The sequence below is a fragment of the Rattus rattus genome, chromosome 8, assembly GCF_011064425.1.
Source record: "Rattus rattus isolate New Zealand chromosome 8, Rrattus_CSIRO_v1, whole genome shotgun sequence".
Taxonomy (NCBI): Eukaryota; Metazoa; Chordata; class Mammalia; order Rodentia; family Muridae; genus Rattus; species Rattus rattus.
In genome coordinates this window covers 16,909,452-17,028,993 of record NC_046161.1, presented here as the reverse complement: position 1 = coordinate 17,028,993, position 119,542 = coordinate 16,909,452, and the positions used below count along the sequence as shown (strand labels likewise).

At 49.8% G+C, this 119,542-nt stretch overlaps 4 protein-coding genes and 1 pseudogene across 8 annotated transcripts in view; 2 read left to right on the top strand and 3 right to left on the bottom strand.

The window, feature by feature from the left end:
• The first annotated feature begins 18,017 nt into the window (after positions 1-18,017).
• On the top strand, positions 18,018-94,263 carry Olfm2 (olfactomedin 2). Of its 2 annotated transcripts, none has more exons than XM_032909511.1 (6): positions 18,018-18,112; positions 87,314-87,463; positions 89,239-89,385; positions 89,654-89,873; positions 90,199-90,305; positions 93,178-94,263. In XM_032909511.1, exons 1-6 carry the CDS (start codon positions 18,044-18,046, stop codon positions 93,853-93,855), a joined length of 1,371 nt encoding a protein of 456 aa, XP_032765402.1. In that variant the 5' UTR covers positions 18,018-18,043; the 3' UTR covers positions 93,856-94,263. The 2 variants fall into 2 exon arrangements, with proteins under 2 accessions (XP_032765402.1, XP_032765401.1); XM_032909510.1 differs by lacking the exon at positions 18,018-18,112 and adding an exon at positions 37,297-37,642.
• LOC116906707 lies at positions 28,981-29,408 on the bottom strand (annotated as a pseudogene). Its single transcript, XR_004388764.1, has one exon. The product of XR_004388764.1 is annotated as a 60S ribosomal protein L35-like (transcript).
• A 3,708-nt stretch (positions 94,264-97,971) lies between the features above and the next one.
• On the bottom strand, positions 97,972-109,165 carry Pin1 (peptidylprolyl cis/trans isomerase, NIMA-interacting 1). The gene is made up of 4 exons (XM_032910090.1): positions 109,053-109,165; positions 105,698-105,916; positions 99,325-99,435; positions 97,972-98,502 (listed from the first exon to the last, which is right to left on the bottom strand). Exons 1-4 carry the CDS (start codon positions 109,108-109,110, stop codon positions 98,393-98,395), a joined length of 498 nt encoding a protein of 165 aa, XP_032765981.1. The 5' UTR covers positions 109,111-109,165; the 3' UTR covers positions 97,972-98,392.
• Positions 109,166-113,285: 4,120 nt separating this feature from the next.
• Positions 113,286-115,100, bottom strand: Ubl5 (ubiquitin like 5). Of its 2 annotated transcripts, none has more exons than XM_032909527.1 (5): positions 114,990-115,100; positions 114,625-114,691; positions 114,395-114,478; positions 114,217-114,254; positions 113,286-113,456 (listed from the first exon to the last, which is right to left on the bottom strand). In XM_032909527.1, exons 2-5 carry the CDS (start codon positions 114,678-114,680, stop codon positions 113,413-113,415), a joined length of 222 nt encoding a protein of 73 aa, XP_032765418.1. In that variant the 5' UTR covers positions 114,681-114,691; positions 114,990-115,100; the 3' UTR covers positions 113,286-113,412. The 2 variants fall into 2 exon arrangements, with proteins under 2 accessions (XP_032765418.1, XP_032765417.1); XM_032909526.1 differs by having other exon boundaries at positions 114,907-115,071.
• A 437-nt stretch (positions 115,101-115,537) lies between these two features.
• Fbxl12 (F-box and leucine rich repeat protein 12) overlaps positions 115,538-119,542 on the top strand; it is a 6,220-nt gene continuing 2,215 nt past the window's right edge. The window contains exons 1-2 of one of the 2 annotated variants that reach the window (XM_032909525.1): positions 115,538-115,708; positions 117,662-117,734. Coding sequence is in view for 1 of the 2 variants with exons in the window: in XM_032909524.1 (XP_032765415.1) it covers positions 117,469-117,554; positions 117,662-117,734 (159 nt within the window). In the remaining variant the exon portion in view is untranslated. Of the gene's footprint in view, positions 115,709-115,894; positions 117,555-117,661; positions 117,735-119,542 lie in introns of those variants that run through there. The other variant, XM_032909524.1, reaches the window with a different exon arrangement.

The window sequence follows — 119,542 nt, the reverse complement described above, 5'->3', positions numbered from 1 at the left end:
TCCAACCCAAATCTTTTAGAAGATAAATCATTGCTCTTACCTGCTGAATCATCTCTCTAGTCTTAAAAAATATTATTTTTAAGGGTTAGGTACAGACTTGTGGACACAGCCTCTACCTTGAATTCTCCACCATGCAATAGGGGCTGGAGTGTGGCTCTGTGGTATGACTGTCATCTGGCATATACAAGACTCTGGGTTCCATACCAAGAACCACAAATAAACAAATAGAAATGAATGAGTTGTGTCTTGATAACTTACAGTACCTGATACAATGCACGTGTTGTGCGAATAGTCATTGCTTAGTAGAATAATGATAAGCACATTTTCTGGGGCTGGGTCTCAGCTGGCAAAGGTCTTGCCTAGCGTGCACAAAGACCTGGTTCGATTCCCAGCATAGGATGAACCAGATGTCACCTGCTCGTTATCCCAGCACCTGGGTGACAGAGGCAGGGAGATCAGGACTTCAACATACTCCTCAGCTACAAATTCAGTTGGGGGCTAGCCTGGGCTCCACAAGACCCTATCTCCATAAAACAATAACCAGGCCAGGCCCTGGCTTAGTCAGGACAGTGCTTGGATTGCAAGCGTGAAGAACTCTGTTGGATGTCCAGAAGCTGTGATGGTTTGTGCTTGTAACTTCAGAGCGGAGGATGTGGAGACAGATGGATTTCTGGAACTTGATGGCCAGCTAGACCAGCCTCCTTGGCAGTCTCCAGGCCAACCAATGAGAGACCCTGACACAGAAAGCAAGACGGATGATTGAGGAATATCCATGGAGGTTGTCCTTGGGCCTTCACACTAAGGTGCGTGTGAATACATGGGCTTCATACACACACTTAAATCTGCCAGCATACAAAAAAGAAGTACAACTACCTCACCTGGGCTCAATACTTCATGAACACTCTATTCTATTTGAGAGTCTCATGTAGCCCAGGCTAGCCTTATACTTGCTGAGGATGATAACCTTGAACTCCTGATCCTCCTGACTCTACCTCCCACGTGCTGGGATTACAGCTATGTGCTTCTAGGATTTTCTGATCTTCCTTGCTTTGGTTGTTCTACCCCCATCTCTTCGTGGTTTTATTCAGTGCTCCTTGAGTCCATGCATGCTGGGCGAGCTCTCTACCCAGTGAGCCACATCCCCAGTCATGTTCTCTTCTTTAATTATCATAGTTCACGGACGATTAGGGAAGGAGCTGGGTCAAAGATAGGAAGTTGGGGTTGGGGATTTAGCTCAGTGGTAGAGCACTTGCCTAGGAAGCAAGGCCCTGGGTTGGTCCCCAGCTCGAAAAAAAAAAAAAAAAAGAAAAAAAAAAAAAGATAGGAAGTTGCCGTGCCCCAAGTACATACTTTCTCTCGTTTCTAGACAGAGTCCTGTGTAGCTGGTCTCAAACTCACTATGTAGCTAAGTATGTCTTTGAACTCCTGATTTTCCCACCTGTGCTTCCCAGGGTCTGGTAACAGTCATAAGCCACCATGTCTAGTTTAATTCAGGGCTGGAAACAGAACCCAGTCTTGTGCATGCAAGGCAAGCTCTCTACCTAGCGAGCCAGGTCTCCACTCCTGTGGCCTGGGGTCTGAGTGCGGATCTTCCTTGGTTCTGCATTTCCACCTCACATACCCCAAGGCTTGCCTTTGGATAGAAGGGATGATTAGTATATAGCTTAATGAGGATGCTTTAATTAGCCAGGAGCTTGTTAATGAACAGGGACTCAACCCTGTAAATTTCAGGTTAATTGACAAAGGTGTGAGGAGGGAATTCCATCCTGAGCTCAGCTCAGCTTTTACCCATCGTCATTGCCAGCACTCTGGTGGCTGTCGGGGAAAGACCCCAGCTGATTTGCATATTCAGCAGCTCTAATGAATTGTTCTGTTTCCTCAGCGTCTACTGATAGCCCTTGCTCCCAGCTGAGGTGCAGAGGCCAACAAGGGGCTGCCTGGACTGCATAGGGAACCATTTGTGGGGATGCCCAGTTGGGATTGTGCACCCGGGCAGGCAGAGCTGAAGCAGTCACACACTTTGACACATGGAGCTAGAACACATCCAACTCTTGCTTGTCATTGTTGCAGCCTGTCTGTCTGTCTGTCCATCCTTCCCCTCCTCTCCTCTTACCCCTCCTTCTCTGCCCCCCCCGTGTGTGTGTGTGTGTGTGTGTGTGTGTGTGTGTGTGTGGTGCCCTTGTTCACACAGGAAGACCAAAGAAGGATGTCAAGGTCCCTGCTCTCTCCACATCCCCTACCCTGTCTTCTTCCCACCAGACAGGATCTCACCGACCTTGGAGCTGTTCTGGAGCAAGCCCCAGGGGTCTTCCTGCTTGCAGCCCAGCAGTGCTGGCCGCTGCATTACAGTGCACAGGATCGTGGCTCCTGGAACTCTGAACTCAGGTCTGCCTGACCTAAAGATGCGCTTGTCTACAGATGTTGCCCCGGCCTCCCCGGCTTGTCTTCCTCCCTTCTTTCCCATTCTTTCTGTCTTGCTTTGTCCCTCTTTCCCTCCCTCCCTCCTTCCCTCCTTTCCTCCCTCTCTACCTTCCTTTCTTGAATTTTTGACAGAATCTCATGTAACCCACAAGTTTAAGGACACCTTGGCTACATAATTTGAGGCTAGCTTGGGTTACCTGTGAAACTTGGTCTAAGCCTTGCCCTTCCCCGACCCCACCCCCCAATAAAATAAAAGGATGTCAGCTAACTCTTCATCTCCCAGGGATCTGGATAGCAAGCCTCACCGCAGTGGTCTTTGTGGTGCTAGGGATGGAACTCAGGCTTTGTGGACGCTAAGGAAGTGCTCTAGCCACTGAGCTGTAGACCGGAGACCCTGTGCCATTCGGGCCTCAGGCTCCTCTTGCCTTTGCTTGTGCTAGAATGACAGGCATGTATTACCACACCCAGCTGACAGTGGCCTTTTCGTGTTCCTACAAACCAGTGCAGTCGAGCCTGGGATGCTCTCTGTCACTCCTTGTGGCTCACACAGCATCCACGCTTGCTTATTCATCCGAGCTAGAAGCCCTGCACCAGCCCTTCTTAGCTGTGTGACCTCGGACAAGCAGCTTAGCCTCTCTGAGCTTCACTCTAGTCTCTGTAGAAACCATTACTGCAGGAGTGGAAATAAACACGGACACCCCACCCCCACCCCCATCCCCAGCTAGGGAGGGGGCGGAAGTCTGACTCCTCAGTGGTAGGAACTGCTCAGCTTGTAAGCGGAGTTCCAAGCTCCCCGTGACCACAGATGAGGGCTCTGTTTCCTGTCTTGGCAGAGCCAGGGAGCCTTATTGGGTCTCTTTGTCCCGCCAACTCGGACCTCAATTCCCAGGCCTGTGATGGAAAGCACATGCTCTGGCCTGCGGCCCTCCCTCCTTCCCTCCTCTGCTCCCACTGAGGCTTCCTGAGTCATCCTGGCCTCCGTGGCCCCTTCTCCCAGGCTCATTCCCACGCCTCTGGGGCGGCTGCTTGTGTGTCAGAGGGTGTTAGTGTGGTTCCGTGGGTGTGTGTATGGTTTCCCTGCCAGTGATGGGAACTCGGGGGTGACTGCGCCCTAACTGTGCTTCTGTGGTGTGCTCTGCATTAACTGTGCAAGTGAGTTCACATGTTAACCATGACTCTTGGAGGTTTAACACCCCCCAGCCCCCCCGCTTTTTTTTTTTTTTTTAGATAATCCCGAAACTGTGTAAACCAGGCTGGACTTGAACTCACAGAGATCCTCCTGCTTCTGCGTCCTAGTACTGGGATTTAAACCACGACACACCATGCCAGACCCTGAATTTTTTTTTTTCTTTTCTTTTTTTCGGAGCTGGGGACCGAACCCAGGGCCTTGCGCTTGCTAGGCAAGCGCTCTACCACTGAGCTAAATCCCCAACCCGGACCCTGAATTTTTTTAGTCGTTACATTTTATTTATTCTGTGGGTGGTGGCTCATTCATGTCCACAGCATGGCTGTGCAGGTCAGAGAACAACCTGCAGGATTCAGTTCTCTCCTTCTACCGTGAGAGTTCCAGGGATCAAATTCAAGACGTTAGGTTTACAGGCAAGCCCCTTTCCATGCGGAGCCCTTTTGCCTGTCCTGGCTTCTGTGTGCATGTGATATATGCTTTATGCATATGTGTAGAGGGTATATGTGTGCGTGTGTGCATTTGAGGGAGTGTGCACCTGCCTGCTGCATGTAAGACATCAGAAGGTCTCCCCTCTTGCTCCTCATCTTCTTTCCTTGAGACAAAGTCTATCACTGGACTGAAGCTCATGTTGTCTGGCCAGTATGCTCTCCAGATCTGCTCGTCTCAGCCCCCAAATGCTAGGGTTACAGGCCCAGTTTTTACTGGGGTGCTGTGGATTCGAACCCAGTCTCCTTGTGCATGTACAGCAAGCCTTTTTATCCACTGAACCATCTCTTAGACCTTCTTATGGTTTGTTTGTTTGTTCTTGAACTTTCTGTATGCGTGTTAACCTGTGCACACATGTGGGGCGGGGCTGTGTGTGAGCACAGGTGTGGAGACAGTTGCCTCACTGCTTTGTTGATTTCGTAGTTACCCTTTGGTTGTGTCACTTATGTAAATATATTCAGATCATGAGTACCCCTGTGCCTTCTGCTGAACCCCTCGTTTCCAACAAGACCTCCTCCTACTTTTACTACCTTTAAAAAAAGATTTATTTTACTTATTATATGTGAGTACACTGTAGCTGTCTTCAGACACTCCAGAAGAGGGCATCAGACCCCATTACAGATGGTTGTGAGCCACCATGTGGTTGCTGGGATTTGAACTCAGGACCTCTGGGAGAGCAGTCAGTGCTCTTAACCACTGAGCCATTTTTTTTTAATTATTAGACATGGTCCCTCACTGAACTGGGAACTCACTGATCCAGCCGTGCCGGCTGGAGACTGAGTCCCAGGGAGCCTGTGTTTCTGCCTCCCTGGTGCTGGGATTACAGGTGACTGTCACCACACCCAGTCTTGAGGATTGAATTTAGGCCTTCACACTTCTGCAGTGAGCAGTCTACTGACTGAGCCATCTCCTCAACTCCTGGTTTTTGTTTTTGTTTTCTGTTTTTGGCTTTGGTTTGGTTTTTCCAAACCGAACAGGGTTTCTCTGTGTAGCCCTGGCTGTCCTGGAACTTACTCTATAGATAGGGCTGGCCTTGAACTCACAGAGATCTTCCTGTCTCTGCCACCCGAGTGCTGGGACTAGAAGTGTGTACCATCACTGCCAGACCTGTTGTTTTGTTTTCAAGACTGGGTCTCGCAGTTCAGCCTGACCTCAGATTCACTCCTTAGCTGAGGATGACCTTGAACTCCTGATCCTCCCGATTCCACCTTCTGAGTGCACGCACTACCACCCTCGCTGTGACTGCCTACGCTGTGATGTTTGCACATCAGTTGCTTAAGATCCTGCCAGAGCAGCTGGAGGCCAAGTTCCCATCTCTGTAACTGGGTCAACGAACTCATGCATGTGCCTGACGCTGGCAGGTCCCCCAGTTCTCAGGCAGCAGTGGCTAGACACTGACAAATGACTAAAGGGAGGAAGAAGTCTGCGGTGAGCCCAAGGGCCTGGGTGAAACTCTAGCCTCCCTTGAGAACCCCTTTAGGGACACAGATGAGGCCTGTTCTCCTTGCTAGGCAGGGGGGACTGATGTGGAAGTTATCTGGCAGGATCCTGAGGAGATGTCAGGTGGGAGTGGTGAGGGGACACGGACACTCCTGCTACCTCCAAATTTGGAGTTGGACATAAGTCAAGGGCTAGAGCTGGGGCTGTGTTGGTAGAGCGCTCTCCTACCCTGCAAGCTCTGGGTTCCTCTTCCAGCACCATATAAACTAGAACGCACACATACCACCCAGCGCCTAAGCCGTGGAAACAAGAGGGTCAGGAGTTCAAGGTCATCCTCACAGGGTACTTGCAAGAATTTATGGGACTAGGACTGGGGTATAGCTCAGGCTCGACTAACACGCCTGAGGCTGGAGTTTCAGTCTTAGCATAGCAGGAAAGAGGGATAGAAGGGAGGAAAGACAGGAGAGAATGCTGATGAGGGAGAGAGAAAAGACAGGGACTAATGAGATGGCTCAGAGTTAAATCTACTTACCTAAGCCTGATGACCTGAGCTCAATCCCTGGTACTCCCATGGTGAAAAAGAGAACCAACTCCTCCCTGTAAGTTATACACAAAACGGTCTACACGGCATAAATGTGTGTGTGTGTGTGTGTGTGTGTGTGTGTGTGTGTGTGAGAGAGAGAGAGAGAGAGAGAGAGAGAGAGAGAGAGAGAGAGAGAATTTTAAGGAAGAAAGGTGTAAAGGGACTTAGCTCAGTGCTGTTATCTGTATCTGGAGTCAAGCCAGAAGTAGTTTAAATTAAAGGGTGTTTCTGGCGTAGGAGGAGGGCAGATGGTTGCTCACAGCCCTGAGGTACCAGGCTGCACAAGCAGGAGGCTCCTGTCTGCTGGAAATATTCCTGAATATTTCCTGTGAGGCAGAGGCAAAGTTGTATCTGGTTACATAGCAAGCCCTAGGCCAGCCTGGGCTATAGGATGCTCTGTTCTAAAACCAAACAACAACAGCTTTAAAAACAATGTGTGTAAATGGTGTTTGCACGTATGCTGAGTGTTTTGTGTGTGGTGTGTCAGCTTGTGTCCTATGTGTGGATTGTTCTGTGTGCTGTGTGCAGTGTGTTGTGTATTTTGAATTGGGTATGTTATGTTGAGTGTTGGGTATGCTGTGCTCTGTCTATGCAATGGTATGTGATGTGTTTAATGTAATATCGTGCTGTCTGTTTTGTGTGTTATGTTACATATGTGCTGTGCTGTGTGTGGTGCACGGTGTGTGTTGTGATGGCGTATGCTTGTCAGTGTGGGTACGTGTACAGGTTCATGCACATGCGTGTGCACACGTGGAGAGAGGATGATGTTGAATGCTTTCTCCCTGCTCCCTGGTTTGGTTTGGAGTCGGGGCCGCTCACTGAGCTTCCTTATTGGTTCAGCTGTGCTGATGGAGCTTCGGGGAGCCACATAACTCTGCTCCAAATGCAACAAGGGCAGAGATTTGGCTCAATTTGGCCAGGGAACCTGCCTGTTCCCCCCCGTTTTGTCGTGGGTGCGGGATCTGAATTCATTCCTCATGCTAAAGAAGCAGGCTCTTTATCAAGTGAAACCTCACTCCACCCCCACCTCAAACACATCTTTAGGGTTTATCTCTGAGAAGCAAGAACCACACCGGTAGCTAGGGTGTGATGTTGCTTTCCTCTCTCCCCTCACTAAAGTTTAAATAGTGGAAGCTTGGCCTAGAGGTTAATGGAACCTTTAAAAGGCGGGGCTTAGTGGAAGGTGATGCAACCATTAGGGGGCGCTGAGAGACAGCTCAGTAAAGAGCACGGGCTACTCTTGAAGAGGTCTTCCTAAGGGCACCGCGAGGTTATGAGATCCTGCTTACTTCCCACTAGGGATGGCTCCCCGCCGCCAACCCCCGCCGCGCGTGCTCTGGGTGTTTCTGTGTTTCGAGACAGAGTCACACTATGTGTCTCTAGCTCAATGTAGACCAGGCAGGTCCTGAACACACGAGGATTCTGCCAGCCTCTGCCTCGAGTGCTGGAATGAAGAGCCAGCACCACCGTGCCCTGAAACCTGGGTCATGCACAGATCAGGTTGGCTTCTGCACCCTCTGGCTCTCTGATCTCTTCCCTACATGCCCACTACAAGCACCCCCACCCCTCACCCCCACTACCACCACCGTGAGAGTCTATCTAGAATCTAAGAGATGCAAGTGTTCTGCTCTAGAACCTCCAGATAGACCTCTGGATTTTTTTGTTTTTTTAAACTTTTTGATGATTCTTTTGTGAATTTCACATTATGCACCCTGGTTCCACACATCTCCCCCATCCCTTCATACTTGCCTTCCACCCTTGTAACCTCACCCCAAAAGAAAATTAAAAAATAAAAAATAAAACAAAACCAAACCCACCTCACGTGGAAGCTGTAGGGTCACCGTGCATCCCACAGTACCTTTCCCACACTTCTTTGCTTGCAAATGTTCATTATAAGGAGCCATTGGTCTGGCTTCTGCTGTGCTATCAGTACTGGATCCTCAGCAGGGCTCCTCTCGGACATCCTGTTGGTGCCCTGTGTCATGGAGGACCTGCAGCAGTCCAGCAGTCCGTCCATGGGCTGGGGCAACTCAAAGTCCTGGATTTGGGCTTGGGTGGTGTCTGAGGTGTCAGCCTGCAGCTCTCGCACACCTACATCAAGGTGAGCTCTCCAGCACTGCCTCTAGTTCACCTAATGCTGCAGCCAGCAAGGGAAAGGTCAGCTCTCATGCTTTCAAACCTTTGGTCATGCTACGAGGGCCAGCTAAACTGTGTGTGTGTGTGTGTGTGTGTGTGTGTGTGTGTGTGTGTGTGTGTGTAGGGGTGCTTTCCAGAGTGTTGCAGCTGGTGAGGGGCAGGGCCAGCTCTTGGCCCTCATGACTGGAGGCCAGCTCTCCAGCCAGCCACAGGTGGTCTGAGGTCGTGGTGGTGGAGGAGGGGGAGGGGAGGAGGAGGGGAGAGCATCTCCCCAGCACCCACACCACCTCATGGCAGACAAGTAGCCAAGGCCAGCTCACGATCACATCCTGCGGTCGGCTTGCCTGGCTCCTACCACCACCAGGGCCAGTTCTACTGTGTTGCCCAGGCATAGTGCAGGCAGGGACTTCTCTCCCAAGTACAGCCTGAAAGGGGTGGGGCCAGATCTCCTGAGTACCACAGCTTGGGGTGGGGGTCAGCTCTGCACAGCCCTTGAACATTAGCTTGGTCCCAGTCCAGACCAGCGACGTCTGCATGGCCTTTGATTATAAGATGAGCCACAGACATCAACACAGTCCCGTTGCTGTATGACCATGGACCCAAATATGGCCCTCACCGGCCCTCACACGCAGCACAGGCTAGGACTTCACCATGGCCTTAGGTAGCAGGGCAGACTACGCACACCTCAAATCTCCAGTCCCACGTCTCTTCTTAGTGCTCCAACCATTCAGTTTCTCGTTCTCTCCCATGTATCTACCACATTCTTGAAGGTCTGGTGGCTCCCACTATGGTTGGGTCACATGGTTGTCAAGGCTTTGGGTGTCTTTTGCCGCTGTGTGGCAGTGGGCAGGCCTCTAGACCTCCGTTCTTTTAAATTAAAAAAAAAATGTGTGTGTGTGTGTGTGTGTGTGCACGCACGCGCGCACGTGCACTCCCATTTGTCATGGCACACATGCAGAGGTCAAGGGACAACTTGTAGAGCTGTTTTTCTCCTCCCACCGGTGGGTTCTGGGGCAGCAAGTGCTCAGTGAGTCTCATGTCTTTCTTTAATTGCTACCATTCTGACCGGGTGAGCACAGTTTTGATGTGGATCTCTCTGATGACCGGTGAAGGACAGCCTTGGGTTTTGTATTACAGCAACATAAAGTGAGGTGAGACCCCAGGGAACTTGGTAGTATCAATTGGCAGCGGGCTACAGATGGAGATGGTCTTGCTTGGCTCCCCTCCACAGGAGAGTCAAGGAACTCATCGTAAAGCCGACATCCTGTGCGCAATGAGGGGCAGAGCACAGGTGTGCACGGCCAGCCTCAGCGGCCCAAGAACTTCCCCTGGATACCTGGGGACTCCGTGCAGGCCACACTGAGATTTGTGGCTTTGACACCGAAGAGAATTTCGGTTTATGAAACAGAGTTGGAGGTTTTATTAAAGATGGCTCTTTTGCACTTTGTTGGGTTTTTTTGTTTTGTTTTGTTTTTGAGACAGGGTTTCTCTATACAGTCCTGACTGTCCTGAAACTCTCTTTATAGACCGGGTTGGCCTTGAACTCAAGAGGTCCGCCTGCCTCTGCCTGGTGAGCGCGTGAATTTAAGGTGCACATTACAACTTTCCTTTTTTTTATATGTATTTATTTTGGAGAGCTGGAGAGATGGCTCAATGGTTGAGATCACTGGTTGCTCTTGAAGACTTTTATCTCCAGCACACAACTGTGTACTGATGACTGGTGGCCCACAGCCATCTGTAGTCCCTGTCCCAGGGTACCCCATGCCCGTTTCTGGTCTTCTGGGACAGCAGGCGGACATGGGGTACTCTGAGATCTATGCAAAGCTTCCAAATACAGAATGTTTTGAAATTTATTTTTATTTATTTATGTGTGTATGTAGGTAGCCAGAGGGCAGAAGAGGGCTTCCTACCCTTGAAGCTGGAGTTACGGGCAATTGTGAGCTGCCCCACACGGGTGCTGGAAACTGGACTCACGACCTCTGTAAGAGTAGTCTGCACTTTTAACTGATACTGAGCCATCTCTATAGGCCTCCATTTTTTATATATGTACATATATAAAATATATGATTATGTAATAATATACAACACATTATGAAGTATATAACCTATAATAAGATAATTGCATTATAAATAATATACAAATTAAATATTATTTTAAATAAATGTTAATTATGTTAAAATCAGTAATACATTTATTATAGTTATTATAATTTATATATTCTATTTTACTTATATTTGATATTAAAATATACTTTATATTTTATATACATTATAAAATACTTTATGTATAATTAATATATTATTTTTATTTTATTTTAATTATTAATGTTATGATTAATTTTAATAGTTAATACATAATTAATAGATCATATATGCTATGTTATATATTAATATAGTTTATTACATTATATATTTATATTATCATATTGCATTTTATATATCATGTTAATATGATAAATATTATGCTTTAATATATTTATTAATATAAACATTCATTATTAAAATAAAAAAATTAAAAACATAAATACATATATTATATATTATATGTAAAGTATTTATATCATGTAATAGATACATATATATACACATTATATATATATGTATATGTATGTATCTTTAAGATGGAATTTCTCTGTGTAGCCCACCCAGGCTGTGTTAGGACTCACTTTGTAGACCAGGCTACCCTCAAACTCAGAGATCTGCCTGCCTCTGCCTCTGGAATACTGGGATTAAAGGAGTGCACCACCACTGCCCAGCTCAATATATTTTTCGATATTATTTATTTGTTAATATTATCTTATTATTGTGTATACAGTTTCTTTTTGTGTACATGGTTGTTTTGCCTGCCCGTATTGCATGCCTGCCCGTCTGTATGTCTGTGCAACATGTGGTCCCTGAGGAGGCCAGAAGAGGGCGCCTTGTCCTCTGGAACTGGACCTAGAGATGGCTGTGAACCACCAAGTGAGTTTTGGGGAATTGAACCTGGGTCCTCTGAAAGAGCAGCCTGTGCCCTCAACCTCTGAGCCATCTCTCCGGTTCCCCTCAAGGTATTTTAAGGTAAGCTGGTGTACAAGGTTTAAGAGAAAAAGGCATTCAGGGGAAAAAAAGACAAGCCTGGAAGTTTAAATGTTGGCTTCTCAAAGAAGAGTCGTGAGTCACGGAGAGAAAGGTTTACCCAAGCGAGGGTACAGACCTCTCAAGACAGGTCTCAGTGAACTGTCTTAGCGTCAGCCGTGTAAACGCCCTCAGTGGCTCTAGTCAAAGGGTCATTGAGACATCCCTCCTCCTTTCCTTTCTCTCTCTCACCCCCCACGTGTATATATACATATATACACATACATACATACATACATGTGTGTGTGTGTATGTGTGTATGTGTGTGTGTGTGTGTACAATGAGATGACGGGGTGGCGCCTTGGGTGGTGAGATTCCTAGAAGACTGCAAGACTGAGAGACAGGTGACGGTGTGGGACCTCGACTGCCAGACAGGCTTCAACAAGATTTCCCTTTCTTTCCATCTCTTCTCAAGGCCAGAGCTCAGAAGGCTAAGGCAAGTGCAGCCTTGACCACTTATCGAGGCTGCGTCTCAAGCAAAATAAAACAAATCTTGACTCTGAGAACCTTGAGACAACCAAGGACAGCAAAGGCACAGTGCGGGCCCAGGCTTGTGAGTGTACTGATGGTGGCATGGGGCACCTTTCGGCAGGACGCCCCTCACACCAGCACTGACCACAGATGTGGCTGCTGCCTTGGCATTAGCTGTATCTGCCAGGCTCCCAGTATTAATAACAACAGCCCTGGGCTGGGCATGGCTCTGCCGAGAGGATGCTAGCCCAGCGTGCACAGGGCCCTGGGGGCCCTTTAAACTCGGTACAAGGACACGTGCCTGTCATCCCACTACACCGGAGGGTCAGGAGCTTGCGTTGGAGGCCAACCTGGGTTACATCTTTTGAAAAGTAAAATATTAATTAAAAGAGATCTACCACAGTACACTATAGGGACTTCCACACGAGGAAGGGTCAAGCCCCCAACTTCCCAAAGACACAGGAACTAGGGAAGGATTAGTTATGAAAGGTTCAAGATGCTAAGCCACAGAGGGAACTTCCTAAAGGGACTGAGATCACAGAGGTGACAATAGCCACATCTAGACACACCTACAGGAGAGGAGGATGGAGAGGGAGAGAGGGAGGGAGAGAGATATTCTGGTTTTGCCTTTCTCCCTGCCCTCTATTTTCCTTTCACCTTCTAGTGTCTGAACCTGGCTATAAGCAAGGGAACCTGGGAGATGTAGTTTACAGTGTGCAAAGGGTGCCTGGGAAATGTAGTTTATAAGGTTTGTTTGAGGAAGATGCTAGAGAGACAGGTAAATAGAGGAACTGAGGACTCAAGCACCAAAAGTTAACTGTGCCACAGAAGCCATAGGTTATTTGTGGTAGTGGCCTTTTCCCTGACACTGTTCAGGAAGGACAATTGTTATGATCTGGATAAAATGGCCCTCATATGTTGGTAGGTTTGAGCTCTTGGTCCTTACTTGATAGTGCTTTTTAGTAAATCTGAGGGCTACCTAGAAGAACTGCATGGTTGGAGCTGGGCCCTAAAACCAGTATCAGCTTGGTCTGGGCTCTCTCCTTCCTCATCTGAAAGATGTCAGGAGCCTCACACACTCACACGTACTCTCTGGCTGCCATACTTTCCCACCATGATGGAGTGTGATCTAACTGTCCTGCACTGGGGCTGGAGACATAGCTCAGTGGGTACCGTGCTGGCTGAACAAGCTTGGGGGCCTGAGTTTGGATCCTCAGCACAGACATAAAAAGCCAGGTACAAAGCCAAGGAGACTGCTCGGTTGTTAAGAACATGGACTCTTCTTTTAGAAGACAGGAGTTCCACTCTCAGCAACCATGTCAGGTTGTGAACTCCAGATCCAACAGATCTGACCCTTTTCTGGCCTGTTTTTTATGGGAAAACACACACACACACACACACACACACACACACACACACACACACACACACACACTCATACATGACACCCACACACACTCACTCCACACACACCAACACACACACACACACACACACACACACCGACAAACACACAACCACACACACACACACACAAACACACAACAACACACACACACACACACACACACACACACACACACACACCCACACCCCCACCCACACACACACACACACACACACACACACACACACACACACACACACACACCTTCCTCTTATTTTGCCTTTAATCCTAGAGTGGGCAGAGGCAGGTGGATCTCTGTGAGACTGAGGCCAGCCTGGTCTATATAGAGAGTTCAGGGCCATCCAGAGCTACATAGTAAGACCCAGTCTCACCAAACAAAAGTGGGTCTAGTGTCGTGCTGGTTAGTTTTTGTCCACTTGACACAAACCAAGCATACTTGGGAAAGCAGGAATTACACTCACGGGATTGCCTTCATCAGACTGGCCGGCCGGCCTGTAGGCGTTACCCCAGGGCGTTTTTAAATTGTTGGTTGATATGGAAGGAGCCAGCTTACTATGAGCAGTGGAATCCATAGGTAGGTGATCCTGGGCTGTGTAAGAGAGCAGGCTGAGGATGTCATGGAAAGCAATCCAATGAGCAGCTCTCCTCCCAGGTCCCCTGCCTTGAGTCCTGGCTTGGCTTCATTCAGGGATGGATGTGACCCACAGCCAAGCAAACCTTTCTTCACCCAAGCTGTTTTGTCAGCGTTTTGGCACAGCAGCAAACTAGAACACGCACAGATGCACACACGAGGACACACACACACACACACACACACACGCACACGCACACGCACAGGCTTGAACAACCCCAGTGCTGGGGAAACAGACGGGAGGACCCTGCAGCACACTGACCTGCCTCTAACTGGATCAACCACTCCAGGGTTAGTGAGAGCTCCTGTGTCAAGAGTAAGGTGGGCAGTGAAGGGGGACAACATAGACCTGTGGGCTCCACACACGGCTGCCTGTGAGAAGCAGAGCCAATATCCAAAACCCTCTCCTTCATGGGAAACTCCTGTGAGTGGGGACCTGGTTGCCTAATTCTTGACTGGGCTCTGTCACACCCTTCTCCTTCCTGCTGATTATGGACTTAGCAATCACATCAGACTGTGAGGTCGAACTCCAACCAAGGAGTTGAGACATGGTCACTGCCTGATTAGAATAAAAATCGTTGGGATTTTTTTTTCCCAACGTATGCATTGGAGTGCATGTGAACAGGTGCACATACACACGCACCCGGAACTGAAGTAAAATTTTCCATGAATATCCTCTCCCTCAAATTGCTTTTGGTGCTTACTCCTACGGCTGAGAAGAAGATCCAGCAGGGGTCACGGCCCAGAAATCCAGACTGAGCAAAGGCGTCCCCTCCCAGATCCCGTCTGGCACCATTTTACAGTTCAGCTACTGTCCTCCCACCCCGAGGAGCCCTCTGGGGACAACGGGCTACAGGATTGATGGAGATGCCTTCTAAGGCTAACGTTCTGCCTATAAAACAGATTCTGTCTTGAGTTTGCAAGGGCTCCGGTAACAGACTCTGGGGACTAAGCAACCAAGTATCTACCTAGTGTCACCGATGCCTCTTGACAGACAACTTGGGTGAAGAAACAGGTGTCTTTGTCTGTGTGGTGATGTTGGGGTACACACAAGGGGGGCAGAGAAGGACGGCAGGTGCCTTTATCACTTGCCAGCTTACCGCCTCGAGGCAGGGTGGCCCACTGATCCCAAGTGTTGACATCTCCCCTAGGTTGGCTGGCCAGCAAGCTGCCAGCATCCACCCGTCTCTGCCCCAAGGTCTAGGGTTCCAGTCACACAAAGCCAAGCCCAGTTTTCATGTCTGTTCTTAGAATTTGAACTCAAGTCCTCCTGTTTTCATGAGAAATACTCCCATCCACTGAGCCCTCTCCCCTGCCCAGGAAAAGGTGTCTTACCAAACAGGAACCCTGTTTGGCTAAGGTCACCTGCGAGGCATTGGTACCAGGACTACTGGGTCCTACATCTTCCTCTTTGCCTGTGCACCCACTAGAATCTGCTAGATAAGGCCTTCTGCATCTTTTTGTGGGTTTGCATGCGGTGCATGTGGTGTGTGTGTGTGTGTGTGTGTGTGTGTGTGTGTGTGTGTGTGTGTGAGAGAGAGAGAGAGAGAGAGAGAGAGAGAGAGAGATTCACCTCAAGTATGCGTTCCTCAGTCATTCTCGACCTTATAGAGTGTGATGCATGGGTGAATAAGTGTGAGTTCGTGTGCACAGTCAGGCATGCAGACACCAGAGCAGGACATCGGTGTCTTCCTCTATCTCTGCCTGTCTGGTTGCCTGAGACAAGATCCCACTGACCCCAACACTCTGGTTTTCAGCTAGGCTGGCTGCCAGCGAGCTCTCAGTTCTGCTTACTTGTCTCTGTTCCCCAACACTTGCATGCATCTCCCGAACCTCCACCTCCCCTTATCCTTCATGGCCAAATTCCCTGTAATCCAACTGTGTCCCTCTTCCTACCTCAACCCCCACCCTACAGTACCCCACAAAGGGTGGAGGGAAGGAGGTGAGGACAAAGGGAAGGAGGGAGGAAAGGAGGAGGAAGGAGGAGGGAGAGGAGGAGGAAGGAGGAGGGAAGGAGGAAGGGTAGGAAGGAAGGAAGGAGGGAGGAGGAGGAGGAGGAAGGAAGAGAAGAGGAAGGAGGGAAAGGAGAGGAAGGAAGGAAAGGAGGAAGGAAGGAGGAAGGAAAGAAAGGAGGAATGAGGGGTGAGGAAGGAGGGAGGAAGGAGGAAGGAGGGAAGGAGGGAAGGAGGAGGATAAGGAGAGGGAGGGGGAAGGAGGGAAGGAGGGAGGAAGGGGAGGAGGGGGAGGGAAGGAAGGAGGAAGGGAGGGAAGGGAGAGAAGGAGGAGGAGGAAGGAGGAGGGGGGAGGAGGGAAGGAGAGGAAGGAGGAGGGGGATGCCAGGGAGGAGGCATCGAGGCTTCAGGAAGGAAGGTGAGTGAGGACGCTCCTGGCCAGTACTGAGAACCAGACAAAGACTGCAGAGTCTCCCAGAGAAGGAGGACAGGGATGCTATTCATATGCAAATGAGACTCGAGGCTTTGCTAATATTTTGATTCTCTTGAGAATCCAGCCTGTCATTTGCACCATGAAAGCGGGAGAGAGAAAAGGAATTGGGGGAGGAGACCTGTGGGAAATGGGTGACCTGAGAAAGGGGACATGGGTGCCCCTTTGCTGAGGGACGGGTCACCACCTGCTCATCCCACGGGTTTGCCTTGGCATCTCTTCTCATCCTCCATTCCCATCTCTTAATTTTTTCTTATGAATTTATAAAACTTTATTTTTCCATGTACATGCATATGTGTGTGTAGGTCAGGGGACGACTTCCACGTGGGTCCTGGGGATTGAACTCAGGTCACTGGGTTAGCAGCAAGCACTGTTACCCACTGAGCCATCTCTGCTTTTTGTTTGGTTTTGAGACAGGGTCTCACGTAATCCCAGTTAGCCTCATATTTGCTGAGAAGTCCTCACACTCACTAATTTTTATTTTTATTTTTTATATGGTTTCCCTTTATAGTACGCATCTGTGGGTCGCAAATGCTTTGGGTCCTAAGACCATCTGAACACACACGTATTTACATCCCAATTCGCAACAGTAGAAGAATTAGTTCTGATGTAGCAACAGGATGATTTTATGATTGGGGGTCAGCATGGCACGATGAACTGTGTTAAAGTGCTTTACCGTTAGGAAGGTGGAGAACCACTGCTTTATAGCTTTGCCTGGCTTGGCACTGGCTATGTAGAACTTGCCGGTTTAGAAGTCACAGAGATCCCTTAGTGCTGGGATTGAAGGTTGTGTGCCACCACACCCAGAGGACATCGGATTCTAGATCCTGCTGCCTTTACCTCCTAACTCCCAAGTGCTGGAATGACAGGTGTGTTCCACCATGACTGGGCTCTCTCTCTCTCTCTCTCTCTCTCTCTCTCTCTCTCTCTCTCTCTCTGTCTCTCTGTCTCTGTCTCTGTCTCTCTCTCTCTCTGTCTCTCTCTCTCTCTCTCTCTCTCTCTCTCTCTGTGTGTGTGTGTGTGTGTGTGTGTGTGTGTGTGTTTGTGTGTGTATCTTATTCTGCAGTCTTGGATGGATGGATACCTATCCTACAGCTCAGACCAGCCGCAAACTTCCAATCCCCTTTCCTCTACCTCTCTAGTACTGGGTAACGGGTATGCACCGCCCCATGACTCCCCGCGCCCACCTCTGACCCACCTTCCCTCCGATATTCCCCACTTCCCCAATTTCTAATTTTCCAGTCTGTGCCTCAGTTTCCCTGTGGATTATTCGCCCTTTTTCAGGTTAGGATGATGATCCTCCCTTTGGTCCCCGCCCCTCATCCCTCTCCTTCTCTATCCTCATCGTGGGAAAATTCTAGGAGGGTGAAATTGACAAGCACGTGACAGTCCCCCTCCCCCATCTCATGACCTTTCACACCTAGGTTTACGGGGATGGCGAGTGCAGGTCTGCCGGTCTGGTCCCTGGCCCCCCTTGCTCACCCTTGTCAGCACCCCACCTGCTGGCAGGGGCCCCACTCAATGGGGCTGTCGCCCAGAACCGGGCTGGGGGCGGGGCTGGGGGCGGAGCCCGCGACAAAGGCTGGGCGCGGGGCGGGGGTGGGGTGGAATCCCGGCCGCGGGCGAGGCGGGGAGGAGGCGCTCGGGTCGCCCGGGCGGGCGGGCGGGGTCGCGCCTGGCGGCGGGTCCCCATTACCCAGGCGCCTGTCGGGCGGGGGGCGCGTCATGTGGCCGCTCACGGTCCCGCGGCTGTCGCTGCTGCTGTGGCTGCTCTGCCCAGGCCTCGCCGGACAGGTAGGGGCCCCGCGGGCAGGTGTGGGCGCTGGGGAGCCCTGGAAGGGACGCGGGCTCAGAGGGGTCCCAAGAACAAGAGCTTTGGGGTCCACCAGCCTCCCCTTCTAACAGCTGCAGGATGGCGAGGGGCATATGGGGAAGGTCGCAGCAAAGGAGGGGTTGGAACATCCACCCTTGTTTGGGGAAACCCTGGGGACACCCAATGCAACCTTAATGTGGGGAGATTGGGGGAAGACACTCCTTTTGGGGTTCCAGCCCCCCTCGATGATCCACAGCTTACATCCCTCCATCTAGCTGTGAGATTGGGGAGGGAAACTTCGGGGGGCTTTGGGGTGTTTCCTGTCACTTGCCCATCATGGGGCTAGAGTGTTTAGCTTCTAAAGCTCCCCATATTTATTGCCTGAACCCCTATAGTGGGGAAGGGGGCGGGACTCACGTGCGAATGACTGACAGGAATGTGTGCCAGGTGCTTGCTGCTCCTGGGTACCAGGGAAACGTGTGTCTTTGTGTTGTGGCTGGGTGTGACCCAGGGGAGTTTGTGTGTGTGTGTGTGTGTGTGTGTGTGTGTGCGTGTGCGTGTGTTCAGATGTGAGTGAATTGGGGTGTGACTGGGAGAGGGTGTGTGTACGTGTGGGAGACTGTGTGAGTGACAGTGGGGGCAGGGTGACCCGGGGACCAGTGTGATGATAGATAGGAGTTTGTGGATCTGTCTGTGACTGGCTGTGTGACCCGGCATGAGGACCTGTGAATCTCTGTGGTGTGTTCATCCGGCTCCCGCTATATGTCAATAACGGGGTGTGACAATTGTCCTCATGGCTGTGCCCAGATGCCTGGGTTGTCCAAAACTCGAGTGACAGTCAGGTGTGTGGCCATGTGAGGGCACTCTGTGCCTTTGGTTGGATAAATCACTCTAAAACGGGCTGTTCAGGGTGACAGGCTGTGTGTGCAAACCTGTCAGCCAGGCCCTGTGTGTATTGGCTCTGTTCATGCCCCATTCCTGGTCTGGCAGATGCAGGTGGCTCCCTGTGGCACCCCATCCTTTGCGGAAGCTGAGAAAGCTTTGCAAAATGTGGAGGGGCCAAGCTCTCTCCTATTATTGAGAAACCTCATTCCTCCTCCATCTTGGGGATGGGAATACCCCCCAAGATCTCATGTGGGGAGTTAGGAAGCTGCTATCAATAAAACAGTAACATAATAGCAACCACTGTAGAAGGGCTAAGAGTCAAGGTTGTATTAGAAACACAGCAGGAGCCAAGGTGCTTAATCCTCTGGGTGTCTGAGGATGGTAGGGTGGCAGGGTTACCCTCATTTAAGAGATAGGGATACTGAGGCACAGAAGTTAGGTCATTTGTTTAAGACCAGACAGCTCAGAAGTAGCAAAGACAAGATAGAACCCAGGCAGGTCTCTCCTGAACCTACACACTTAGCATTTGAAAAATAATCCACTCCAGGGTCTACACTGCCTGGGTAGACATGACTAGGTGGGGTTTCTAGGTAGAAACTCACAATAAGGGTCTGGACATCTTCCCTTTTCTGATTAAGACAAGTGGGCAATCAGCTGTAGTTTACACCCCAGTCTCCCGTGCTGGCAGAGACGGGTCCGTGTAGGATTTCCACAAGGAGAGGTTGTGGGGTCCCCTGCACTCCGCCCATCTCAGCACAAACATGTTGAGTGGGGAAGGTGCAGCCGGTTGCACACGGTGAGCACTCAACATGCAAGCCCAAAAGGAACTAGGCACGCCACGTGTGAAGGAGACAAAAAGAGAAAAACATAAACCCGAAAAATGGCTGGGAAAAAAACGAACCAGGAGGGAAAACGACTTTAGTTTCTGAGGTAATTGAGTCACCCTTAGGTTTCCAGTCCCAAGGCCAGTTTGCAGAGAAACCCCAGGAATGGAGGGAGGGGACTTGCGGCGGGCCTGATTGGGGATGGTGCTACTTGGAGAGCAAGGGAGGGGCCACATGCCAGAGTGTGCAGGGGCTGAAGGAAATATGAGCCGCGATTCTTTGGGGGCAGCAGTCACTGGCTGCACTGCTTCAGGTGGCCACTAGGGGGCACCACGTGACGGCTAAAAGGTAATGACCAGTGGTTAACGCGGTCTGCCTGCACAAGGGGAAGGAGAGGAGGGCAAAAGAGGACAGGGAACGGAAGAAAGAAGGGCGGGGTTCTGAGAAGGCGGCCCTGCCCCTCTTAATTCTCTGTCTAGTCCCAGACACCTCTCCTCAATCCCAGCAGAGCCCTTCCCGGGAAATCATTTCCTCAGTCATTCAATCACCAGATTTGATGAAGCAGCGAGGCCCAGCCCTCCTGGAGCTGACCTTCAGGTGTAGCAGACAGATGAAACCACAAAAAAATGTATACATCAGCTCCAAGAGCCAAATCTATATATAATCCTGGGCAAATAGGGAAAAAAAAATCACAAGTAGAAGCTAGTCCTGGTGACCCACACCTGTAATCCAGGGTATGTGTGTGTGTGTGGGGGGGGTGGACGGGATCAGAAATTCAAGGTCGTTCTCCATCACATTGTGAGTTCAAGCCCTCCCCCCACGGAGATTAAAGAGTGGAAATGGGGGTGAGGATCTGGAGCAACAGCTCAGAGGTCAGGAGGGCCTGGCGTTTGTTCTAGTTAGCTCTCGGTGCTGTGATATGGAACTGACAAAAACAGCCTACAGGAAGAGAGGGTTTGGCTTACACTTCAGGTGAAGTCCATCACCGATGGGGCTCTAGGCAAGCAGGGAGCATTGAGGAACACTCTTCGCTGGCTAACAGCTTTCTTATACAGCCCTGGCCCACCTGCCTGCGTTCTTGCCCACACTGGGCGAGGCCTTCCTATGTCAATCAAAACCACCTCTCACAGCTCCATGGGATCTAATCCACTCTCCCGGCCTCCACACACAGGCACACGCATGTAAGCTAATAAAGGGAAACCTTTTTGTGATTGTTGTTGTCTGAGTCAAGACAGGGTTTCTCCATTTTCTGGCTGTCCTGGAACTCTGTGGACCAGCCTGGCCTTGAACTCACAGAGCTCTGCCTGCTTCTGGGTCAACAGATGTGTACCCCACACTTCCTTAGCTTCATTTTAGTCTTATCTGGGCTTGAGGCCAATGTTTTTTGGGGTCCCTACGGCATGGGAATGACTAGTTTGATTTAACCATATACCTCAGGGTCTTTGCACTTCCCGCTCTGTTCTATCTACCTGGTTACGGTTCCCCTCGGAACATTTATTTCAGTGCCTCCTCATTGAGCACGTGACTCATAAAAGTAAGTCTCAAGGAAATGAGGGTGGAGATAGGGATTTTCCTAGGGACTATTTGGGCTGGTGTGGTCCAAGAGGTGTCTTGAAAGAGTGGAATTAGAAGCAATGTAAGAAAGAGGTTAGTGAGAACGGCTTTCAGGTGGAGGGTGGCTAAGGCTGGAGGAAGAGTCAGCACGTGCAGAGGGCCTGAGATCAGGGGGCCCTGTGAGGCTGCTGTGGACCCACAGGGTGAGGAAAGATGAATTTGGGGCTGGGTGAGAGCAAAGCCCAGCAAGGTAGAAGCGCTAGGAGCTTGTGAGTGTGAGTGGTCAGGGGTCTGTGGTTGAGGAGGAATTGCACCTGCCAGGGGCATTTTCCCACCTTGCTAGGATTTGCCTCTCATTCTAGGTCCTGGCCACTACATGGTTCTGTGTGAGAGTGTGTGAATATTTGTGTGTGTGTGTGTGTGTGTGTGTGTGTGTGCGCGCGCGTGCTCGTGTATGTGTGTGTACATGTGGAGGCCAGAAGTCTACCTGGGTATCACCTTCGATTGTTCTTTTCCTTGTTTTAAAAATGATTTTGAAATTTTAATTGTTTGGTATGTCTTAGGGTTTTTTTGTTTGTTTGTTTGTTTTTTGTGGGAGGCACCGTTTGCAGCTAGGGCTCTTAGCCACTGAGATCTCTCTCCAGACCCCAATTTAAGATTTTTCGGTGGCCATTGGTGTTTTGTTTGTTTGTTGTTTTTCAAGACAGAGTTTCTCTATATGGCCCTGGCTGTCCTAGAATTTGCTCTGTTGAGCAGGCTGGCTTCAAACACAGAGATCCTCCTGCCTCTGCCTCCTGAGTACTGAGACTAAAGGTTCACACCACCGTGCCCAGCTCGAGTGCCCTTTTCTGTAGAGCCGTCTCATGTGCCCTTCCACTTTAGCTTTGAGACCCTTTCTCACAGACACAGAACTCACACGTTGGCTGGCTACCCCTGAGCTCCAGGGGACCTTTGTCTCCGTCTTCATAGTCTGGGATTGCAGTGTGTTCAGCTGTGCTTGGCGTTTATGTGGGCGCCAGGGATCTGGATTCTGGTTCCCATGTTTGTGCTACAAATTCTCTACCCATTGTACTTTAGCTCTGGCCAAAGTACAAGATTCTTAAGTGGCCTAGAGCCACAGGGACCCTGACAGTCCTAAGCCTGCCATCTCCCCTTGAGCAGTTGTCCTCTTCCCAACACCTGAAAGTCCTTCCTTAGGTCTAACTTTAAAATATTTTAGTTTAAAATGTTTATGAGCATCCTGTTGCTGACAAACCAGAAGATCCATTTACGGATGGTCGTGAGCCACCATGTAGTTTCTGGGATTTGAACTCAGGATCTCTGGAAGAGCAGACAGTGCTCTTAATCACTGAGCCATCTCTCCAGCCCCAATATTTTAGTTTTTATTGAGACAAACTTACTCATAGACCAGGATGGACTCACCATGTAGCCAAGGATGGCCTTGCACACCTGACCTTCCTCCTTCACCTCTCAAGTGCTGGGGCAACAGCTGTGCACCCCACACCCGCATTAGCTTTATCTTAGTCTTGTCTGGGCATAGGGCCAATGCTTTAGGGGTTCCCACGGGATAGGGATGACTAGTTCAATTTAGCCATATGCTCCAGGGTCTTTGCACTTTCCACTCCCTTCCGTTTACCTGGGCACTGTTCCCCTCGGAACATTTATTTCAATACCCCTTGCTCTTCCTTCTGCTTAAATCACTTACTCTCAGAAGGCTGCTGTGATCGGCCATCTAAAGTCATCTATTCGAGGCAGTTCTGAGGCGAGACAAGAGCTGCTTGCACACGTGCACGCTGTACTGTCACAGCAGCCAGTCCGAGGACTGAGGGGCTCTGAGTACCTAGAGGGAGAGGAGCAGATAGAGAGTGGAAAAGCTGCACGGAGCGAAGCTTCCTCCCCAGGCCCGACAGGGAGCGAAGGAAACTTCAGGGTTGAGCTGATCAGGGCTGGAGGTGTGTAACCAGTTGTGTAACCAGTGGACAAGATTCTAGCCCGATTTATATGAAGCTCTGAGTCCCAATCCTCAGCACCACACAGAACCCTGACTATAGTGCCAAATGCCTATAATTCTAGCACTTGGGAGATAAATTGAATGTGAAAGGATCAGGAGTTCAAGGTCAACCTCTACTACAGAAGTTCTCAGTCTGTGTGTTAAGACACCTGGGGGTCATATATCAGATATCCTGCATGTCAGCTATATACATTATAATTCATATGCCCATAACAGTGGCGAAATACAGTAATGAAGTAGCAACAAAATAATTTTGTGGTTGTGGTCGCCAAAGATGAGGAGCTGCTTTAAAAGTTCTAACATTAGGAAGGTTGAGAACCACTGCTCTGATTACATGGCATAGTGTTTGAGTCTAGCTTCCGCTACATAAAACCCTCCCCCAACCCCACCCCCAGCTATAAAAACAAAACAAATCAGGCTGATGTATAGCTCACATCCAAAGCCTTGGATTCCATCCCCAGCAGCACACAGTGTAGGTGTGGTGGTGCACACCCAGAATCCCAACTCTCAGAAGACACTGACAGACGATTGCCACTATTTTGGGGCCAGCCTGGGTTACAAAATGAGACCCTGTCACAACAAAACAAAATGTATGATTCACAGAGTTCTGGACTTTTCCGTAGAATATATTCTGTTGCTGTTATCGGAAACGTCAGAAAGCAAACCATTGGGGAAGTGGGAACCCCTGTGCCAAGGGAGGTGCCTGAGATCATAGGTGTCAAGCCGGGGCTGGAATTCCGCGGAGGAGTGCTGCTGCTACTTAGGGCCAAGCTGAACTTCCTCATCTTTTCCAAGGTGTTAACATCCCAGCTTGACTGGGGGCGGGGGAAATCAGGACAAACTGCGAGAGGAGCCTCCTGGGGCTGCGTCCAAAACTGAGGTGTTGGGGCGACACCTAGTGGTAGAGTGAGGTTTGTGCAGGACGTTAGTGTGTGTGCTTGGGTTTATACAAGCATGTGTGTGCGCGCGCGCGTTTGCCTGTGCAGGCATACATTTAACAGACGTACCTCAGTTGGGGGGCTCCTCAGAAGCACCCCCACTTAGTTTTGTTGTTGTTGCTGTTTGGTTTTGGTTTTCCAAGACAGGTTTTCTCTGGGTAGCCCTAACTGTCTAGGAACTCACTCTGTAGACAGGCTGGCCTTGAACTCACAGAGATCTGTCTGCCTCTGCCTCCGTAGTGCTGGGATTAAAGGTGTGCGCCGCCACCATCTGGCTTTATTTTTGTTTGTAAATTTTAATCACATTTATTTATTTGGGAAGGAGAGAGTTCTTGGCCTGGTACCCACGTGGAAGTCAGAGCACATGGAGGTCAGAAGACAGCTTCAAGGAGCCAATTCTCTCTTTCACTGTTTGGGGGCCGGGGATGGAACTCAGCTCTTCAGGTTTGGCGCCAAGCCACCTCAGTCTCACCAGCCTCACTGTGATTTTGAGAGAGGATCTCTCACTGGCCTGAGCTTACCACGTTCAGGACTGGGTACGGTCACCATAGTGGGGGGACAGATTATGCTCCCACATTCAGAGAGCCAAGAATCCACACTGATCCCCAGGGTGGCAGCCCCTGATACACTTAGCACATCTGTGCCTCAGGCCAATCTGAGAGGAAGCAGGAAGCGTCTGGGTAGGGCTAAGAGACTGCATGGACGAGGTGTGTTTAGCAAGCTGTTCACCTTAACGCCAGTGAACCCTGGCGTCTCCTGCTCCTCCACTCCCACCCCCGTGTGTATGAGGGTATACGTCAGCATGTGTGTGGTTGCATGTGCATGTGGAGGCTGGCCGGAGGTTGGCATTTGCCGTCTTCCTGGGTTGCTTTCTGCTTCGTGTTGCGGCGTGATCTGTCTGTGAACTTGGAGCATGCCGACTCAGTTAGTCTAGCAAGATGGCTTTCTGTGAAGATCCTGTTTCCACCATTCGAGTACTGAGAGTCCACCCAGCCCATGCCCACCTGATGCTTCCACGGGCTTTGGGAACCAGAAGTCCGGTCTTCATGCTTCACGTGGCAAGCCCTTGGCCCGTTGAACCATTTCATTTATTTATCTTAGTGTGAGCGTGTGTCTGATCCTGGAGGCCAGAGGACAGCTCGCAGGAGCGGGTTCTCTCCTTTTCCCACATGGGTGCCGGGTTAGAACTCAGGTCACTAGTCTCAGCAGCCTTTACCTGCTAAGCCATCTTGACAGCCCCTTTACATGCAGTGTTAATGATGTGCTAATTATTACTAATCATATCTAATGCTCTCCTGGGTGCTAAGTCCTACTTTGAAGACCGAGCTATAAAATATCACTGCACCAAAATAAAGAAAGCCAAAAGTAGAATCTGTTGAGGCCATGGAGAGGATACACAACTCCTCGTCCCTGAGGCCCAGAGATCCCACTGTCCTCCAGAAAAACACAGGAAGGCTGGAGAGATGGCTTCACAGTTAAGAGCACTGGCTGCCCTTCCAGAGGTCCTGGGTTCAATTCCCAGCACCCATGTGGCAGCTCACAATTGTCTGTAACTCCACCTCATACAGACATGCATGTAGGCAAAACACCAGTTCACATGAAACAAAAATAAATAAATCATCTTTAAAATAAAAGAACTGGAGAGATGGCTCAGAGGTTAACAGCACTGGCTGCTCTTCCAGAGGTCCTGGGTTCAATTCCCAGCACCCACATGGTGGCTCACAACCATCTCCAGTGTGATCTGATGCCCTCTTCTGGCCTGCAGGTGTTCATGCTGATAGAGAGCTCATACACATAAAATAAAAACATAAATCTTAAAAAAAAAAAAAAGGAAAGAAAGAAAAAGAGAAAAATACAGCAAACACAGAAAGAGATGAATACTTTCCCCCCTTGTTTCTCTGGTAATTTCAGAGTGACACACTGGTGTCACAGAGAGACGAGGCACAGCTTGCTTCAGAGTGCCTGAGAGTCTGCAAGTCCAAGAGACTGATGCAAGCTGGGCATGGTGGTGCTGCCCGCCATCTTAGCGCTCTGAAGGCTCAGGCACAGAACTTGAAGTAGAAGACGGGTGTGGGCAACTTAACAAGACTTTGTTTTAAAATAAAACAAAAGGAGGCTAGGGGAGTGGCTCAGCCCTGCCTAGAATTCCCCAATGAAGGTTGGGGGCGTGGCTCAGCTGTAGAGCCCCACCATCCTTCATTGAGTGCTTGGGGGCGTGGCTCAGCTGTAGAGTCCCAGCCTAGAATCAGGGTGGGGTTAGGGGCTGGGGACAAGACTCAGTGCCTCACATAGTATGCAGAGGATCAGTTTCCAAGACGACATGAACTGGAAATACGTGGCTTCTGGGAAAGGGAACTCTGGTTGGGTGTGGATGAGAGGTGAGGTTAGAGGTGAATGCAGGGGTTGGTTGTGATCTGGCTAGAAAGACCTTGGATTCTAAGTTAAGGATTTCAGAATTTATTGAGTTGTCAATAAGCAGTCACAGGCCAGGGGAGATTAACTCAGTGGTTAAGAGCGTTGGCTGCTCTTCCACAGAACCCAGATTTGGTTACCAGCACTCACATAGCAAATAGAGACCACGTGTAACTACAGCTCTGGAGAGACAGATGCCCTTTTCTGACCACCACAAGCACCAGGCAAAACACACATACACATAAAATAAGTCAATCACAGACAGACAGAGAGACAGACAGACAGAGAGACACAGATAAACAACTATAATGAGGAAGGATCACTATGAGTTCGAGGCTATAACAAGATCCTGTTTCTTGGAATCAAAACAAATAAAGCTCAATGTTGGATGTGGGGATGGCTCTTTGGTCGAGTGCTGGCCTAGCACACACAAAGCCCTGTGTTCCAACCCCAGCACCGCAGAAACTGGGCATGACAGAGCACTCCCATGATGCCAGCACTGGGGAGAAGGGTCAGAGTTCAAAGTCATGTTTGGCTATGTAGCAATTTTGAGACTATCTTGGGCTACGTGAGACAATGTTTTAAAAGAGCAACCAAAAAAAAAAAAAAAAAAAAAAAGGCACAGAAGTGTCGAAACTTGGTCCTAAGTACACCAAAAGTTCATCATTTCTAGTACAGAATTATGAAATTAGAAAACCCAGCAAAACCTGGTTCAACCCCAGCTGGGAACTCACACATGTCTTACTCAATATTGAGACTACAGAGAGCTCTGCAAGTTGCCCTGGAGATAAATAAACCCTATGGAGTAGATGCATTTGCCCATGGAGTCTGGGAATCATGGCTCAGCAATTAAGGTTTTGTTCCTTTTTCGGGGAAGCCAAGTTTGGTTTCCAGAACAGACATGGGGCAGCTCACAGCTACCTACTATTACAGTTCCAGGGCACACCTTTCTGGCCTTTGTGGGGATTACATTCACAGGTGCACATACATATATGCAGATATACACACATTCATAAATAAAAATAAAAGAGCCAGGCCATGTGGCACACACCTTTAATCCCAGAACTCCAGAGGAAGAGACAGGCAGATCTCTGTGAGTTCAAGGCCAGCCTGGTCTACAATCAAATTCCAGGACAGCCTAGGCAATTAAGCAGAGAAAACCTGTCTCAAACAAACAGGCAATCAATAAACAAACAAATAAAAGAATGTATGAACTGTGACAATCGACTATGCATGACCAGAAGTGGGGTTGCTGGGTTATGTAGGAAATCCTGCTGAAGTTTTCCAGTGTTGAAAAAGTTTATGGGAAGGCTGGGTGTAATGGCTCATGATCCCAATATTCAGGAGACAGAAATAGGTGGATCTCTGTTGTGAGGTTCTACTGGGACCTCCTGAAATGAGACTCACAGAGGTGATGATCGATGCAAAAGCAAGAGGAATTTAATCATTCCAACATGTGGGGCCCTCCCACTTTAAGGGAAGGATGACCCAAAGCAGATTTTAACAGGGGATTATATACCTTGCAAACAATTGAGGCAGGATTCAAACAATTGGGGCACAATTCAAACAAGTGTGGCAGAATTTACACAATGGTAACTAGGTACTATGTGCGTTTGATGGAGCGGAAACAACTTTCAGATTGGCTCAGTGTACCTTTCAGGACTTTCCGAGGAGGGGGTCAGTTGAGAGTCACAGGTAGCTTTGTGTGACAGTTTGGCTTGCAGCTGTGCCAGGAACTAAGCCAGCTTTTTTTTCTTCCTGGAAGGGAGGGGTCCTTGTGCTCAGAGGTTTGTGGTGGAATTTTCCCACTGGCCTTAGATTGACCCCAACTCTGCCTCTTTCACTGTGAGCTGAAGGCCAGCCTTGTTTACATAGCAAGTTCCAAAACAGCCAGGGCTACACAGAGCCAGGGCTCAAAAAAAAACAAAAAAACCAAACAACAACAACAACAACAACAACAACAAAACAAAACAAAACAAAAAACCAAAAACCAAGGGGGAGAAAAACCCTGTTTGCTGCATGATTGCCTCTGACCCTCATACCCATGCTGTGGCATACATCAAATAAATAAATAAATAAATAAATAAATAAATAAATAAATAAATAAATAAGTTTCTGGCAGATATGCAAATTAATCCTTCTACTAGGCTGACTCCAACTCCAGCCATCTCACATCCTTTGGATTCCTGCTGTAGTCTTGTTTTTTTTTTTTTTTTTTTTTTTGCTCGTCAGTTTTGGACTTTCTTGTCATTGTCGCCGTCTCAGGCCTTGACTGCGTACTTGCGCAGTGGGTACAGCCGCTCCTTCCGCTCCTGCTTCTTGGTCTTCAGCTTCTCTTCATGCTTGGTGAGCCGGCGGCGCATGGCTCTCGTCTTCTCGGGTCGCAGGTCCAGGGGCTTGTACTTCTTTCCCTTGTAGAATTTCCTGAGGTTTTCCTTTTGAGTCTGATTAATGACAGTGAGGACACGGGCGATGGATTTGCGTACGACTCGTATCTTGGAGAGCTTGGACGCGGCGCCGCCTGTCACTTTGGCCACGCGAAGCTGGGACAGTTCCACCTTCAAGATCATCCAGTTGTTTCAACAGCTCCTCCTTCTTGCCGCGCAGGTCCCGAGCCTTAATCTTAGCCATTGCTGCGCTGTTCGCGGATGAGGCCGCCCGGTTCCAGAGAAAGAGCTTGGTGTTTGTTTGTTTGTTTGTTTTTTTCTTTTTCCTTCTCAGGATATTCTGATAGCCACAAACTAGGTTCTCCTTGAGAATTCATAATGTTAAGTACCTGTTATTGGCATGTAGATATTCCACACGTACTAAATGTCTGGTCGTGTGTGTGTGTGTGTGTGTGTGTGTGTGTGTGTGTGTGTGTGTGTGTGCGCACGCACGTGTGTGCGTGAGTGCAACCCAGAGCTTCACACTAAGAAAGCTTTCTACCCAACAACACAAATTCCCAGCCCTCTTTTTACTTCTCATTTTGAGGCAGGTTCTCATTCTCGGACTTTCTGCCTCAGTTTCCCAAGCAGCTGAAGTTACAGATCCAGGCCCAGCAATGTTTGAGAAAAATATGACTTTTCCAGTGTCTGCCTTATATCAAATTGTTGAAGAAAAGTAGTTAGGGGTGAAAGCGTTTGCTCACTGCTTCAGGCCATGGTCCAGGACAGAAGTCAAGGTGACCAGAGCTTGTAGGCACTGGTTGCACTGAGTTCATAGAGACACAGAAGAGGAATGCAATCTAGTGCTTAGCCGACTTCCTTCACTTTTGGGCAGTTCAAGGGAATGGTGCTGCCCATAGTGGGCTGGGTCTTCCCATCCCAGTTAATGTAATCAAGACAGTCTCCCACAGACATCAACAGGCCAGCCTAATCTAGACAATTCCTCATTGAGATCTGCTTACTATGTGAACTAGACTGTACCAAGTTCACAATCAGAGCTGACATCATACCCACAAAATGAAGATAACCTTTCTGTATTTTCTTCCAAAACTTTACTGTCCAGAATTGGTTGATTCCCCCTGCCCCCCTTCTCTCTCTCTCTGTTAGTGCAGAGGTTGGAAGTCGACTTCAAGTGTCATTGGCGACAGTCTCTCACTGACCTGGAGTTTACCCAGTAGGCTAGCCTGACTGACTAGTGAACTGCAGGAATGTCGGGTCTCCTCAGCCCTGAGACTCAGGGATGTAAGCACGCCTAGCCTTTTCCTCTTCTTTTAAAAACTATCTTTTATTTATCCCCTGACAACTTCATGCTTGTATGCAACATATCTTGTTCATGTCCACTCCCACTTTCCCAGAAATGCTCCAACACATTTCCTTTCCACCTTTATGTTCTTTCCTGTCCCCACCCTGACGCCCCACAGAAACCCATCAGTGCTTCCCGTTGACCTTGTTTAGGTCTTGTGTAGGTAACTGCACCTATAATAAGCTCCTGAATGCGATGGCCGGGTCATGTCCAGAGAGCAGTATGTCACAGTATTCCTCCCCATGCTCTGTCTTTACATCCCCTCTGCCATGATGAGCCCTGAGCCTTGTGTGTCCAGGCTGGGTCAGGAGATTTGAGATGTTTCCTCAGTGCTGAGAACTCAGTCATATGTTCAGCATTTGTCTCTAACTGCTGTACCCTGCAGAGGATGCTTCTGTGGATAAGGTGGAGAGCCGCAATGATCTATAGGTAGAAAGGCAAATACTTGTCCATTCAGCAATGCTACGGTGGAAGTTGCCTTCTAGGGGCCATGAGCTCCCAAGCCACAGGCTTCTGACCAGGTTTACATAGCAGGCAGGAGCTCCCTTCTGGGGAGGAGACTTCAAATCTGACAGAAGATGGTTGGTTACCTCTGTAACTGTCGTTCCACTAGTGCACCAGTGGCCATAGCTTGCCAGGCAGGTTAGTAGGATCTGCACTGAGTAAGACATCAGTGCTTTTTTGGGTTCTAGGGATCAATGCTTACACAGAAAGCACTCTGCCCACTGACATGTCTTCCCGGATCCCAGAGGATTGGTTTTTGTATAATGTGAGGTAGGAGTCCACTCCCACTCTTCCCCATTATGAACCAGTCCAAATGAATCAGCTCCGTAGACTCTGTGACCAAATGCTGGGTGACTTTGGGAAAGATTCTCAGTATCTCTGTGCTTCTAAGCTGTTCTGGGAATTGAACGTCCAGCCTAATGCATGATGGGATAGCACTAAGCTCCATTCCCAGCCGTGTTGACTCATTTTAAAAATGGGGGTTATTGCTGCATGCCTTTAGTTCCAGTATTTGGAGGCAGAGGCAGGTAAATCTGTGAGTTCAAGGGCAGACTGCGCTACATGGTGAGTTCTATCCTTACCAGAGCTACACAGTGAGACCCTGACTCAAAAAGGAGATGGCTCAGTCAATAGAGTGCTTATCATGCAAGCTGACAGCCTGAGGTACCACTGTATGCACTTTATCCTATGGGATGCAGAAGTGGAAGCATCTGTGGGACCTCTGGCAAATTGATGGACTCTATATTCAATGAGGAGCCCTCTTTCAAAACAGGAAAGCCAGGTAATAGTGGTGCACACACCTTTAACCCCAGCATTTAGGAGGCAGAGGCAGGCAGAACTCTGAGTTTGATGCCAGCCTGGTCTATAAAGAAGTTCCAGGACAGCCAGGACTCTATGGAGAAACCCCATCTAGAAACCCAACAAAACAAAACAAACCATAAGTTGGACACCCATGCAGGAAGACACCTGTCCTATCTACTTGAACAAGTGCACATGTGTATCCACACTCACATTTGAACATGCACGTATCACACATAAGAGCTGGCTTTGGTGTTGTCTTGAAGAACTTGACTGTGGAGGGTGATGAAGGGTTGAGATGCCATAAGTTCTAGTTTCTGTGGGCCTGTTAGGGCCAAGCCTAGGCTATGGGATGAAGCCAGAATTCTTTGCTGTGTGTATACTAGTCAGAGTTCTCTAGAGGAACAGAGCTGATAGGATGAATATATATATACATATATACATACATATATATACATATATACACATATACATGCACATATAAATTCATTTATTCAGGTTTATCAGAGTGGCTTGCAGGCTGTGGTCCAGCTAATCCAACAATGAGTATATACCAATGGAAAGTCCAAGAATCTAATATTTGTTCAGTCTATGAGGCTGGATGTCTCAGCTGGTCTTCAGAGTATGCTGGAATCCCAGAGAAGTGGCTCTAATGCCAGTGAAGGAATGGACTTGCTGGCAAGAGCAAAGGCAAAGAGCAAAACCTTCCTCCTCCTCTGTCCTTTACATAGGCTGCCACCAGATTAGAGGTGTATCTTCCCACCTCAAAGGATCTGGATTAAAACTGAATTAAGGAAAAAAATTCCTCACAGGTGTGCCCGACCTCTTGAATTTTAGTTAATTCTAGATGTAGTCAAGTTGACCACTGAGAAGAACCATCACCGTGAGCAAAGATAAGAGTGCTACATTCGTGGCGGCCATGAGGCTTCCTCCTAGCACTTGGATGTAGCGGTATAAGGATTGTTGCAAGTTCGAAACCAGTGAGGGCTCTGTAGCCAGTTCCAGGAGAGGCAAGACTTCACAGTGAGACCTCATAAAAGGAGACGGACCCAGTGGGTAGAGTGCTTTGCCTCGCTTGCACAAAGCCCTGGGTTTCATCCGCAGCACCGGACAGATTAGGGGTAGTGGTGCAGACATTTTATCCCCAACTCAGGGAGTGGATGCAGAACAATCAGGAGTTCAGGGCCAGACTTCCTTGGTTGCAGTGATTTCAAGGTCTAGGCTATGAGACTTTGTCTCAAAGAGTAAAATACAAGTAAAGCTGTTTCATCCAGGTAGGCAGTACATACCCTGCCTAAGTGTGGAGCCAGGGCCTCCATTCAGTCGGGGGATGGGCTGATGCTCCTCGCTTTGCTCTGCTTTCCCGTGTTCATTCCAGAATTTACCTTCCCTGCCTCTATGGACTTACCTTTCCCTGGACATTTTATGTAAATGGGATCATAAACTCTATGGTTGTCTCTCTCCAGCTTCTTTTCCTTAGGACAATGCTTGTGTGGTCAGGGCAGGCTGGAGTGGGCGTTGATGGTCCTGCCTGCATGGGGCTGAAAGGTCAGTTAGATCAGCATCTCTGTCTGTTTGCACATTAGCCAGGACAGTTGGCTTATTCGTTATTGGAAAACCCACTGCTGTGAATGTCACCTGTGTGTCTTTCTGCAAACTCCCCTTTGATCGCTTTCTGGGTTAGACAGGTCCTTGGGTTTTCTGACAAGTTCCTACTCACCTTCTGAAAAGTTACACATCTCAGAGCAGTGGAAACACTTTACAGTCCTAGTGCTGGAGCTAGGGGTACCAGACATCAAACTCTCATGGATGCTTAATACTCTTTTCAGTCAGGGTCTCCAACTCACTATAGAGCTGCACTATGTAGCTGAGGCTGGTCTTGAACTCTTGATGCTCCTGCCTCTCTCTATCTATATCTGGGATTACAGGTGTGTTTATACCTGGTTCATGCAGCGCTGGGGATGGAACCCAGGGCTTCATGCATGCAGGGAAGCCCTTTACTAACAGAGACAGACAGTCCAGCTCTGATACGCGTGCGTGCGTGTGTGTGTGTGTGTGTGTGTGTGTGTGTGTGTGTGTGGAGCATGTGGTGTGTGTGTGTGTGTGGTGTGTGTGGTGTGTGTGCACATGTGTGTGTGTGTGTGTGTGTGTGTGTGTGGTGTGGTGTGTGTGTGTGGTGTGTGTGTGGTGTGTGTGTGTGTGTGGTGTGTGTGTGTGTGGGTGGAGCATGCACATGTGGTGTGTGTGGTGTGTGTGTGTGTGTGTGGTGTGTGTGTGTGGTGTGTGTGGGGGTGGTGTGGGGTGTGGGGTGTGGGTGTGGTATGGGGTGGGGGTGTGTATGCGGTGTGTGGGGGGGTGTGGGGGTGTGTGTGTGGTGTGTGGGTGGAGTGTGTGGGTGTGGTGTGTGTGGGGTGTGTGGGGTGTGTGTGTGTGGTGTGTGTGTGTGTGTGTGTGTGTGGTATGTGGTATGTGGTGTGTGTGTGTGTGTGTGGTGTGTGGTGTGTGTATGTGTGGTGTGTGTGTGTGGGTGTGTGTGTGTGTGGTGGGGGTGTGTGTGTGTGTGGGTGTGGTGTGTGTGGTGTGTGGTGTGGTGTGTTTATGTGTGGTGTGTGTGTGTGTGTGTGTGTTGTGTGTGTGTGGTGTGGTGTTTTTGGTGTGTGTGTGGTGTGTTGTGTGTGTGTGATGTGTGTGGTGTGTGTGTGTGAGCATGCACATGTGGTGGGTGTGTGGAGTGTGGAGTTTGTGTGTGTGGGAGAGAGGGGTACAGCATGCACATGTGGGGGGAGTTGGGGTGTGTGTGTGGGAGCATGCATGTGTTGGGTGGTGTGTGGTGTGTGTGTGTGAGAGAGAGAGAGCGCGCGCAAGAGAGAGCATGCACATGTGGTGTGTGTGTTGTGTGTTGTGGTGTGTGTGGTGTGTTTGTGTGTGTGCACATGTGTGCATGTACATGTGTGTGCTCGTGCACGAGAGCTATGGCAAGCATGTGGAGATTAGGTAATAATTGGAGGGAGTCAGTTCTCTCCTAACATCGTGTGTGTCCTGTTGATCAAACTCAGGATTTCGGGCTTTTATCCTTATCTACTGGGCAATCTTGCCAACCTGAGGAGGCTACTATGTCTTTAGTGAGGAAAATTTGGGAGGCATGGAGGAGGGATAAGGGGCGTGCCTTATAAGTGCTCGCCATCCTTACAGAGGCCTGGCTGTGTGAACTAGGCCTGTTTCCAAGCACCCAATGTGAGGAGTTGAAAAGGCCTGTCTGCCATCCTGGAGGCCCACCACAGCCCAGTGATCTTAGAATCCGATGTCGGATAGATCTGGTTATAAACCACAGTGGGGTCCTCCTTTCTTGACTAAACAGCTTGTTCCAGTCCAAGTGATTTGTGCTTGCCCCAGGTCCTCTGCACTGCTGTTCCTCCACTGTTTGAAAATCTGGTACTGAAATGGTTCCTTCCTTCACCATCTGGTGCAGCTTAACAGTTACCGTCCCTGGTCACCACGTCACCACGGTCACCGTGTTTAAGGGCTGGAGACATGATTCAGTAGGATACATGCCATTCAGGTTTGAGTTCAGATCCCCACTATCTAAATCAGAAGTCGGATGTGGTGTGCCTGCGCTCCATCGCGGGGGAGGCTGAGACAGGCTCTCTGGGGCCAGTCTGGCCAGCTTAGCCAAATTAGGGAGCTCCGAGTTCAGTGATAGACCTTGTCAAAAATAAAGGTGCAGGTGGGTGTGTTAGCCCATGCCTTTAGTCTGGGTCAGAGCTACACAGTGAGACTGTGTCTCAAAACTAACTTACTGAAAAGACTAAATAAAATCGATTAACTAATAGACAGAGAGGGACGGAGGAAGACACTCCACGTGTACCTCTGGCCTCTTCACGCATGCAGTCTACTCTCCTTTAGTCTCCTCCACCCACCCCCTTCTGATATCTATTTGTACTTTCCTTCCTTTATTTCCTGTGCCAATCAAATTTCTTTTTACACTTATTTAATGTGCTAACAAGGTGCGGTGGGTGGCTGCGTGGCCAGAGCATTCAAGTAGAGGTGAGAGGACACTTTGGGGGAGTCGTTATCGTCTTTCCTCTCCTGGATCTTAGAGAACTTTGTGGTAAACACTTTTACCCACTGAGCCGTTGCTCCCCCCTCCCCCCCCCGCCCTTTTTGGATGGTGGTGGGGATGGAGACCCGGGCTTCTGAGGTGTTAGGCAAGCCTCTACCACTGAGCTATCCCCAACCCTTCCTCAAGTCCCTGTCTGTCTTCATAATGCAGTGTTGAGCTTTGGTCCGAGGTTGAGCGGCAGGCTACCTCCAGCCTCTTACGCATACCTGACCCATCAGGTCCCCAGAACCACTTTACAGATGAGAAAACTGAGACAGACCGGAATAGCTATTGCTGGAGACCACGTAGGGGCAGAACCTGCCTTGTAGCGGAGTCGAGACTGTTCAGGACCCCCCAGCACCCCGAGGTTGGGAGTTTCCGGCTCCTCAAGCGGCCGGCGCGGCAAAGGCCTGAGTCATCGCCGCCTCCAGACGGCGGCGGCCGCCGGCCGAGGGCGACGGCGGCGGCGGCGGCGGGAGGTGATGCGGGGACGCCAGGAGGGGGCGTGAGTGCAAAACCGAAGAGAGGCGACCGCACGGGCACTCCTCACCCGGCCCTGCGGTCCGCCGCGCTTTCCAACCTCACTCACCAGGGACCGGCTCAGTGCAGGTCCCTGGGGAGGTCTAAGTTCCCCGCCTCCCACCCCAAGTTCAAGTTGTGAGTCAAACCGTGCGCTGGGACTTGTCTGCAAAACGAACTGTCTGGGTCCGCGACAGTCCTGAGTGACACCGCCGCCCTCGGATGCGCAGGGGGAAACCCTCCCACTCCCCATGTCACCCGCATTCCAGAGTCTGTACCCGCCACCCTGGGCTTCCCTGGTCCCGAATCCACAGAGGGATCCCCTTCAGGGTTATCTGGGGACCCGGGAAGCCAGGAGAAAAGAGTCTCGGAGCTCGAGAGAGTACCGAAGTCCGTCCCTCACTGCTCTCTGTGCGTCGCGGGCTCGGGACCGGGCACTGCACCCGACCGAGCAGGTGGGTGGGGACATCCGACTTCCACCCCCTGTCAGTTTTGGGTAGAAGATGTGAATTTTTTTCGGCCTGAAACGTAGGGGTTTTGGAGAGGGGATGTTGTGTGCAGGGGAGCCCGGGGATCACCACTAGGGTACAGAGGGGACTCGAGCGAGGATGGAGAATGAGGCTGGGGGGCGGGGCCGGGGATGCCGCGGCGGCGGGGGTTGGGGGGCGAGGTGGCGATGGTGTCGCTGGCAGGGGTTGTCCCCACTTCTGCAGGTGGGGGAAGGTCCGCCAGAGGCTCTGCGGGGAAGTGGGGGGCGGGGTGGGTGCACCCCATTCTCCCCGCGAGCCCCGCTGGCTCTAGGGCCGGAGCCGTGACGTCACGGCGGCTGGAAGTGCCCGGCGGTGGCGCGGGAGGGGGTGGCCGAGCCGGCGCCTTATAAAGCTGAGCCCGCGAGGCGCGCGGAGCCGCAGCCGCGCGCGTCCCCAGTGTCACCCCATCCCCATCCCACCGGCCACCGCCCCCTTGGACCCGGTCATCTCGCCATCGGGACCCCCACTCCTCCACCCCACTGGGGTGGATAGCGACATCTTGAGTGCCGAGGAAAGGGGACGGAACACCTGCTCTTTTAGGGTGGTGGTGCGGGGCATGAGGCGAGGGGCGCGATGTCGGTGCCGCTGCTCAAGATCGGGGCGGTGCTGAGCACCATGGCCATGGTCACTAACTGGATGTCGCAGACGCTGCCCTCGCTCGTGGGACTCAACAGCACCGTGTCCCGCGCGGGCTCCTCAGAGAAAATCGTGAGTGGCCAGCCGGCTGGGGGGCACTCCGGCTGGGGGGGCGTGGTGCCCACAGACCCCGCGGCAGATCCTGGGAAAGGGACCCTCACAGCCCCAAAGTGACAGAACCCCGGGTACAGGCAGGGATGTCATCTCGAGGGGACGTGGTCTCTTGGGGGTCCCGGGCTAGATAGACCCTGAGGCACAAGGGAGCCCCGCGCCCGGCATAGTTCTGGGTTTGATGGTTGCATTTGCTGGGCTAGAGTCCTCTCTGAGGGGACCGGCTAGTGTCGCCGGGGTACCAAGCTGGCTCCAACCCCAGGCGGAGGCGGCAGGGCTGCGGAATTGAACCAGATCCCGGCAGAGTGGGGCGGAGCTGGGCGGTTTGGGGGAGCCAAGAGGGTGTTCTGCTATATTGGAGTGATTAGGGGACATCTCGAAGTCTCCATGTATCTTCAGCCTGTGGGACTCTGACTGTGTCTAAGTGTCGCTGAGTTGTGTGCTCTCTCTCCTTCCCTGAATCTTTCCTCCCTCCCTTCTATTTTTGTCTTTTTTTTTTTTTTTTTTTTGACTTGGTGTTTCTTTTTTCTTTTTCTTTTTTTGCCTGGCTCTCTCCCCTGCATCTGGTACCAGCGTCTCCCTTTCCATGATTTGTCTCCTGGAGTACTGAATATTGATCTCCCTAACTCCTCACCTTTGGAATGGGGGAGGGGGGCTCAAACCCCGGCAGAAGCTCCTCAGCCTCCCTTCTGTTTTATCATCACCCCCCCCAATAGTTTCCTGGGAGGGAGAGGGGCCCATTCAGTCCCATTAATCATGATGGCTCTGTCCTGTTGAGAGGGGGAAATGCTCTTCTATTGAAAACTTCCCTCATGCCCTGCTCCGGTCCCTATGGGAGCCCTTCTGATCTTCAGTCTGTTTGTGGGACGCCCCTCAATTCCACCCATCTGACTCCCTCTCGTCTTCCCTTTCATATTGTTACAATCCTTTATGCATCCACAATAACCCCTCTCCTCCTGGCCAAAAAAGAACATTGCTCCTAAAAGCAACAGCTATAGGGTATGAAGGGGTGGGAACTGCAGCTCACTGAGTCCAGGGCATGGCCCACCTCGGGGGTCCAGGGGACATATGGCACTTGACGCAAAGCAAGCTTTCAGCCCAGGTCCTCAAACCTGCAGTTCTGTGAAACATGGTGTCTTTTTGTGAGTGTCTGTGACATCAAGTGTCACAGGTATATCTTGTTGTGTCTGTCAGAGCCCATGGTTTGGGAGGTTGGGGTGGGCAGTGAAGAGAAACTTTAGTGTTGTCTGTGGCATGAGGGTGCAGGTGTATTCTTCCCGGTGTGGGTGTGTCCCTGTGTGATTGTTTTTGGATGGACGTGTGTCTGCAGTTGTTTATCCCTGACTATGGGTGTGGATTCATTATGTGACATGTACAGGTGACAGAGCCTTCTGAGTGTTGCTATCGCAGGGGGGACGTTGATGGTGCCATTGAATTCAGAAGCCAAATTTACCTTTCCTGAGTGGAAGTCTGTGTGAGCGCCTGTGTGCTGTGTGAAAGTGTCTGTGTACACAAGAGCCTTTGACATCTGGGGGACATGTGCAGGGTTTGTAAGAATTCTGAGTTAGGATTTCTGTTTATGTTCTGCACATGTGTGTGCACGCGCACATGTGCACATGTGAAGATCAGAGGGCAGCTTGCAGGAGTCAGTTCTCTTCTCCCACCATATGGATCCCAGGGATCCAACGCAGGCCTCCAGGCTTGGTGGCAAATGACTTAACCCAGCCTTGAGGTATGATTTTGTGTGTTCATACGTTGAAATTTTGTATGTTTGTGTTTATATGTGCATTTGTTTGTGTATGCTTAGCTGGTATACATGTGTGTTGCTTTTCATGAGTTGTATGTTTCTACAAGCTGGGAGGGGGCACTGTTTGTGAACCCAGACAGACCTGACTCCTCTGCAGCTAATGGTCCCTTGGTGTCCCCCAGTGCTCTCATCCCTGCCCCAGCCTGCAGTCTTCCCATGACTTGCCATAGTGCATCACAGCATGAGCTGCTAGGGCTGTGAAGGTGAAGCCTGGGAGGGGACTGTGGTATTACGGGTGCTCAACAAGGGTCATGGAGTTGGGAGACTCCTAACTACTATGATCCCAGCAATTGGGAGGGTGAGGCAGGGGAGTAGCCACAAGTTCCAGGTGTCTTTCTCAAAGAGGGAGAGTTGGAGGCTGGAGGGAGCTTAGCATGAAGAGCACCAAGTTCAGACAGTTACCAGCATCCATTTGGTAGCTCAGAATTGTCTGTAATTCCAACTCCAGGGCCACCAGTAGCTTCTTCTGACCCTTGAAGGCACTAGGCATGCATGTGGTGAAATGCCATGCATGTTGGCAAAACATCCACACACCTATGAAAAATTAAAGGAGAGAAAAACAAAAGATAAAGGTTATTTAGGTTTGTATAGCATCTAGACTCCTCCAACTTGTTCTTCAACTCTGGTGGGTGGCAGCAGCCTTCCAAGCCACTGCCACTGAGAAAGTCAGTAGTAAGTCCTGTGTCACAGAACTGCAGACAACAGGGATCTCTTTAGATTCCCCATCTGTCCATCCACCCATCCACTCTTTGTCAGTCCATCAGTCCATCTGTCCATTCATCCATCCATCCATGTCTGTCCATCCTTCCATTCATTCTTTGTCCATCCATCCATCCATTCATGTCTGTCCATCCTTCCATTCATTCTTTGTCCATCCATCCACCCATCCATCTGTCCATCTGTCTATCCATCCATCCACTCATCCATCTAGCACTCTATCCACCACTACTCATTCACCCATTCATCCTTCTAGCCATTCATCTGCTCTCCTATCTTTCCATCCATCTTTCTGTTCATCCATTCGTCCACCCTTCCATCCATCTTTCCTTCTATTCATTTATCAGCTAGCCAGCCTGCCATCTTTCCTTCCATCTACCCAGCCAGCCATGTCATTTTATCAATCCATCTAACCTTGCATCCATTCTCTGTCCTTCGTCTATCCACCCTTCTTTTCTTTCATCCATGTTCTATCTTTCCATCCCTTCATCCTTCTCTCTCTCTCCCTCCTCCCTCTCTCTCTCTCTCTCTCTCTCTCTTCCCCCCCATCCGTGCATCCTCCAATCCCTCTTTTCATCCATTACCCCGCATCTATTCATCTGTTACTCTACTATCCACAAATCTGTGCCTCCAACATCTTTCAGCTCATTAATTCATCCCTTTATTCATTTAATTGAATTTACTTAACAATACTACCAATTACCTCTGCTATGCAAGCGTGTCTGCACTGAAACAATCCTTCCTGCCCTGAGTCTTTCAGAACATACTCTCTGTCAGTGGTAGGATTTAGATTTGGATATGTGAATTTTAATTCTGGCCCCTGCAACTTAACGGACCACGTGACCTTGGAGGAAATCATCGAATCTTCCTGAACACCAATTTCCTTCTTAGGTAAAGAGAATTCAGAGTCTCTATTAGACTGGAAGATCCATGCAGAGGCTGGTGTTGGAGCTCAGAGCTAGAGTGCTTGCCTGGTACTCAGCCTTATGTTCAACCCCAGCACCACAAAGACAACCAACAACATCTACAAGGAAGTCTATGTTTTGCTCACTGCTGCCCCCTGTGGCCTGATGTAGCCGACTCACAGTAGATATTTGCAAAGCAGCTGACTCTGCAATTACATTCTACCTTCAAACGGAAGCCAGTGGCTGGTGCACAGTGCCTATCTGTTACAGGCAGCGTAGAGAGAGTTTAGAATGTTTCTGGGGCTGAAGAGATGGCTGAATGGGTACAGCATTTGCCTTGCAAAAGTGGAGAGCTGACTTAGACCCCTGAACCCAGGATGTTGAACACAGTAGTAGTGCACGTGTGTAACACCAGCACACCTAAGGCGAGATGGAGGCTGGAGACTCCCTGGAGGCTCGGGGGTCCAGCTAGTCTGGCGTATACAGTGGTGAGCAAGTTAGAGTACAAGGACAGACACCGAGATTGTCCTCTGAGCTCCACGTGTGCACCATAATGGGAACGCTCCTGCACATACATGATTGTACATGCACACACATTGTCACACTCACATACACACAAAGGCACATTAAGATTAAATATATTTTTCAAGTTTTTAAATCAATTTGTCTATAAAATGAGAATAATAATTGTTTTTAAAATTAAATTTATTAAGCCAGGCAGTAGTGGCACGAGCCTTTAACTCCAGCCCTCCGGGGGCAGAGGCAGGTGAATCTCTGAGTTTGAGGCCAGCCTGGTCTACAGAGCAGGTTCCAGGACAGCCAGGGCTACACAGAGAAACCCTGTCTTGAAAAACCAACCAAACCAAACCAACCAAACAAACAAACCAAAAGCAAAGATCTATTTATTTAGTTTGTGTTTGCTCACAGGGTGAGTGTGTGCTTCAGAGCACCTGTAGAGGTCAAAGGGCAAAGTCAGTTCTCTTCTTCCTCCGGGTGGATTCTGGAGAGAGGACTCAGATCATCAGGGATGATGTCAAGTGGCTTCACCAACTGAGCCATCTTGCCGGCCCGGGAATGATCATTCTCACCCCCACTGAACTGTTGTAGATAACGGAGGCTGATTCCCTACTCCTCACCCATCCACCTTTATAGCCATATTGCCTTCTCCCCATCACCCTCCAGCCCTCTGTCCTTTATTTCTCTCTTCATCCATCCTGTCATCCTTCCAGCCCGAGGGTTGGAGGGAAAACCTGGAAACACACAGTAGGTGCTCAATAATGGGTTGTGGGAAAGAGGTAGACACCAGACAGGGAGGCTAAGAGGGTGAGTGCATTATAGTGGGGGCGTCTAGGTTCTGGCTCAGGACTTGGGGGCTGTGCCTCAATTACGTGACCGTGAGCCCAGATGTGGGATGGGCTTTTCGGTGGACCCTACCCCCTCCCCGACCTCCCCATACACAGAAGCAACACAGCCTTGTGCTCATAAACTATCTCTGTGAAGGAGAAGAGGGAAGCTCCCCCACCCCCCACTTCCTTTGGCTGGCTCCCAGCCATAAACCATCCCCAGGAGATAGGAGCCTTGAGCCTAACAGCTCCTCACCTAGGGACCATAAATCCAGACTCAGGCTAAAAGCTGACATCTCTGTTGTCAATGGCTGCTGTCATGGAGGGCCTGGAGCGAGCTTCCTGCATCTTGGATGTTCAGCTCTAGTCTGATCCCCCTTCCTCCCCGAGTGCACATGTGCTCGAGTGCGCCTGTGTGTGTGTGCGTGTGTGTGTGTGTGTGTGTGTGTGTGTAAATCACAGGACAGCTTGCAGAAGTTCTGCCATGTGTCAGGCTTGACAGCAAGTGTTATTTACCCTGAGTCATTTCCCTGGTCCCATTTCCTCCTCTGAAGAGCGGAAGGACAGAGGGGATATCAGTGAAAGGGTTGCATTCAAGGAGGACCTTTTGCCCCCAAGAAGAAAAGGGAGGCCTCAGAAGGAGCCAGCAGAAGGCTCTTTGGGTGCTGAAGATGCCCTGCGTCTATGTCTTTTCTTGACAGATTCACAGGAGGAGTAAGTCCCTAAAACCAGTCTAGAGATGTCCTGCAATGCCATGGTAACCAGCACCCCATCGCTCAGCCACTGAGCTCAGATCAGATTTATTTCTCGCTTCTGAGATGTCTCCATCTGGCTCTGGTGGGAGAGTTCTGCCCCAGGTGGTCTCCTGGAACCCCAAATGATGGATGCTCTCCAGTTAAACCATCATGGAAGCAGGACCCAGAAGAGGGGCACAGCTTCTAAAGCTATGCCATGATATGGCATAGATTGCTTGCTACTGATCACAGTCCATGTGGTCAAAGGAGTCACAGGGCCCATGACTTGGGGAAGCAGAGGGCTATCCAGAGCTGTTTACTGCTCACTCTGTCAAACCTTCCTCTCAACCCAAATGAGAGTTCTTAGAGACTAAGGGGCTGCAGTCGGGGCTGGGGTTCAGTCAGAGTGCTTGCTTTGCCTCTACAGAGACCCAGGTTTCATCTCCTGCATTGAATAGTGGGCATAATGGCACATGATTGGAATCCCAATACTCAGAGGTAGAGGCAGGAAGATCAGAAGTTCAAGATCATCATTAACTATATAGCAAGTTGAAGGTTAGCCTGAGCTATATGAGAACCTGTCTAAAATAAAGCAAGGAAGGTGGGAAGGAAATAAGGAAGGAGATGAGAGGGAGCTAAATAGGGAGGAATGTAGCTGCAAGAGATCCGGGTACTATAGTTTTAAGGATTTCAGACTTAGGGAGGGAGGGAGGAAGTCTTTACTCATTCACCCGATTTTGAGCTGAGGATATGGCTCAATAATATATCACTTACTTAGCATGCACAAAGACCCCTGGTTCCATCCCCAGGACCATAGTGTGCAGTGCACGCAAGCACATGGACATGTGCTCATGCCCTTGTACTTTTTCTATGGCAGACTGACATTCTAAGCAGGGTGGTAACAGATATATTGATGACCCTATGGTAGGTGACTGGAAGTGTTATATCAACAGGGCCAGTGACATTACATGACTCAGTGAATGACGGTGTTCACCACCAAGCTTGATGACCCGAGTTCAAGCCCCAGGACCTCATGGTAGAAGGAAGGAACCAATTCCTGCAAGTTGTCTTTTGACTTCCACACAGGCACCATATGCCATGTACCTGTTATTTTTTGGCTTGAGGGGGCCTCTTTGATTAGTTAACATCTGAACAAAATCTGAAGGGATTGAGGCAAGCTATTCAGAAGAAAAGCATTAGGGGTAGAGGGAATAGCAAGATAAAGTCCTGAGGCAAGAATATACTTGAAATGTTGGGAAGACACCAAGAGAGCCAGTGTGATTGGAACGAAGTGGGTGTCAGGGAAAGTAAGAGGAAGTGAGAGCAGAGTGTGACAGGAGCCACATCACATCCTTAAACATTGTGTGTATGGTGTATGTGTGTGTGTGTGTGTGTGTGTGTGTGTGTGTGTGTGTGCCACAACTTGTCTATAGCGCCAGATGGTAAGAGTGATCATTGTGGGAGTTGTTGTATCTCTCCTCCTACCATGGGGATTACATACAAGTTGTTAGGTTTGGTGGCAAGCTGAACCTTGATTTGACATTTAAAGGAGTTTTGTTGACTATGAAGTCCCAGCACTAGTCTAGCAGCCCACAGTAAGTGTTCACTAAACACTTGATAGGAGACTACACGGGTGACCAAATGAGAGGATGTGGAGGGTTCTGAGCAGGGGAGGAGGAAACCTTACTCAGGATTAGTGGTTTCCTCCTGACTTTTGGGTACACAGGCTGGGGATCAGGAAAGCATGACAAAAGGGACGACACCATCCAAGTGGGGTAACGAGGGGAGCTGAACCAATGTAAATGTCAAAGAGGTGGACAGACAGGGAGAGGGCGGAGCCGCTTTAAGCATGGCTTGGTTGCGGGCCACTTGATTCTGCTTAGATACCCAAGATGTGAGAGAGAATGGGGATGGGGACCTGATGCTTTAGAGAGGGTTCTGAATACCAGAGAGGAGGAGAGTAAGAGCCCCTGCTTCGATCCCCTCAGTGTGGAACTAGGGCTGTGCCTCAGTGATAGAGTCCCAGACTTGAATCCCCCCTGTGCCTTAGATATTGTTCTATTGCTGTGAAGAGACACCGTGACCAAGGCAACTTATAAGAGAAAGCTTTTAATTGGGGGCCTGCTTAGAATTTCAGAGAGTTAGTCTATGGTCATCATGATGAGAGGCACAGTGGTAGTCAGGAGGCATGGCGCTGGAGCAATAGCTGAGAGCTCACGTCTGGTCCACAAGACCTCCTCATCCTTCCCAAACAGTTCCAGCCACTGGGGAGCAATTATTCAAACATCTGAGCCTATTGGAGGCCTTGTTATTCAAGCCACCATGTCCAGTGAGGTGTTGGGGCATGGCTCAGAGGTGGAGCCCCTGCCTAGAATCCCCCAGTGAAGGGCTGTTGGGGTAGCTCAGCAGCAGAGCACAGAAACGGATGCTGGAGGCTCTGGGTTCCATTCTCAACACTGTTTAAAAAAGAGGGGGTCCACAAATGATGATGCACCTCTGTGATTCCAGCCCTTGGGAAGCCAGGACTGGAGCATAGTAAGTTTAAGCCCAGCCTTTCTGCACAGCAAGACCCTGTCTCAAGAGGAGGAGGAAGGAGGCAAGGAGGGAGGGAAAGAAGGAGGGAGGGAAGGCAGGGAGGAAAGGGGAGGGCAGGTTTGCACATTCTCCAGGGTCTCCGCTATCAGATCTGCAGCCCTTGTGACATGACCTGGCATGCATGGTGGCAGAACTACTTCTGGAATGTTGTGGTGACAGAGGAGATAATGAAGCCAGCCCTGATGGGACTGGGCTTTCTGGAGGCAGTAATGCCTAAATTAAGCTTTCGTGTCTGTGTGTTCTTGCTTTGCTGGCCTACAGCATACCATGGAGTTCCACCTTCAGCCCCCAAAGTGAGCCGTGTGTGTGTGTGTGTGTGTGTGTGTGTGTGTGTGTGTGTGCGTGTTTGTGTGTGTGTGTTCGCGCGCGCAGGTCTACTCATGCCCCAGCACATATGTGGAGGTGCAAACCACCTCCACTACTGGTCCTTGCACCCCGTTTTGTTTGAGGGTGGGTCTCCTTATTGCTCACCACTGAATATTCTAGAACAGCTGTCCCACAGGCTTCTGGGGATTCTTCCATTTCCACCTCCCATGGCCCCATAGAAGCCCTGGGACTACAAATGGACACTACCATGTCCAGGTTTGTGTGTGTTCTGGGGATTTGAACTCATGCTTGCACGGCAAACACCTTGCATATCTCTGGCCCATGAACTGAGATTTGAAATCTTGAAGAAATCATTCGAGTGAAGGGGTATCAAGAAGGAAGGCTGAGAAGTGAGGGGCCACTCACTTTACGTGCTCTGAGAGAACTGCAAGCAGAGGCTCTGGGACCTGTGTGGACGTCCCTAAGAGCTCAGGGAGGTCTATCTTGATTACCTTCGGATGGGATCCTGGTGCAGGAAAGGAAGGCAAGGCTGTTCGTGATGAGTTTCAACAGTTTAAAAACTCAATAGTTTAAAAATCCATCTTGAGCTGCAGAGACAGTACACATCTGTATTTCCAGCAATTAGAGGGGGGAGGAAGGAGAATCAGGAGTTTAAGGCCACCCTCAGACACAGGAAATCTGGACTACATGAGACCCGGTCTCAACAAACAAAAGGGAAGAAAGGAGGGAGGGAGTGGGGAGGAGGGAGGGGAGGAGGGGAGGAGGGAAGGGAAGAGGGAGGGGAGGAGGAAAGGGGGGAGAGAAGGGAGGAGGGGGGGAGGGGAGGGGGGGGGGAGGGAGGGAGGGGGAGAGGGGGGGGAGGGGGGGGGGGGGGGGGGGGGGGGGGGGGGGGGGGGGGGGGGGGGGGGGGGGGGGGGAGGGGGGGAGGGGGGGGGGGGAGGGGGGGGGGGGGGAGAGAGAGAGGGAGGGGGGGAGGGGGAGGAGGGGAGGAGGGAAGGGAAGAGGGAGGGGAGGAGGAAAGGGAAGAGAGAAGGGAGGGAGGGGAGGAGGGAAGGGAGAAGGGAGGAGGGGAGGGGAGGAGGGAAGCGGAAAGGAGGGAGGGAGGGGGAGGAGGAAGGGAGGGAGAGGAAAAGGAAGGAGGGGTGAGAAGAAGGAGGGAGGGGAGGAGGGAGGAGGAGGGGAGGGAGGGGAAGAGGGGGGGAGGAGGGAAGGGAGGAGGGAGAGGAGGAGGGAGAGGAGGAGGGGGGAGGGAAGCAGAAAGGAGGGAGGGAGGGGAGGGAGGAAGGGAGGGGGAGAGGAAGAGGGAAGGGGGGTGAGAAGAAGGAGGGAGGGAGGAGGAGGGAGGGGAAGAGGGAGGGGAGGACGGAAGGGAGGGAGGAGGGAGGGAGGAGGGGAGGTAGGGGTGGAAGGAGGAAGGGAAGATGGAAAGAATGGAAGGGAGGAAGAAGGAAGGGAAGGAGAAAGGCAGCTGCAGGAGAGTCTGGTAGCGTGGGTTTCTGTTTTGTAGGCTGTGGAATAAGGAAGTGAGCATGCCTGTACCTACCTGGCTATGAGAAGGCCAGGGCAGTTTGTGGGCTTGATATGAATGTCCGTCTGTGTGGGGAGGGAGGGGTCTGCCTGTGGTCTCTCCTGTTTTCTCTTTGTTTTTCTTCTTGTACACCTCTCCAGGGCCTTTAATCCCAGTGTTTGGGAGGCAGAGGCAGGAGCATCTCTGTGAGTTCCGAGCTACCTTGGTCTACAGAGTGAGTTCCAGGCCTGTCAGGGCTCATAGTGAAACCTCATCTCAAAAATACAAAACAAAATAAAATAGGAAAAACAAGAGAAAGTGGTATGGGGTGGGAAATGGGAAGTACACACATGAACCATTCACACATGTACACTTCAGGAGGCCCTGTCTTTACCCATTACCTCCTCTTTTAAATAAATAAATAAATAAATAAATAACACCCGAAAACACTTTCTCCTCCCTCTTCTCCTCCCAGTCCTTCCCCACTATTATCTCCCCTTTTAATGAATACGTTTTTGTTTGTTTGTTTTTAAAAAATCTTTTTAAGTTTTAAATATTTTTGAATATTTTATTCATTTATTGTTTTTATATGTATGTATAGTTTGCCTGAATGTTTGTACAATACCCACGGAGGCCAGAAGAGGGCGGATGCCTTGGAACTGAATTTTAGATGGTCGTAAGCTGCCCGTGACCTTGTCCTCTGCAAGAGTGACAGTGCAGCCAGGCTTGGTGGTGCACCCTTTAGTCCCAGCACTAGGCTGCCAGTCAAAGCCATCTGTAAGTTTCCGGCCAGCCTGGGCTACAGTGCTAGTTCCAGGCCAGCCTGGGCTACACAGTGAGATCCTGTCTCAGAAACGCAAAGACACAAAACCCCAGGAAGAGTAACAAGTGCTCTTCACGTTGCAACACCTCCCCACTCCTGTCCACCTCATTGTGAGGCAAGGTCTGCTTTGTGCTCTCTGCCCTTAACACTCCAGAGAGTTGGTTTAGGAATGCCCAGGCTTCCCGTTTCCTCCCTGCACCTTACTGTAGGACTGGTGGGACTCTGCCCAGCTCCACATCTGTTTTATTCTGAGGCTTCTGGAGATGGATGCTATCAGGTGTGAGCAGCGGGCTCTCTTCCCTGCTGAACCACCTTGCTTGCCTACTTTTAAACTTTCTACACAACTCTACTCCTTAGAGCTCTCTCTGGTTTCCTCTTTCCCTCCCTTTATCCCCAGGGGTCTGTGTGTTGCTTATCTTGGCCCTGAATGCTTGAGCTTAAGCAATGCTCCTGCCTCAGCTTCCCCAATAGTATTCAGAACTATCTGCCCATGCCGTACTGCGTGGTTTGTTGACTGCTTTTCTTCCTCCTTAACTTCCTTGTGTGTCCATTACCCACTGTAAATTCTTTGTGAATGTTTGTTGACTGTGTGTGAGACTCTATCTGGGTGTGTTTGTGTCTGTCCTCTCTCCCCCGTGTCTCCAAATCTGGTGTGTCTCTGCCTTATCTTCATGTGTCTCTCTTATTCCTATCTCTTCCGTGTGTGTGTGTGTGTGTGTGTGTGTGTGTGTGTGTGTGTGTGTTAGACCTGAGGTCAACCTCAGCTGTCATTCTTCAGAACAAAATTTACATTTGTTTGTCTGTACTCCCAGACAGCATTACTCTGTACAGCCTTGGCTGTCCTGCAACTCACTCTGCAGACCAGGCTGGTCTCGAACTCATAGAGATCCACCTGCCTCTGCATCCTGAGTGCTGGCATTAAAGGTACCCCCCAGGGCTGTTTGTTTTTAAATGACATGTATGTATGTAAGTATGCATGCATGCATGCATGTACACACGTGTGTATTTTTATTTGAGGTATAGGGTGGGGCTCATGCTACAATACACATATGAAAGTCAGAGAGAATTTGTAGGGTTGGGTTCTCTCCTACTGTGAGGGTCACAGGGATCAAACTCAGGTGTTTAGGCTCGGTGGCATACACCTCTGTTCACTGAGCCATCTTAATGGCTCAGCCTTGGTCTTTTGAGACAAGGTCTCCCATCTTTAACCTTGAACTCACTGACTGGTCTGGTCTGGCTGGGCCAGTGAGCCCAGGGATCCACCTGTCTCTACATTCCTAGCCCCTCTGTGTCTCTTTAGTGGCTGTCTGACTGGTTGTGTCTCCCTGGGACCATAGAATCTTGATAGCAGTGGACAATGTGGAGATGAGATTAGAACTCAGCACTCTCCAGGCCTCCCAAGCAGGATGCAGTGTGTGAAGAAGTCAGACCTGAGCCCAAGACAGGTAGACGCTCAGGATGTCTGGTCGCCCCTCCCAGGGCTCCTGTCCACCCCGTGCCCCTCACTCTTGCCTCCCACCATCCCGAGGCTGCCCAGCACCAGCTCCGGGATGGAACAGCTGTCTGGCTTCAGCCTCTGAGGCTCATTTTGAACAAGTGAGATGATTGCAGGGAACGATGGGAGGAGGGAGAGGGGAGAAGGGAAGGGGAGGAGGGAGAGGGGAGAAGGGAGAGGGGAGGAGGGTGACGGGGCCAAAGAGGAATCAGCTTGATTATCACTGCTGCTGCTGCTACTGCTGCTGCTGCGGGAGGGAGGGAGGGAGGGCGGGTAGCAGGTGGGGTGGCGTGTGCCCAGGAGATGAGAAGGCCAGGCAAGCGAGGCAGGAAAAGGCAGGGGGACATTTGTCTGCCCATACTGCCAGTCCATCTGTCCCTACTTCTGGTCCTCCCTCTTGTGCAGTTTTCCTGACTGTGTCTCTCCCTGTGATTCGAAGAGGACTCTGTCTCTACCAGTCCCCACCTTCCTACTGACATTTCTCTCTACCTGCATTTCTGCATATCTCTGAGCCTGACCACCCCCCTCACTCCCCGCCTGGCCCCAGACACCACTGTTCTTACCAGAAGCAGGGCCAAGATGCAAGGCAGCTCCTTCTCCTTATTTTTGCGATACTCCAGCATGCAGACACATAGACAGCACGATTTCCCAGGAAACCGATGAACCATGACCTTCAATACAGGGGTATTTGCAGAGATATCTCAATTAGGACTAATTAATTAAGCGAGCCACTTGGCCTGCCCTCTCCCCAACCCTGCAGTCCTCTCAGTCTCCCAGGAGGAACCAGCCAGTGAGTGCTTGGCAGAGAGTCCAGCTCTGACTGCTTGGATGTCTGGTTTATCACAGCCTGCTCCTGGCTACCTCATCAGTCCAGCCAGAAAGACACGCAGGCACAGGCCTTTAATCCTTGCACCGAGGAGGCAGAGGCAGGAAGGATTTCAGTGAGTTCCAGGTCAGCCGGGGTTACCCCATGAGACCCTGTCTAAAAAATAAAAACAGAAAGGCAAAGTGGCCATGGGAGGATGCCTGACCCACCCATCCCCAGAGAACATGGAAGTGAAATACGATGTCGCCTGGCTAGCACGAGGCTCCAGGACACGTTGAAGTGTTCGGAGCGTGCCACTCCCTCAGGGAATGTCTGTGTATCTCCAGGCGTGTCGGTGCGCTGAGACACAGCTGAGTATGGATGCAACTCGGTGAGGTGGTCATGCTCTGTGGAGTCCTTGTGCTGCTCTGAGACAGGGTCACGTGCAACCTTGGGTCTGCAGCTGCCTGCAACCAAAGAGGAGCTTGAATTCCAGCCTCTGGCTCTGGAGTAGCTAAGATGACAGCCTGGGCCCCTACCTCACCATCCCATTTTAGGTGATGCTGGGGATCGAACCCAGGGCCTCTGCTATGTTAGGCCAATCTTTTATCCACTGCGTCATACCACCAGCTAGCTGTGTATCCCTGTGCTTGCCGGTAAAGTATTCTACCAAGGGTATAACAGGGCAGGCAGAGACATGGCTTCTAGAAGGTCCAGCAAGGGAAGGCAACTAACACACTGGATAAATCTCATACCACAAACCCTGCCCTGCCTCACTGTGAGTCAAAAGGACTGAGCTGCAATTGTTTTCTGTTTTTCTTGTGTGTGTTGTATATGCCTGTCCCCCACCCTCTCTCTCTCTCTCTCTCTCTCTCTCTCTCTCTCTCTCTCTCTCTCTGTGTGTGTGTGTGTGTGTGTGTGTGTGTGTGTGTGTGTGTGGGACAAAGGACAACTTCCAGGAGTTGGGCTCTCCCCATCTACCATGTAGGTCCCAGGGCTTCAACTCAGGGCATCAGGAAAGTGCCTTTACCCACTGAGCTATCCACCAGCCAGCTTTAGGTAACTTTTTGTTGTTGTTTTTGGTTTTTCAAGGCAGGGTTTCTCAGTGTAGCCCTGGCTGACCTGAAACTCACTCTGTAGACCACGCTGGCCTTGAACTCACAGAGATCCTCCTGCCTCTGCCTCCTGTGTGCTGGGGTTAAAGGCACACGCTACCACCACCCTTTAGGTAACTTCTTAACACAATGTCTGCCTCTGTCTTTGCACTGCACACACAAGACTTACAAGAACAGAGAGTGTATATCCCTTCTCAATGCTAATTCCTAGCTATACAGAGCCTTTAGAATGATTAGGGCTCTTGGGATTGGATGGAGGAAGTGACTATGTCTTCAGTTAAGACAACTAACTGATGACACAAGCCTTGATGTGAGGACCAAAGATGTCACTCAGCCCTTACTATAACAAATGGGGCGCAGAACTCAGTCTGGAGCCACCATGTATCCCAGGGTGTGGCTGTTAGCTCAATAACTGGGTAATTTGGGGACTGTAGCAATTCTTTTACCCCCATATTCATATCTCTCTCTCTCTCTCTCTCTCTGTGATACATGTGCAGATTGTATGTGTCGGGGTGCACATGGGTGCAGGCACATGAAGAGGCTTGGAATTGATGTCAGGAATCATCCTCCATCAATTATATCCATTGAGGCAGGGTCTCTTAATCAAACCCAGAGCTCATTGATAATGGCTGGTCTTGCTAGCCAGCCTACTTTGAGGATCCTGTCTCTGGTTTCCAAGGCTGGAATTACAGGTGGGCTGCCACACCCATGCAGCATTTAGGTGGGTTCTGGGGATCCTAACTCCAGTCCTAACACTTGGTATTGAGCACTTTAATGGCTGAGCCATTATGAATCATTCTCCATGTTATCCAGGTCTACTGATCATCTCCTCTTGAGGCATGTGGTCAGGGGAACTGGTGTTGGAGAGCATGTTCTCCGGCTATTCCAATAGTGACTGCACTGCTCTGCTAATGAGCTAGCTGGAGACCCAAGAGGTCCGGTGACACTGTGTCTACAGGTGTCATTTCCCACCGTGAGTGTATGGGAACCGTCTCTCAATCATGGAAATGCAACCAAATAAACCCCTTCTCCCCAAGTTCATTTGGCCGGTTTTGTTATCACTCAGGTCAGGAGCATGGAGAGCTGAGTTCTGCAGCCTTGCGATCTCAGTATCGGGGGATGGTGGAGGAAGATGAAGACTTGAAGGCCAGCCTCAGCTACATAGCAAGTTCCAAAGGCTGGGGCTGGTGATGTGGCTCACTTGACAGAGCACTTGTCTAGCATGCACCAGACCCTGGGCTCCATCCCCAGCATTGGATAAACTGACTGTGGCAGCACACACCTGAGACCCCAGCATGTAAAAGGATCGGGAGTTCAAGGTCAGCCTCAGCTACATATGGAGTTTGAGGCCAGTTAGAGCTACAGAGCCCCAGTCTCAACTCCTCCCTCAATGCATTTTCTATTTACAGTGTGTTTATCTGGCTGCAACATATGTCAAGGAGCGTCTGAGAATAGGAGGTTCATGAAGAAAAGGAAAGCTCACAGCCACAGAGAATTACATGCAGTCATATATCATCATACACATCCACTAGCACAAACATGATTTATCTTGGAGTCATGCTGTTCTGCACGTGTGTCCAGCACTGCTCATGATGTGTCCACTGTTGCAGATATGTCTGGAATGAGTCATGGTATATCCAAGCTGTGACTGGAGAGGTAACTCAGGCGGCCATGCAGCTCCTCCTGACCTGTTCCCAACTGTCCTTTGCAGGCCCCTCATCTCCATGCCTTTCTTCTAGCTTGTCTATAGCTCTGGGTTTCTGCAGCTTCCAATCCCTGTGGATCTTCAGCTCCATAGCCCTGCAGCTTACCTGTGTGTGCTAGAGTATGTGGGACATATGTGTAGAACCCAGTGGTCAAGTCAGGTGCCTTTCTCTATCAATCTCCATATCATCATCATGATGTCATCATCGTCATTGTCGTCATCATCATCACCATCATTATATTGCATCATCATCACATCATTGTCGGCATCATGATGTCATCATTATACCACCACCACCACCACCACCACTACCACCACCACCACCACCATCATCACCACCATCATCATGACAAGGTTTTCATATGTAGCTCTGGATGACCTAGAAATCACTATGTAGACCAGACTGGTCTCGGATACACCTGTTTCTGCCTTCTGACACTGGGTCAAGTTGTGGGCCACCATGGCCAGGTCTACCTTATTTTCTGAGACAGAGTCTCTCAGTGAACTTAGAGCTCATCTTTTGACTCGGCTGACCATCTAGGGAGCCCCAGGACCACGCTGTCTCTGCCTCCCCATCATTAAGGTTACAAATGCACATCTCCACATCTGGCTTTTACATGGGTGCTGGGAATTTGACTTCATCACCTCATGATTGCACGGTCAGCACTTTTCCCCCCCAGTCTGCAGCTTTAACTGTCTTGACTCTGCACCCCAAGTTCCTCTCCTTACCCTGGTACCTTGGGACATATATTGGCTGGTTTTTTTCTTGCTGGGACCACATGCCCACTAAGAAGCAATTTCTGGGAAATTGGTGCTTATTTTCTGTCTTTCTGTCATGTGACAAAATGCGCTAAGAAAGGCAACTTGAGGGAGAAGGGTTTCTTCTGACTCACAGTTCCTGTGTGCAATCCTTCATAATGGGGTTGGAAGCAGCTGGTCACATAGCGCCCAGAGCTAGGAGGCAAACGGTGATGAGTGATCAAACCTCCCTCTCCACTCTCACACGCCAGAATCGCAGCCTGGAAATGGCCCCACACAGCGAGCAGCGTCTTGCCACCACCACACTGCCATCGCAATAATCTCACACAGACATGCTCAGAGGCTTTTCTCCCAGAAGATTCTAAGCCGTGTCAGCTTGACCATTATTGTTAGTCATCAAGAGGCTTGTTTGTGCTTCACGTTTGGGGGTGTAGAGCATGGTGGGGAAGGCATGGCTGTAGGAGACCGTGGTGGCAGGTCATACTGAATCCCTGAAGTAAGAAAGCAGACATTGATCCTAAAATCTCAAAGTCTGGGTTGGAGAGATAGCTCACTCAGTATACAGCTGGGTACACATGTGTGAGGGCCCATGTCAAATGCCAGGTGTGGGTTGTTCGTGTGTGTAGTCCCAGTGCTGGGAAAGCAGGGGAGCTCCTTTGGCTTGCTAGCTAAACTAGGCGAGCTTAGCCTGTCTTGTGAGTCCTAGGCTGGTGGCTGGTGAGAGAGGCACTGTCTCCCCAAATCAAGGTAGATGGCTCCTAAGAAACAACACCTGAAGCTGACCTCTGGCTTCTACGTACTCAAGCACACACGTATACCCACATGCACACGTGTGTACACATGAGAAATCTCAAGGCCTGTTCCCAGTGACCACTTCCTCCACTGATGCTTCATCTCCTCACCCTTCCCACACAGCACTGCCTCCTGGGACCACGGGTTCAAGTGTGTGAACCTCTGGGAACTACTCCACACTGAAACCACATGGGGTGTCTGTCTCCTACCAGCTAGCAGAGACTGGAGCCCCGGGGATTTAGAAGTGCCTGTTCCCCAGGTCTCCTCACAGGTCAGAGCATCCCCTTGGGGAGTGGCGCTGAGGTAGAGGCAGTGACAGTACTCACTCTTGTGTTCTGTGACTGAGTGTCTGGAACCACAGGCTCTGTTACGGAAGCCCCAGGCAGGGCCAACAGGATGGCTCAGTGGAGAGAGGTGTTTGAAAGCTGACTTTGATCTCTGGGATCCACATGGTGAAAGAATCAACTCTCAGAGGTGTTCTCTGACCTCCATACACATGCTGTGGCACTCATGCATGCACGTGCACACACGAGCATGCATACGTACAGAAAGACATCATGCACACCATAAAAATAAATAAGATATTTAAAAGTAATAAACATAAACCAGGGAGAAGTCTTGGGGGGATAAAATTGAGGTATGGAGGTGCACAGCTACCATCACTGCATAGAGAAGTGGAGACAGGAGGATCAGGAATTCAAGGCCATCCTAGGGTACTCAGTCAGAGGGGGGGTCTCATGGACTGGAGAGATGGCTCAGTGGTTAAGAGCATTAACTGCTCTTCCAGAGGTGCTGAGTTCAAATCCCAGCAACCACATGGTGGCTCACAACCATCTGTAATGAGATCTGATGCCCTCTTCTGTTGTGTCTGAAGACAGCGACAGTGTACTTATATATAATAATTAAATAAATATTAAAAAAGAGGGGGCTCATAATTTTTAAGGAAAGAATGATCTTTAGATAACCATGCTGGGAAATGAAATGGCCTTGCCTTCACTCATCCTGGAACACAGCAGCCATTTGTGGGGGATGCTCATCTGAGAGGCCCTGGGCCCTGGGCCCTGGGCATGTGAAGGGTGGGCTCCATACGTGACAGGATGCTGAGAAACTAGGGTACTGTGACTATGGAGTCACTTGGATCCATGTTGTGAGATAGGCCAAACTCTGATCAGACAACAACCTGAAAGACAACCCTGGGGTCTATAGATGATCCAAAGTTGACTGCCAGATTCTAGTCAAGCACAAACCACGTGTACATAAAGGGTAAGCATGCATCGAAGGCTAGACCCCAGACCCTTGCAACTTAAACTAGAAACAAACTCATTTCAACAGATCAGAGGAGTGCTGTAGACTCCAGAGGAAGGAGCCCCGCCCAGATTCTGAAATACAACAGGGGGTAACTGAGAATTGGCATAAACTAGGGTTAACCTGAGTCTTGAGATAGCCCATGGTTGAAACTGAGCTCTGCCTACAGCAGATTAGAACCAAGTGCTGAGGTAGACCAGATGTTCTAGCTGCTTTTCTATTGCTGTGATAATATACATTGGCCAAATGAACTTGAAGAAGAAGGGTTTATTTGATTTATACTTCCAGGTCACAGTTCATCATTGAGAGAAGTTAGGGCAAGGATTCAAGCAAGGACTTGAAGCAGATATGAGGGGAATGCTGCTACCTGGCTAACTTGAAGGTTTTGCCCAGGCCCACCCACCAGTGATGGCACTGCCCACAGTAGGCAGAATTCACTCTATTTCTTTCTTTCTTTCTTTCTTTCTTTCTTTCTTTCTTTCTTTCTTTCTTTCTTTCTTCTCTCTCTCTCTCCTCCCTTCCTTCCTTCCTCTCTCTCTCTCTTCCTTCCTTCCTTCCTTCCTTCCTTTCTTTTTGTGTTTTTGTTGTTTTGCTTTGTTTTGTAGCCTTGACTATTCTAGAACTCACTGTGTAACTCACAGAGATCCTCTGTCTTCTAAGTGCTGGGATCAGAGGTGTGTTCCATTGTGCCTGGCTGGGCTGTACTGTCTTACATCAACATCAATCTAGATAGTCCCTACAGACATTTCCACAGGCAGGCTGAGCTCTGTCCAGTGACCCAAGGCTGTGCCAAGATGAGTTAAGTGTAGCTAAAACATGAGGCTAACCCTCCTCTAAACCAGAAAAGGTATTCATTGGGGAAACTGATGGGGCCCCTGTGTTCTCTCCCTAGTTGTTGACCAACTGTTGAGAGTCTGGATTTTTAAACTGTTTTTGTTGTTGTTTGTTTGTTTTGGGTCTTTGAGATAGGACCTCACATCGTCCAGTCTATCACACTCTCTATGTAGCCGAGGTTGGCCTTGAGCTCCATATCCTTCTACCTCCACCTCCACTTCCCAAGTGCTGGGATGACAGTCTGGCTTGGAACCACATTATACTACAACACACACACACACACACACACACACACACACACACACACACACTCCTGGAGGCAAGAGGATATGGAGCTCAAGGCCAGACTAGGCTACATAATTTGGATATAAAATGCCCCCCAAAGATTTGTGTGTTAAAGGCTTGTTCCCCAGCAGATGGGGCTACTGAGTGATCACTGGATGGTGAAGGTGCTAACCCCACCCCCGGATGTGTTTATAGCTGACTGGGTTGTTAGTAGGTGGGCCTGCATGAAGGAAGTAGGCCAGTGGGGTCTTGTTTAGAAGTGGATCTCCTGTGTCTGGTGCCTTCCTCTCTTTCTCTGATTTCTGGTTGCCATTAAGTGAGTAGCTTTTCTGTGGCACACATTCCTTCCCACGGCCATGTTTGATCTTATCTCAGACCCAAAGCAATGGGCTGAAAGCTCTGAAGCCACGAAGCAAAACAATCTTTCCTCTTCTAATTGATTTTCTTTTAGTGTGTGTGTGTGTGTGTGTGTGTGTGTGTGTGACTATGTGTTTGAGTGTGTGTGAGTGAGTTGCGAGAGTATGTGTGTGAGTGCGTATTGTGTGCATGTTGAGTGTGTGTTGTGTGAGTGTTGTATGAGAGTGTATTGTGAGTGTGTGTAGGTATGAGTGTGTGTGAATGGGTGTGTTGTGTATGTGTGAGTGTAAGTGTGAATGTGTATATGTATATGTATATGTGAGTTTATGAGTGCATGTGTTTTGTGTGTGAGTGTGTGTTGTGTGTGAGTGTGTGTGAGTTGTGTGTGAGTGCATGAGTTTGTATGTGAGCTAGTGTGTTTGGTGTGTATGTGTGTGAATGAGTGTGTGAGCATGTGAGTGTGTGTGGATGTGACTGTGTGAGCATGTGGTGTGAATGTGTGTGAGTCTTGTGAGTGTGTAGATGTGCATGTGTAAATGTGACTGTGCGTGTATAAGTGCATGCATGTGTGTATGTGTGTGTGAATGAGTATGTGAATGTGAGTGTGTGAGTATTTGGATGTGTGTGAGTGTGTGAATGTGAGTGTGTGAGTGTGTGAGTGTGTGGATGTGAGAGTGTGAATGTGTGAATGTGTATGTGAGTATATGTATGTGAGTATGGGGATGTGAGTGTGTGAGCGTGTGTGTGTGTTAGTCTTGTGAGTCTATAGATGTGTATGTGTGAATATGACTGTGTGTGTAAGTGCACTCACGTGTGTGTGTGTATGTGTGTGAATGAGTATGTGAATGTGAGGGTGTGAGTATGTGGATGTGTGTGGTGTGTGAGTATGTGTGTGGTGTGTGTGGATGTGGTGTGTGGTGTGTGTGGATGTGGGTGTGTGGATGTGGGTGTGTGGATGTGAGGTGTGTGAGTCTAATGTGTGTGTGTTCTGATCTCTTACATGGGCCATGACACATGCACGACAGAGGGCATAGGACAACATCGGCTGTCGGTCCTTGCCTTCCACCTTTTTGAGACAGGGCCTCCATTTTGTTGTTCACCATTTATGTCAGGGTGGATGGGATTCTCTGTCTCACTGTAGAAGCAATTGGATTACAGATATACAGCACTGTGTCCAGCTTTATGTAGGCTCTGGAGATTTGAACTCAGGTCCTCATGCTTGCATGGCATGCGCTGTACCACTGAACATCACAGCCCAATTTCTCAGCTTTTGAAAGTTTCTTCTACAACTCATGTCTTCAGGCACAGCATTGGCTGAAAGAAAGCACATGGCCATGGTGGGGAAGCGTATCCTATCAAACATCCAAGAAGAAAAGATTTGAATATATTTTGAAAATGTTGTACTTATTTATGTGGGAGGCAAGCATACCATTGGTGTGCATGTGGAAGCAGAGGAGAGTCTTGTGGGGGTCAGTTCTCTCCTTCCTCCATGTGGGTCCTGAGAAGACACTCAGACCAGCCTGCTTTGGAGCAAGCGCCTTTACCCACTGAGCCATCTCACTGGTCCTGGGACTGGATATTTGCCATAAATTTAGTGTCTCTCTTACACATGCATGGTGACATTATACATTTACATACATACACATACATACACATACGCTTTACTTCTTCATAGGTTTTATTCTGTGTTTCTGCACACACATGGTGTGTGTGTGTGTGTGTGTGTGTGTGTGTGTGCTCACGCACAGCTAGACTCCATGTAAAGAGGTCAGAGAACAACCTGGGGGAATCGGTTCTCTTCTCCCACCTTGTAGATCTGAAGAATTGAACTCTGCTTTAGGGCTTGGCCACAAGCACCATTTCCCCTCTTGAGCCACGCTGCTGGGCCGCCTTCCCAGTCTTATCGCCCCTTTCTTCCCAACAACGGGAGGAAGCTGGGAGTCTCACATACCTTCTTGAGTGGACTCCCTGTTCGTCTGTAGCCAGGGATCCGAGAGTAGCAAGATTCCACCCAGAGCCTCAGCTAGAGCTGAGAAGCAGGGTGGACACCTTCTCTGCCCCAGAGTGGGCGGTATTTTTCCACAGTCACCAGGGAAGAATAAAACCAGACGCTGGAAGAACTCCATCCTGGCCGCCAGCCTTCTCCATCTCGCCAGCTGCGGCTTGGAAGGAAAGCCTGGAAGAGAGAGAACAAACCCAAAGGGACCCCCGTTCTCCCCACTGACTCACCCGCCTGATGCCACCAGGGACCCTCTCCTTGCCCTCTATTGGCCAGCCCCCCTTCCTCCCAACTACTCAGATATTCCAAGGCAGGAAACTCATGAATATTTATAAGGGCCTGGCAGTGAGGGAGATAAAAAAAAAAACATTTGAAATTTATGAAGCTGGATCTATCTATAAATAACAGGCCGTGGCTGATGGGGTACCTCCCTCACCCACTGAGGGCTTCAAGTTCAGTACCAGATCTAGTGGAGTCTCACAGAGCTGTCCCTCTACGAACACATGTGTGCACAGACATACAGAGCTTCACTGTGAATACACAGTTCTGTAGGCATGTATGTGTGATGTATACACATGTGTGTATAGGAGTGCACACACCCATGTCCACACAGAAGCCAGAGAACACTGGGATCCTGCTCCACCACTCTCTAGCTTACTCCTTGAGACAAGGTCTTTCGCTGAAATGAGCCAGGCTGGCAGCAGCACCCCCACCCCACACCTAGGTCTTCGGGTCTCTGCCTCCCACAGTGCTGGGGTTACAGGAACCCAATGTTTACATGGACGCTTGGGATTCGAACTCAGGTCCTTGCGCTTGCCCCAGCCCTGACCCTCACATCCCTCCCCTTGACCTTGGGACACACAACTTATCGTTCATGGCACACACGTTCACACCCGCGTGAAGAAAGAGACATGCATTCACACCCGCCAAGGTCTGCCTCGCTTGCACATACTCATACAAACACCGAGCTGTTCAGCGTGGACCAGAATCCGTCTAAGCCGTCTTCTCTGTTCACACTTGGACAAAGGCAGCCACACACACTTACACACTGGCATGAATTGTAGAAAGGCCACACCCCAGCTCATGAACCCCTTCCTGACTCATGACTGAAACCCACAGTCCCTTTTCTGGGCCTCAGTTTTCCCATCTGAGTAAAGGACATGCTGAGAATGTTGTCTTTTGCAAGTGATGTTTGGATTGTGTGGGGGGGGTGGTGGAGAGAATGAAGCAATTGAGGAAGACCTCTCTCCTCCCTCACATGAGTGTGGGGGTGGGGCACTTTGGAATACAAATTGCATTAGAGAGTCCTCCCTCTAGATGATCACGGGTGGGCGCTCACACTAGCCATCTGTCACGTGCTGTCTGTGGAGCTGATGATGTCTTCCAGTCTTCTCCAGAGTGCGATGCTTCTCAACCAAGGCCGGGGATACGGAGGTTACAGCTGTACGGTGGGCATATCTCATCCGCATGGGGTTCAGGGAGAACCTCAAGAGCAGCTCCTGTACTCCCTGAGCATTACCAGTGAGGTCACAGGGCCACTAAACATTTGTGCAACTCCAGCATGGTTGTCTGACACTAGTCCTTGTTCTCAGTTCCCTGGGGCTGAAAATCAGGCCAACTTGGCATTGACCGTCCCATGACACAGCTGTGGGCCCTTTTGGATTCATTAGCTCACTGCTGGAGACTCAGTCCTCTGCCTCCCTGATCCTGCCTGGAAATTTCAAAATGGATCCTTGAGGAAGACGTTGACCTGAACAAACACAGAGCTCACTCAGTTCTCTTGACACTGATGGGAAGCATTGCCACTGTTCTTGCTTTGCAAACGGGGAAAGTGTGGCTCAGAGAGGTTAAATCATTTGCCCAAGGTCACATAGCCAGAAAGTGGAGGAGCCAAGATTTGAACTCAAGTCAGCTGACTCTGGTATGTGGCTGAGAATTTGAGGACAGCTCAACCTATACGCATAGGGAGATCCTACCTCAAAAAGCACGGGAGTGGGGTAGTTCGTACACTTTAAGAGGAGAGAGGAAGAAGAGACGGCTGACAGCAGGACAGACAGATGGAGGGAGAGGAAGGAAGGGCCAGTGAAGTCTTAAGAAACAGGCATGTGCTTGATTCCTTTGTGCTCCCATGGTCTACCAGCCATGAGGTCATGAGTTCAAATCCCCAGGACCCACATAAAGACAGCCACACTAGCAAGGATCTTTAATGCCAGTGCTCTCTCGTAGAGGTGGGGGCAGGGACAGGAGAATCCCTGGAAGATTATGGACAGCTAGCCTGGCGTATGCAGGGATGAACACCCAGAGAGACCCTCACCTGACCTAGGGAATGAGAGGGTTTTCCTGGAAGCGGTGACTTTTTCTTTAAGCGTGGGGGGATTCGTGGAACTAGGATGGTTTAGGGCCAGATGGGGGAGGGCAGCCCAGGAGAGACGCAGCCTGTCAGAGTTCCCCAGCCCTGTGCTCTTAGCCCTAGCTCTGACGCTTAACAGAGAAGCAAACAGCCTGGCTGTTCTCAGGTTCTCTTTTCTGGAAACACTATACAGATATTTATCTGTCATCTACCAGGTTCTAAGGAGCGATTTAGACACAGAGATGGTGGAGACAGATGTTCTTGTCCTTGGCCACTTCCCTCCTGATTAGTTGCATTACCTTCTCATGGCTTATAATGAAATGCCTGAGGTTGGATGACTTCATAAAGCAGAAAGGTTTAGCACACAGTGTAACAAGTTCAAGGGTATGGGTTTGGTATCAGACAGGCTCGAATAAGGACTTTGTGGTGGGAACTATTATAAACACGTATGTGCTACCATGTGCTCCCAGCCCCTCACTGGAGGATTCTAAGGCAGAGGGGCTGTACCACTGAGCCACACTCCCACTTCTAAGCTCACTGTTACAACCGTGTGTAGAGAATAAACAGGAGAGGGTCCTCTCCTCAGAATGACCATACTCCCTGGTAAGGGGTTGGGGGGCTGGGAGACTGGTCTTAATGACCTATTCCTAGCCCCCTCTCTTATAGGACCCACCACCCTCTGAGATTGCCATACTGGGAACCCAGAAATGTTTAGGGAGAAGCCACATCTGAGCTGGAGCATGGTCCACCTATCACACTGGCCAACCACTGTGATCATAAGCTTTCCATCATGACGAGGGTCTGCAAGAAGGAGATGAGAAGGTCTGGGGCTACTGAGATGGTGGAAGGAGAGAAGCAGAGTTGCAAGCTTGTCCTCTGATCTCCACAGGCAACGTGGGAATGTGTGACCACACCTATGGACAGTGTGTGCGTGCGTGCACACAGCAAGCAAACAGTTTTTAAGGTCCGCTTTCAGGGAGCAATTATGGAGGACTTCTCAGTGGTGGTGACTTTTCTACCTCATTCTTCACTATGGACCTGGAAATATGGGTAAGCAGCTAAGAGTGCTTGCTGCTTCTGCCAAGGACCCAAGTCTGGTTTCCAGCACCTAAAACTGCCTATAACATTAGTTCTGATGTACCTCACACCCCTTCTGGTCTCCATAGGCACCTGCACTCATGTGGCACACACACACACACACACACACACACACACACACACACACACCTATAAGTAAAGAGGAAATGTATTTAAAGAGAACTGTGGGTGTGGTGACTCACATCTTTAATCCCAGCACTGGGAGAGCAGAGACAGGCAGAGCTCTGAGTTTGAGGCTAGCCTGGTCTACAGAGAGAGTTCTAAGACAGCCAGGGATGCAAAGAAAGACAACATCTTAAAAACAACCACTAAATAGATAAATAACAAAGAAATAACAAAATGGAACATTATCCTTTCTCCTCCTTGTTTTAGAGATGAACTGGGGCTGTGAACAACAGTGAACATCCCACCATGATTAGTTTGGTTTAGGTGACTGTGGAGAGCAGGAATCTGGCCCTGAGTGCTGGTTAGATATCTGGTGTCCATGCCAGACCTGTACTGCTCTGTAGGATAGACCTGTGAAAACTACATTTCCCAAGTGTCTTTGCTCCATAGATTTCTGCTTGCTTCTGGCAAATAGAAAGCTGCAGAGGGTGCTTGCAGACTGGAGAAAGGGGAACAGAGAGGGCTTCTGGTGACCCTTCCTTCTCCCCATTTCCCATCTTCCACTTCCAAGCAACCTACATGGGGGTTCCAATTTTTGCACTCTGTCCACACCATCTGCCTTAGGGTAACCGTTGCTGTGACGAAGCTCTATGATCAAAGCAAGTGGGGAGGGAAGGGTTATTTCAGCCTATTCCACACATCAGTTCATCATCACAGGAAGTCAGGTCAGGAACTCAAACAGGACAGGATCCTGGAGGCAGGAGCTGCTGTAGAGGCCAGGGTATGACCCCACCCACAACGGGCTGGGCCCTCCCACATCAATCACTATTTGAGTTAAGTGCCCTACAGGTTTGCCTACAGCCCGTCTTATAAAAGCATCAACCAATCTTTCTCCTTTTTAAAAATTTTATTTATTTATTTATTTATTTATTTATTTATTTATTTAGTACAGTGTTCTGCCTGAATGTTTCCCTGCACACCAGAAGAGGGCACAAGACCTCATTATAGCTGGCTATGAGCCACCATGCCAGGAATTGAATTCAGACCTCTAGAAGAGCAGCCAATGCTCTTAGCTCAGAAGCCACGTCCCCAGAACTAGAAGAATTTTCTTAACTGAAGGGCCCTCGTCGCAGATGACTTTAGCTTGTGTCAGGTTGACATAAAACTATCCAGCACAGCATACTTTCCCTGCCAAAGCTTGGGGTGGTAGCTGGGTTTTTGTTGTTGTTGTTGTTGTTGTTGTTGTTGTTGTTTTAAAAATTAATGTTGTTATTTTCTGTGCGTGGGTGTGCATCTGTGTGTGAGAATGTGCGGTGGGGTGCCAACAGAGGCTAGAGGAGGGCGCTGTGTCCCTGGAGCTGCAGTTACAGGCAGTTGTGTAGCTATGAGTGTGGGTGCTGGGAACTGAGCACAGGTCCTCTGCAAGAGCCCTGAGTACTGACCGCCAAGCCAGGACTCCAGCCCCTGGCGACATCTGACAGTTGCCAATCCTCTTCAACCATCTGTCTCCTCATCTTCAAGCCCCTCCCAGCGCCACTGCTGTTCCTTCTCCAGTCTGGGAGGGCCCAGCAGGCTCTGCCATTGAGACTTCCCTCTAAGGCACAGTCTAGCATCCCGCCCCCAGCAGTGGAGACTAAGATGTACCAATAGCTCCGTCTTACAAACGGGGAAACTGAGGCACCATGAGGTTCAAGTCACTCGCCCGAAGTAACAGGGCTAGAGAGCAGCACTATGCTAAGTGCTTCGCCGCGCACTGGGCAAGGCGTGCCTCTGGCAATCACCACTTGCAAAACTGGTCTTCCGAATGCTGAGGCTGGAGGTGCCCGTCAGAGCTCCTTCAGCGGGCTGGACACAGGTGCAGCCGGCCACAATGCCTGCTGATTGAAGGCCCTTCTGAGCTCAGCCACCTGGCAAGACAATGACAGGCCCCTGCTGACTGTCACCCGCAAAGGAGCAGAGGGGCAAAGGGCTTCTCTGCCTGCCTGCGAGCAGCTGCGCCCCAGCTCTGCCAGGATCGATCTTCCCTTCAAGTGGCCCATTCTTATTAACAAAGGGCTCAGTGACCCAGGTGGCCGTCACCGCCCACTCTCCTGCAAGTGCGTTCTGTCTTTGTGCAGTTTTCTCTGGGTCCAGGGGATGGAACCTAAGGCCTCACGCACGCTAGGCAAATGCTGGGCCACAGCTTTCGACCTTGGACATGAATTTCTTTGGGAAACCTGGGAATATCCGAAGGATGCATGGGATTCCATGTTATTTCTCTGGCTGCCTCTGCTCAGTTCAATTATGAAATAAACTGTGCGCACCTCTCCCGGAAGCACATGTCTTAACTCCAGTGTCTCAGAGTCTGGCTGTGTGTGGAGAGAGAGCCTTCAGAAGGGAGCTGATGCAGGCGCCAAAGCCAGTCAACCAAGAGCAGCTCAAAAATAATTGATAACGAGCTGGGTAGAGTGGTGATGCTTGTAACCCCAGTGCTTGGGAGGCTGAAACAGGAGGATTGTCATGAGTTCGAGACCAGCCTGGCCTACATAATGAGTTCAGGGTTAGTGTGGTGTGGTGGTGGTGGTGATGATGGTGCGGATCGGCGGCTAACCCAACTACCCATCTGATTTTTGCCTTTTCATCTTCCCCAACTGTAAAATTAAATAAACATCTGTTTTCTTTATAAATTAACCAGCCTCAGGCATCCTGTTACAGTAATAGAAGTGATGACTACACAAACCTCTTGCACAGAGAGAATGGAACAGAGGGAAAATTAGATTTGGAGGCAAAATGGAGAACGTTCTAGCTCACCTCCCAGACCCCACCCCCACACTCACCCCTAGTTTAATCTTCAGCCTCTCATTTACAGCTTTTGAAATGCTCTACCAGGGCAGAACCTTTAGGAAGGCAAGGACCTCAGTCATGGCTGCATTCCTGGAGCCTGGTCTGCACAGTACCCAGGGCGTAGCAGATGCTTAGTGAACGCTGCTGGGAGGAGCAGGTGCTCTGTGCCTACCTGGCCCTTGGTGCGGTTCCCTCTGCCAGGAACCAGTCCTTCCTACCCCACGGCCTCCTACTCATCCGCTCGCTCGTTCTGTTCAGTTACTGCGGCTTCTGTCCTGCACCAGCCTTGCTCAGTCAGCTTTCCTCACACAGCCCTTGTCACGCCCTTTTATAATTGCCTCCTCACTTGTCTCTTTTTTGGCTCGTGTGTGAATTTGGGGAGCTTGGGAGCCGCTGTCCTAGCCCCCTTTGTGAAGAAAACAGCTTCGGGCGTCTCAAGAGCTCTCTCTGAACTGTGACTTTAAGCACTCAGAATACATTAGCTCCCTGCATCCGCAAACCATCAACTGTGCTGTCACCAGCTTCCCTGTTTGGGAAATGAGGAGCCCGAGGCTCACAGACAGTAAACAACTCGCTCACTTTTGGTCTCACAGAGCCTAGGCTGGGGCCTGCGAGATGGCTCAGTAAAGGCCCTTACCGCCAAGCCCATACGGGCGAAAGGGCACAACTGACCACAGAAAGTTGTCCTCTGACCTCTACAAGCTTACCATGACATAACATGTGCACACACACACACACACACACACACATACACACACACACACACAAAGTGTAGTTGGAAAAAAAGTTCTGACTGTGTAACACCTCCCCCCCCATTTTAGTACTGCAGGTCACCCCCCCCACTAGTATTTATTTATATACTTGTTTATGTTGGATCTCTCTATGTAGCCTGAAGCTCTCTTTGTAGACCAGGCCAACCGCCAACTCATAGAGACCCCGTTTGCCTTTACCTACTGAGTGCTGGGATTCAAGACATGTGCCACCCTGCTGGGCCTATCCTGTGTGCCACACTGCACGGGGAAGCTTCTGTTTGCTTGTATGGAGACCAAGTCTTTCTATAGTGCCTAGGCTGCTCTTGGACTCTGGATCACCTCACCTCTGCCTTCCATGTCCCAGGATCATAGGGTCTCCTGTCATGTCATCAGGTAAATCGTCACAGGCCCCAGCTTATTCAGAGACCATGAGACCGGGGCTATTCTAAGCTCCCTGGTTACAGCTGGACTACTGAGGTCCAGAGTGGTGAAGTTACTACCAGTCCAACAGCACATAGCAGAACTAAGATTTGAACACAGAAAACTTGGATCCAGAATCAGCTGAGAGGAAGGAATGCATTTGGACATTTGTTTGAGACCCTGGAACCTATGTCCAGAGGTACAGCCAAGTGAAGAATGGTCTGGACACATACATGAAGTCACCACCCTAGAGATGTAGCTCAGCGGTAGATCCCTAGAATCCCCCCGTGAGGGGCTGGGACCCAGTGGCAGAGCTCTGACCTAGCATGCTCAAGACCTGTGTTTGATGAACAGCACAGAAAGAATGAAAGAACGAAACAAAAAAACAAAGAGGGCGGGAGAGCAAGGAAGAAGGGTTGGCAAGCCAGCTGTTATCCTGGACTTCCAGGGGCACGGCAGAGCTGGCAGCTGCTGGCCTGGGCTCCTTGGGCAGCAGGTAGCTCCCGCACCCTCATGTCCCAGCCCGTGTGCAGCCTCCACCGTCTGTCTCCAGCCTGCCCGGGAGCCTCCTTGCAGCAAACGTTTCATTTTGTGCCAGGGTGTCCCTGGCTATCCGTACAAACGCCTCCGCCAGCACGGAAGATAAATTTCTCCCGCGCCGACCTCTCCGCACAGCGGGATTGATTTCCGAACTCCAGCCCCAGCCGCAGCTCGGGCCCAGCCCCCACCGCCGAGTACCAAGGGCTGCAGATTTATACCTTGGCCAGAAATTGAATTCCTGTAAGTCGAGGGAAGTGTCTAAAAAGCTCATCCGGGCTCATTTTTACTTCTGACAAACTTCAGGTGAGAGATTAAACCCGAGTCGGGCTTCCAGCAGCAAGGACCCTGCAGAGACTGAAAAATCACTATTTGTCTTCCAGCCCCTGCCTGGAGCTGAGCCTTCCAGGGCTGAGAAAGCAACTGGACCTGCTCTGAGCAGTTAAGGAGGCGGGTTCCCATTGCCTACTAGCGAAGGACACCTGCTCTGCGGGTTTCTTGGTCCCCCTTGCAAATATGGAGACATTCACAATGATGCGACTTGAAACCGCTCATTTGGGTCCCTAAAAGGGGTAAGCTCTCTTGCCTCTAAGCATGAGGACTTGAGTTCCATCCCTGGGACCCACATGTCAGAAGGCCAAAACCGCCTCCAAAAGTTATCTGCTGTCCTCTAAACAGTCATCATGACATTCCCCAGTAAATAGATAGATAGATAAATAGCTGAAGAGATGTCTCAGAGATTGAATCCACACTGTTCTTGTAGAGGACCTAAGTTACACACACACACGCACGCACGCACGCACATACACCACACCACACACACTTAAAAATAACAAAAATCTTTAAAAGAATTTTTAAACACTCATTTTATACAGGCTGCAGCAACCTGGGCCTTGAGTGGTTCTCATTAAGCATCTCCCGGCTACAGCAAGGAAGATCTCAGAGTCCAGATAATTCCAGAGCCGTCAGTCTAACTGCCCCACCAGTGCCAGGGGCCCAGGGAGGAAGAAGCAGAGACAGCAGTAACAGGTTGGGAGAAGGAAGAAGGAAAAGCCACCAGAAAAGGCACCTCCAGCTTGACTGGAAAACCAGCTGTCTGATGCAAATTTGGCTAGCCGCTCCGTCCTTCGTTCAAAAGCCGCTAAGTATTAAAGAAATGAGTCCTTGATGTCAACACAAAAAGGATCAAAAAGGAATCTTTCTGAGAAGACAGGCGTTTTTTATGTCTCTCTGAACTTCGCTAGATCTGGCCTCTGGCAGGGAGGCAGACAGAACAAGCCGATCTGTGGGCCGAGAGCTAAATGACTTGGATCCAAGATTTGTTCATTCAGTAATTCAGCTACAGTTACTGCAGGAAGACCTGGGAGAACCTGCCGACGGATGAGAAGGGCGTAGGGACGTGGGTCCTGGTCCCCTCTTGTTTTACGTTTTTGGGGGTTGTTTAGTGGTGGTTCTGGGACCTGTGGCCTTGTGTATCCTCAGAAGTGTTCTATCCCTGAGCCATGCCCCCAGCCTTTCTGGGGAATCTAGGCAAGGGTTTTATCATTGAGCCAAGCCCCAGCCCTGGGTGGTGGTGGTGGTGGTGGTGGTGATGGTGGTGGTCGTGGTCTTGAGGGATTCTAGGCGGGGGTGGGGTGGGGAGAAGGGGGTGGAGCTCTATAACTGAGCCACACTCCCAGGCCTCACTGGGGGATCCTGGGGGTGGGGTTTCTCTATAGCTGAGCCACGCCCCCAGCCCTAAATGGGAGATTCTAGGCGGGGACTCTACAGCGGAGCCACGCCCCCAGCCCTCACTGAGGGATTCTAGGTGGGGGCTCTACAGCTGAGTATAAAAAGGATGATCTGAGAATGAGGCTCCATATAAAAAACTGGGCAATCATGGGCTCCGAAAATCAAAACTCTAATGGGCATTTTACAGAATCTCTGAGTCGTGTCCCTGAAGGCCGTCAAGGTCACAGGAAAGAGTGGACACTGTCCCAGAGCAGAGCAGAGTAAGGAGATGAGATGACTCAGTGCAGTGTGGGATCTTGGATTGGATTCTGGACCCAAAAAAGGACTTGAGTGGGAAAACTGGAGAAACTGGACAAGTCTGAATTCAGTTAGTAGTGATGGGGGCTCAGTTGTGATCAATGTACTGGGGTTATATAAGACATTAACAATGCAAGAGAGGGAGTCGGGACCAGGCGGGTGCTCCCTGGGCTGTCTTGTGTAAATTTCCTGCAAACCTAAACTTACTTCAAAGAAGACGTTTGTTAGAAAAGAATCAGCAGGGCGCTCAAAGGCATTCCGGAAGCTCTCAGGTTTTGTGTGTGGTAAGAGCCTGGGACCGTGCTCAGCACTGTGATCGGCACATTGTGGATAGTAATTGATGACATCCCTGAAGCTCGCCGGTGACACCCACATTGGTTCAGATGTGGTGCAAGGCAGCCCGTCCCCGAGTTCCTACACTAGTGAGGTGGGTGGAGTCGGCACATGTGTGCGTGAGGTCAGAGGTCAGCGCCAAGGATTGTGCCCAGGATTTTCTGTGTTCATCCACTGCCTTTGTTTTTTCATTTTATTTATCTGTGTCTCTGTGTGTGTATATGTGTGTGAGTGTGTGTATGTGTGTGTTTGTGGTATGTATATGTGGTTTGTGTGTGCTGTGAGGTAGATTGGTTTTGTTGTCATTTTTTAGATGACACTGACCAAGTGATGTGCTTGGAAACCTACCAAGCAGGAGAAAGGGAGCAGATCCAGGACTCGAACATTCATTATGGCTTAATCTCACTTAATCTTGTGAGAAACTAGCTGCCAAGCATTTAGCACAGGGCACTGCTCGGAGGAGTGAAATAAATGTCCGCCGGTACTTATTATTAATTATTAAAGGATTTCTAGCATAGGGCTGTCACACTGCACTGTCACAGAACACTGTGCATATATGTGTGTGTATGTGTGCATGCGCCCTAAATACTGTGGGAACATTTAAGCAGGGGAGGAGGGCTGGATTAGTCTATTTTCTCTGACTGTAATGAAATTCCAGAGACTGGGTCATGTACAAAGAAGAAATGTTTGGAGGCTGAGAGTCCAAGGTTGGGTGTCCCTATGACTTTATCCTCTGGTAAGGGGCTCGCGATGGATGTCATCACAGTGCTGGGAATAGCTACAACAGTGCCACAATATGTGACAGGAAGCCAGGGCTATTCAGGAGGCAGGCTCACTTCCGATATTCTCCTACTAGTTGTTGTTAGTCAGGGCTTCTTCTGTATGTAGCCCCAGACTGGCCCTGAACTTACAACTGTCCTGTCTCGGCCTCCCAAGTGCTGGGATTGCAGGTGTGAGCCAACATGCCTGGTATTTATTTTATTATTTATTTTATTATTTATGTTCTTAGTTTTAGGCTGTTTTTATAGTGACATTCTTGTGGGCACTAGCTCATTCCATGAGCCAGCATTGGTGCCTGGTGTGTGAGAAAAAAATATCTACTCACCTCAGAGAGGGACTGAGGAGAAACCAAAGTACAAATAACACCAAAGTCCAACTTGGAGAACCAACGTGCTTCAGTTGGCTTACTTACAGGGGCAGAAACCACTCAAAGACAGCTGCATCATCAAAGCCCACTCCAGCATGGGAAACAGCACTCAAAGCTGGGACCCCGGAGCACACTGCAGGCTGCTCAACAAGTTGAACAGTGGCCTTTTCAAGGGATTCTGGTCCAAAGCTCTTCCAGGCAGCTGGGCTTGTCTTCAGGTTTTCTTTTGCAGCTTTACTCTTAGTAAAGCTTCTGAGAGTCTTTACTGCTTGTGTACTCTCGGACAGGGAGGGCCTAGTGCATCTGCTCAGTTTCAGAGACTTCCTGAAGCTGTTTTGAGTGGTTGGGTTTCTGTCTTTTTATTATTATTATTATTATTATTATTATTATTATTATTATTATTATTATTATTATAATATATAAGTACACTATAGCTGTCTTCAGACACATCAGAAGAGGGCTCCAGATCTCATTACAGATGGTTGTGAGCCACCATGTGGTTGCTAGGATTTGAACTCAGGACCTCTGGAAGAGCAGCCAGTGCTCTTTTTTTTTTTAAAGATTTATTCATTTATTATATATAAGTACACTGTAGCTGTCTTCAGACACACCAGAAGAGGGCATCAGATCTCTTTACAGATGGTTGTGAGCCACCATGTGGTTGCTGGGAATTGAACTCAGGACCTCTGGGAGAGCAGTCAGGGCTCTTAACTGCTGAGCCATCTCTCTAGCCCGTGGGTTTCTGTCTTTTTTTTTTTTTTTCTATTCTTTTTTTCGGAGCTGGGGACCAAACTCAGGGCCTTGCGCTTGCTAGGCAAGCGCTCTACCACTGAGCCAAATCCCCAACCTGTGGGTTTCTGTCTTAAGGAGTGTCCCTGCCATATGGTCTGTTTCACCTCCCCTTACAACAGTGGTTCTCAATTTTTCTGATGCTGTGACCCTTTAATACAACTCCTCATGTTGTGGTGATTCCTCCAGCCATAAAATTATTTTGTTGCTACTTCATAACTGTAATTTGCACTGTAATATAAATATCTGATACACAGGATCTGATATGTGACTCCCTGTGAAAGGGTCATTTTAACCCAAAAAGGGGTCACGACCCACAGGTTGAGAACTGCTGCCTTACAACATCTTCTTGTTTTACTTCCTGATAAAAATCCTGCACTAAAATATCCTGTTGTTTTACTTCTCTTAAAAAGCAAACTAAAACAAAAACAAAAACAAAAAAACAAACAAAAAAAAACAACCAAGGGCTGAAGAGATGGCTCAGTGGTTAAGAGCACTGACTGCTCTTCCAGAGGTCCTGAGTTCAATTCCCAGCAACCACATGGTGGCTCAGGACCATCTGTAATGGGATCTGATGCCCTCTTGGTTCAGCTAAGAACTGGGGAGCTAGCCTGAGGAGCAGGCTTCTGCACATGAACTAGGAGGGACATGACACGACAGGGACAGAGATCTGCAAACACCCAGACACAGCAGGCATTCCTCTATTCCAGTACTCAGCTAGAAACAGGAGGCTCAGGAGTTCAAGGCCAGCTCAGATTACATAAGACCCTTCTAAACTGAACCAAAAAAACCTTGGGACTGGGGAGATGGCGTGGTTGGTGAAGCACTTGCTGTATAAATATGCAGATCTGAGTTAGGAACCTCAGAACCCATATAAAAACCTCACATTTGGCAGCATGAGCCTGTGACCTCAGCTCTGGAAATGTAGAGACGGGGATCCTTGGAGATCCCTGGCCAGCAATCCTAGTGAGTCATTAAATTCCTCAGTAGACACTCAAAAATAAATAACAAATAAATAGATAGAGGAAAACGCCTGTGTTAACCTTGGACCTCCACACATGCATGCTCACACAGCATCTACATAAGAATATGTACACATACATACATATACAAAAGGAGTCTAGTGGTTGATAGGTGAATGAATGAATGAATGAATGAATACACAAATGGAAGGATGGATAGACAGAGGGGTGAACAGATTCATAGGTAAATGGGTAGATGAAGAGATGGATAGATAAATTAATAGATGGAAAGATGGAGAAATAATAGATGAATAGATGGATGGATGTTTGAATGCACAGACAGGAATAGATAGATTAGTAGATCAATGGGTGGATGGATAATAAATGGATGGATGAAGAAATGAATGAATGAATGAGATGGATGTTTGAATGCACGGACAGAGGGACAGATAGATTAGTAGATCAATGGGTGGATGGATAATAAATGGATGGATGAAGAAATGAATGAATGAATGAGATGGATGTTTGAATGCATGGACAGAGGAACAGATAGATTAGTAGATCAATGGGTGGATGGATAATAAATGGATGGATGAAGAAATGAATGAATGAGTATACATATGGATGGATAGATGATGGATGGGGAATGAATGGTAAGTGAGTGAATGACTGGATATGTGAATGGGTGAGGGAGTGGGCATTCTCGCAGTCTTACCCACTCTGCCTCCCAGCTCTCTCAGGCACAGCCACTGTGGCTCAAACAATTCCCTGCCCTTCAGCCTGGCCAGGTGAGCGGACATCTTTTTTAAAGCCTGACAAGCTTATCACTCAGTTGGGATTTGCTCAGCACCTCCAGGTCTGACAAAGGCAGCTGGCTATTATCTCAAGCTCTCCAAAGGGTTGGCTGCTGACACGGTTCAGATGCAGCAGCCAGGCGTGTCCCTGAAGCATTTATCACAGCCCCTCTTCCAGGACTGCTTCCGAGCCAGCCAGGAGCCCATGTCAGCCTGAGCTCAGACAGCCCTTCTGGGGGGGGGGGAGGAGGAGGGGAGGCAGGGACTATTCACTGTGAATGTGTGAAGACACTTGGTCTCTAACCTACCAGCCCACCAACATTCAGCCATTCCATAAACCTCTGAAAGACAGACAGAACTCCCCACCCTCATACCACTTTCTTCTGTCTTCAGCAGAGGTCTGTCTTAATCACTCCCTAAGGCCTGAATGGTCATGGGACCCAGGTTTAGAAGAGAGGGACAGAGGAAGGGCATTGAGGTCATGTTTGCTGTGACCACGTTAGCCTGAAGGGAGATCATGTTTGAACCCTGGCTCCACTACTTACAGGCTGTGTCACTGTGGCCAAGTGTCTCGGCTTTTCTCTGCCCTAGAGAAAAGTGGCACCTCTCAGCCTTGTAATGAGGATTAAACCTGTTAGCAGATGCTATGTCCTCAGAGCCCCTGTCAGATGCATAGCTACTGCTGGGGCTTCAGTATCTTGTACTCCCTGGTTCCAAGTAAGTGTGATGCTGGGATCCCTCTCCCTGTCCCTCTCCTTGTCCCTCTCCCTGTCCCTCTCCCTGTCCCTCTCCCTCTTCCTGTCCCTGTCCCTCTCCCTGTCCCTCTCCCTCTCCCTCTCCTTCTCCTTCCCCCTCCCCTCCCCCTCTTTTCCTCTCCTCCTCCCCTCTCCCTCCCTCTCTTCTTGAGGATGGAGCTTGCTAATAAATGCTAAACTAGCCCTCTCTAACTGAGGTGCACCCCAGGCCTTGTCAGTGGGTTCTTTAGGAGGTGGGACCAGCTGGGATGGCAGTATATGGTTTTGATTCTGAAACTTTTGATTCCAGAGCTAGAGGCAGGTAGATTTCTGTGAGTTCAAGGCCAGCTTGGTCTACACAATGAGACAAATAAAAAATCGGTGTGGCCTGATAGATTATTAACATGTTTGGGATGGACTGTGGGCCTCCCTTACTTTTGACCTGGGGATGTGTCATAGTATCTTCCCTGTTGCTGTGGCAAAAACACTCTGACAAAAGCAACTTAAGATACAAAGGATCAGGCTGCAGAGATGGCTCAGTGGTTAAGAGCACTGACTGCTCTTCCAGAGGCCCTGAGTTCAAATCCCAGCAACCACATGGTGGCTCACAACCATCTGTAATGGGATCTGATGCCCTCTTCTGGTGTATCCGAAGACAGCTACAGTGTACTCATATATAATAAATAAATAAATCTTTTTTTAAACAAGTTTAAAAAAAGACACAAAGGATCTATTTTGGCTCATGGGGCCAATGAAAGGGCTCACCTGGTAAAGGGGCTTGCTGTGCAAACCTGGGCACCTGAGTTAGATTCCTGGAACCTACATGAAGGTGGAGAGAACAGACTCCATTGAGTTGTCCTCTGATCTCCACATGCATGCTGTGGTACACATGTCCCTCCCTACAAGGATGGCCAAGCAGCAGGACTGGAGAGGTAGCTCAGTGGTTAACACTTACTGCTCTTCCAGAGGACCTCACAACTGTCTATAACTCCAGCCCCAGAGGATCCAACACTGTCTTCTGGTCGCTGTGGACTTGTGATACATACATGGAGGGGAACACCAATAAAATAAAATACTTTTAATTAAAACAAATAAAACATATATTCTTTTTTGTTTTTGTTTTTCTTTGTTTGTTTTGAGACAGAGTTTCTCTCCATAGCCTTGGCTATCCCAGAATTTACTCTGTAGATCAGGCCTCAAACTCACAGAGATCCACTTACCTCTGCCTCCTCCGGAGTGCCTGGCAAAACCCCACCTAATTCTGACTCACAGTTCAGGGATTCAGTCCTTCATTGCAGGGAGGTCAAGCCAACAAGAGCTAATGCAGCTGGTCGTGTGGCACCGTAGTCATAGCCGAGAGCAATGGCCGCCGCTGCTCAGCCGGCTGGCTCCGTTTTTGTGACACTCACCACCCAAGTGTGTTAGTTTCATTTCAATCATGTAGTAAGTAGCACAGTGACTGGGTTAGGTTTATTTGACTAATAGACAGGGAGTCAGGGCAGGAACTCAAGGTAGAGACCCAGAGGCAGGAACTGAAGCGGAGGCCCCAGAGCGCGCTCCTGGCTGGCTTGTTCCTCATGGCTTGTTCAGCTTTTTCGTTTGTTTTTCGAGACAGGGTTTCTCTGTGTAGCCTTGGCTATCCTGGAATTCGCTCCGTAGACCAAGCTGGCCTCAGATCCCACTCCTTCTGCCTCTGGATGCTGGGATCAAAGGCATTTGTAACCAAAGCAGCCTCAACCTGTTTTCTTAGGCATCCCAGGGGTAGCCCTGCTCACAGTGGGCGGGTCCTTCCGCCTCAACCATCAATCAAGAAAATGACCCACAGGCTTTCCCACAGGCCACTCTGATGGAGGCATTTTCTCAGTTGAGGATCCATCTTTCCAGGTCACTCTTGGTGTGTCAAGTTAACCCCTGAGAATGGTCCCACCCACAACTACGATAGGTCTCTCCATATCAATTAATGTCATCAAAATGACCCGGCACAGACATACCCATTTCCCCGGAGATTCTAGATCCTGTCAAATTGGTAATTAGCGCTGCCCTTGAGGAACGTTTACACTTCTGATGTGAGCTGGTCCACCATGTGGCATCACTAGGGCCACCTCAATGCTAGCACTATGTCCTTGTATCTCTAGAGTGGAGGGTTAACTAAACCTCTTTTCTTCCAAAGGAGTCAGGTATGTCAGTATAGTGATAAACAAACAAACTAACTAATATCTGGGGGCTGGCAAGGAGGCACAGGGAATAAAAAACCTGAAGACCTGCCTGAGTGAGTCCCAGAACCCACACGGGGGAAGGCGAACCTATTCCTACAGCCTGTCATATGGCCTCCATGTGCACGTGGATTGCCTGTGATTACATGTGTACACAGATGCACATACAATATAAATAATAATGATAATAAAATTAGGTTTGATATATAGACGAGTGCAGGTCTGGGAGATGGTTGAGTTGGTCAAGGGCTTGCGTTGCAAGCATGAAGACTCCATTTTGAAGATACTGAGCCTGGTGGTTCATGCTTGTAACCCAATACTGGGGAGGGTGGGACAGGAGGATTTCCCGGCTTCACTGGCAGCCAGCCTGGCTGAACTGAGAGCTTCAGGCCGGGGGAGAGACTCTGTCTAAATAGAAGGTGGGGCTGGCAAGACGGTTCAGTGGGTACCGGTGCTTTCTGTGGAAGCCTGGTGACCCGAGCTTCATCCCCAGCGCCCACATAAAGATGTAAGGAGAGCACTCCCCAAAGTTGTCTTTCCGACCTCCACATGCTGGCGTACAGAGTGATAAAAGTATCTATCTGTAAAGGGGTGGACAACTCCTGAAGAGTGATACCCGAGGCTGACCTCTGGCCTACCGCCGACTCCTGCACCCATCCCCGCCCCCAACCCCCATGCGGGAGAACACACACACACACACACACACACACACACACACACACACACACACACTACTTAATTGGCCTTTGGGTATTATGAGGGTAGCAATTTTAATAGCCTCAGGGCTGGTGTGGGGCTCAGTGGTAGAGTGCCTGTCTAGAATGTATGAGACCCCGGGCTCTGTCACCAGTGCCATCAAGAAAACTATACAGCCTAGTGGTGATCGTGACCAGCTTCTCTAACCCCATCAGTCTAGGGCTATTCTAATTCTAAATGCATATGCTATTGGCTATCTTTTTAAACCATTGCATCCCCCAGAGATCCTTGTGAGGTAGGAACAGTTAACCTGTCAGTTTTACAGACGAGGAGGGTGAGACTCAGATCAGTTAACCAAGTTGCCTGTGTTACACAGCATTCAAATTGTCAACCGAGAACACGAATCCAGGCAGGACCTTGTGGAGTAGGCTCTACTCTGATGGAATAGGAGTGAAAAACATCTAAGGGCCAGGTGTGCAAGCGTTTACCTGGAGTCTCAGGCTCTGAAGGCGGAGGCGGGAAGGCTGTGATTTGAGCCAGCCTGGGCTGCAGACCAAGAATTTGTCTGAAGAAAAAAAAATGAGAGGAGAGAAGGAGAGACAAGAAAGAAAAAGAGAAGGGGAAAGAAGGAGAGAAAGGGTGGGAATAAAGGGATGAGAAAAAGAAAAGCCTGAGGCAGCACAAGATGGGGAGGGGCCGAGAAGGGAGGGGCCGAGAAGGGGAGGGGAGGGGCCGAGAAGGGGAGGGGAGGGGCCGAGAAGGGGAGGGAGGGGCCGAGGAGGGGGAGGGGAGGGGCAGCTCCAACCGTAAGGATTTTGGATTTTGCCCGGAAAGACGTGGGTGACATCACAGAATCCTTTTGGGAGGCCGTGGGAGAAATCCCTGCCTGTTCTCAGTACCAAAAATAGTCGCTGCTTCTTGGGAGCATCTGGCGTACTTTGCTTTCAGGACACTGGGGACAGCAGAAGTGACCAGCTTTCTCTTTTTGAGTTTTGTGCTGAGGAACTACAAGCCAAGTTCTTGGCCAACCATATGCTGTCGGAGCTGGGTTTTAACACATTCGTTTTTCTTGGTCTCCTTTCTGCTTATGCTCCTCTTACTCCTTTGCCAAAATTAAAAAAAAAAAAAAAAAGAATTTAAACAGGTTTTAGAGCTGGGACTGGGTCCCGGTTGGTTGAGTGAGTGTCCAGCACATAGGAAGTCCTGGGCATAAAACTGGGTGTGGTGTCACAAGCCTGTAATCCCAGCACTGGGTCATCGTCATCCTTAACTACATCGAGTTAGAGGCCAGCCTGGGCTCAATGAGTCCTTTTCTCAAACAAAACAAGGCGTTAGGGTAGAAGGGTTACAGGAGTCCTGGGCTGGGGTATGACTTGGTCCTGGGTTCCATCTGCATCTCCTTACAGAGGGATCTATGTCCATTGTTTAAATGGTGAGGTGGTCGTTAGGTGACTGATCTTGCTACCAAGCCTGCCTACCTGGGATGGACTTCAGGGATCCCCATGATAGAAAGAACCAACTCCTACACGTTGTCTTCTATTCCCCCACTCCCAAATAACACAACACAACACAGAGAGAGACAGAGAGAGAGAGAGAGAGAGACAGAGACAGAGACAGAGACAGAGAAACACACAAAATAAATAAAATGAAATGCATTAAATTAAAAAATAATGTTTTTGTGCGGGTGATTTGCCTGCACATACGATTGTACACCTCATGTGTGCAGGGCGTAGAGGCCAGAAGATGGTGTCGAATGTCCTGGAACTGGAGTTACAGAGAGTTGTGAGTGGCAACCATGTAGGTCCTGGGGATACAACCTGAGACTTCCAGAAGGGAAGTTAGAGCTCTGAACTGTTAATCACCCCACAGCTCCCCCCACCCATACATTGTTTTAAAATAGGGAAGAAATTTGGGGAAGAAGTTAAGCTTGGGTTGGGTGATAGCTGTTGAAGAGCTTGCCACCTTCTTTGCAATCATAGAACCTGGAGTCCCACCCCCAGAACACTCACGGTTTTAAAACGTCTGGTGTGGTGGTCGTGGTTCTAATCCCAGTGCTGGCAAGGAAGAGGCAGGACTATTCTGCAGCTCCCTGGACAGCCAGTGGAATCAATGAGCAGCAGGTCAATGGGAGATACTTTCTTAAGACACAAGGTGGAGGGCTGGGTGTGCTGTTACACGCCCATAATCCATCTCAGTAGTATGTAGAGGCAGACAGATCCAGACCAGACCAGTCTATACAGTGAGTTCCAGGACAGCCAGGGCTACATAGAGAGAGCCTATGTCAGAAACAACAACAACAACAACAACAACAAACAAACAACAAACAACCCAAGGTGGACAACACTTGACTCTTGGGGCTTGAGGACTGAAGCCCAACGTTGTCCTCTGGTCTCCACATTCATTCTTTGTGCATATGTGTGTGCAAGTACACATACACACACACACACACACACACACACACACACACACACACACACACTGAGAAGCCAGTGATAAGAATGTCTGACCTAGAGATGCGGGTAGGGCTGGTTGGTACAGCCGTTTTCTAGAATTTCTGAAGCTCTGAGTTCCATATGTACATGCGATATTTTTGTGTGATGTGAGGATGGAATCCAATTCGTACATATGCCTAAGTAAGCACTCTGGGGCCCAGAGTCCCTGGTTTTTATTGCTGTATAATGTTCCTTTCTGTGGATGCATCCCATAATGCTAAGTTATTATACCAACTATTATATAATTAGAAACTTAAAAAGGAAACACTCCTACCTGTCTAGTTTTAGGCAGTGCCTAATAAAATCCTTTTAGGGGCCAGCAAGAGGGCTCGGTAGGTAAACTGAGAGAACCCCCAGAACCCATACAGTAGAAGAGAATTACAAGCTGTCCTCTAACCGACACACTGATATCATGGCACCTGTGTGAGCCTGTGTGCTTGTGCGCACACACCCTAAACTGTAATTTTAAATTCTTTTTTAAGAAAGGATCACTGCAGCAGCCTGGTACTTGGCCACATGATCCTTATGATTTGTGTGGGCTGGATTCTTAGTCTCGAATTGGCTGGGTAAAGTGCAAGAACAGACATCTGACCACCTCGGCTGTGGGTTGGCAGCCCGCCCTCCCAGAGCGTCTGATCCCACTCTCAAATTTAATTGGAACCATTGTGTGGTGTTTTACATATCCTTGTAAACCACTTAGATGCTTTTCTGGAAGGAAGAAAAGTCCAAATAAATATATAAGCCCCAAGCCACCTCAGCTTGCTGATTAAATTACCCAGTCTCAAATTCATTCCATCCTCATTTTATTAAGAGGCAGCTGCTTGCTCTCCACCAGTTGGCTAATCCTCCGCACAGCCAGTGCTCAGGGGGTGGCTGCCCCCCGGGGGACCCAGCCGCAATCCCTCTGTCTCAGGAAGCTTTTTTCTTTTCTTCATTTTAGCAGAGTTGGGGATAAAACTCAAGGCTGCCATGACTACTAAGGCCAGAGCTTAAATGTGTCCCCCAGCTTCTCACTGGGGGATTCTAAGCAGGGGCACTACCACTGAGACAGGTCCCAGCCCCTCACTGGGGGATTCTAGAAAGGAGCTCTATCATTGCCCTGTGTGTCCCGGGTTTAATTAACCCTGAGTCTGTTATGGAGACCTGTGTTTAATTGGGGCAGCAGCTTCCATGGAAGTATTTGAAAGCTCCAGTTCACAGAATGCGATTTGAAGAAGAGCTACTTGAGGACGTAGCTTATCCTCTTAGAGCCCATTAGCCGGAGTATTAAGACGGGAACCAGAACTCAGGAAAAGAGAGTGCCTGGGAGGCTCGAGAGATGACCTTCCTTTGCAGAGAACCCGAGTTCAATGCTCAGCACCCATGAGAGGTAGCCCACAAGAACGTGTAACTCAAGCTCCAGGGGCACAAACGCCCTCTTCTGGCCTCTAAGGGCACTGCATGCATGTGCGCACTCCCCCTCCCCCCAGTTAAAATAGAGTATTTGAAAAGAATCTCCCTGTCCTTTGGTGAGATTGGGGTGGCTCAGGGGGTGCCTCCGGTGGAGTTGTATTGGGTAAGGTAGAACCAGAAGTCACTGGTTGCACAGGAGTTTAGGACTCACGCTTTCCTGTAAATGGGTTTTCTGGCGAGACTCCTACAAGACTGCAGGACTGGGACAGGTTGCGGTGTGGGACCCTCGACTCTGCCAGACAGGCTTCAACTGGCTCCTCGCTCTTCTCATGTGCCCAAGATTTCCCTGTCTGTAAGTTTCTTTTTGCATATATTTATTTGTGTGTTAATATGAAGGCATTGAATGGCTTGGCACGTATGAGGTCAGAGGACGACTTGCGAAAGCCGGTTTGCTCCACTCTGTGGGTGCCCAGGAGTTGAGCCCAGATTGCCAGGCTTGGTGGTAAGCACTTTTACCAGTCGGACCATCTTGCTGACTCCACCCTGTCACTTTATGCATTTTCCTGAGATAGACCATTGTGCCCCTCAGGTTAAGACCCTCCGGGAGTTAGGGACCTTGGTACTAAGCTACAGAGACTCCAGTCTGGAAATGGCATTTAGACTGTTTAACGTCAAGCCTTTGTGGGTCATCCCCTCACCTCCCGTAGAAGTGAACTCGACCGAACATTAGAACTTAACCCTGCAGGGCAAAACTCAGATCTTAGTGTGCTGAGACCTGGAGGCCAAACCCGAGGCATTTAATTACACGGCTGCAGAGAACGCTCCGGCAGGGCGCGTGCCGTACAGACAATTATTTTAGGAAAGCCACAGAAGCTGTCCTTTCGTGGTGCTTAGATCTCGCTTCTCTTTTACAATTCAATATTTCATATGATGGGAGAAGTGTCTTGTTTGCTTCAAAGGACATGCCAGGAAACACAGGCCGGAGATGCTAATTATGTGGACGGGGCTGCTTTGTTTTTGCATAATGAGAATCTTTGAGGGGAGCTCTAGCCTAATTGCTTGGGGACCTGAGCCAGTGGGAGGATATACAAGCAGGGACATTTGGGCTCCTGTTCATTGTTCAGCTTTGAAAGAATTGGATTTGCTCTGAAAGGAGGCTTAAGCAATTGTGCTTTCTTCAGGGAGCAAGGGGAAGTCATTGTGGGCCATTTTTCCTGTGCTAGACTGAGCTCCTGGCTGAGCCTGGTGGACCAAGCCTGTAATACCAGCTTCCTGGACACAGGGAGGGTCCAAGACCAGCCTGGGTAACTTAACGAGACTCTACCTCAAAAGAAAAAGTGAGAAATGGCTTAGCAGTTAAGAGCACTGGCTGCTCAGACCTGGGTTCAGTTCCCAGCACCACCATGGCAGCTCATAGCTGTAACCTTCCATGGGATCCTACGCCCTCTTCTGATCTTCCCAGGCATGCATTTAATGCACAGATATACATGGAGGCAAAGGTAGGCCACTGTACTCAGAAGTACAAGCCAAGGCACACAGGCATCCTTGAAACTAATCTGGTGTGGAACGGCTTCGCTTACTGGAGTCACTTGAGGGGGTGCAGAAAAATGAGCCTGTGCACCCAGAGTTGAGGCAGCCCCTGGCCTCCTGGCTCTGTCAGACATCCTGGAGTAGCCAGGAGTTCTCTAATGGAAACCAGCCATGGTGACACTCGCTTGTCATCCCAGAACTCCAACGGTGTAGGCAGAAGTATCTGACCAGGTCATCCTTGGCTACATAGTGCGTTTAAGGCCAGCCTGGGCTATGTGAAATCCTGTCTCAAACAAAACTAAGCAGAACGAACACAAGGAATTCTTCTATACTAGGTTGCTGGTTGTGGTGGCACACGCCTTTGGTACCCATCCTAGAAAGGCAGTAGGATCTCTGTGAGTTCAAGGCAAGCCTGGTCTACAGAGCAAGTTATAGGATTTTCTGGAAAATCCAAACCAAATGGAACAAAACCAAACCTTTAAGAGTTCCCTGACAGGGACTGGAGAGATGTCTGAGGGATTAAGAGCATTGGTTGTTGTTCTTCTAAAGGGCCTTGGTTCGATTCCCAGCACCCAAATGGCCCCTAACAACTGTCTGTGTCTGCAGCTCCAGGGGACTGAAAACACCCACACACACAGACAAGACACGAGTTCTTGCACGGGTGACGCATGGCTCACTAAGACCTGGGTGTGCCAGAGGATCTTAGGAGAGTCTCTCCTGAGTTGTGTAGACAGAGAAGATTGTGACAGCTTCTGGGGCCCTGGGTGGGGGCATACAGGGCACTGGATCTAAGTTTTTATTAGCACAATATGCATAATAAAGGTTATGGCATTTTCATAGAACACGATGAACCTTAATTGTATCCCTGTCCCCATCTCTCGTCCCCTCCCTCTTCCCAGCCAACCCTCTATTTTCACATCTTTTCTTTTTTGTGACTCGGTGGGTTTTGTGGGGGTTGGTTGCTTACAGAGTGTGGGTGAAGGTCTGTGGGCTCCTTACCGGTGGCCACACCACTGAGGAAATGTCTCTTCCTCCTGAACAACCATTACTGCCTGTTAATCCTAAGGCAGGGACAGAGCCTTGAGCACCTACCCCTATCCCCAGCTACCATTAACTGCCCATCAATCCTCAGATATGGTTGTGGTCTCATTAGCACACCCCAGCACCCATCAATTGTCTATCAATCCTCAGGGAGGCTTCTGCTGTTCGAGCCTTGGCTCTGCCTAATCCTTTTTTTTTTTTTTCCAACTTTTTAAAATTATATTTTTTATTTTATGTATATTGGTGCTCTGCTTCCATGTGTGAGGGGGTCAGATCCCCTAGAACTGGAGTTACAGACAGCTGTGAACTGCCATGTGGGTGCTGGGAATTGAACATGAGTCCTTTGGAAGAGCAGCCAGTGTTCCTAACTGCTGAGCCATCTCTCCAGCCCAGTCACTGGCCAGCAAACCTGATGACCTGAGTTCTAATCCTGGGAACCACATTGTGGAAATAGAGAGCCAATTTCTGCCAGTTGACCTCTGGCTTCCACATGCACTCTGAGGTACACTGTGTCCATGTGCACACGCGCACACAGACACACAGACACAGACACACACACACACACACACACATTCTAAGTAAGTAAATAAGTAAGTGTAATTTCTGGAAGGAAACAAAGGCTTGTGCAGTTCATCCAAGGAAAGTCACATGGGCCCTCACAGAGGGCATCCCCAGCTTAGGCAGGGTGTACAGAAGCACAGCCTGACTCATTACCATGGCCTCGGCTGTCCTCTGTGAATGGATTATTTTTCTTATAAATTAGTGGAGGTGTGGGGCTCACTGTGTAGCTAGCTCATTTGCTCACATTTCAATAAAAGAACGTATTGAGTGGGAAGAGACCGGGGGTGTGCGGCAGGAGTCTCCGCGGCTGCTCCTGACTCCGCCTGGCTTACCTCTGCCTCAGCTCCTGGGCACGGCCTCTGTTGGGGATCAGTAACAGCCATGCAAATAGTGGATTTTGCACGGTTTGCCTCTCCAGAAACATTTATGGTAGGACACACCGTAGGCAGGGCGGCTCAGTGGCTGGAGTGCTTTCCTGGCATGTACAAAGACCTGCGTTCCTTCCTCAGCACTGCGTGAACCGAGCGTGGCAGTCACAACTGTCAGCCTAGGCTCAGGAGGTGGAGGCAGGAGGATCAGGATTTCACTGTCATCTGTGGCTGCAATAGGGAGTTTAAGGCCAGCATGTACTTCATGAGCTCCCGTCTCAATACAAAAACAAGCAAGCTAGATAGGACCGGAATTCCGGTCTCAACTCGCTGTGTTTGCCTGGACCCCAGCAGTCCCTCTGAGCTGGGACTGAGCACCCAAGTCAATGTGCACCTCTCTTCTGCCGATGATCCGCCATGGCTCCTACCTCATCCACACCAGAAGCCAAAGTCCTGGCTGCTGCTCCCCAGCTCCTTCCCTGTCACGCTGTCACCTCCTCACTCTTGTCTCCCTTCACTTAGTGCCTGGCTCACCCTGCTCTGGTCACCCAGGTCCACAGCCCTGCCTCAGGCCTTTGCCTTTGCTGTTCCTCCTGCCTGGAACACCTTTCCATACACACAGTGCTCCCTCCTCAACTTCCAGTCTGCACTGCAAAGATAGGCAAAGTCACACCCTGAACGGCCCTGCTCTCTCTACGTCTATACTAAACAACTCAAAACACGCGATCTTCACTTATTTACGACTGTATATGTGTTTCCTCCACTTTTGAAATGTGTGTGGATGTATACACATGACAGGCATGTGGAGACCAGTAGACAGCCTCAGGCATGGCTCATCAGGAGCCATTCAGCTGTTTTGAGACGGGTCTCTCACCAGGGACTAGGCTGGCTAGACACTACAGACACCCTCCTGCAACAATGGCCCCCAGAACTTGCATCATGAACCAGGGTTTTATGTGCATGCTGGGGATCTGAACTTGGGTCCTCATGCTTGTGCAGCAAGCACTTTACCCACTGAGCCATCTTGTCTGACCCTGGTGTTTGCTCTTTAAAGATGTTGCTAAACCAGGTGGTAGGGAAGTATAGGTTTAATCCCATCATGCAGGAAGCAGAGGCAGGCAGATCTCTTGAGTCTAGCCTGGTCAGTCTATGGAGCAAATTCCAGGATAGCCAGGGCTATCCAGTGAAACTCTGCCTCAAAAAAACCTAATGAACAAAAATGATCTGTTTCTCTTCATTGTACATTCTTTCCTCTGAAACAGGGTTTACTTAAGCACTACTGGGAAATCACTGTATTGATTTGAACTTAGTGTGGATACACAATCAGCAAACCATACTCCAACACAGAACTCCTGCGCTAAGCAATCCTCCTGCCTCAGCCCCCAAGTGCTGGGTTATCAGGCATATAATACTACATCCAGCTCAAAGTCTCTGATTTTTCATTGGCTACTCTTAGGTCCCTTTGCACATTGATATTTAGAGGGCTGAAGGTTTCCCTTCCTGGGGCTGGGGCTCAGTGGGTACAGTGCTGGCCTATCATACAGGAGGCCCTGGGTTCCACTCTTATCGCCTAATTATCAGGGGTGGTGTTACACACAAGAGGTTGGGGTAGGTGAATCACAAGTTCAAGGTTACCTTCAGTCATATGGTTAGCTCAAGGTCAGGAGGCTTCATGAGACACAGTATGCATGTGGCAGTCCAAAGAAATCTAGGGTGTCAGTGCCCACTGTCCGACTTGTTTGAGATAGTGTCTTGTTTATTCCTGTGTATGCTGGTCTAGAAGGTCCAAGAGCTTCCGGGGATTCTCCGGCTGCACCTCCCACCTTGATGTAGCTTTAGGGTTACAGACATGATCTTCGAGGTCTGCTTTATGTGGGTTTTGGGGGAAACCAAACTTGGGTCCTCATAGTGGCTTTCCCCCTAGTTTGTATGTGTGCATGTGTGTGCTGGTGTGCACTTGTACACGTGTGCAGAGATCAGATCTCAGTTGGTGATGTTCCTCAGGTACGTCCCATCTTCTGTTTGAGACAGAGCCTCTCATTGGCCTCCAAAGTTGTCCAATTGTCCAGTCAGGCCAGAGAGCCTCCAGGGACCAGCCAGTCTCTGTTCCTATCTTTTGTCATGGGCTCCAAGGATCTGAACTGAGGCTGTCATGCATTCAAGGCCATCTCCCCAGCAAAGGGCTTCTGTCCTTCCCAGCAAGATGGAAGGGAGCCTCTTTGGGTTCCTACTCTCTGACTACACCCTTTCCTCTGCAGACTCTCTTCCAGAGCCCAGAAGAGGGCTGGCAGCTGTACACGTCAGCGCAGGCGCCGGATGGCAAATGCATCTGCACAGCTGTGATTCCTGCACAGAGCACCTGTGCCCGAGATGGTCGGAGCAGAGAGCTTCGGCAGCTCATGGAGAAGGTAGGGACTTGGCAGGCACCGGGGAAAGGCTGACCTTCCCTTTTGCTTCCTACTAAACCTGTCGCCATCTAGGCTAACCACAGAAGATCCAGACAGGTAGCTTGTTGTAAAGTGGCCAATGACTGAGATGCCATCTAGGTAGGTTCAAACTTTCTTTTCTTTTTAAAGATTTATTTATTTCATGTATGTAGGTACACTGTAGCTGTCTTCAGACACACCAGAAGGGGGCATTGGATCCCATTACAGATGGTTGTGAACCACCATGTGGTTGCTGGGAATTGAACTCAGGACCTCTGGAAGAGCAGTCAGTGCTCTTAACCACTGAGCCATCCCTCCAGCCCCTTTCTTTTCTTTTCTATTTACATTTTTATTAAAACATTATTCTTTGGTTTTGTTGAGATAGGGTCTCTCTGTGTAGCTTTGGCTGTCCTGGAACCCACTCTGTAGACCAGCAACATCAATCTCTGGCCTCTAGACATACTTATGCAGATGTGTATGCACGCACACATATACATGCTCACATACATGGATATATATGTACACACAATACACATACACATGCGTAGATATGTATGGACATACATACACACTTTCATACAGATATGTACACACACACACACACACACACACACACGCATACACATACACACACACATGCATACACACACACATACCTGCATGCAGAATCCTTTTCACCCTGGCTGCCTCCACTTCATCTGTCTCCAGGATGTTTCAGATTCTTTGCTGACTGGAGTCCCTGTCACCACCCATTTGTCAGCCGTGATGTCTGCACCCCTCTCCCCTCACAGAAGAGAGGAGGAAGCTGAGGCTTGACGGCAGGGAGCACCTGGCAACCTGCAACCCACCCCCCTGACTCTCTGAATCCTGCTTTGCGCTCACCCCTTACTGAAACTGCTTTCCCCAAAAGCTGTGGACTTCCCCGTAGTGCCCTTTGATTGCTCATAGTGGCCGAAAAAAACAGGTCATGGCACGACTACTGATACGTACCTCCGGGTCTCGTAGAGCCTAGGCTGCTCTTGAACTCACTGTGTATCCAAGGAGGACCTTGAACTTCAGATCCTCCTGGGTCCACTTCCCAAGTGGTTTGCACACAAGTATGAACCACCAAGTTCATGCTGGGGATGGATCCAGGGCTTTGTGTACTGCAGAACCACTCTATCGCTGAGCTGAAGCCCCAGGATTCTCCCACTGCTGGTTTTATTTGGTTTTTGTTAGAGGCAAGGTTACACTCTGACCTAGACTGACCTGGAACTCACGTTGTAGCCTTGGCTGAGCTGGAGCATGTTAGCCCAAGTGCTAGGATTACAACTGTGACCCTCCATTCCTGGCTACTTTTTGTTTTTCAAGACAGGACTTCTCTGTGTAGTCCTGGCTGTCCTGAAACTCACTTTGTAGACCAGGCTGGCCTTGAACTCACAGAGATCCACCTGCCTTTAATCCCAGCACTTGGGAGGCAGAGGTGAGGATACCCTAGAAATTCTGACCCTTCATCTACACCTCCAAGTGCTGGAATTACGGGTGTCTGCTACCACACACGGTTCTAGTCTTCATTGTGGGAAACCTACCTCCGCCTTTCTGTGTCAGGAAGTCAAGCATTGGGGAGGAGGTGACAGGTGCAAAGGGATGGGACTTTGTAGAGCCTGATATTGGAAGGCTGCTAGTGAGATCAGGGGACCATCTGTGCTGGTCCTGGCCACCTGTTTCTGTCGGTGGCTGGGAGAAGGAACTTATTTCTTGAATGGTTCTCCTTCTAGGTCCAGAATGTGTCTCAGTCCATGGAAGTCCTTGAGCTAAGGACATACCGGGATCTCCAGTATGTTCGCAGCATGGAGACCCTCATGCGGAGCCTGGATGCAAGGCTCAGGGCAGCCGATGGGTCAGTCTCAGCCAAAAGCTTTCAGGTGGGTTCTTCTGAGTTCAGCTCTGGGGTCTAGAGAGTGGTTGGAGGGTTTGGGGGAGGTGCTGCGGTAACAGTCATTGCTGTGAAAGCCAGCGGACCTGAGTTCCAAGGGCGGGGCCGTATCTGGGAAGAAACGAGGAGTTGGCTGGGCTCTGGGGTCCTGAAGGCATCCATTGGCAAGGGATGAGCATTGTATCCAAGATACTAGGATGAAGATAAGGGTCAAGGTTAAGGGGTCGGATCGGCGGCCATTTTCTCCTGGTGAGCAGGAACTGAAGGACAGGATGACAGAGCTGCTGCCCCTGAGTTCAGTGCTGGAGCAGTACAAAGCAGACACACGGACCATTGTGCGCCTGCGGGAGGAGGTGAGGAACCTCTCAGGCAACCTGGCTGCCATCCAGGAGGAAATGGGTGCCTACGGGTACGAGGACTTGCAGCAGCGCGTGATGGCCCTGGAGGCCCGACTCCATGCCTGCGCGCAGAAGCTGGGTATGCCTTGACCCTGAAGCTTGCCCCACCCCAATCTCCACACCCAACCCTAATGCTGCCGTGTGCTCCAAAGCTAGGTATAGTTTGGCATGGCATCTAACTGTTAAACCTCCCTCTGCAATCTCCCCAACCCGAGGTCACCTCAGGCCCCAAAGCTGGAAGTAGCTTTGGCTCATTTTCAATCCTCTATGTCCATGTTGACATCCTGAGATCACACCCAGGTTTCCTCCCTGACCCTAGGCCCCCAGCCCTTCCCAGTGCAGTGCCCTGCCTCCTCGGAGCTTCGCTGCATCCTATCCTCACTCTCACTGTTCCCATCTCCCAGGCTGCGGGAAGCTGACAGGCGTCAGTAACCCCATTACCATCCGAGCCATGGGATCCCGCTTCGGCTCCTGGATGACTGACACGATGGCCCCCAGTGCAGACAGTCGGGTGAGTGATCCCACTCCAGTGACTGCTTGCAGGTGCCCGGGGAAACCACACTTGGGACTCTTATTTAGGTTTCATTTTTATTAGTTTATGAAGGAGAAAAGGCCACCAGATGTCCCTAGAGCTAGAGTTAAGATCTGCCTGTCTCTGCTTTTTCAGTGCTGGGATGAAGGGTGTGTACTACCATGTCCAGGCCACTCACTGTTTAAAGATAGTTACATTATCATTTACTTATTTAGTGTGCGTGCACATGGATATGTGTGTATATGTGCACCACAGCATGCGTGTATAGGTCAGAGGACAACTTGCTGGGCCACTTCTCTCCTTCTACCATGTGGGGCTTGGGGAGTGAACTGAGGCTGTCAGGCTTGGAAGCAGTCTCACACCGGTGACTTATACTCCATCACCCTGGGTCTTTGGCCCTTCCCTTGACTGCCTTGTGACCAGGAGGCTGCGGTTCTCCCATCCTTGTCAGTCTACGTCATCTGTCTAGAGAATATGGTTGCAGGGTGCATGCGTGTGTCTGACACCAGGGGACACGTTCTGAGAACTGCAGTTAGGCGATCTGGTCATGGTGCAGACATCATATAGTACTTAACAGAAATTAAGTTGGCACAGGGCTAAGGAGGGAAATAGCACAAACATGAGGGCCTGAGTTCAAACCCCAGGGATCCACAAGTGGCCATGTGCACCACTGCTGTGGGGAGCAGAGACAGCGGGATCACTGGGGCTCACTGGTTCCAGCGCCAGGTGAAGGTAGAGACCCTATCTCAAAGAAATGAGGTGGAGGGCGACACAGCAGGACACCCGATGCCCTCCTCTGGCCTCTGCCTGTTCCATTTCTGTAGTTGATGACATACTGACAAAAAGTAACTTAGAGAAGAAAGGGCTTAGTTTAACTTGTAATTCCAGGTTAAAGTCCATCATTGCAGAGAAGTCCAGACAGGAATTTCAAACAGCTAGTCACCTCACAACCACAGACAGGATCAGAAAGAAGTATACCCATGCATTCTTGCTTACTTGTGCTCAGCTCAGTCTCTCCCGTCTCATACAGTTCGGGACTCCCTGTCTAGTGAATAGTGTTGCCCACAAAGGGCTGGGTCTCCCCACATTAATGGACAATTAAGACAATTCCCTATAGACATGTCCACAGCCAACTGTCTGTAGACAATCTCTCATTGAGACTCACTTCCTAGGCAATTCCCAGTTGTTTCAAGCTGAAGCTAACTACAAGCTGGAGCGATGGCTCAGTGGTTAAGAGCACTGGTTGATCTTCCAGAGGTCCTGAGTTCAATTCCCAGCAACCACATGGTGGCTCACAACCATCTGTAATGGGATCCAATGCTGCCTTCTGGGGTGCAGGTGTCCATGCAGATGGAGCACCCATGCATAAAACGCACAATAAAGAAATCTTTAAAAGCTAACCATCACAATGGATCCGGTGTCACAGAGCAGGGCAGTAACTCCACACCACTCCACTGTAATCACGGACCTCAACAGATGACGATGGTCCAACCAACTGGTTAGTTTGGAGTTGGATTTGAACTTAACCAGTCCTGTGCATTCTGAGCCAACACTTGGGCAGGTGCCTTCGTATCGTTCTTGTAATTTTCTTATCCTTCAACATTGAACTTCTTAGGCCTTAGCTCCACAATGGGGGCACTCACAGGTGCATTTTAGCACAGTGCTGCCAGTGCTGCTGCTGAGGGCTCAGTGACATGCCTGACAACCTCATGCTCATAGGAGTTAGCCACTGACAACACATCAGCGTTAGGCAAGGTGGCAAATCTTTAATCCCAGTACCGAGAGGAAGATGTGGGTATCTCAGTGAACTCAAGGCCAGTTTGGTCTACAAAATGAGTTCCAAATCAGCCCGGGCTACCGTAGTTAGACTACTCACAAACCAAAACCAAACCAACCAAAGAAAATATAGTGAAATCAAAGTAACCCCTTATTACCCAATAGGTAGGTGTTCAGTGAACATTCTCAGCCCAGTGTCCAGTGAATCTGTGATCCCAGTAAGTCTCCTAGAGGCAAAATGTTCCCTTCAGGTCATCACTACTAATTTAGGGTCCTTTTGTTGTGTGTTCATCAGTGAGCCATCTTCCCAGGCCCACTAATGCTCACAATCATTAGGCATGCTCATAGGCAGGTGTGGGCCCCTGCATGTGGTCAACGTGTTTTTCTCTATTGCTCTCCACAGTGTCTCGTCTCTTTTCCTTTTAGTGTGTGTTTGATTTGATGTGCACAGGTTTGTGTGAGTGTGTGTGTGTGCTCACAGAGGCAAGGGCTGTCAGGAGCCGTGTTCTATCACACCCAGCCTTAGTCCTGACATATGCTCCCACTAACTCTGAGCTAGTCTGTCAACCAGCATGCCCCAAGGCAAGCCTCCTGTCTGCTCTCAAGAGCACTGGGGCTATAGGCACACATAACCTTGGCTAGCTCTGGGTTCAATCTCTCTGCTTGCAAAGCAGGTGAACTTCTCCATCGAGCCATCTTCCTGGCCCTTTCAAACCTTTCTTTCCCCCAGTCGGGATCTCTCACAGAATTTGCAGCTCATCAATATGGCTATGCTGGCTGGCTGATGAACTCCAAAGATCTGTCTGACTTCCCCTGCAGTGTGTTACACCACTGTACCCAGCTCTTTTACAGATGCTGGGATCCAAACTCAGGTCCTCATGTTTGAGTGGCAAGCACTTGAGCCATCTCCCTAGGCCCACTAATGCTCACAATCATTGAACTATAACGGGTCACAAAGGTCATAGGAAGGACTGTGTCTGAGTAGTGACATGCTGATAACGGCTGACCCTGATGACCAAAGGTCGATCTTGCCTGGTTGGCCAGTCCCTCCAGTGACTGGCTGCTGCTCTTACAGGTCTGGTACATGGATGGTTATTACAAAGGCCGCCGAGTGCTGGAGTTCCGTACTTTGGGAGACTTCATCAAAGGCCAGAACTTCATCCAGCACCTGCTGCCGCAGCCATGGGCAGGTACGGGCCATGTGGTATACAATGGCTCTCTGTTCTACAACAAGTACCAGAGCAATGTGGTGGTTAAGTACCACTTCCGGTCCCGCTCGGTGTTGGTGCAGAGGAGCCTCCCGGGGGCTGGTTACAATAACACCTTCCCCTATTCCTGGGGCGGCTTCTCGGACATGGACTTCATGGTAGACGAGAGCGGGCTGTGGGCTGTGTATACCACCAACCAGAACGCGGGCAACATTGTGGTCAGCCGGCTGGACCCTCACACCCTGGAGGTCGTGAGGTCCTGGGACACTGGGTACCCTAAGCGCAGCGCCGGTGAGGCCTTCATGATCTGTGGTGTCCTCTACGTGACCAACTCTCACCTGGCCGGAGCCAAGGTCTACTTTGCGTACTTCACCAACACGTCCAGCTATGAGTACACGGATGTGCCCTTCCACAACCAGTACTCGCACATCTCCATGCTGGATTACAACCCCAGGGAGCGGGCCCTGTATACCTGGAACAACGGGCACCAGGTGCTGTACAACGTCACCCTCTTCCACGTCATCAGCACTGCCGGGGACCCCTAGGAGACCCTCCAAGGGTTGTGGGGAGCCTTCCCACATCGCCTGTGACGCACCCCCTCCCCCAGCCTTCTCTTGGTCATGCCCTTGCCTTCCTAGATACCTTCTCTCCCCTTTCCCAGCCCAGCTTTCTGTTCTATCTGTACCCATGCATTTTCTCCATTTTATCGATCTCTGCTTTTGATACTCCACTTCTTTCTGCCTTTTTATGGATGCTTCTTCTCTTCCTTATTGATCGAACCTTTCTCCTCTCCCTCTGTCCACTCTCCCTCCTCCTCTCCTAGTGTCCCACATCCCTTATCCCTCACTCCTACCCTATCCCTGGATCTGAGTGCATGGATTTTGTTTTTTAAATTTATTATTTACACATTTTCTTTCCGGGTTGCCAGAATAAACTGGACCTTTGACATTTGGTGCCTGGGTTGTTCTGTATCCAGTGGTAATTGCATTAGACTTGGTTCCACTGAGTGTCTCTATTCTCTGTGCTTCGGTGTGACCTGAGGTGGGGTCCTGTGACAGTCCTTCCCAGAGCTAGTTAACCCCTGGAGAAGCTCATCCAGTCCAAAGGCATTTCAATCAAAAGCAATTGGATCAGAACAACATAGAATTCTATTATGATGATTAGAACTGGCCTTTAGTGGCCATTCCCCAGTGCTCTCACTCACTGATCACAACAGCATGTTGCTGTTTGGTTCTAATGGCTTTTTAACAATTTGGCTGGTTCTGAGAAAGGTTAGGGCCCCCAATTTCTTCTGTTTTGTAACTGCAGGAATCATTTTTACACAAGCCATACTAGTTAACTGCAAGACTAAACTGACTTAAAAAGTTTACCTACCCAGGTTTTGAGCAAACCCACTGCATTCTAAGAGGCTGGGACAGGGATGTGCCCAGTGTAGTAGGGGCAGGAGTCCTGGAGGCAGTCAGGCTGAAATGGAGCCATCAAATACTCCTCCTTAGTTAACTTGCACCTGGCAGTCATTTCTGTCTCCCATTCACTATGCTAAACAAACAGGCACCAACCAAAACAACCTAACAAAAACCAGGTGGCATGATAGGGTTGGGCAGTCAGAGGCCTGATGCTCCCAGCCATGGCACTGCACGGCTAAGATAAAGGATTGGTTAGGAAGTGGTCCAAAACAGCAGACTGGGCTCTATATAGCAAAGGTGACCTTGAGTTTTTGATCCTCCTGATCTTACCCCCACCACCACACCTGGCTTTTAATAATGCTGAGGCTGGACCCCAAGGTTTCATTCATGCTACACAGCTATTTTGCCAACTGAGCCAGTGTGAGGGCTTCATGTCAGCCAGGTACAAGGACACAGTAGTTTCCAAGCATGGTCAGGATCCCTCTGACAAACTTCTATCCCCAAAAATGTTTATGGTTCATAACTAGCAAAATTACAGTTATGAAAGAGCAACAAAAATAGTTTTATAGTTGGAGGGTCACCACAACATGAGGAACCATATTCAAGTCACAGCATCAGGAAGGCTGAGGCCAAGGCATAACAAAAATGAGGGGCGACTCAGTAGATGTGCGGGGTTTTCATCTGAAATGGAGCAGTGGCACATGCTGCTTCCCACACCAGCCCACTGAACCCACAGCAGGAACAGCATGTGCAGATCTCCACCAGCCATGACCCCACCCGGCTGAGGCCACCAGGACGCTGCTGTCCCCATCCCTAATTAATGGCCTCTGTGATTAAATCATCTCCGGGAACTCAGACTTGGATGCCATATTGGGAAGGAAACCCATGAATAATGAATGGGGCTGCCTAATGCACTCATTTAAAACCAATTTCTAAAGGCATCCTCGAAAAGAGCAATTAATTCCCATGTAAGTGGACAAGCATGACACGGGGTGTGTGTGTGTGCGTGTATGTGTGCACGCACGCTCACGCACGCAAGAGAGATAGAGAGCCCCCAGATTAGCATGACAGACTTCATGCCACCGAAGACAACAAAGGCTTGGCATGGAGGAACCTGCCAGACATACCAGTTCAGGGGAGGCTGATGCGTGATGCTGTCTGGGTGAGACCTTGTTTCAGAATCTCAAATAAGGCAAAGGAGTTTGCATGGCTCCTACCTGTGACTTGTGCTCAAGGCAGTCATGGTCTCAGACTCCGAGAACCAGGCTGAACTGTGGAATTCTAGCCTTTGCTCAGAGTGCACTCCTGCCTAGAGCCATGTTACCATAAGGACAGGACTGATGTGAACATGTCTGTCACGTGTGGGTGCTGAGTGTTAACTTGGGCCAGAGCATCTGACAGCACACCTACCCACTGTGTCACTCTTACACATATTACTTAGTGTATACAGTCAATGAACACATGCACACCTGTGCACATGTACACTTGAACGCACATATACTTAATGTACAGACAAACACATGCACGCACACTGCAACCACAAAGGATGAGCAATTGGTCCTACCCTCCTCACCCATCCATCACTTCCATTCATTTGTCTGTCTTGAGCTATGTGGTGCTGAATTAACCAACTTGCCCTAAATCATAGATGAGCGGTTGGCTATAATCAGGAAGCTGCCATTCCCTACTGCAGCAATAACCCAGAATCCCCTGTGTCTGGTCTAAGAAGAGCCCATTAAGAATGAGCAGTGGAGTCTGCACAAAGAGAAGTTTCCATCCCTTGGGGGAGGGGGTTGTTACACTGTTGCCATCCTAAAGGCCCAGGATTTATAGCCAGTTCCCAGTAGCAGGTCTGGGTGGGAACTTGGAGCAGGTGAGGGAAACCACAGGTAGTTAATAATATATGCTGGGGACACTGAGTGGGCTCCTGGGGCTCATTTATCTAACAGCAATGTTCAGTTGTAGGGTTTTACAACTGTACAGACAGGAGAAGGAGTTGGCAGGGGTCCAAAGGACAGACCCTAGACAGGGTTGGGATCATACAGAACACAGACACCAAGTCTCATGTCCACACACAGGGATACACAAATCACCTATGGTAATACCCGCTTCTTGCAGGCAGTGGATAAGATGTGGCAGTGGCCCCGGGGAGAATGTTCTAGAGTCCTTGGATAGGGTTCCCCCCACCGCTGTCCCCCAAAGGCCCCACTTGGAGGTGTGCCACTGCTTCTGAGCCCACCCAACAACTGTTGCAAGACCGCAACACTGTGACTGTCTGCCTTGAGTCCCCGCTAGCCCACCAGAGCACATCTTGCTGGAGCTATGGCCAACTCAGCTCAGCCTGTGCCCGTCTGAGCTGGGGAGAAACTCATTAAACCTTCCTAATGACAAATGCTCCAGCAGGCGGCTGGCAAAGAGCGATTGCTCCAGAAAACAGCAGATGGGAACAGGCTCAGGTGACTGCTCATGAGACTCAGGCCTGAGGGGAGGGAGGGCTCTCTCGGGGTACAGGCTTAATATTGCTCTGGTCTCCAAGCCTTGCTGGCTAGAGCCACCCCCACGACCCAGACCCCCCCCCCCATCCCCTGTGGCTATATGCAGAAACCCTGATTGAATTCTGAGCCCACAGTCCTCAGTCTGTAGGCTCAGGCAGTTGTAGGAGACATAGGGCCCTAGCCAAGGTTGTAGAGCCCTTCTTCTCTTCCATTTCCCAGCCCCCTCCACCAGGATCTCTGTTCTTCTGGGAGCTGATAAAGCCCCCTCTCCTCCAGTTGAGGGGGCCTTTGTTGCCATGGAAACAACACCTGAAGAGTGCTAGGTCTGAAGGCTGAACGCAGGAATAACCAGTCAGAAGTGGGTGGCAGGTGCTGGATATGATTCGTTCTCACCAATAAGCAGTCTGCCTTGTGCTGGGGGGAGGTGGGCACTGGGGTGTGCCAAGGCAGATGCTGAGCCAGGCTCCCCCAGGGCCTTTCAGACCTAACAGCTGGAGGCGGTGTGGGGGTGGGGTGGTGTGCACAGACCTCAACAATCCCCAGGGGCTTACACAACTGGGTGGGGCTCGGAGGTATCTTGCTGCCCTGGGAGTTGAGCTGGTGGAAAGCATTCTTGCCAGCACCCCAGGCTGTGGAAAGGAAGGCTTCTTAGAACAGGAGAACAGTTTGGACACCTGGGCTTAGGGCATGGTGGGCAAAGTCCCATCCCTGAGACAGGGCCCCACACCTCACAGGAAGGTAATGACACAGGACCACCAAGCAGTGGTTCCAGATTTAATGGAAGGTGCACGGTGCGCTGCTTCGCACCCTGAGGCCGAGCTGCTGCAGCGCCAGGTATGGAGCGTCTGCTTTTCGCAACGGAACAGAAGAACTGAGCATACAACTAACAAGAAAAAGGCCCTCCTGCCTGCCTCTGAGACCAGGGGATCAGGTCACCTCTGACCCCCTGAGCCTGGGGGCCTCCCCACCTCCACTGCCCTTCTGAAGTCGATTCCTCCAGAAGGAGCCTAGCTAGGACAGCCCCAAATGGGGGCAAACAGGGAGCGGGATGCTCAGAGTCCCCTTCTCAGAGCCCCCCTCCCAGTCATTTTAGGAACAATAAATACTGTGTGACAGTAGCAGGAAGGGCGTCCATGGGCTGTATGTGTGGCAGCCCAAGCAGGCTGGCCAGGTGCCTGCCCTCATTCTGTGCGTAGGATGATATGGATGCCTGAATCTGTGAACACCGGCCCACTCATCTCCCCGGTCCGTAGAGCAAACGATGCATCCTCGAACGGTTTCTGCATCTGACCTGTGAGACAGCAAAGGAGTGGAGGTCAGGCGCAGGCCGCATAACAGATGGGGCTCCTGCCTACATTCGGTCTCAAGCATATTCATCACGGGGTTTATAGCCCTGTCACTGTGCAGTGCTGAGCTGCAGCCCAGCTGAGGGCCACGGGCCCATTAAGGAGGCTCTGGGAAGCCCAAGGACAGCGTGAGGGATAGTAGGCAGAGCTGTGCTCTACATTTAGACACACTGCACGATGAACTCTCCGGGTTCCTAGCTAAACATTATCTGCCCTGCAGGGAGGTAGCCAGGCTGAGAGCAGAGGTTTGCTACCCCCTCTCCTAGGCAGGTGCCCAAACCTCACACTTCTAGCCCATGCCAAGGAGATGAAGGAGAGAAGAGGAGGGAGGAGGAGGAAAAGGTGGAAAGAGGAAGATGGGATCTATCATCCTCTGCCCTTGGCAGACAGGTTTGCGCTCTGGGCTGCCTCCCTTGCCCATTTCCCCTCTACCAAACAGGAAGGGTGTGATTCTGGGGGACAGGTGCTGGAGTTCTCAGGGATCCCATCCTGTAGCTCTCCCAGAAGATGCCAATGACAAGACAGAGTCACCTCGATGGACCTGTGAGGGGCAATGATCCTGGGAGGAAAGACAAGGTTTTATATTCCTTTTGCAGTACAAAACACACAGGCCAGGAAGCCTGAGGAGGGCTCTGCTGCCACCTGGTGGACCGGAAGGCCTGTGAAGGAGAAGTCATCCCTCTTGAGCTCCCCTCCCTTCTTGGGGTCCTTCCACCCAGGACGCTGTAGGGAAGGTGCGGAGTGCGGTGGTGTCTATTCTTGCCCACCTCTGCTGAAGGCACCCAGGTCTCCCCTGGCTTTGGCAGAGCTGCAATCACTGAACTGTGAGGCCAGAGATTCAAAGTCCTCCTCTCCTGACTTAATCTTCTGGATGTAGCCTGTAGGGATACAAGGGGAGAGCCCCACATCAGATACATAGAGGCCAGACAGGTTGCAGGAAGAGCTGGGCCAGACCTGCCCGACCTGTGCACCGTGCTCCCTACAAAGTTATGCTGACAGCACCCACATACACTCATGCCTAAGCAATTACACCCTTACCATGTGCTCTTGTTATGTGCACCCACGAAGACAGTCTTCCCACATGCATGTCCCTAGGGTGCAAACCCGTCGCCCATCCCCATCCCCATGCACCTCAATAGCCAGGCTAGTCATCTGTAGGTGCACAAGAACGTTAGCACCCCACACGCGCACAGTGACTCTTTCCAGGCCTGGACACAGAGCTGCAATCTCACAGCAGATGACTGCCCGCCCCTATTCCTGGGGCAATCTCAAGGCTCTGGAGACCCCCAGGGGGTTAGCATGCAGCCAAGCTCTGCACAGGAGCTGTCGACATCTGCAGCCGTGGGCAGCAGGAGTCCCTACATGTGTAACATGGGAGGCACAGCAGAGAACTCACTAGGACACTCTAAAGGACTTTGAGGTGAGGCTATAAGGGCTGTGTGTGAGTGCCCGCACAATGGTCCCACAGGCAGGGTACCACACTGTATTGGCAGAGCCCAGGAGACATGAAAGAGGCTATACTGGGCCGTGACTCTCCTGCGGGGTCAGGAAGCCACGGCTGCTGGGAGGAAGGTGAATAGTGACTGAAGCAAAGCCTCAAAACAACCACAACAAAAACCACTTCTCGCAAAGTCTCCATCTGAGTTCTATCCCTGGGACTTACAACAGTAGAAGGAAAGAATCAACTTCTGCAAGTTAAGTCCTCTGACCTTTCAAACACTCTGACCAACCACCAAACCCCACCAAAACAAAACAAAGTCAGACAAACAACAAGAAAGTTTAAAGGAGCTGGCCCCAAGGAGTGAGACCACAGTACCATGAATGTGTAACTCACGTCTTGGGAGCACAGTGCACGTGCATGTGTTATGCACACTCACAGTCATGTGCTAGGTGGGGAGATTGACAGGCACCTGGGTCTAGGTAGCACCCAAGGTGGACAAGAAAGCCCTCGACACAGACATAAGACAGCCCATCCTGCCCCCAACTTCTGTCTAACTTGTAGCCCTGGCACACAGAGGCTCCCAGGGTAGCCACCCTGACCTGAGCAGCTGGCCTGGAAAGGACTCTTGTCCTTTTACTTCTGAGACAGAGCATCCTATGCAGCTCAGGCTATCCTTGAATCTTCACCTTTCTGCTTCAACTCTGTGCTGGTCACGGCCATGCATTCTGCATTAGGCCCCACAGTGATCTCTGCAGACAGGAGGGTGGCCTGACACAGCTGCTGTTGGGGGATAGAGGTTTCTAGCTGATACAACCAGCACCTTGTGGGCCAGGACCCAGCCCCTTCCCAAGGGCTCTGGGCCTCATGCTTCGGTAGGGTCCAGTGCCTGACACATGGGGCAGGCATATGGCTTGACAGACAGCCCAAGGGTCACCCCTATCTAAATGTATTACGTGGTAGTTACCTTGGTGTTTGGTCTACAACCTGCTAGGGCATACCTGTCTATCAAGGGCTCCCCAACTCCCCTCTGTTCTGCCTTGGTGTCAAGAGTCCCCTTGTACAGAATGAATCATATCAGTGACCTTGACCTGGTAAACTCCTGATTCTCATTTCCCTGGCTGTCTGGTTGTGTTCTTCTGTGGGGATCAAAGGACATACCCAGGAATCCTGTTCAGTTCCAGCCAGGGCAGTATCACCCAGATGTAGCCTGTCCACAGGGAAATGTAGATGGGATAGTCAGAGGCTTCTTACAGTCAAGCTCTAGCCATTTAATGAAGAAAGCTCTGGGCTGCATGATACATCCCTACAATCAATCCCAGCACTCAGGACTCCAAGGCACAGACACTGTCGCAAAAAATAAACCTATCCAGGGGCCCTCATTTTCCACTGTTCCCCACTCCTGTATCTAGATCTGGGTACAGGACAGGAATTCCTGGTGGCCACGGGATTAGTGGATGAATGAAGCAGAAACTATCCATGAGGAAGGAGATGGGACTATCACTACTCTTTAGAAAGAGATACTGCTCTCTCTCGCCTTTTGTTACCTGGATTTCTGTATTCAGGGCTGAGGCCAGACTCCCTGGGCTTTCACAGGACAACTCGCAGCCTCAACGGGAGGTGGGGAAGAAACAACTCCCCTGAGAATGCCTTGGCAACAGCACCCCAGGCAGGACTCTGGGAAGAACTCTGCCTGCCTCTTGGAGCAGCCTCTCCAGAGCTTCCAGACTGGAACAGGGCCCTGTACTTGCTTTGGGGTTGTAGTAGTTTGAATACAAATGGCCCCATAGGCTCATATATTTGAATGCATGGTATGCATAGCCTTGTAAGAAGCGTGGCACTAGGGATGGGCTGAGATTTCAAACACCCACACCAAGCCCAGTGTTTCTCTCTGCCTGTCTGTGGATCAGGATGTAAAGCTCTTGGTTCCTTCCCCAGTGCCATTTGTGCCGCCACGCTCCCGGATAAGCTGATAATGGACTAACCTCTGAAATGGTAAGCCAGCCCCAATTAAATGCACCCCTTTTAAAAGTTGCCTTGATCGGGTGGGGGATTTGGCCACGGGGGAGGGGGGTTGCCAAGAAAGGGCAAGGCCCGGGGTTGGGCCCCCAGACCCAAAAAAAAAAAAAAAAAAAAAAAAAAAAAAAAAAAGGGTTGCCTTGATCATGCTGTCTCTTCACAGCAATGGAAGAGTGGAGCAGTGACTAAGACAAGGATGTTCAGGAGTCCTCTACACAGCAGGCATAATAGTTGAATCTCTGCAGACATGTGTGGGTTCAGCAGTCCTTAAGGTTCAGGAGAGTGGCAGGCCCAGCTCCAGTTGCTGGGATCTGATCCTGCTTTGTGGTTCCCCAGCAATATCCATGGCCTTGGGGAAGGGACCGGCCTATGCACTGGGTGGGAACCAGGGAGACGGTTCAGTGGGTAAAGGTGCTTGTGCCATGCCTAATATTTGAGCTCAAGAACAGAGAACCAACTCTTCCTGCAGGTTATCCTCTAACCTCCACATGCCTCCACATGCCTGCACATGCCTGGCATACCTGTACACAAAGATAAGTAAGTGTAAAAGAAAAAAAAATGTAATGGGCTAATGAGAGCTCTCACTTCAGAGGGTTGTTCTGAGGGATGAATGAGTGACTGCCATGGTCAGGGCTGATGTAGAACAAACCCTTGACAACAATGCAAATGCTTATTCCTCTGCTACGGGCTGCATGCTAGTGTCCTGACATCACTATGAAGAAGCCATGGTTCCTGGTCTGACTATCCTGGGAGATAAGGAGTCTGTAAGGTGGGCCCTGAATAATCTGATGAGTACCTATTCATAAGAAGAGGTACAGCTAGGCTTTAGCTCAACTGGTAGGTTGTTCTTCCTACACCAGGCCCCAGGTTCCATCTCTAAATCAGGGACAGCAGTGCAAACCTGTAATCCCAGCACTTAGGAGCCAGAGATGAGCAGGTTAGAATTCAAGGTCACTGTTGGCTACACGGGGAATTATCAGGCTGCCTAAGCTCTAAATTTAAAGGGAGATGAAGAGAGCCAAGGTGCACACCTTTAATCCCAGCACTGAGAGGCAGCAGCAGAGGACCTCTAGTACAGTCTACACAGAGAGTTCCAGGACAGCCAGGGCCACGCAGAGAAACCCTGTCTTAAAAAACCAAGCCAAGCCGAATGACAGCCAAGGCCACCAAAGGACATGACAGAAGCAGCTACCTGCAAGTCAGAAAAGCAATCTCACTAGGAATGTACAGGGGAGAGTGGGAAAGGTGGTGGCTGGTTTTTGAGAGTGACTCTAGGGGAAACATGAGGCATAGATTTTTGAGGAACGGTGAGAAGGAAACTAAGCTACAGACCTTAAGGCATTGCGTTGCTGCAGACTAAGGCACATAAGGAACCAAAAGGGTGGTTCCTCAACCTGAAAATGTTTAGATCACAGGCTGCTAACAGGGGAAGGGTGTGGTTGGGGAGGGCCAGAGACACAGCCCCAGGCCCCCAGGCTGGGTGGACGTCACTCGGCCAGAGGAGGCGGCTCGTCTTGGAAGCCTGCCTGGAAAGGGTGCTGCTCACACTCTGGTTCTGGTCTCCCTGGACTCTCAGGACCTGGATGAGCAGGGACAAGGCAACAGGAACAGGGAGCCAGGGTATGTCCACAGCTTGGCTGTCCCAGACAAGGACATGGCAACGACACAGCTGGGCCTCAGGCTTCTGGCTGCTGTCCAGCAGCTGTAGAGGAGCCAGTGCAGGGAAAGGAGCTGCGGCAGCAGGAATGCGGAGGGTCTGTTTCCTGAGGCACCCCAGGCCCAGGCTAGCAGCAGGGTAGACACTGCTCCTGTCACTGCCACCTGATCCCCCTGCGATAAGCTCTGGGTTCAAGGTGAGCCAGTGTTCTCAATGAAACCACACAAACTGGAGCGCTGGGCCAGTGCTAAGAGCCTGGCTGGCTCTTCCTGAGGACCCGGGTTTGGGTTACAGCATACACACGGCGGCTCACAACTGCCTGTAACTCTAGTTCCTGGGCATCTGATGTATGGCCTGTACGGGCAGCAGGCATTCATGTAGTGTATATAAAAAATCTTAAACACATCACACAAAAGGCTGGCAAGACAGGTGACCGCACTTGCTGCCAAGCCTAATGATCTGAGTTCAATCCCTGGGACTCATACAGTGGGCGAAAGTCCACCTCTAAGAATTGTCCTTTGACTTCCACACTTCCATACACACACGGCTGAAAAGATAGATTAGATGCCTGTAGCACAGGCTAAGTTTACAAAAAACCTGGGTTTAGTTTACAGCACCCACGTAGTAGCTGAAAAAACCTAACACAATTCTAACCCGATGCCTTCTGGACTCCTCTGACACCAGGCACACACATGCTACATATACACACATACATACATGCGGGCAAACACCTATACACACATTTATCAAAATAGGCATTAAAAACAGACTCCTCACTCTACAGGGCCGGCTCTGTGCTTACCAGTTCCTGGTCTATTGCCCAGGCCTCTCCCTGATGACATCATCACTCAGGATGACTCCCGTTGTCCAAGGCTGCCTTCTATCACTGCACTGCTGCAATGGCCTCTGGGATGTCTCAGTGCTCATTTTACACAAGAGAAAACTGAGTCTTGAGTGAAGCTCCGAATCTCCTAGATCACAGAGCTCATCAGACACTGCTACTATCAAGTCAGGGTGCTGACTTTCTAGACCTGGCCACTCTAAATGGCAAGCAGAAAGGGAAGAGTGAGGGCCTGCATGGGCCAAGCTCATCCCAATATAGGCACTTCTTTTCAAGATAAGGTCGTCACGTGGCTTGAACTCAGTATGTGGGACCTAGGACTTAAAAAGAATGCATTTATATGTGCATACATGCTACAGTGTTTTCCCTCAGGAGTAGGTTCTCTTCTTCCACTATGTAGGTCTCAGGAACTGAATTCAGGCCCTCAAGTTTAGTGGCAAGTGCCTTGCCCACTGAGCCGTCTTCCCAGCCCCAGCCTGAACCTCTGATTCTCTGTCTCTATCTCCATGCAGAGATTACAGGTTTGCATGATCATGCCAGGTTCACAGGGTCCTAGGGACTAAAGCCAAGGTTTCCTGGAGTTGGGGAAGCACGCTAACAACCGAGTCACAACCCTAATCCAGTACAGCACTTCTCCAGGAGTGACTGCTGAGCAGACGGGGTGAGGGTCTGCTGGGACTTCTACACGGTCCGTGATGAGGAATGCTTATTGTCCACGTGACAGAATCCAGAGTGCCGGGGTTCTCTTTTAAAACCAGAGAAGGCAAGCTGAGCACTAGCAAATACATCATTCTTTGTTCCTGACAAGGTTGTGATAGGATCTGCTCCTTCACTATGACTTTCCTGTGTGGTGAACTGTGACCTGGAACTGTGTGTGACTGAGCCCAAACAAACCTTTCTCTATTAAACTGCTTAGCAGTTAAACTGTACTGATTTGTTGGGGCAGGAAAGCACACATGCCATGGTGGGGCGAGAGAACTCCCAGGAGTGGGCTCTCCACCACATGCATCCTGGAATGGAACCTAGGCCCGCAGCTTTAGCAGCAAGTGCCTTTGCCTGCTGAACCCTCTTGTTGGCCCTTGTCAAGAGTACTTTGTCACAGGAACAGGAAAAGAAACAGATAGGCCCTCTGGCCCAGCTGAAAGAGGCCCTCCAACAAGCCCCTGCTCCCCTGCCCCTGCTCACCATTGATCAGCTCCAAGGCCTCCTCTTTGCTCCTGGTGATCTTTTCCTGCCGCCAGGATGAGGGCCTCCGAGATTGGCTGTGCTTCACCAGCAGGTGTGAGCAGCGCACCCTGGCAGGCTCACCCTGGCCATTCTTGCTGCCGCCTCCAACAGTGCTGCCTCCGCTGGGCCGCTCCCACTGGCTGGCATTGGTGATGTGATTGAAGTAGTAGACACGGCCTGGGGGAGAGCAGCGCCTACTTCAGCTGGGGCTGGGCTGAGGAGGACTCCATCCCAAAAGCTAGGATGAGGACTGGCTTGGGAGGTATCTTCTTTAACAGATCCATTTCCTGGTCTACCCCATGCTATAGGCTTGGGAGGATGCTGTCCCCATAGGACCTGTCAGGACTGTGCTAATGCTTTAGGTGGTACCAGACAGACACTAAACCAGTAAATCAGATAAAACAGCTTCCAGGCCTTCTAGATGGCTCGGCAAATAAAGGAACTTGCCAAGTCTGACAACCTGAGTTTGATCTCCAGGAACTTGCCAAGTAGAAGGAGAGAACCCATCAGTCTCAAGATGTCCTCTGACCTCCACATGGCATAATGCCACCTTACAGAATAATCGTACCAGATTTTCAAAAGCATCCTCAGCTACAGTTTGAGATAGCCTTGGCTACACTGGACCCAATTCCAAACATAGATAAACAAACAGACAGCATGGGCTGAGGACTAGTGCTTGCATGGCATTGTGAGGTTCTAGGTTCAAGTCCCAGGATCACATATCACCAAAAGGTAGAGTATAACTGTTTTTACCCATTGCTTCATTCCACACAAACCCAGGCAGCACCTCCTCCATCTCTGCTCACAGCAGTAGCAGTTGTGTCTTGTGCATAAACAGAGAAAGTTACTCCAAAGCTCCAGTCTTAACCCCTGCACTGGTAGCCTAAGTCAGAGAGCGAGGGGTAGCATTACTCGGGACCTGATATCATCTGAGTGACTGTGAGGGCATAAAGGAGATAGATGGAAAATCAAAAACTCAAGGGAAAACTCTGGCTTAGTGGAACATGCTGTTTGCCTAGCAGTAAGGAGGCTGAGGCAAGAGGATGGATGTCTGCAGTTTGAAGCCAGTAAAAGTAAGTTTGCAAGACGGACTCAAAAAAGTGAAAGATAAAAGAGGAGGGAGGATATGGCAGAAGCCTGAAGGAAGGACCCAGTAGATTCTTGGTCCCTCCAAGGGCTGAGTCTACCTGGGTTCTACAGCTGGTCTAGCATCGAAGAAGAGCTGGGTGTTACCCATGAAGGAAGGGCTTTTCATAGTCCTACTGAGAACAAATGACAAACATAACTAAGCAGAGGGGCAGGTATAGGGGTGTGTGTGTGTGTAAAAGAGTTTCACTATGGGGGCTGGATAGATGGCCCAGAGATTAACAGCACCATCTGCTCCTCTATTGGACTGGAGTTCAATTTCCAGTACCCATGTGGAGGCTCACAACTGTCTCTTCAGGCTTCTTGGTGGGCACTGCATGCATATGGAATACACATGCAAGCCTAATACCCATATATGTATTTTTTAAAAAAAGTTTACGTAGCCCAGGACAACCATGAACCAAATCTCCTCCTGCTTCGGCCTAAGTGCTGGAAATACAGCTGTGTGCCACCACACCCAGTTAGAGACAAGTTTATGCTAGAGGTCACAACCCCACCCTAGGAATGGAGCAGCCCAAAGCCTCTGGGGCTAAATCCAACTAAAACCTTTGTCAGGTCACCGTCCCTGAACCTCAGCTTTCTCATCTGCAGACTGGGACAAGAGAATAAGGACATCAGAGCATAAAGGCTTATAACTTTAGTCCCAGTGCATGAGAGGCTGAAGCACAAGGATCATGAGTTGGAAGCAAGCTTGGGCTACACAGCAAGACTTTACCTCTGTGTGATGTAATCCCAGTAGAACACCAGAGGTTCAAGGTCATCCTTGGATAAGTAGCATCTGAGCGCTCTCTCTCTCTTTCTTTCTTCCTTTCTCTCTCTCTCTCTCTCTCTCTCACACACACACACACACACACACACACACACACACACACACACACACACACACATCTTAAAAAGGAAAATGGCTCAATGGGTAAGTGCTTGCAGCCAAATCTGACGGTGTTCACAATCTACTCATGGTAGAAGGAAGAAAACTCTTGCAAGTTAAGATTGTCTGACCTTCACATGTATATACATTAAATATAGTATTACTAATATTATTAATAAAGATTGTTTCAATAAACAAATTGGGCAAAGTAGTGCATGCCTGTAATCTCAGCACTTGGGGGAGCTGAAGCAGGGGGATCAGGAATTCAAGAGTAACCTGTCTTTATGAGGCTCTGTCTAATGCCTTTCCACATCCACTCTTGATAAAAAGGTGGAAAGTGAATGACATTAAACCTAGCTGGGTTAATTCAGAGAGCTAACATATGCAGTGTCTAGAACCTTGATGCTTAATAACTAAGAATTTTGAGTGAGCTCTGTAGGTTGCATTGACCCTGGCTACCTGAAATGCTTTTAGGCTACTCTAGGCGTTGCCACTGACACTGGGAAGGGGACACTTGGGATCCAAAAAAAAAAAAATTGCAATCTAGGGCATTCCCAGTGACTGAACTGCATTATCAGATGAGTTCTTTCCGTGTCTGGCCTCAGTTTCTCCCTCTTGAAATATGAGAGCAATTCCTTTCTTGAAAGATGGTAGCAACGGGGGGGGGAGCATGAGCCAAGGAAAGAGAGGGAGCCAAGGAAAGAGAGGGAGCGAGGGAGAAGGGAGATAGAGGAACAGAGGTGGAGGTGGGGATAGGGGGAAGAGTGGAGAGGTGGGTGGGAGAGGGAGGGGTGGTGGAAGGAGGGAGTGAGAGAAGGCAGGAGGGAGAGCACGGAGACCACACCGGCGTAGACTTGTAAAAGAACTGAAGTCTTTCAAAGAGTTTGGCACCATGCTTGACCCAGAGACGAACTGTCCTGGTTAGGAGCCATCACTGTCCCTGGGTCCCGATAGGGGGATGAGCGGGCACGTGTCTCGGATGCTGCCCGAGAAACCAGAGCAGGGCGGCCCACGCCCTCTGCACCGAATCCCGATCTTCCTCTCAAGGGAACTCCGAGGTGCAGCCTCGTCGCCTCAGAGCACCGGGGCCCAGTGGTGGGCGAGAACCGGGGCGCGCCTGTGCCTGCCCCACCTCCTACCTCAGTATCTGGCTTTCCGGGCCCGTTATGCCGCGGAGGAGGCCAGATCTCCATGCCCGAAGCAGGACGGTGATGCGACTCGCCTGTGCAGGCGAGCTCAAGCCCAACTTCCGCAACCTCCAGGCCTCGCCCCGGGCCCTGGGCGACCCCTAAGAGGTACCTGAGCTGCGACTCATACGCTTCTCCCACCCGGACGGCAGCTTCTCCTCGTCCGCCATCTTCCCTCCTGCCGCAGCGCCTGCTCCGCCTCCGCGGCTCTGACCCCGCGCCAGACCAGCGCCGCTGTTGATTGGCTCATCCAATCGAGACGCCAATTGGACGGCAGCACAACGCCTCGAGCTCTCGAGTCTTTTATTGGGCTCTCCCGCGGCCTCCTGGACCTCCCTACACACACCCTCCACCCCCTACCCTCACCTTCCCAACACCGCTGCTGATTGGCTTGTCTGGAAGCTACGTCTATTGGATGCTCCAACCCGGCAAGCGGCTCCCTTTAAGCGTCAAAAGGGCGCCCCACCCTTTTTGGTGCGCTTAGCCGATAAAATAGTGCTTATTTGACTGGCTTCTGCCGCAGCCAATCCGGCCTTCTCGAGCCTTTCTCGGAGGTCCACCAGCATCCACGCGGAAGTGGTCAGCTGGAACTAAGGTACATGGGTGCTTTTGCTGTACTTTGCCGTTGCCATAGCAATGCAGTTGCCTTGGTGACGAAAGGCTAACTATCCAGAGCCTAAATTTGGCTTTTGAGTTCTCCTTCTTTCCACCTTTTCCTCCAGATGTCCAAAGCGAAACCAGTCCTTTTCGGTTTTTGCAAGGCGAACCATTTCACTGGTTTACTCACCCACTTTCCATGTCTTTTTTAGAACCTACTTCGACTTATTCCTTCTCCATGGGCTCCTCCTGACTTCTAGGCAGGTGACTGATGGGTGAGAGCATTACCACTAGGCCGAGGAAAGGGGGTAGGAGAGGGTGGACGGCTCCAACGGCCGGTTTTAGTCAACTGGTAGTCTGAGGAAAACGGTGTGCTAATGTATACCTTCAATCCTAGTACTCAGGAGGCAAAGGCAGGCAGTTCTGAGTTCGAGACCAGCCTGCTCTACAAAGTGAATTTCAGCACAGCCAAGGCTACACAGGAAACTTGTCTCAACAAACGAATGAACGAATCAAAAAAAAAAAAAAAAAAAAAAAGACAGAGCTAGAGAGATGGCTCAGTGGTTACTCCATTAGACCTTTCAATTCACCAGACCTGCATGTGGTACACATTCATACATACATGCAGGCAATTCATATACATAAGAATTTTAAAATGTTACTTTATGCCTAGTGCTGGTGGCAAATGCCTTTAATCCTACACTTAGGAGGCAGAGGCAATCATATCTCTGAGCTTGAGGCCAGCCTGGTGTACAAAGTGAGTTCCAGGACAGCCAGAGCTACACAGAGAATCCCTGTTTCAAGAATTTTTTAAAAATCACTTTAAAAAACTATTACATTTATAAGGGATACCGCCATGAAAACTGTGTAATCAAGAGGACAATTTGTGGCAATCTGTTCTCTCCTTCCACCGTGGGGTTCTGAAGGTCAAACTAAAGTTGTCAGGCTTGGTGGCAAGTTACCCATCTTGCTGGCCCTAGCTAATTAATGATTTTCAATAGCCTTACAATAGCAAAGCATGGGCCCAAGGAAAGGGCTCAGTGGTAACCAAGCCTGATCACTTGACACACGAACATCTTTGTGAGTTTGAAGCCAACCTGGTTTGTACAGTGAGTTCCAGGACACCTATGGCTACAAAGAAAGACAAGTCTAAAAAAAAAAAAAAAGAGGGAAGAGAAAGAAAAAAGGGTGGGGTAGAATAGTCCAGACCTAGAGTTCAAGCTATAGTAGTAAAAGAATTACATGACAGATTTAATAAGGCTACTTTATTTCAAACCAGTACAGAAGTATATAGACCAGATAAAAAAGCTTCTGCATTCTTCTGAGCCAGAAACACTCAACGCATTCACATAAGGTTCCATTAAAAATGTCTACCTTGCTGGACATGCTAGCACATGATTTTAATCCCAGCACTGGGGAGGCAGAGACAGAGGGATCTGAGTTTGAGGCCAGCATGGTTTACAAAAGGAATTCCAGGAGAGATAGGGCTGTTTACACAGAGAAATCTTGTCTCAACAATATTTTATGCAGGGTATGGTGGTCTTGCCTTTAATCTCAGAACTCAGGAGATAGTCAGGTGACTATCTGGGTTCAGTGCCAGCCAGATCTACATTCAAGTATCAAGGCAGGCCAGGGCTACATAGAGAGAACCTGTTTCATAAACAACAAAATTCACCTCAAAACCAAATAATGTTTATTATTAACCTGAGTCATGGTTTGGTGCATGTGTGGAGGTCAGTGGACAGCTCTGTTATGGGGTAAAAGCTCAGAGACCACTCCACTTGACCAAATTTCAAATTGACAGTCTGTATTAAGCCATGTAGCAACTGCCTGGAAAGGAACACTTCTCCCAGAGCAGCCCCAAATGCGTTATTACAAGGAGTTGTTTTTTGTTTTGTTTTGTTTTTTTTTTAACCTTAAAGAACACAGAAAAACTGCATTCTGGTAGCAGTTGCAGGGGCAAACAAGCAAGCAGCTCAGTGAGAGCTAAGAACATGCAGTTATCTGGGACATTTTGACTCTGAATTTGTAGAACAGGACTGGATGCTTTCCTGTGGAACTTTTCAGGGCAAGGGGTAGAAACCAAAGATAGCTATACCTGAGACAAGATGGAGAAACCTTGTAGCTGGTTCTTTCTTTCCAATTGGGTTGCAGGGCTGGAACTTAGGTCTTGAGGCTCAGGTAGAAACATCTCTACCAGCCTAGTTTCCCTAACTGTCTTTTCTTTAAAAAAAAAAAAAGGGGGGGGGGGGACTATGTAGCTTAGAGAGATGTCTCAATGGGAAACATACTTGATACACAATTGTGGAGTCAGAGTCTAAATATGAAGAACCCACATAAGGCTGCATGCAGTAACAAGCCAACATCAGCAACTCAATTTCCACGTCAAGGAGGAGGCGCCGACAGCAGAAATCCTCAAAGCTCCTGTGAAGGCTTCTCTTGGTTGTCGACTTGACCACATCTGGAATTAACTGGTGGCAGCCCACATGGAAGAAGGAAGCCATTGCTCTTTGCCTGCTTGCCTTCACCCTCCCTGACAAGTTCGGGAAATGGGCAGCCCTCTAGATCTTCTCAGTCCTCTGATACCAATTTGGACTGCTGCGACAGCCAGTGAACCAAACCACCAGATCCTGATCTTTCTTTCCCTCCAGAAGTCCCATTGTTGGACTACTCAAACCAAAGTCTGTAAGTCACTTGAATAAATCTCATATAAAATAACCATCCTATCAGTTCTGTTCCTTATAGCTTTAATTAATATGGCTACCAGACTAGATATCCTCAAGTACAAGCAGCGAAAACAAAGACATGTCTCAAACAAGGCTAGAACTGACATCCAGGGTAGACCTCTGATCTCCATAAGCAGGCCATGGCAGAGTGCACACATAAAGCTCAAACGTGCACACTAAGATAAAAGCTAAGCTAGCTCAGGAGCATAACCAGCTTAGACTGTGCAAGGCTCTGGGTTTGAGCTCAGCATTGAAAAGAAAAAGTCACAAGAGTACTGTGCCAATATATACTTAAAGGTTCATTGGGTAAGAAGAGTGTTACTGCCAAGCCTGATGATCCGAGTTCCAACCTTCGGACTGTCACAGTAGGAGGGGAGAACTGATTCCTGTAAATTGTCCTTTAACTTTCACATGTGCACTGTGGTACATGGATGACTGGCCCCACCCCATACACACATGCATATAAGTAAAAATTTAACAAAAATTCAAATCCAAGTAGTATATACGTAAATATGTACTTATTTATATATGTGGGTGTAATAGCTACTCTTGGTTGTCAAGTTGACTACATCTGGAATTAACTAAAAGCCAAGCAGGCTGGGCACACCTGTGAAGGACTTTTTTTCTCCACTGACTCATTTAAGGTGGGAAGACTACCCGAAATCTGAGTCTTTTGAAATGGGAAGATGTAGTGGGTGGATGAAAATAATGCATGGGGCACCCACAGCTCCTGGCAATTCCTTAAGAGCAAAAATGAGACCATGGTGGTACAGGCCCTTTCAGTTTCAGCACTTGCGTTGCGAAGTGGAGGCAGGAATCAAGAGCATTGGTGGTACACAGCCAGTTCAAGGGTAACCTGGTCTATACAAGACTTTCAAGACAAAATTTTCTGAGTGTTGAGATGCTAGGTGTGCACCACCAGGACCAGCTTTCGGTCAGTCCTGAGTTCCCCTCAGGAGCAGTACCTAACAGCAGACACCAGCTCTCCCTCAGGACACAGCTCTCACACAAGCATGACAGCAGCAAAGCAGCAGCAAAGTTTTATTCATGTGAACTGTTAAAAATGACCATCTATACCAGTGTCAAATGAGGGAGGGAGGGGAAGGCAGGGCAGAGCAGGGAGACGAGGGGAGGAGGGAGGAGTCCCCTCTACTGGTAATAAAGCTCCAGGTTCATCCCGTCGTGGATCTCATCTGAAGGGCGAGCATTAAGGAACTTTCATTGGGAGCTGATCTACCTTCCATCTACTCACAGCTGGGTCCTGTGGCTCAACACCCAGCCCTGGATTAAGGAATGGACACTTTGATCTAAGAACTCCAAACTATAAATAATATTCAGTGGTCCTTAAGACCACTGAGAAGGCAAAGTTGTTTGCCACTGAAGCCTGGTGTACAGAGTCAAATCCTCAAGTGCCCCCACCCCACCATACACACAGAACAATACATTGTCTTCAATGGTTATTCAGGCTGGAGACAGCTCAGCAGCTGAAGAGCTCTCAGGCCTGCTCTCCCAGAGACCTGGCTTTACGTCCCAGAGCTCCCGTGGTGGCTCCAGGGAATCTGAAGCTTCCTTCTGGTCTCTGCCAGCAGCAGGCATGCATGCGGTGCACAGACATAATTGCAGACAAAAGATCCAGACTAACCCTCCCCAAATTAAAAAAAAAAAAAAAACCCAACCATCAATCCATCCATCCATCCATCTCCTCAAGTATAGTCACACTCCTCCTGTCCAACACTCAGGTTGGCATTCAGTTAATAAGTATTTTGAACCAAGTTAAACTATTTCGCCAACGACCCTTCTCACCAGCAAAATAATTTCCACAGTTTCCATTTTCTCAGTAGTCATAATGGGGCACATTCTAAGTTAAGCATCCCTCTTGCTTAATTTCTGTACAGGTTTCAGCACAGAACCAGAACTTGAGATAAATACGTGAATTCTTTCTTGAAAGGATACAATCTCCCAGAGACACGTGGTCTTTAAAAATCGTGTACCTACGGGATAGATAGCTTTCAGAGAGAAGCTGATAAGGGGTGGGGTGTTTTTTGTCCTGAAAACAAGCTCTTCGGGATTGTCTTGAGGTGCTCGCTCCAACGAACGCCCTCTAGCCTGATACTGACCAGCGCGTACTTACCACTTTTTAAGAACGATCTTATTCCAGCGGGTGCCAGTTTGAGCCGCTATCAGTTTCTTCAGGTCGCCGATGGTGTCATCGGTGCTGGGCACGAAGGAGTTAAGGTAAATGAAAGGAAAAGATAGACCGAGGAAAACGACTTCAGGCCTCCCCATAAGCGTCATTTAACTGAAATCATCCAACACCACCATCTGCCCCAGATTCCCTGCCAGTCACCCCTCTGTGGATACTTGCACTTAACGCGGACTTTCTTTCCTAGACGGTCGTTGCAAACCACCTCAATCATTGTGGCTGGAGCTACACCAGGTGGAGAAAGGGATGAAAAGCAGCAGTCAGGACTTCCGGGGTCGCCCAGGTTCCCAAAGCCCCTTCCTGGATTAAGTTCTCTGGTCACACTTCCCCGAACACCCGACGCAAATCCTCTGCAGCCCCAGTCTACAGTTTCAATTGCGGGGACCACAGACAGTCGCGACTCCGCCCCTTAACTGCGGCAGGCCCAGCCCCAGACTCACCCGGCTTTGCCTCCCGCAACCCCTAGGCTCCCAAGTCTTGGCAGCTTCCCGCGATCTCCGGCCTCTCCGTTTAGCCTTCTCACCTCCAATGTCCTCGAACCTAGCGACGACACAACTTGTAGCTCGAACGCTGAACCCTGACCGGATTTAGGGCTGGAAACAGGAAGCGGAAGTGATATAACGGAAACACCGGCCCTTAGGTGCTTCCGGGTTCCGGGCTAGCAAAGATTTGCAATTCTGTTGCGCAGTCTGGATGAACTGAGACTGGCTAAGAGTGGATTTAAGCCGACGCTAGAAATTGGAATTGGATAGAATTAAGGAATTGGAGATTCCTTAATTGTGGAAGAGACCTAAAGGATCTCAGCGGCGGCGTGATCGACCATTTCCAAGCTAGACAAGTCTGCTACCGCAGAATCCCGGCTGCAGATGTGCGGAAATGGAGTCATGCATGGAGTCACAAGGCCTGTGGCTTTCTGCTTTCATTCAAAGCTCAGCCTCAAACCCCATGCTTGTCTTTCCCCTCTGACCGTAGTGACCGTTTCAGAGACTTCAGGAGTGCAGACTGCACGATGAAAACTAAGTCGTATTCTGGACAGGAAGCCATGATGCGTTCCACTCCGCGTATCCGTGTCCTGCCTGCGAAAATGTTGGAAACAGCATACGGGGAAAGATCTTTTGCATTGGTTTTTAATCTTCAAGGAACACTTTGTTCCAGATTACAGACTCGCAAGAGCTGACGGGAGAGGAATCCCTTAAATTTGACCAGTTTCGCCTCTATTGAGCAGACAGGACTTTTAGCAAGGTAAGCTTATATTGACTCAAGAAAGAGAGTCTACCCAGGTCCTTGTGCTTACCTAATACGACTTAACAAAATCTTTTTTTTTTTTTTTTTTTTGGTTCTTTTTTTCGGAGCTGGGGACCGAACCCAGGACCTTGCGCTTCCTAGGTAAGCGCTCTACCACTGAGCCAAATCCCCAACCCCGACTTAACAAAATCTTATCCTTATGCGTAGGCAGCAAAAAGCATTATTCTTGCTTTCTATTGCGGTTTGTGGCCACGCCTCCCTGGCTTGGCTGTCCTGCTGGCTCCTCATCCCCATCCCAGTCACACTTTTCAGTTTCGAATGAAGTCCTGTTCCAATATCTCTTCTCCAATGCCTCGTTTCTGTTCCGAAAAGACTTCCCAGGCTCTACCCGACTCCCATATTGGAGAGTGAGCTTTGTTTTTCTTGTTTTGTTTTGGTATTTGTTTTAGTGTCGGAGGTCAAACCTAGGACCTTCTAGCATGCTAGCAGCCAAGGGCTCTCGCACTGAGCTGCACACGTAGCTCCTGGTTCAGCTCTTGTTTCTGTCTCCAGCGATGCTTTTTAGACCTCATTCCTGCTCTTAACCATTACTCCAGTCCTAAGTCCCCCAGCTTCTCCCTTTGCCGCCCACCCATTCTAAACTTGATTCCATCCCCTATTGTCGGACCTTGTTACGCCTAAGCTAGGTTTTTACAAATTTGGTCTTAAGGCCCAGCTAGGACCCCTGGTTCTTGAGCCCCTTCCCACACAAGTCATGGTTTCTGGGTTTGCTGCTCTGTTAGCTTTTCACTGCTCAAGTCATCTCTTCTGGGTATGCGGTCTGGTCCTTGGATGATGTTTGCTTAGCAACAACCCTAAACCTTTTCTAGCTCAAGCCAAGCCTTCTCGGCTCTAGTCCCACACGTCCCTTAGCTCTAGACGCGCGCCATGGTCTCTTCCTACTGAAGCCACGCCTTCCATTGTTACTGACAGCCTCCAATTTGCTCCCCTGCCCCTGGCCACACCCCTCCACTCGGCGGCGCTTTTTCAAATGCTAGTACTTTGGCCTCGCTTGCAACACCCGCTGCTCTTAGTCTCTGTCTCTTTACCTCTCTCCCGGAGTTCAACTTTGGGAGTTTGCTGCTTTTCCTCAGCCTGGGCCCCTGGCCTCCTGGCCCCTGGTCCCCTGGTCCCTTGGCCCCCTGGCCCCCCTGGCCACGCCCCAGGACCACTCCCTGCCCGCCGGAGCCACGCCTTCTAGGCGTGTGGCTTTCCTCAGCGGGGCCTGCAAGGCGTCTACCTGCCTGAGCTCGTCACGTCTCACCGCTCGGCTACGTCCTGAGTCCCCTCCTTGTCAGAGCCACGCCTGACTTGTCTGCTGACCCCCTCTGGCTTTGCTTGCTTATCCTTAGCGCCACCTCATGGCCACGCCTCCGAGGCGGTCATCACCCCTAGCTTTCCGGGTTTGCTGTTCGTCTTCCCCTGGCCTGGCCACGCCTCGTGCCCCCTCCTCTCCCAAGCCACATCTAGGTTTTCCTATTTCCAGTTCCATCCGCTAGCCAAGCTAGTCAGGCCTAGTCAGTCTCTAGTCTGGTCCTCCAAACGGTTGTCAGGCCGCGCCAGTCCAGTCCCGGGGCCTCAGGCACTTTCCTAGGAAGGTAGGGATCCTCGGCAGGCCTCGGAAAGTCGCGCCGGTTTGGCCAGTCCGGCCACCTCAGCACCCTCCAGGGAGCGCGGCCTCCCGGCCACCGGAAACGGAAGCGCGCGACGGCTGGACCATGGCGACGCTGTTTGACCTCCCAGACTTGGTGCTCTTGGAGATCTTCTCTTACCTCCCTGTCCGGGACCGGATCCGCATTTCCAGGTGCGGCCCCGCTCCTCGGGAGAAAGAGCCGGGCATGGGCTCGGCAGGAGAGGCGGATCCGGTCCCAGCGGGCCGGGGTCGTTCTAACGGCCGGTCCACTCCTCCAGGGTCTGTCACCGCTGGAAGAGGCTAGTGGATGACCGGTGGCTGTGGCGACACGTCGACCTGACGCTCTACACGGTACGCGGGACCCGGGAGCGGTGCGGGGAGAGCCAACCTCCTGCCCTGGGATAGAGGGGGCTGTGCTTTATTTTGTTTTCTAGTGTTTGTTTGCTCTTGGTTTTATTTATTTATTTTTGATACTTTCTAAAGGCTTTTATTTTTCTGTATTTTTGTTGATTTTTTTGGAGGGGGGGGGTGTTTTGAGACAGGATCTCTATCCCAAACTGGCTTCCAGCTTCCTATGAAGCTGAGGCTGAGCTTGAATTTCTAATCTACCTCAGCCTTCTAAGTATTGGGATTACCAGAGTCGGCCTCCATGCCTGGTTTCTGTGATACTGGGGATGGAATTTAGGTTTCTTGAATGCTAGGAAGGCACTCTTCTGACTGAGTCATGTACTGGTTTCCAACTAACCACCCCCTCCATCAATCTGCTCAGTGCTGAAATTACAGCTTATCTGGCCCAGGAAGTGTTTGGGTATTGTTTATTTGTTTTTTTCCTCCAGGTAAAATTTCTCTGTAGCCCTGGCTGGCCTGGAACTCTCTCCTCCTCCAGTGCTGGGACTAAAGGTGTGCACTACCACCCCACTGGTTTGGTTTTTAAGTGAGTTCGTGCTTGGAATTTTCTGCATGTCTATCCTAGCAGTAGCCTTTTCTCCTCCTCTGCAACCTTCAGACCTCAGCTTCTCATCCAAGATATGGGGATTAAAGATAGTGCTTGTGGAGCTATCGGTGACGGAGTGTTTGACTCTGGTGAAGCCTTGGCTCCATCTCTTGCACCAAGAAAAACAAAAAAGTGCCTTCATGTCTGGCGTATTGTAGAACTTAGCCAGTTGCAGAGAGAGATGATTTAGACCAGTGTGTGGTCTCCAGCATTCAATAAATGCAAGCTCATAACTTTTCAGTGTTCTGGGTTTGTCGTTTTAGTTTTTGAGGTGGGTCTCATGTATCCCACAATAGCTTCCAGCTGGCCATGCAGCCTGGGATGACAAAGGTTCTGCTCCTCTTGCCTTTTCCTGAGGGCTGGGATTACAGGTGTGGGCCATCACACAGTCCATGTGGTGCTGAGAACCAGATCCACGCCGAGTTTGCTAGGCAAGCACTTCACTGACACAGCCACGTGCCCAATTTCTATTTTTTGGTCTTTTGAGACAGCATCTGTCAATTCGAAAATATAACTGTTATCTCAGAGTGGATAAGAATTTACTCTGGAGCCAAATGTGAGTGACCAACCATGTATGGAGAATACAGAGTTAGGTTTTCTCAAATACGTGTTTAAATGGAATAATTCTATGACAATATTTTTACTTTATTATTTTTTTTATTGAGACTGGGTTTCTCTGTGTGGCACTGGCAGTCCTGGAGCTCAGTCTGTAGACCAGGTGGGCCTTGAACTCGAGTTCCACCTACTGGGACTAATGATGTGTGTGCACTAACTCTGTCCAGTGAAATTTTATAGTAATAGAATAAAGTCATAAAAAGTGTTAGCCATTTCTCTAGCAACAGATTATTTTTTAAAAGATTTATTTTCTCTGTTAAAAAGTGGTCAAAAAATTTTATACCGTAAGACTGGGCCTAGTAAAGACTTGTTACTACAGAGGTTGAGAGAGGAAGATCATAAGTTCAAGGCCAGCCCGGGCAATTTACCTCAGCCCTGCCTTGAAGTACAAATTCAGAAAAGGCCTGGAACTGTGACTCAGCTCTAGAATGTTTTCCTGGGCTGCACGAGGCCCTGGATTTCACTCCCCAGTGTCTTCAAAAGTAAGGGTGTGCTATGAACTGGGGTATAACTGAGTTCTCAGCCATGTCCTTACTATACCCGAGGTCCT

Excerpts from the sequence above, each read along its gene's own strand:
- Pin1 (XM_032910090.1), bottom strand. The coding sequence starts at position 109,110 with ATGGCGGACGAGGAGAAGCTGCCGTCCGGGTGGGAGAAGCGTATGAGT. Across the intron at positions 99,436-105,697 it reads GGCCTTGGAGCTGATCAATG|GCTACATCCAGAAGATTAAG; the intron begins GTGAGCAGGGGC and ends GTATCCCTACAG. Across the intron at positions 98,503-99,324 it reads CCTGGGTGCCTTCAGCAGAG|GTCAGATGCAGAAACCGTTC; the intron begins GTGGGCAAGAAT and ends GCTGTCTCACAG.
- Olfm2 (XM_032909510.1), top strand. The coding sequence starts at position 37,508 with ATGTCGGTGCCGCTGCTCAAGATCGGGGCGGTGCTGAGCACCATGGCC. Across the intron at positions 87,464-89,238 it reads TTCGGCAGCTCATGGAGAAG|GTCCAGAATGTGTCTCAGTC; the intron begins GTAGGGACTTGG and ends TTCTCCTTCTAG. Across the intron at positions 89,386-89,653 it reads TCTCAGCCAAAAGCTTTCAG|GAACTGAAGGACAGGATGAC; the intron begins GTGGGTTCTTCT and ends CCTGGTGAGCAG.
- Ubl5 (XM_032909527.1), bottom strand. The coding sequence starts at position 114,680 with ATGATTGAGGTGGTTTGCAACGACCGTCTAGGAAAGAAAGTCCGCGTT. Across the intron at positions 114,255-114,394 it reads AAGATCGTTCTTAAAAAGTG|GTACACGATTTTTAAAGACC; the intron begins GTAAGTACGCGC and ends TCTATCCCGTAG. Across the intron at positions 113,457-114,216 it reads CCACGTGTCTCTGGGAGATT|ATGAGATCCACGACGGGATG; the intron begins GTATCCTTTCAA and ends CTCGCCCTTCAG.